The sequence below is a fragment of the Solea senegalensis genome, linkage group LG2 (assembly GCF_019176455.1).
Source record: "Solea senegalensis isolate Sse05_10M linkage group LG2, IFAPA_SoseM_1, whole genome shotgun sequence".
Taxonomy (NCBI): domain Eukaryota; kingdom Metazoa; phylum Chordata; class Actinopteri; order Pleuronectiformes; family Soleidae; genus Solea; species Solea senegalensis.
Genome location: NC_058022.1, coordinates 2,538,548 through 2,682,726, shown reverse-complemented (window position 1 = coordinate 2,682,726; position 144,179 = coordinate 2,538,548). Strand labels below are relative to the sequence as shown.

At 40.2% G+C, this 144,179-nt stretch overlaps 2 protein-coding genes and 1 long non-coding RNA gene across 3 annotated transcripts; all 3 read right to left on the bottom strand.

The window, feature by feature from the left end:
• Window positions 1–50,223: 50,223 nt before the first annotated feature.
• Window positions 50,224–96,796, bottom strand: tbx15 (T-box transcription factor 15). Its single transcript, XM_044019592.1, has 8 exons — window positions 96,190–96,796; window positions 89,429–89,636; window positions 85,999–86,100; window positions 73,893–74,064; window positions 65,528–65,695; window positions 64,882–64,946; window positions 56,337–56,434; window positions 50,224–52,144 (listed from the first exon to the last, which is right to left on the bottom strand). The coding sequence occupies exons 1-8, from the start codon at window positions 96,374–96,376 to the stop codon at window positions 51,300–51,302; spliced, it is 1,845 nt and encodes a 614-aa protein (XP_043875527.1). The 5' UTR covers window positions 96,377–96,796; the 3' UTR covers window positions 50,224–51,299.
• Window positions 96,797–96,802: 6 nt separating this feature from the next.
• On the bottom strand, window positions 96,803–103,032 carry LOC122765366. The gene is made up of 3 exons (XR_006359965.1): window positions 102,451–103,032; window positions 97,152–97,224; window positions 96,803–97,076 (listed from the first exon to the last, which is right to left on the bottom strand). It is a non-coding gene; the product is annotated as an uncharacterized LOC122765366 (long non-coding RNA).
• Window positions 103,033–103,159: 127 nt separating this feature from the next.
• On the bottom strand, window positions 103,160–126,925 carry wars2 (tryptophanyl tRNA synthetase 2, mitochondrial). The gene is made up of 6 exons (XM_044019593.1): window positions 126,826–126,925; window positions 111,051–111,311; window positions 108,819–108,899; window positions 107,028–107,113; window positions 105,615–105,733; window positions 103,160–104,277 (listed from the first exon to the last, which is right to left on the bottom strand). The coding sequence occupies exons 2-6, from the start codon at window positions 111,114–111,116 to the stop codon at window positions 103,829–103,831; spliced, it is 801 nt and encodes a 266-aa protein (XP_043875528.1). The 5' UTR covers window positions 111,117–111,311; window positions 126,826–126,925; the 3' UTR covers window positions 103,160–103,828.
• Between the last annotated feature and the right edge of the window lie 17,254 nt (window positions 126,926–144,179).

The following is a 144,179-nucleotide window of genomic DNA, read 5'->3' as shown; positions in this document are numbered from 1 at the left end:
ACGTTGGTTGAGCGAGTTTGAACCTCAGGGCAGAACATAATAAAATATTGAGGAATATTGTGTTCATTCAAGAGTTTTTTGCGCTAACTGTAATATTTGATGTCTACATTGGGAGTAGGGCTTCTACGGTAACCCAGAATGGACACACTTTTTGGCTCTTTTGGCTTTTATTTTGAAGGTTGCGTGATATACAGTATGATGCATAGACTGTTTACTTGATGAAGCGATGAGGAGTGGCCTTCTATTCAAATGACGAAACCACCGCGCGCACATAGCATAGTTTTGCTATTAAACGTAGTTTCCTGGCACTAATTCTAAAGTCACAGTACGATACTTTTAAAGTCACAGTATGATATTTCTTTGTTTTCCGTCTGGCAGACACTGGCAGAGCTGATTGAACCGGTGTAAACTGAGTTCCTCTGGTTCTGCTCCATGTGATTTCAGGTTACATCTGGAGCAGAGGACAGGTGGTGGACACGTGCTGCAGAAACGCTCACATTCCTTATTATATTATGTACATCCATGTCATCAAAGGGACCCTGGTTTTTTTTTTTTATAAATCAGGGAGTTTCCCTTTCCTTTTTTTGTAACGGGAAAACTGAAGGAATTCCTGCTCTCAAATGTCTTCCTCTCCTTCTTCTCCTCCTCCTCCTCGTCCTCTGAAGACCACACTGTGAAGACTGTGTTCGTTTGGTCTGGATGAAAATGGAACGAAAAGCAAAAAGGAGGTGAAAAGATTTACAGAGGGAAAACGAGGATGAACAAATGTGCGCTCTCTTACATTAACAAGCAAACAGGGACAGTTATGTGAGAGGAGAGAAAGAGAGGAGTAACGGAAATAAGGTTAGGACCACACAAAACCTGCTCACAACTGATCCTCGGAGTCTCGGGGGAACCGTAAGCCTCACAGTGAAGTAATTCAGACCATCTGCACTGACGGGGCTCCATTTAGCAGCTCTATAAAACAAATTGTCGGTGTGTTGATTCGTGATGTTTACACCAGACTCCAGAATGAAAGTTCCCCAAAACTCGGTCGTACCTGAAATAGAACTTTTTCATGATCTTGACTCCGAGGTTTTTTGGAGGTGTTGGACGTGTTTGTTTGGTCACCGACGGAAACTGTGCTGACACAGCTTTTTAAAATAAACTGGACCAGGATACAACAGTAGGCAAGTGTTGGACCCAGTTCTACACTCTTACTCCACGAGCTCCTTTGATACTTTAACATTATTTATATAGTGTATTTAAGGTTCAAGGTTTTTATTTGCCATTTGTGCTTAAACAGACAGTTTAGGCACATTGGAAATCTTGTGCGGGTTCTACGAGTCAGTTGTAGGAGACAGAAACACAAACTTAAGTATAAATATAAATATAAAAGTATAAAAGTATAAAAGTTGACCTCAAATTAAAATCTATATAAAATATAATAAAAAATGTAGAAGATGTGGAAAAAAAAATAAAAAAATAAAAAATATACACATATACAGCAGATTATGTAGTATTGCACTGGGGTGTATTGCACATTTATCAGGGAGAGGAATATTGCGCATAATATTACACATGGTTAAGGTGAGGTAGTGTCTGGTTACAGAGAGTTCAGTGGTTTTGATTTGCCCTTTGATTTACACTTTAAAAGAGAAAAGAAATGTTCACTTAAAATGAGTTTCCTTTTACTTGATGAAGCTAAATTTAAGAATTCTTAATCTTTTAGTGTTTGCCAAGATTATTTTTCTCTTTAGGCAAAAAATAAGAAACATTTCCCACAAATGAGGCTTTTGCTGGTGAGATGGTGGCCAGTGCTCTAACATAAAGTAGAGAAAGAGGCTTATCTCAGGCTAAAGTGATTATATACTGATACAAACATATTTATGGGTAGTATATTCAATTTATATCACTCTGAAACAAAGACACAGGACCTCTTAAGACAGCGTCAAATTCCAAAAACCCAGAAAAGGTTCAAAATTATGAAAAGGCTTGAATGCTAACACAAGGACATGAGACAAACTGGCTGAAACACAGAGACTAAATAGGGAGGAGAGACAACGAGGTGCAGGTGTGACACATTAGAGCAGGTGCAGATAATTAAAGATACTTAAACATGCATGCACATACTATCCTAAAAAAATACTTTTTCATATTGCCTCAAATTAAAGTTTTAATGTTTTTTATGAGTCTGCTTTGACTTCTGTTCATTTGGACTGTCCAAACAAAGCGTTACCCTTAACCTTAACCTTAACCACATTTCTTAACTCAACCAGTTCCTCAGAAATGAGATTTACCCAATTAGGACCAGGTTTTTGTCTCCACGAGGACACACACACACACACACACACATGCACAGGACAGTGACAGTGCAAAGTCACATGCCTTGCAGCTCACTTGATCTCAGGTCCGTGCAGCTCATATAGAATGTCCGTCCACAGCCAGATGTCACATTGACTTTGTTAATGATCTGCTCGGAGGATATTCTTGGAAAAGACGATAGAGTGAATATGTGCATACCTAGTGAAATGCTAGGAGAAGCCTTAATCGCATATTGAGGAGGGGGTGGATTAGTGGAAAGGTTAGCCATGGGAAATTATCAGTCAGCCGTCCAGAGTGAGTGTCTCTGTGAAGACGCTGTCTCAGTACAGCTGAGGGACGGGAAGCCCTGCGTGTCCTCGTCACGTCTCAGGAGGAGATAAAACGCTCAAATACAAATATAAATAGTTCTGCTGGTCCCTCGGCAGCCATGTTTGATTAAGTGCTGGACATATTAGAAGTGAGTACAGCAGTTTTACATCCTAAACACTGCTAAAGACATTTAATCCTAATCCTAATGGACGTCATCTCACCTTTCAAATCATAATGTCTGGACATGTGTAAATAACTCCTGCCACTTATTTATTTACGTCTGAATATCTGACAGTTACTCAGACACAAGTACTACACATTTTCTCCAACAACGTTTCATTTAAAAACAAATAAATACACACTGAACTTATACATTAGATAGCTAGCTACTGTATACGTAGATAACCTAGCTAGCTAGTTTCAAGTTATCTAACTATCTATCTAGGTATCTACAAGCTAGTAATTTAACTTTCTATCTAGCCATCTACAAGCTAGTAATTTAACTATCTATCTAGCTAACTACAAGCTAGTAATTTAACTATCTAGCTAACTACAAGCTAGTAATTTAACTTTCTATCTAGCCATCTACAAGCTAGTCATTTAATTTTCTATATAGCTGTCTACAAGCTAGTAATTTAACTATCTATCTAGCTAACTACAAGATAGTAATTTAAATATCTAGCTAGGTAAATACAAGCTAGTAATTTAACTATCTAGCTAGATTTATAGCTAATGATAGATAGATAGATAGATAGATAGATAGATAGATAGATAGATAGATAGATAGATAGATAGATAGATAGATTCAGATGAAGACATGTGTCGTTACTAAAGTGACATGCAATGAATCAGATTTGATTGATGTGTCAGGTAATCTGAACGTAAAAAGACCCTTTAGCACCTGAACCCAAGCGAGTACAATAAATGTCACAGGAATATTTATAGCCCGGTATATGGTGAACATCTAATTCCCTTCTCCTCAATAACACACGCACATCTGCTAAGTGCATCAGTCCCAGAGAGGTGACGGGGGTTTTGGGGAAGTGAAAATACAAAGTGCATTGCGTCAGCTCATCTCAGTGCCACTGCTCACTTTCTTTTCACTTACACTTTAAGCCCCTCGTAACCCAAACCCCGGCCAACTGTGGGCCCTGCTGCCCTGTAGGACCCTGGAACCAAGAGCTTTATAACATCCTGTATATACAGATATATATATATATATAAATATAACACTCACCTTTACAGCTGCCAGGAGAGGACGCCACACAGCGAGCCGTTGCGATATCTCGCCAAACATGTGCTGTCGGGATGGAGACAATGTTCCCATGTGCAGCTGTAAACCGCACACGATACACAAACACTGATTTTAAAGCACTTACAGGATTTATGTGAATATCCATGTAATTTCAAGTGTAATTTAATATTTATTGACATGGAAATTGCCCGAGATTAAAATTCCTCTTGGCCTAAATGGAAGAATAATTATAGATCACATGACTGAGGAGCCAACATTCACAGAAGGAAGGATATACATAGACTTCAGTTTAAGCTTGTTACACTCTCCAAATATATATATATATATATATATATACATATATATATATATATGTCCAATTTTTGTACAAAAATTACGAAATATATATATTTTGTAATATATATATTACAAAAATCCGACAGAAGATACATAACCTAATTTGTAAGTTTTGTGCAGATTAGTCCACATACAGCAAAGTTACAGGGCACTTCCTGTTTCATGATCCAAATTCGCCAAAATTACAATCGTGGCTATGGCCACGCCCTTTTGAATCTGCGAGACCTTTTGATAACTTTTCATCTTTGATGTGCCAAATTCAAAATGGCTGGCTTCCTGTTGAGTTGAGCCCACGGTCACAACAGACTTTTTTGTTCGTGTTCGGCTGAGACATGTTTCCACCAAGTTTCATGAAATTTGGTGCAACTTAGTTGCATCACTGTGGTTCGATAATTTGCTGTTACTTGTCGAAGCAGCTCGTGTTTTAATTAATTGTTTTTTTTTTTAACACCATCAAAAGTTTATTGATGGAACCAAAAGTCTGTCATCAAGTGTAATTCAGCATGACGAGAGGAAATCATCATGATCAGATTAAATAAATCGATTGTTCCTGATTAAAACACCTGGTCTCAATTTACCAAACGTGGTGCAGCTGCCTCTGGTTTGATTGTTGAGTGTTTGTGTATTTTTGTTTGGTTCTTATCTTTATTTATTTAAATTTTCTGTCTTCTGACTGGTGTTCGGCTACCATTGATTTTTATTGCGTGTGCATGCATCTTATTTTAAATGACACTAATTTCCAGTTTATTTGGCTGTTTATATTTCTATTGGTATTGTTCCATTTAATCAAATTAATTTTACAATGTGCTAGTCAATTAAAATTTGCGTTTCTTGGGGGGAAAAAAATGTGAGGAGAAACTGTCATAAAGATTAATGTCAGTTCATGTGTAATCTCACCCACAATTAAGATTAGCCATTCATTATTACTCAAATTAACACTATGTCAGGGTTTTAGCCACAAGTACGGGTGATTTTTAAATTTCTTTCTTTTATTTCTTTACTTAATTAATAATAATATTAATACTTATCGTCAATGAAAGTGGAATTTTGCCTTTGGCTTCACAATAAAGAAATTAAATACAACATTATATACCCATAGACGTCGAAAATGACAAGTTCATAAAGGTTATTGTATTTGGTTCTTGTGCTTTTTTTGAAATGATTAAATAAATGAATAAATACAGGTGAAATTGAAGTTGAAACGCCAAATTCTCTTAAATTGTCTCAAAAATAAATAACTTGTGTGTGTAGTGTTTTTCCCTCAAAAATATTGGTAACAAACTGAAACAAACCAAGATTATATATATATGTATATATATATTTAAATAATGTCCGTCACACCGGCTCAGGACACATAGTGTGGCTGTACACTGAGGATGATATTTCTTTTTAATGGCTTTTATTGACCTTTCTTTCTGGCTGACAGCAACCTAAAGGGCTTTGGCAGATTTGATACGGAGATTGAAGGTGAAAAATATTATATGGTGAAGCTGGACCACAGCGTCCACACCGAAACCACTCGCGCGGGGCATCCGAGAACGTGTGAGAGCCCCGTGAACGTGACGGATCATCGGTGTGCTGACAGTGTCACCACAGACCGCAGAGATCCATCCGTCCATCCGTCCGTCCATCTCTGCTGGACCCTGTCGTTATCCTGTGACTGTGAGCCGCTCAGACCTGGTGTCTCGTGTCCGTGTGCCGTGTGCAGATTAAGTCTAAAGCCAAGTCAACAGTTAACACCTGAGAGTGAGGACGTGTCTCACAGAAAATGTCCCTCATGGTCACTTATTCAGATTCAATTTCTCTCACGCGTTTGTTTTTTAATATATTCAGGGGAGCGACCTCATGCGTAAAAACATCTTCAACTGCTGCTTAAAACACAAAATACTATGTGTCTTAAAAGGTACTACGAAAGGTACTGTATTAAAGGGTAACGCCCTCTTCTGAAGCTAACTTTTTTCTTATTAAAAGGGGGAGGAGTCTGGGACAACAAACCTCTTTCTGATTGGACTAGAGGCCTGGTACTGACAAAATATACGTAAAGTACTTACCAAAGGCTCGATTAGTCTCCGTCCAATGACAAAATTTGAATGCAGTAGCAGGTGTTTGACCAGAGAGGGCAGTAGATGCACCTGGATCAACAAATAACATCAATAGATACACATCTACACTGGTTTACAGCTGAAAACAAAGTGGTTTAGTTGTGTTTTATGTCGTGGGTCTCAAACTCAAACGACCCGGAGGCCACATGAGCTTCTAGTCTGGCCAGGAGGAAGCTGGTCAACTGCAATATGAGCTTAAAATGATATCAAAATATTCCATCATGATAGTGACACACAATAAAAAAAAAAACATGTATGATGTTAAATTAGTCTATAAATAAGAAAAACAAACAATAAGATATCGATTGGAGTTTGACACCTAAATCATGTCCTAAAACAACCATGATGTGTCGTGTTAAATGTGCTAAATAAATTGACAATCGTGCAGCCTTTTAAAACATACATGTGTAAAACCTTAAATATACAGCGCAGAACATTAGGTACAGTCCAGCTGTGTGAAGACACATATGTAATCTTTGAGATAAACTCCAATAATGTGGTCCTTATCATCCCAAACTAATGTGGAATAAAAGCAACAATGGCAGCTTCTTCACACGGTCGCATGTGAAAAATCAATTTTAGAGTCGAGGTATTTGTGTCAACTGCAATAACATGCACTTGTGTTTCACACACACACACACACACACACACAGAACATTTATGTGTGTGTGTGTGTGTTTCTGCTGATATAAATCATTTCAGCACAGCTGCAGTCTGACCCGCTCTATCTATCCTGAGATAAGCCTTCTCAAATCTCGCTCCAGCCATCATGTGGCCTCGCCGCACTCACGACCTGGCGGCTGCTCAAACCTCCACTGTCAGTGTGTGTGTGTGTGTGTGTGTTTCAGGGAATGTGCAAGTGCACAGAAATGCTCCGGAGCAAATGTGGGTTGGAGAGAACGTGTGAGTGTGTGATAATGGGTGTAACTATTACTGACTAATCCCCGTGAGTTGATGAAGAATCATCAGCTCCTTCTCTCTCAGCGTTTAAGAACAGAACACTTTTCTTTTCTGACCAGGATCATGTTTTTAGAGCTGGAGCAGACACAGTTCTGTGAGTTTTAACAGTGTCTGTTAAAACTCACACTGGCCAGATTTGATTTTCAGATTTTACTTAGGACTTTTAAAGCTCCTATCGGGCTACCAGGAAAACCAGGAGATCAGTCCAGAGGTCAGAATGCTAACAGGTAAGATCGGATCAGGTACACGACAAAACACAAGACGACCAAGAGGTCAGGTGTAAATACAGGTGAGCTAACGAGCTGCAGGTGAGGAGAAGGGGTGTGGTGAGGAGAAAGAGGGCGTGGAAGAACAGGTGAGAGGAAGGGGGAAAGGGGGGATGTTTCTGGACTGTGGTAGGAACAATAATGCTACCCACTGGTCCACCGTTTGACCACCAACTAGATCACAGCAGAAAAAAATCACTCTTTAATCCTTTTTGTCACATTTGGACGCCATTTTAAAAACGTCTGATTCCACTAAAAAGTATTGAACACGATCACTTTAAACAGAACTCAAGTCAAAAACATTTAAACTCAAATCAAATCCCACTTTCTCACTTTAACACAAAACACATGTAAGAACGGGTCACGAGACTTTTCGTCCTCCGAGTATTTAAGGTTCTTTCGTTCCCTCGCACAGGTGTTTGGAGTTAATGTCGCCGCCGTCGGTCACGTGACACACGCTCGGCTCTGGTCTCTCAGGAAGCTGCTGAGGATTCTGGTCCGTCTGCGTTTCAGGAAGCGTTAACAGCTTCTCACGCAGTACAGCAGCAGCAAACAGAGGCAGGGGCGCATGTAGGATTTCTTTGAGACGGGAGGGGCCGAGTCTATGATCACATGACCATTTCACCTGTTAACTTTAAACATCGTAAATTTAAGTCATGTTGACTTGAGCAGGGACGTAAAACGTGATCGAGGACAAAGGAGAGAGAAAGGACCTAACGACATAACAAGAGGGTCTCAAACGCAAATGACCTGGGGGCCACTGAGCATCTAGTCTGGACAGTTAGGGGCGGGTCAAGTGAATAAAAAATAAAAGTCAAACTTTTTTTGGGGGAAAGATTAAAATTAAAGAGATTAAAATGATATTGTGATTTTTCCATCACAACAAAGTAATGACATTTTTTTGGGACGCTATTTCACAGAATTTCAAAATAAAAGCATTTTGTGGACGTACAATTTACAAAAAAAAAAGATTCTGATGCAAAATGAATCTTACGTGAAAAAAACATACAGAAAATAGATCATTATAAGTTATAAATTAAGAGGTGGGCCGCATGTGGCCCTGAGCCACGAGTTTGAGACCTCTGATATATAGAGAGAGACGTCCAGAGGAACAATAACAGAGGTGAAGAAGACACTCGGAGACAAACACTATATCAGAGCAACCTGAGAAGACATGTATGATGAATGTCCTCCCAGTTTTTCCCTGCTGCGCTCTCAGCATTTCAGCTTTAACAGCTGGACCATGTCGAGGTGTCTCTGCAGACAGAAGTGTCCACGAGGACATCTGGACACACACACAGCAGTGATCGTCATTACAAATGTCCAAACCCCTGAGACAGCAGCGCATAGACGTATAAATCCAGGCAGTAAAAACGGGACGACGTGGACACAGATACAAAAACAATGTGACGGTCACAGCGATTCTGTGATTCGGAGACAAGAGACGTCCGAGACGTCCCCGACGGTCACATGATCACCTGTGAATGTACAGAAGTGGATATTTTTTTTCAAGATTAAGTCGTAAGAATGAGATTAAATTCCCAGATCAGGTTAAAATTTATGATCTATTATCTGAGATATTTAGGAAGAAAGACGCGTGCAGTTTAGTAACCACGGAAACACAACAGTGAGACATGATTCTGTCTCTTCAGTGACAGAATATTGTCAGGTGTCATTAGTTAAGTTCTTCACTGTTATTTAATTTAGTAGTTTATGGAAATACAATATTGTATTTAATAGTACTGATTAAAACGATTGTTTTATTATTTCATAAGAAACTGTAGAATTGAAACTTAATTTAACTTTATTTTGAAAGATAAATAACAGTCTGTGAATATGACTGAGTGTGTGTGTATAATTATACGTGCAATATACAGTTTACATAGATATAATACATATTAAAACAGTTTACAGGGGATTTTAAATAAAGTATTATAATATTTGATTTCAGTCGTTATTCTCATAAAATAAGTACATGTTATGGGTTATTGAGTTTTATTTATTAAATTAAATACAGAAAATGAAGTTGTGACTCGTCTAACTCTAGAAAAAACTTATAATAATTGAAATAATTTTAGATACTGCAGATTAAGTTCAAATTATATAAAAATGTGCTTGCGTCACAATTTACATTATTATTACATGTACGTCATATATTTATTTATATCAGACGCCTAATATTTTGTCTACATTATTAGGGTTGTATATTTTATAATGGGTTGTAAAAAAAATTGAGTCTTCATTTAAAAAAAACAGTTACTAGATCATTTTAATTTAATGGTGAGAGGACGACTGTTTCTACCCTAAAAATGATTTAAAAAAATGTAGATAAAAAAAATTTTAATTAGAAAATTATGTCATTATCACTAATACATAATTCAGTGATTAGACCTAATTAAGATTAATAAAGATATATAAAAGCATGCACCATGAAACTGATGAAGCTAAAAGGAACCCAGAGTGAAATAAAAGCATTTAGAAGAAGAAACTGTCCGTCCTCCAACACAAAGTAGAGTCAATATTTATTTAATAAAAATTAAATTGCATTTAATTATACACATTTGTGCTTTTTTCCTCTTCACCATTGTGATTCAAATAAGTTTAGCCAGTGCTTATAATGATGATTTAATGACGTAATAACACAAATAATGACTCAAAAATATCAATCTGTGTTGATTTTCTTTAATTCAAACATGTGACACTTGCTCACGGTCGTCCTGCACGGCTGCAGGTACAGCGACAGCCACTAGGGGGGAGCTGTGAGTCTCCTGGTGTCCTCTGTGCTGCAGCTGCAGCTGCAGCCTCACACGCAGTGATGTCTCTGAGCCGTAATGAGAGATTACAGCCACACAGCTCCCAGTGTTCCCAGTGTTCCGAGTGTTCCCGGTGTTCCCGGTGTTCCCAGGCCCCCCGGCTGCACTGCTGAGGATTTCCACCTCTGCTGGTAACAGCAACCTCAGCTAATTAACCACAGGCATTTAATTTGAGCCATAGGAGACCTGAGCCGTGCTCCTAAATGTCCCAGGAGGAGAGGGGATGAGTGGAAATGCAGGAGGACCAATAAAAACCAGCAGGGTTTAGGTCTGAAGGAGGGGGAGGAGGTTTGGGTCCGAGCACCTGTCACATGCAGCCTGGGAGAAATGAAGGCGATTGATGAGCCTGGCAAGGTCAGCTCCGTCTGCAGTGGGGGCCTCCGCTCAGAACTCTCTTTCTGGGATCTCCGGCGTAAAGCCTGGAGGGATTGTTGGACACCTGTCAATCAGCCGGGGACGGGGACGGGGGACGGGGGACGATCTGGACTTAGCTACTGTGGCTCAGCTGCAACGCTCGACTCATGACATTTCTCACAGAAACGTGTCTGTGTGGCCTCTTTAGGACCTTTTCTGGACCAGTAGAACTCATGGAGCCCAAGACCTGGTCCTAATGAGCCAAAACATAATATCTGAATAACTGTTTAATTTCAGGGCTAAGATTTGAATTGTGGCTATGATTAAAGTGCACGATGTCTGTGTCCTCACTAAGATATAAAAACAAATCTGTGTGTTACCCTCTTTAGGACACAGTTCTTGCGTGAACACTGACCTTGTCAGGACCAGTAGTCCTGGTCATAGAGACCAAAACCTGGCCCTAATGAGACAGTACCTCATTTCTGAGGAACTGGTTAAGTTTAGAGCTGAGATTTAAATTGTGGTAGGTTAAGGTTTAAGGTGTGTGTGTGTGTGTGTGTGTGTGTACCTGGTGTTCCTTATGTTGTGGGGACCGATATCTGTTCACACAGTCACATTATGACGGGAATTATCTTTCTTATGGGGACAAAAATCAAGTCCCCATAATGTAAATAATCACATTCTAAGCAGAGTAGTCAGTAGTAATTATGATTAAGGTTAAACTTAAATATATAATAAGAATTTTCCTTTCACCACAACCTGTCTAGGCACATGTTTGCGTCTGGTTGTGTCAGAGAGGCGTTTTCTTCTCTCCACTGAAGCCTAGTGAACTGTTAGGTTTCTCTTGTCTCTATAATATTGTAAAGGTTTTTACTGCGTACATTACCTTCACATAATGTATGTTGTCATTTGCCGCTGTACAAATACATTTAATTGAATTTGTGAACAGTTGTAAAAATACGGAGGTCACAAATCCACAGATCAGGTGACTGTACACTTATTAAAAAACAAAAGTTATAAGTATTTCACTTTCAATTTCAGCCTCACATATAGTTACAGTATATACTTTGCACTGCAGTTTTCACCCATTCATAACCCATTCACCTCTGCTGGCACAGCCGTCAGGAGCAGCTCGGGGGTTAAGTGTCTTGTCTTGAACGTTTAAACGCTGGATGTGGATGTTTTTACGTCGGTGTTTTCTTTCTCTTCTTTGTGTAAGAAAAGGTTGAATTTCGTGTTTCGCTGCCCCTGAGATTTACAGTTTCACTCATGGACTAACACGATAAGCAGAAAGTCAACTCTTTTTTTTCCCGCCTTTCTTTCTTTCACATGATTTCATTTCCCTGTGCGCGACTACAACATGTGCATTTGATAACTTTCTCAAGTCTTTAATGTCTTGTTTTTACTAAAACGTGAATTAAAACAATGATGTCACGATTGACCTGAACGTGGTTCTGATCCCCTTTGACTCCCCTGAGTTTCTCTCATGTGCTTAAACGCATCATTTTGGATTAATTGCGATGTAAACGCAGGAACCACACAGAACTCCCCTTTAATCTCATCATTGCATCAGCGATGGAGTTGTGTTTTTATTGGAACGTCTCTTATTTAAGTGACTCATTAATGGTTTATTGACTCTGTGGAAGCTCAGGGTCTGCAGGGCTTTATTCTCTCAAAGTAGGTCCCCTTTAAAGGGACAATTCTGGATTTAATGACACACAAATAACAAGATTTTAACCATTTATCAAACCCCTCATCTACTATATAGCGTCCAGTTTAAAGTGAAATTGTCTTAGTTGGGTTTTCCAACTTGGAAACACAACTTTGTGTCACGTTGTAAACTGCAAACCAAATCCCATAGAGAAATTCAGCGATTTTAGCCTGTGGCTAAGTGGAGCTTCCTGTCGACTGCTGCCTTATGTGGTAAGTTTGTGTCACTTGGGTAAATCTAAAGAAAGAGTTTCAATTATAGAAGTGACAAAATAACATATTTGAACTTAATAAAAGAGGCAGCAGTGGCTAAAAGACTCCCGTGCACTGTGATGTAGAATCTGTGATTTTCTTAATGGGCTTTGGTGCGGGAGAGTGAGCAGTTTACAAACATTGTTTTTCCTGTGTGAAAAGGCCATAAATGGTGAAATAAAATGAAAAATATCAATTTTAGCATCCAGTTTGAATTGATGTTTTCTTGGGAGGGGTTTTGTACCACTTTTCCAACTGAAAACACAACTTTGTGTTGCTTTTTAAACCGCAAACGGGAGTGTGAGCAGTTTACAAACTTTGTTTTTCCTGTGCGAAAAAGCCGTGAATGGTGAAATAAAATGAAAAATATCAATTTTCTGTCAATATACTGTAGTTCTGTAATAAAATGTGTCAAGAGACTCAGTTTTCCTTCATTCTTCTATGTGTTAAAGCTGCAATGCCTCATTTTTGCTGATTTTTCTCGGTCGTAGGTGTGATTCTTCCTCTTTTTAGTCTCCGTCAATTTTCTACGACGACTTTCTTCTAGTTTTTTTTGTGTTGGCAGTCGTCTCGCTCAATGTTGCTGTTGCTGTTCCTTCCTCTGTCATGACATGAAATAAATCACTTCCTGTGTGCAGCGCGTGTGAACTCATTCGACAATAGTTTGGATGTAGCAGACATTTGTTTACATTTAAAAGCTATAAATGTTGGCTAAAACACACTCGTCTCAGTGTGTGTGTGTGTGTGTGTGTGTGTGTGAGTGGCTGATGTGACCACGCTCACTCACACTGGGGAGGTCTGTGAATTCTCCGCCTAAGCTCCCTGAAAAAAGGTATTAGTTCAGGGGAAAAGATGGGACGTCCTGTGAAAGTCTCTGTGATCCCGTCTGGGATTGACCCCGCGACCTTTTGTCTCAGAGAGGACGAGGAGAGGGAGGAGAAAGTGGGGCTGTTTGTGTGTGTGTGTGTGTCGAGAAGAGAGCGAGGAGGACACCGAGATGATTGAATTTTTGTTTTTCAGTTCAAGGAAGTGAGAAGAAGAACAGGGGGGTGGTTACGAGGATTTAGCAAGAAATCAAAAAGCCGTCCCTCCTCTGTTCTCTCCTCTGTCCTCTCCTCTGTCTTCTCCTCTCCCCTTTGTCGTCCTGCAGCTGTCCCTTTTCCCTCTAATTTCTCCTCCGTCAGATTTCAGCCTATAATTAGCAGGGACCTCAGTGACTCTCCGCACACATGTGTGTGTGAGTGAGTGCAGCACCAGAACTTATGGTCTAAATCCAACCCCTACACACACACACACACACACATTTTCAGAAGTGACAGATTCACATGTGGAGACACCTGAGTTCCCACTGATGTCACAGCGTTAAAACAACAACCACACACAGCATCAACGACATTCATTCATCTACGCGGCGTTGAACCCCCAACCCCGACCTGCTGCCCATGTCACATTTACACCGCACGTCGCCTTCAGGCCCAGGTTCTGATACGCTGATGCCCATGTTGTCTGGGTTTGAGATGTTGGATGCAAACTCACAGGAGAGTGCAGGTGTAAGGGGTTTCAGAGACCCAGGGCCAGATTATAGATTAAGAAACTAACCCATGTTATTATATAATTTACTTGTACTTGTAGTGACATTTTAAAATGAAATAAATACAGTCAAAAATGTATTGAATTCCACACTTTTTCTAGGGAAACAAACAAAAAGACAGAATTATGAGAACAAAGTCTAGAAATTATTAGATTAAAGGCAGAATTGTGAGATTAAATTAGAATGTATGACGTTTTTATTCTCGAAATTCTGAGAAAAGTTTGTGAATATTAAAAAAAAACAAAAACAAATTTAAAGTCAGAATTCTGAAAAATAATTCTCAGAGAAAAAGACAGAATTATGACATTAAATTAGAATTTCTGATTTTTTTTTCTCAGAATTCTGAGAAAAAAGTTTGGTGCGGGTAAAAAATAAATCCAAATTTATTTTAAATTCAAGCAAAAAAAATCCCCAAAGAAACCAAAGCAAAGCGTACAAGTATGTACAAGTATGTACAAGTATGTACAAGTATGAACAAGACAGCAGAACGAGACACAAGTCCAACAGAACTAAGGGAAATAAGGGAGTTTATATAAACTCATGAGTTAGGAAGAGACAAGCAGACACAGGTGAGATTAATTAGGGCGGGGCATGTAATCTAAAAGGCGGGAAAAGCAGACAAATGCTGCCTTCACGTGCTGTTGGGAAAAACGACACTTCCCATTTATTTGGGGAATCAGCATTTTATTTTAAAAAATGTGTAGATTAAACTTGTAATTTACCATCATTTCTGTGGTACGTGAAGGCAGCAAAACACCAGGCAGTGATGAAGTGACACGACAAGACAAAAAGGAACGTCAAAACAGGAACAGGAAATCCACAAAAACCAACAAGGATAAAAACATTAGTAACTGCTAGGGGTGGGAATTGGTATCGGTCAGTATCGGAATCAGTCCGATACTGGTCAAAATCACTGGATCGGATATTGGACAGAATTTCTTTTTTGGGGTGGGGGTTGAACAATATTTGTGACACAGTTGTAGAATTGTGTCTTTTGAAATGACTCAGCCCAAATGTGCCACTTCTTTTGTTCATAAATGGTCTAAAATGATGACTGATATCGAGTATCAATAGATAAAAAAAGTGGGATCCCCTAGTAACGACAAGACAAAAATAAACTCCAAAGATTAAGGTTCTGTGAAGAAGTGACAGAGGAAACAGAGGGAACATTAGAACGTTTCCATGACGTCCGTCCTGAGGCCTAAATGTGTCGAGTCATGGTTGTGTAATCACAGGTCAGCAGTTTGAGGTCGTCCACGTCACCGTGATTGAAGCACCTGTTACTGTTCACACGTTACAACGACATTACGACAAAACCCAGCGCCCGATTTTCATCTCCACGGCAACAACTCATTCATGACTCTTAGTCTCAATCCACTCTTGTTTGTCAGTAGTTTCAGAAGTTTATTTTTCACTTAAACCACAACAAACAAAGACATAACTAAATGACTTAAATAATAATAATTTATTTTTTATCAATATATACAAATAAATAAATGTAAATACAAACTAGTATTAAAATCCAATTTCATATATTCCCATGTATTCAAACAAATAAACAAAACACAGTAACACTAACTAAATGAACTCTAACTCAACATATATATATATGTATATATATACATATATATATATATATATACATATGTATATATGTACATATATGTATTTGGGCCACTGATCACATTTAGCTCGTATTAAAATTAGATTAGAAAACTAAACAGCTTAATATTGTTACATCATTATATCAATATCACAATGACATCACATATTAAGTTAATTTTCACCAATATATTTTTTCTCACAGTAATATTTTTGCTTACTTACTTGTATTTATTTACTATTTAGTATGTATTAAATACATTATTATTGTATTATGTTTATTTTCATTTATTAAAAAAAACAGTATCAAACAATATAATTATAAACAAATTGTGTTTATCTGTAAAATAAAGGACATTTTACAATTTTAAAACACTTAATTATTTATTATTATTATCATTAGCATTATTATTATTGTTGTTATTATTATTAGTTAGTGTAAAGTGGCAATTCCGTTACCCACAGTCAGATTCTGGGACCCAGTTTTGCAGTGGTTATAGATTAAGAAAACATATGAGATTGTTTACAATTATGACAACCTTTTTCATGGGAAGACATGAAAAATATTTTTTTGGAAGCAAACGAAAAAGACAGAATTATGATATTAAAGGCAGAATTGTGAGATTAAAGGCAGAATTGTGAGATTAAAGGCAGAATTTCTGCTTTACTTTTTCTCAGAATTGAGATTCTTAGATTGCAGTTCTCACTTTGTTACTGTCTTACTATGTATTATATTTCACTATTATCATGCATTTATATGTAAAAAAACAACAACAACAAAATCTGTGTTATAATGTGCTATAAAGGAATTTAAAAGTGCTGTTTTTAAATAACTATATTATAGCGTAGTATAGTATATAAGTGTCTCCGTCGTCGTCCCTCTGTGGGAGTGTTGTATGTTTTTAATGGACGGGGGAAAAGAAGCTCGCTGAAATCCAAGCAGAACTATTTCCAGTGTAACAGCGACGCGTAAGTCAGCGTGCAAAATGAGACAAATGCCACCCCGCATTTTCGGAGCGCGGCAGCGTTTCCGCGCGGAAACACGACACTCATCCCAGAGTAAACCGTGTCTTTAAAGAGGTATTACAGAGTCATCCTTTACGTCCTGTTTTTCCTCAGACTCGGATCTGGGCACGACTCGGGTTTTTACGGAGGCTTCCTGCGGTTCTGCTGGATTTCTATGTGGTTTATCAAGTTTTCCTGGCTTCTCGCCCTGAAAGCCACAACAATAAATCACACATTTGTCTTTTTTTAACCGCGTCATGATGATGATGATGATGTAGTGCATACACGGAACACCTTCACTGTGTTTGTTAATCTGGCTTTACGTTCAAAAAGCAAAGGCTATTATTCATACTGAGACTCGGAGAAGTTAATGACCTTTGGTTTTGTGATCATAAAATTCTTCCTCTGTGCTTTAATTCACTCATGTACACACACACACACACACATACATACATATATATAAGGGTTTTAATATATGGAGAGGAGAAAAATGTAAACACTTTGGCGCAGATGAATGTGGGAAAGAAGAAAAATTCAAATGATGGCACCAGATGAGCGTGTGTGTGTGTGTGTTCATATACGTATAAACCTATCTTTGTGGGGACATTTTGTCCTGGTCCCACAACTTTAAAGGGCTTTTTCAGGGTTAAGACCTGGTTTTATTTGCTTATTTTCACAATCAAATGTCGATTTGGGAGCTTTTATTCTGAAAAATTAATTGACAGTTGACAATTAACCTAAACTAAATGTTTGGTTTGAAAAATAAAACTGCTGTTGTCAAAGAGACAGCCAGGTTTAAGGAGTAAATGTCCATAAAATAACTATTATCGTGTGTAAGAAGAAGAATCAGGTATAATATATAAGAAGCAAATATTAACAGTACCAGTTTGCATGGTTTTTGTTTTTGACGGAAGACATTTTTAGGTACTTTGTCTGATGAAGATACGACGTTTTGGCCCAAATATTCAATTACATACAAACAAAATGGCCTTCTGGGCTCGGTAATGCATTATGTCTACAAGTGTCCTCATTGTGACTGCTGCGCAAACATGTGTGTGTGTACTCGTCACCCTATCCAACAGTGGACCTTGGCGTTGTTACACACCCACCAACGGGGGACCTCCATGCCAACCGGGGACATTTTTCAGGGCCCCCTGTTGGTCATTCTTTAAATCATACTAAATATTTGTCTCAAAACCTAAACATTTTTTTTACCTATTGAGGAGTGCTAAGGGACCAGTAGTCCTCCTGGAGACCAAAACCTGGTCCTAATGCAGCAGAAATGATCAAGTTTAGGATAACTTTGTTTCTACAGTGTAAAGTGACACTAAATTAGAACCAGATTAAACTCTAGATTAGTGTCAAATTGAACTAATTTAGAGTTACCTTGACACTGAAAATCTTAGTGTATAAGTGTAACTCCTTATATGGGGTTGTGTGTTTATAGGTCATGTCTTCAGGCTTTAAAACATTTATTTTTTCCTCTTTTCATGTGTTGTTGAGTCAAAGTTATTCCTTTTATATCGCACGGGAGTAGCGATGATTGTCACAAAAGAGACTGTTTTTATTTTATTTCATTTGTAAAGTCCCCAAATTCAATTCAATACATTTTCTTTATATATTTGGTGAAAATAAAATAAAAATGATTTCATCAGATTCTCTAAAGGTTGCTTTGAAAAAAAAGGGATATAAGACACATCATCTTACACATTCTTATAGCCTCTGTATTTACATTTTAACATAAGGGTCTAGGGATTGCATTGTGTTTATGATGTGTCCTCACTAAGATATAAAATAAAAAGTGTGTGTGTGTGTGTGTGGGACACACAAAACAATAAAAACATTACGCCTCTTCAGCTTGATTGACAAGTTCATGTGGGGAGATTCTGTGCCATAGCAACATAACTTTGGTTGCTAGGAATAACAGCAGCAGATGGATGGAGTGTCTGATTTTCCGCACTGACCGACAAAGAGACAGCATCTGCTGTGTGTGTGTGTGTGTGTTGCCCTGCAGATGAGCGTGTGTTTGCGTGGGGGTCTTGATTCTCCATGCCCCGAGTGTTGGCACGGGGGAAAAGTATTAGATTCAAGGGACAAATAATTACCTGACGTCAGCTGGTCGGGTCCTGGCGAAAGGTTGCGGCTTCAAATATAGCAGATTCTTTTCTTTCTTTTTTCTTTTCCATATAAATCGTTGCCGGTGGAGGCAGAAGCCTCGGGATTGACAGAAAACACTGTCTGGCATCCACTGCAGCTCTGATTAATGTGACAGACGGCGCTGAAATAGAACATCAAACATTTCACACGGTTGCAGAACATGGACCCAAACCAGCCGGCCTCTCTGATATGAGAGGAGGATTTTCCCCGGTGTCCTGCCTCAGTGAAGGACACCGAGAGTTCACAACATCCTCAACACGTGTCTACAATTCTGAATTTAACTAAGTGATTTTTAAAATATAAATGTATATATATATATATATACATATATATATATATATATATATATATATGTATATGTATGTATATATATATATATATATATATATATATACATATATATATATATATATATATATGTATATATATATGTATATATATATATATATATATAGATATATATATATACATATATATATATATATATATATATATATATATATACATACACTTTTTATACATTACAACAGATAAAGTTCCTGTCTACATGATCACTGTAACTCAAAAACAGTGTAAAAAATTTTTTTTAAAATATTCTATGAAATATTGTCATGTAATATTATTATTGCAGTATCATGATGGAATATTGTGATATAGTATTGTGACAACTTTGTTTCGCGATACCAATAACATCACAGTACAACAATGTTAGCGTGAAAAGTTAAAAGTGCCGTATTTCTCTGTTTATGCACAACATAAAGGTCAAAGGTCATAAAGTCTATGTATTGAACGTGGTTGGAGCCTCTCTTAACGTAGTTATCTTTCTCCGCCGTTATCCCGCTGTCAGCTCCCTCTTCTTCAGCCAGGTAACTTACACCCATGTTTCCCCTCATTCATTTGAGCAGCGCCACCGTGAGGAGACATGAAGTAGTGGTGGCCAGCGAGTGAAACTGGCAGGGAGCGTCTTAATTTGTCATTTATTGTATTACACGAGGATGCACAGAATCAATATTTTGCCCCACCAACCACCGCTTGCTAATACCAATGGTAAAAAGTAGACAATATTACATTAATATTATGTATTTTCTATTTCTATATAACTGATATCCATCAGTTAAATACCATCACATGAAAAGAAAATTAGTTTTACTGTATAATTACATGAGAAATAAGACATAAAAAGTAAAAGTACTCGCCCTTTTACAAACTGATTACGGTTCGGTTACTACATTGAGACTGAGGTGTAAAATAAAGAGTGTGAAGAGTCACAACATCGACACGTTGCCTCGAAGCTTTAGCAGAAGCAAAATAATGTGTGGACACATTTGAAGATTATCAGCAGTAAAAGTAAGTGAGTGTGTTCACAGGAAGAGAGTTCAACTGGACTGTGTGTGTGTGTGTGTGTGTGTGACTGACTGTAATACACGTGTGAAGACTGTCCGTAAACACCTCCATGTTTGACGGTGGTGAGTTCACTCAGTTATCAGCCAATGACAGGATGATTTGTGGGAGGCTGCTCAGGCATCACCGGCACCAGAATCACCACAACCTGAGAAAAAAAGGAAAGAGAGATCGACAATGAACTGTTTATTTGTGAGTTTAAGCGTCGCCGGCTCATAAAATTAGCACCTTTCTAAAAAAGACGGCGGGTGTTTGGAGACAAGCCGACCGACGCGATTGTGGGATATTTTGGCAGCTGCGGCGACCACAGTTAGCAAGGATGCTGATATTTCTGCTTTTATTGACCTGTCACTTCTTATCACTCACTTTCTCTGGAAACAGCAGAGGAGGCGTGGCCTGTACGGCCCAGTCTGTGATAATGGAGCAAAACCATGAGACGTGATGATTCTACAATGTGTACAGAATGAAATGTGATGTGTCATGTGACTCTTCTCAATTATCACAAGGGGGAACATAACAATATGTCCACCGAGCAACAGGACATTGTTCCAAACCAGTTCAAGACCAAAGGTCGGGTTACATTTTTAAAGATTATTTTAGATTATTTCGGTTACTTCACTGCAACACCTATTCCAGGTTGCTGTGAAGTTATGAGGACATCTGCCATTGTCACAGTGATACCGGGACATTTGAGGACATTAGCAGTTGTCACATTCTGATTTGTTGCCATGTTATTGTGACATTGTGATTGTCACAGAATTACATCTGTGAATGTCATGGTATTACACGGACCTTTGTGATAGTTGCGATGTTATGAGGACATTCATGATTGTTGCGGTGTTACGAAGACATTTGCGAATGTTGCAGTGTTTTGAGGACATTTGCAATTGTTGCCATGTTGTGAGGACATTTGCAATTGTTGCAGGGTTATGACAGGACATGTTGAGGACATTATTGCAGGGTTGAGGACATGTTGACATTGGGATTGTTTTACAAGGACATTAGGATTGATGCGACGATGTTTGGGATTGCTGCGTGTTAGGACATTGGGATTATTGCAGTGTTACAAGGACATTGGGATTATTGCAGTGTTACGAGGACATTAGGATTGTTGCAGTGTTACAAGGACATTAGGATTGATGCAGTGTTATGAGGACATTTGTGATTGTTGCAGTGTTTGGGAGTTGTTACAAGGACATTGGGATTATTGACGTTTGTTACAAGGACATTGGGACAAGGACATTGGGATTGTTGCATTGCAGGGGTGCAGTGTTGGACATTAGGATTGTTGCAGTGTTGACACACAGGACAAGGATTATTGACGGTGTTAGGACATTGGGATTGTTGCAGTGTTACAAGGACATGGGATTGTTGCAGTGACATTTACAGGGTTATGAGGACATTGGGATTATTGCAGTGTTACGAGGACATTGGGATTGATGCAGTGAGGACATTTGCAATCATTAGCATGTTTTGTAAATATGTTTTGAGGACACGGACCATTGTTGCTGTGTTATAAGGACATATGGGACGGTTGCAGTGTTATGAGAAGATTTGCAATTATCACGTTATTTTGAGGACATTCTGGACTGTTGTTATGGGGACACTCTGAAGAGGATGTTAAGACTTAGGAAAAACAAAGATCTTTCCCTCGTCCGTAACCACAAGCTTTTTGTGCTGTAACCAGGAATGGTTCCTCGTTGTGTTGCCAAAAAGCTCCACATGACATCTGAATAATTATCATAATTTCAGCTCAGAAACATGAGTTTACATATAATCTGTGGTTTATATAAAGGTGCAGTGGCATCATGTGATCGTGGTGATTGTGTTGGACGACAGTATCTGTGGGCATGAACGAACACACTGTCATAATAACGAGATTCTCACAAGTGTTTGCTGACTCAGCCTGAAACTATTGGATGTTTCACTGGCTTCATTTATCGACTGGAATCACTACTGAATTACTCTTAGTAAGCATTTTGTAATGATATCAACGTGAGCTCTTTTCTATTCTACTTCACAAAAACATCCATCATCCAGGCAGAGTCTTGCCAGAGTGTTTTTTTTTTTCCCCACATGTTCTCACTCATAGAAAATATCTTCCACTCAATTTAAAAAATACAAATCTTAATCACATGCACAAACGCTAACCAACCTATGTGTCAACACACGCGTGGACAAACTTATGCTCTGAAAACAAGGTACAAAATCCTGTTAACTTCGCACATAAGGCTGAGCTCAATTTTAGCCTCCAAAGTAAACTGGCCTGCCCGGGCCAACACTTGGCCTTCACAAAGGCCCACTGTAGTTATCACCTTAAGTGTGAACGGACGGCTTCTCTCTGCTTTCTTAAACATTGTGGAGGTCCAAGAAAAACATCATAATTCCATTTATTTACTTTGAAAAAGATGTAATCTCTCGTTGCTGCATATCTTCCAGTGTATCTTTGGCCAAAACAGGGTGAACCTTTGGTGCCACACGCTCCTCCGAGAAAGCAAACTCTCTGACTCCACAGCACTTTTATTTGACTTTCACATTCCAACACTGGAGGCTCGCTGAGATTGGGGGGGCGGCGGCGGCGGCGGCGGTGGTAGCCTAAAGGTTGGAGAAGCAGACTTGTGACCAAAAGGGCGAAACCGTTCAAATCCAGCGATGTTGACGTCTGACGCAGCGGGACGCTGTGGAGTCGCGAAGCCGTGCTGACTCGAAGGAAAACAAGAGGGCGACTGTGGTGGAAACGGGCAAATCTCAGGTGTGAATGCGTGTAATTGTTGAAGCATGAAGAAGGGGGAGGGGCTTGGGAAGTGTAGGTAAATTCACGCTGCGGCACCTCTGTAAATAAGCAATACTCAACCTCAGAATACACACAAAATAAGGTTATATATGGTGGTTAAAGGAAATTAAAAGCAAAGAAAAAGTACATCAGGGATATGTAGGCAGGATCGTTTGCTTGTTGAGTCTCATTTTCAATAAGCATAAACCGTATATATATATATATATATATATATATATATATATATATATATATATATATACATTTAATGTCGCCTTGCAGTTTAAAATTGAAGCCTTGGCCACCAGGGGGGCGACACCTGAAAGAAGTCAATTCTAAAATGTTATCGCAAATTGGTGGTTTAGTGGGTTTCATACATTGAGCGTGTTTAAAAAGTAGGTGTAGTGGGAGGAGAAAAAATATATTAAATAGCCACCAGGGGGCATTTAAATGAACGTCTATGGGAAAATGTGCTCCTACTTGATTTTCCTAAAGAGTTGATGACCTCGATTCCTATTTTCAGGTCTTCTCCAATAATAATCAATAATAATATTTTGATATTTATAAATGGTCTACATATAAATAATATAAATAGACTGAGAAAAGTCAGCTATGGTGGTATTGGTATGGTATTATTTAAAGTCTTCATCAGCTCCACTCTAGTCACAAAGCCTGGTATATACTATAATAGAACAGTATTCCTGATTTTCCTGCAAGTATCACCAAAGGAAGCTTGCGTACCACTGGTGCTACACGTACCACAGTTTGAGAACCACGCAAAAAATGTTAAAAATATCTCTCAAAAGTGTTGTTTTCATTGTCATTGACTGTGGCGACGATTTGGTAACACCACGGTCAGACTGCCGCGCGCTGATGTTCCCAGTGTTCTCCGGGTCACGGCGAGTCTGCGCGGTGAGAGATTGATGTGCAAAGCGAGGAATCTTCATGTGACGTGACGATATCTGGAACACGCAGCGACCGCCCCGCCAGGGGGCTCCTGCTTTTAGATTCCCACCGGTCTTTAATGTGAAAAGCCCACCCCGCTGTAATTTACTCTGCGCTAAAACTGTGAAGTGACTCACTGACGGGAAAGGTTGCACTGACCCTGCGAGTGGCCCCAGCGGCGCAGTATTATAAAATCCAACTGACCGCGGACGGAGTAACAAACTTTACGGCGACCACAAGTATTCCCATGCCGGAACACGCCAAGTCAGCACACTTAATCTCTCATCAGTTAGTCCACTGAAGCGTGGAGTAAATACACAGCAGGATTATTGTTTTATTCTTAGCATTACAATAAAAAGCTGTGGTCAGAGAACTCACAGTATTACGGACTGTGAACTTGATTAAAAATCAGATTTAACTTTAACAATATAGTAAAAATCATGCAGCTCATATTGTATATGCGAGCTCACAACAGTCTATTAGTGTTCTCTCCATGTATTGTATGTATGCACTGTACCTTGTGGTCTATCTATATCCCCATCTGGCAGCAACAGGTGCAACCTTATACAGTGCACGCCAGCCAAGGTGCTCGGGAAATGTTTCCCCCATAAATCAATTTAGATATAATTACAGACATCACTATTCATCAGTCAGCGCGGTCTCACATCGTGTCCTCTGAAATGATTAGCATAGCGGGCTATTTTCACACGTACATACTTTTCGTCTCTTTCGCGGCGGTTTGAACACTTTTTGGTCACTCCTGGAATAACTTTGTTACGTTCTACAGGTGATTAACACACAAGTGTCATCATGTTCATGTAAGAAATGTTTCATCTCTGCTGAAAATATCCAATTGCATATTTGTGCCAGAAAAACGTATCACGAACTTGGTAATGACCCACTTTTCAAAAATACCTGTCGCCAATTCACTCAACTTTTAACAGATTTTCATGAAATTGTGTACAGATGTTTGGATGAATGGGTCAAAGTGTGAATCCACAATTTGGTCAACTATCAAAATGTCAACAATTTAATTGCTTTTATTGTTGTAATTGTGTATAATTGCTCCGTCATTTACCTAAAACGTAGTTTTGTTGGGAATGTTTATCAGAAAGCTGAAGATGTCGTGATTCTGCAGGTTTGGAGGGTCGTGTAAGGGTCAGATATATTCAGATTCTGTAATCTTTATTGATTTAAAAACTCGTTTTCCTGCCAACATGGCCGTGTTAGCAAGACCAAGAACGTCACTGCGCCTTTATAAATGCCGCGATAACATATATATGTTTCTGGGGGAATGGGATTATTATTTTCTGGAACAATCCAACGCTCCATGTCCTGCTCTACGAGACAAGCCTCTCTCTGATGTGAGGACAGATCTGGTCCATATATAGTGGAGCGTGTCCCCGCTGGTGCTGTTAAAACCAGTCATCTGTGCATATAATGTAATAATATCCACCGCTCCACTCACTCTCTCGGGCCTGATCGTTTACACGGCTCATACTGTGTGTCACCAGGTCATTACGATTATTTCAGATCACCACCAATTAGCCGGCTTCTAATTAATCAGCACTTTCCTTGATTCCACATGTCACACGAGTTCGGTCTATCAGCACGGCGGAGCTGCACCAGTGGTTTTAGAATCGTCAACTAAAGAGCATGCAATCCATCTTTGTTCATGTGGACAGCGTGAGCTTTCTGTGTTAGTTGATCCCGGAACTTGTTACGCACAAGTATTCTTTTTCATGTTCTACCACTTTATTGTTGTTTACAAAGACTTTGTACGACGGAATCAAAGATTTAAGTCTGTTGAGTTGAGTTTAACTAATAACTGAGCAATAGTATGCCACAGACGTTAGCATGAAGCTAACATAACATAATTCTAGTAGTAGTTTTACAGTTTAAGTAATTTGAAACTCCTGAAGTGGAGTTTTTCTTTGAACCCTAAGCTATAGTAGCATTTCTGTTTCACAGATCTGGATTATTTACATTTTTTTTTTTTTCGTAACAATTAATTTGTTAAACATCATTTTGTTTGAATGTTTTTTTTGGAGGATTTGAAGTGGGGTTGTTAGGAGTTATTACATTTATTCATCGCAAAACCACATTAGACATAAAATATACCAGTGTTTCTTAAACTTTCTACGTGATGACACATTTTTAAAGATGTCAAACTGTTGTGAATTAAAATATTAGTATTAGTGACAAATTTAAGGCCATATCTGTAATTTCTAGTACCAGAGATGTTTGGTAAATGAATTACAACTTCATTGTTTACATGTTATTTAAAACATATACACATAAATCTTCAAAAAAAGGTTCTGCCAAAAAATCTCCCACAACCCATGACTACTGTACATATCACAAAGTCTGCTTGAATTTCTATAGATGTAGATTGTTCCTTGTGCTAGTTTTCTTCCTTTAAAGTGGCCTTACCCACTTTACATAAAGCAGACTTAAAAGAAGATAATTAAACATGGGTCAGATACTATGATTTACAAATTGCACGGTCACAAGTTCTGATTTTTTGAAAACATAATTCTTCGGTCCTACTTGATTACGAGTTTTCTAAACTTATTGGCAACCAATACTCTCCAGAATTTTGAAGTACCCATTTTAAAAATGTATGTTGTTGTATGTTACTGTATTTGGTAGGTCCATTTGCTCTGGACTTGTGAAGCCTTCCTTGACCGAATCATGGGAAAGTAACTGGAGGGTGCCCCCCTCATCATCCCCACGCTCGCTCTCTCTCTGCTACTGTAACTCTATATCTGGAGCTCGACCATCGCTGAGGTGATTAAAGCAGCTCTGAGCCAACAGAGTGAAATGCAGCCTGCAGGAATGTTCCACTTGACCATCCAGAGCATACCAAGTGAGAACGAGAGGTGGTGTTCTGGAGGAGGTCTCAGTTTCACGAGACCTTCTAATGTTGTAGCACTCCACCAAACATTTGAGCTCATAAAAAAATTAGATGGGTGGTGACGTCGGACGAGATGGCCAAGTCTATGTGTGAGATGTCGTTGTTATATTAATGGAACATTAAAGCACGGACATGCGCCACTTTAATATCTGCACTATTTGTTTTTAATATGAGTCTAATTATGGAAACAGACGGCTCGTGTTCTGATGGCAGATGACTTCTTCTAGCAGGAGACAAGCAAGGAATTCTTACTTCCCTGCTTGGCACAAATATAATTAATAAAACAATTTTAAATTCTAAATAGTGGGATAACTTTTATTCTGCAAAAGTGAAGCCAATGTGGACGATGCCTCAAACCTGTGTTCTCCTCAATGTCCATCAGGAGGCGCTGCCACTGTTTTCTAAAAGAGTTTATGTGTGAGATTAAATAAGATGACTTTTCACGGATATTTATTTGTATTTAACACGTGTTAGCATTTTCCTGATGATGTCAATTCGTAAGTTACTGTCGCGTTTCGAATCAACAAGTTAGGGTCTTGCTTTAGGGTGTAGCTATAGTGTAACAGACGCCCAGTAAGTTCCACCCCTCACTTCATCCCCGGCTCCACCCCCTCATTAAAATATTGTGGCGCACCTGTCCCCCACCTAGCTAAAAAGATTTCCTCGTTTTTAGCTAGTTTGGTTCAAGGTGAGGCGTTAATATTACGCGACACGCTCATGTGATTGATATTTATTAAATAATTAAATATATTAAATAATGAAATATTGTGTTGACTATAAACGTATCACGTGATGCGGTGTACAATATGCGAATATTCTGAAAAACTACATATGTACATTGTTCTTGTAACGTAGTAAATATTGTATTAATAATAAACTACTATGCTTTTGTAAAATTAACTTAATTTTAAGTTAAAAAAAAAAAAATTCTGCCAATTTCTCAACTATTTTGTCAGATTTCCACGTCACAGAATCACCAGTGTCTACTTGTATATCTAACATATATATATATATAATGTATAAACAAGTCGATCTCTTGTCAAGAAAACATTATCCTGTGATGTCTGAGCCTCTAACAGGTGATAAGTTAGAGCTCATCAACACTCGTTGATGTTTGTGCCACCAACAATGAGCCTCCAAACTGCTAATGATAGTAAAGACATTATGTTAGAAAGTAATATCAGCAGGTCTGACACACACACACACACACACACACACAGTGAACTGTGATTGTTGTGAACAAGTGAGTGAGTGAGTGAGTGAGCACCTGCTGCTGTGCTCACACAAACACGTTCACCTTCATCCCGGGGTCACAGTCACATTCTTCAGACAGAGATGGATGGCCTGTCGCACAGGTGTTCTCCCCACTCACCCCCTCACCCTCACACACACACACACACACACGCATTACTGTCCTTGCCCTCTTAGCGTCAGATGAGCATCTATCACTGCAGTGCATGAGGGAAACGAACCCTTTAAAATCACATGGTCTGACTCCTCATTTCGTCTGTCAGAGAACAAAATGATTATTATTCTTTTTTAAATTTCATTTCTGTGGGATTAAATACAATTCTTTTATTTATTTTATTTTTGTCTACATTAAAGACATTTATAACTGCATTAATAGATTAATTTTCAGTGAAAATTAGTCACATTTCACTATTTACCTTCATACAAACATGTTAAATAAAAGCTGCAATTCTATCTGTATATTTTTTTTTTAATTTTATGGCAAAAATAATCACAATATTTTACTCCTGATACGATATTATCACGATATTTAAGTCACGATACGATATTATTCACGATATTGAAGTTATGATGCAGTATTATCGATATTGTGATTACAGTGTTTTGTGAAATCATATATTTCGATATACTAGTGGACTGAAACATCAATAGTTTTTTTTTAATGCTAACCAAGTAGAAGTTCAAAAAAGTATATGCAAAAACGTTTGTAAAGATGTCAAAATATCGCAATATTTCACTGCATCAATTTTTCCCTCCACCCCGAAAAATAATGCACCACAGCTTCACACTAAAGATGGACAGATAGAACTTGTTGATATTTAAATAATTAGCTGGTTAATTTCATATTTTCATTCACGTCTATAACTCAGCAGGTCTCAACAATGGGAAACTTTTACATAACTCTCCTTAATATTAAACACTCTCATAAACGTTGCCTCTGCCAGAGGTGATCAGCAGAGGCGAGGAGACACTCGTCGGTGTGAAGAATCACGCCGTTAAAACCGGGAACTGATTTATTAAGTCCTAATTGTTGGTCGGACAAGTGCTGAGCTTAGTGACAGACACTGCTGAGTGCTAACTTCTGTCTGCTAACAGATTCACAGCCGGGCAGGAACCTCCCGCTGGGTGGGGGGCCGCTCGGTGGTGGTGTGGGGGGTAGGAATATTTTTGAAAAGTCTCAAACTTGTTGCCACCGCTCAAAAAATTGCCCCTTGCGTCGCAGAGAGGGCACTGTTTGCTTTTTCACCTCCAGCAGGCGGATGATTAATGACGGGACGACCGGAGAGAGGGAGAAACAGGAGAAAGACAGGAGGAGGGATGGAGTTGTGCTCCCAAAATATCCCGACGTGGCTGGGGGGAGTTGGCAAGGGCAGAAGCAGGGGTCACCATGCTCTCGCCTGCAGGCCGAGTGTGTTCACAGACCCCGGACACACACACACACACACACACACACACAACGCATGACTTACTGTAGATAGCAAGAGATTGCAGAGGCTCTTGTCTGGCCGAGCTATTTGTGGAGCAGAAATTCAGCTACGGACACAAACTGTCACCTGATGATGGATCAGTGGGCGAGGAGTGGATCAGATGCAGCAGGGAAGGACGCGGCGTCTCGCCGCAACACTGAGGGAGGAGAAAAAAAACAAAATGATCAACAAGCATCCTAACATCTGATCACAGCTGCATGATGAAGGACCTCGTGTGTGTGTGTGTGTGTGTGTGTGTGTGTTTTCCTGCTTCCACGTGTAGTCTATACCTGTCGTGTTGCCAGGTTACTCGCTCATAAACAAATCCGACTCCAGGCCTGTAACTGTATCTCCGTGCTGATCCCTGTCCTTGTCCTTGTGCCATGTTAGCACTTGGGGTTGCACCACATCATTTCTGTAAGTTAACCCGACTGTCAAATCCTCAGCAACAACTTCTTAACCATTACGTTTTTGGAAAATTGTATTCTCTGTCGTCAGAGTCGTCGTCGTCGTCGTCGTCGTCGCATTCCTCTCGTGTTTGGAGTTTGTGCACATGCTCCAGGTCTTCTTCTCTGCAGCGCCACACACAGGCCTGGCATAGAAACTACAGCGTTTAGAGTTGTTTTGGTGGGTTTGTGTCTACGAAGCTTGAAACAATGCTGTATTTACGGGGGAAAAAACCTTTTAAAGGATGATTGAAGTAAAAGATCGTATTGAGAAGTCGCCTATTTCTACAGTGGAGACAGATGGACAGATAAAACTGGAACGTATGAACAAAGGTTTTGTTCATATTTAAATAATCAGCTGGTTAATTTTGTATTTTTATTCACGTCTATGACTCAGCAGGTCTCAACAATGGGAAACTTTTACATAACTTACAAAACCTTTAAAGAGGATTGAAGAAAAGGCGTCCATTTCAATATAATATGAAAAATGGTAATAATGATTCATTGTAGAGCACTTTGCAAAGACTTCAAATTGCATTACAAGGCATTCATTTATGAATTTGAAACAAGCAGATGAGAACTTTATATAAGACACATGTTATAAAGCAACCACTACATCTCTGGTTGGTTTGGGGGTCTAAAGTAGTGGCTCCCATACTTTTCATACATGGACCAACTTTAAAAATATGGCAAACCGTCACAACCCTATTAAACACACGTCTTGCCACAAGCAACGTTAATGTGTCTGTCTATTTTTTTTGCCATTTCTGTTAAACCTAATATTATTTTAAATGGATAAATCAGCTTATTCCATGACATTTTCTTTCCGTAAATGAATCACAACTTCATTGTATGTCTATTCTTAAATTTTCTTGAATTTTCTTGAATTGTACATTCGTTCAGTCATCCTCACTCAGTTGCTACTCAGCTGGGTTTGGAATAGAACCAGTGACCCGTGGGGGCAAAAGTCCACGGATCCTGTCCTGATCTGACCTCTGACCCCCAGTTAACAACAAAGTGAGTGGAAGAACACGTTAGTAACAGTGCAGACGATGGTGTAACGAGAAGATACTGTAGATTTAAAGTTGTCCACAATGCTCTGCACATGTGTTTTAATCTGACGACTCACGTGAATGACATATGTCTGCACTGTGTGTGTGTGTGTGTGTGTGTGTGTGTGCATTCCCCAGCCTGGAGCACCTGGTGTGGAGCGCAGCTTCTAAATTCCCATGATAAGGAGAGGGGAAGTGTCACATAGCTCAGTGTCATTTTCTTTTTAAGATGTGAGGAAACGACGCCGCCGCCTTTATTTCCATTTTTGAAATACACACAGCACCGAGAACAGAGTTCATTTTTTTGCTCCGTAAAACTTTACCAGTGTAACAGAAATGTTGGAAACAACGTCGACATCACGTCCTTCTGCATTTAGCTTCATAATTTCACATATTTACAGATTGGTTGATTGATTCTTGTAAAACTGAACCATAATAATTACGTATAAATCTGCATAGAATTTCCTCAGGGACCACAGACATCACTGATTAAGCAGTTATAACAGTATATTTGTAAACTAGTGACAGTATAATAATAATGATGATAATAATAATAATTTATAACAACCATATATTATTACATTACATAAGTGTTTTGAGGGTACAGACTATTTTTAATTTGGCAAACCCTCAAAACCTACTATATAAACCTGTTATAAGAGCACATTTCTGGTATTTTTTACAGCCATTTCTGCAACATATAACTTCAGAGCTTCAGAACTGAAGATAAAAAGTTTCCTGGGAATAACTTCTCTAGATTTTTTTTAAGTAAAGCAAATACAAACAAACAAAAGAGAAGAACGTACCAAAAAAGAATGAATGAAATGCAGCAGAAACAAGAATAATCTTGTACAAATGTGTCCCTCTCACGTGACATTAATAAACAAAATATAAATGAAGTTTATTACTGGACTAATATTACATATTTCTCAACATATCAGTGCATGGAGGAATTTGCTTACAAATTAAACGTGAAATGCAACTTGAATATTTGTTTTTGGTCAACTTTTAGTCAAACAGAGCTGAGTTTTATGATCCAAGCGCGGAAATCGATCCACTTTGTGGTGAAAGTAAGAGGTAAACAAACAAACAGTTTGGCTGAATGTCATCGTCGTCTCCCCGCTGGGTGTTTGTCAGTGGGGTTCAAAGGGGTAGAAGAGAAAACACCAGTGGAAATGTCATAAATCAGGGGGATTTTAGAATCTGATGACAAACCTAATTCCTGTCTGAAAAGATCCGAGCCCCCACCACCACCGCCCCACCCTGCAGACTGTCAGCTGGCCTATAAACATCGCAGCTGTCACCCAAACTCGCCCGGACCGCGAAGGACATGCCATCGTGCCTCTCACATGCTCTTTCCCCCCGGGCCAATTCTGGACTGGAGGGGCCAGCGAATTCCACTTCGCATTTTGTCACATTCGGCCACAGTGGGAGCTCGACCAAGACCCTAAACTGTAAACCCCACCACCAACCCGCCACCACCCACTATCCCATGTCATGTCTGACCATCTGTTGAAGGGCATTTACTGCAAAATCACTTTATCCCTCTATCACTCCAAAAACAGGTTGTGAAGCCATAAAAAGGAAATATGGATGAAGGGGAGGGGGTGAGAAAGGGGAGCGGGGATGTGTGTGTGGGGGAACCGTGCTAAATGTTGTCACTGCGAAAGGTGAGTAGCGGAGCTTTAGAGGCCATTTTCCACTCAACAAACGCTCCCCCCTGCCCCTCACCTCCCTCCTCTCTCCTCTCTCCTCACACACACACACATAGCTCTTAGTGTGGCGGCTCTGTAACCTACACAACTAAAGCTGGCAACTCACTCACTATAGAGATAATAAAAAAAAGACGGATAAAATTACGCCCGGGACGTCCAGGCGAGCGCGGAGCGTGTCTCGCTGTTCCAAAAAAAAAACTGTTGCCGTTCACTTTGACGCAAAGGAGGCTGCGGGGAAACCTCCGGCCGACGGACGCGATGCGACGAGACGATCCACAAGCAAAAGGTTCTCGTGACAGCAATTATTTATCCGTAATGAAAAAGGAAATAATCGCACAATTATAGACACAACTGTAGCTTCAGGGTGGTCCCTGCGCTCCGTCGGTCCCCCCTTCATGGTAGCGTGATGAAACTGCCTGTTAGAGCATCGTCACTGGCAACTGTCGGGAAACAAATGGTGCACTTCCCATGAGAGATGAATAAAATGTTATTTGCTCAGGAAAACGAGGCCAGACCCCGAGTATCATAACAGCTGGAAACATGTGGCTAAGGACGTTGTAAGGGCTTTAAAGAGGGAATTGAATTTAAATCAGTGGTGGGAAAAACAGGTTCCCACTCATAGACTGTCTATAAAGATGGACAGTGGACAGAAGTAACATCATTTTTTTCCCATTAAAAGTGAATTAGGTGATAAAGCCAGTGTGATTGACAGCTGGTATCAGCCAATAGGAGCCTGTGGACGTCTTGTTTCAAAAACTGACCAGGCAATGGTCCCCAACCCTGACCCTGGGACAGTGGCAGAAGCTCATTTCAGGTCCAGGTATTTATACGTCAATTATCCCCTCCGTTCCGTTTGTTTTTTGGGTGTCTCTTCCAAGGATTTGACCAGTTTCCTCTCAAAGGCCAGCAGAGCGAGGTTGCTTCGACAGTCTTGGGCCATTGTATTGCAGGTGTAGGACTGAACCTGGTTTAAGTTCTCTCTACACCTGCAGCTTCTGCAGATGAGGCATTGCACTGTCCATCTGAGGGAAGGGTAAGGGGAGGCAGTGTGGAGGAGGTCTGACAGGTACGGAGGGGCGAGATTATGGATGACTCACAAAAACACCAACAAATCAATATCCCTAGGACTTGAAGTTCACATTTGAGTCTCCCTGAATCAAAGAAATGGCCATAACTTTCCCCGGACACTTTGGAATGCTTCCTCTGGGAACACTTTCCCAGGATTGTCAAATTCTAAGAAGCACAAGCTTTTCAAATTTGAAAAATTGTCGAGGTTGTTCAGGACGGCCATGTGTGAGAGCACTTCAACAAGTTCTACACCTCTATCGGGAAAGAGTTCCCACATGAGAGATCTTCTTCTGGAGTTCTTGGATCATCCTTTAACGTCCTTGCACTTGTTCCACTGATGTTCAAGCTTCATTGTCCGTTTATTCAGGAGAAGGTTACTTCTCAATCCTCCAGATTCTCCTCAACCCCATGAATGACTTCACCATCGCTCTGAAAATGGTGACCACAAATGTTGACGTCGGACGGTAGCGGGGCAACCGTTCAAAGCCACTTTTGGCTGCTTCTTCTACATTTCAAAGGGCTTCACTTGCTGTAAGACTTTAAATTACACAGTCTTGGCTGAGTCTTGCGGACAAATAAACATATATGCAGTAAACATGTTACGTAGTTGACTTTTCCCCCCATATTTGTCCATGAAATATAAATAAACAGGTTGTTTTGCTATAGCTTTGCTTTTACATTTGTACCTTTTATAGACTGGACGTAAAGACAACATGTCTCCACTTCCTCACAGTGAAAATAAAGAAAGATAATAAAAATCCCGATTTGAATACTGCCGTCTTGCTCCAATGGCGTCCAATTAACTAAATGAAGGAATTCACTAAATTAATAATTCAACCAAGTAAAATGACACAAAAAAACCTGTTTATTTGACAAAAAGGTTGGAGTTTCTTCCACTTAATCGATAGTTGCTAGGTAACTCTAGTTGCCTTCACGGTCACTAGTAATATTAGTCCTGCAATTGTTTTTAACGACCACTTTAAATTTGTCCACAATGACGACCGCAGTTGATGTAACTGACCTCACAATTTAGTGAAAACAAGAGAGCGTTGAGAAATGACTGATGATTTAATCACGGCTTACTTTATTCCTGTAATTAAGCTGCCATGGAAGAAGCACAATGATGTCCTGCCACACAAATAATTATAATTCACAAGGTTGGTTATTTTTCTCATATCGAGACTCCAGTAGTGTATTAATGCTAACTTTTAAAAATAAAAACAAGCTCTGTGTGTCTATAATTACGGACAAGTTGATTCTCGGCACATTTGTTTTTGTTTTGATAGTTAGTCTTTACTGTAATAAGCGTGTTTTGCTGACACAAGTGGTTTGAATTCCTGACTAACTGCAGCTCTGGGTTTCCCCCTTTCAGTCAGTTAAGAAATAAATGGCCGCAACACATCATAAATAAGGCGGAAGAAAATGTCACAGGGCCGACTTCCTGTGTAATTAAGTCAACATGTTGTACTGTATGTGATGTGTGTGTTTGCCATATGTTCACTGACACACACTCACTCCTTGTCTGTCTACTGTATTTTGTGAGCACAGACACACTTTTGACGTCCGAGTGCAAAACTTTTTCATTTGTTTTAGGGTTCATGTCAGACTTTTGATGGAGAGACTGTTTGTGTGACGTTTAGATTGAGACATCAGGAGTGAAAAAGTGGGTTTTTACTCAAAACATATATATTGTTTTGGAAATGTGAGTTTGATTCAAGTCAACGTCAATTAATACAGTCCACTGATTTACCAAAAGTGTCTTAACATTAAGAATGATTGATACAATTATTGTTATTATTCTAGGTAATAAGAAATGTTGTACTAACTGCCATATTGTACAAATGGTTTTCAGTTATTAGTTCAGATTTGGACTAAATGTAATCATGTTTTGTGGTTTATTTTTCTAATAGTTATAGCTTATAGGTGGAGCTAAACGCTATAATTATACAGCTGTTTATATCTCCATCAATATTTTATTTAAAAATGTTCATAGCTAATATGTTTTGATGTTCTATTGTGTTAGTTTTAAAGAGTCTGACACCAAGCTGATCAGCTAGCTAACCTACTAATCAAATGGATTAACTGACTAACCATATTGCTGATTTTCAAGTATCACATTAAATTTTACAGAAAACAACAAAAACCACTGAGGGACATTTTTGACCATGGTAACTGTCTTCTTCATTGTCTTTTTTGACCTAAACAACTGGAGTATAAAGTGCTATATGTAGCATGCATGGTGCGTACAGTTGGACTCAGACTGGCTGTCAAGCTAGCTAACCTACCAACCAACTAACTTACAATATAACTGTTTATTTAGCTAGCTAGCTAGCTAATGAGTTTTTGTTGGTTATTTTATTATATTTAAGTAAAACAACCGATGGCAAAATTGATATCACACGGAGCCTAGCTGACGTCTACACACTACAGAAGTATGAGCACCATCTTATATCTTTACAAACTAAACTAACTTTACTAACTAACTAACTAAGTGATGTGGGAATACAGAGCTGCGGTCATATTCTGCTCTCACTGTCATTGTCTGGAAGGTGATCACAATAATAGTCTTGTAATTAGCTCTAAGTGGATTAGGTGCCAGGGAGGGCAGAGAAGTTCTGGCTGTCCAAACACAACCTGCTGCCCGGGCTGTGACTGCTCATATTCTGCATACCCCAGTCACTCCTCAGTATAAAACAGGGGTGTCAAACATGCGGCCCGGGGGCCAGAACCGGCCCGCCAGAGGGTCCAATCCGGCCCACAGGATGAATTTGTTAAAATTTCACACTAATCTAAACATAATGTCAAATGCTCCAGATACCCGTGACTAAATGTTTGTGCCTTTATAGATCCAGTGTGCTGTGTAAATAGTAAATTTAGGCACGATATTGTTGAAATTGCACTTATATTTCTCAAGAAATTTCATGTTTTGTAAAATTATCCTTCATTAAATGTAAAACAAAGGAGAAAAAACAAAGTTGTTCATAGGTTATTATTCTATTATTTTGCTATTTCTACTGGTCCGGCCTCCTTGAGATCAAATTGTGCTGTATGTGGCCCCTGAACAAAAATGAGTTTGACACCCCTGGTATAAAACATAGTTTACTGCCCACAGTCCTTTGAATACCCAATAATAATTACAAATAAATCACACACTCTTGACCACCAATCTTTACTCCTAGTCCAGTATCTATAGCAACCACTGCGTAAAAGAAGTCATTAAAAGTGTTATTAACAGTTTTTATAATAGTTTTCAGCTCATTCTAACTTGAGTTAGAAAGAGGGAAGACAAACTGTCCAAGTGCTTGAAACAACTGTGTTATGCGGCGTGAACGTCGGAGTCGTCCTCACTTTAAAATCTACTCTCCGGCGGCTCTTCAGTCATGGTTGTAAATTTAACTTTGCATTCCTGCGCGGAGCAGGTGTGAGGGATTAGCCGAGGGAAGCCTTTCGCAAAGCGTACACGTCGTGAGACGTCTGAACTGTTTCACATACAGATTGTTTTACACGCTCCCTGTGTGTGAAGTGCACACAACACCGCGCACATAAATTACACGTGTGGACTTTCAAAAGACATTTGCAGATTTTGATTGATTCTGGGCAGCAGCGAGATAACGTTGTAACGTACTGTACATCAATATCGGCTAAAAAACAGAACTGTCATTTGATAAGAGTTCCCGCGTTTCCTTGAAATCCTTTGTGATTTTGAAAAAAAAAAAATCAAGGCCCTTGAAAGTTTTTAAAAATTGCCCGGAATAGACATTAAAAGTGCTTGAATTTTGTACAAGAAAGAAGTTGATATTTAGGTGAACGCCTCCCTTGTTTGTTAGGACGCCACCTATTGTTTCATGCCCTGCTTTGCTTGATGTACGTAGAACAAGTGTCGAGTCGTTATTACTAGCGGTGTTGTGGACGCTGTCCACTGTCTCTCTCTCTCTCTCTCTGCGCCGTTGACGTAAGATTCCATGCAGAACAATGAGCGAGTAAAGCTAAGCAAGAGAGAGCAAAGGATGACGTTCCAAGATCTCACCAAAGAAAATGACAAAGACTGAGACGCTCTTGCAAGTTGCCCTCCCATCTTAAGCTGCACATGCCTCATGTGCAGTTTGAACGTAGCATTACAACAACAACAACAACAACAACAACAAGCAAGCAGACACCTGTGCGTCGTACACACAGGTGTCACACAACAAGCAGCGCTGTCCACCTCCAAGCATGGGTGGCAACAGCTGAAATAGCGTTAGGTTCATCAGTGGAGACACTTGCTGTGTAATAAGCGAATAAATACATTATTGATATGTTTTACTATTGATTTCCAGAACCTCGTCGTACAGAAAATCAAAGACACAAAAATGGACGACAGTTACAGGTGTCGTAGATGAGCTTTCACTCAAGATCAACCGCCCTCTCTTGCACTATGTCCAACTGTAGAGTCATCCACGATGATCCCACCTGATTATAACAAAAATAATGACTCTATTCAGGAGTATGATTGTGGGTTTTTTTAAATTTAAGGAAAGATAACTCGTTTTGGAGCGGCAACTGCAAAAGCCTGATCCCCGCTGAGCTTGAGTGTTGTTTCTGAGAGCAGCTGGTGAGACCACGGAGGGATTTAAAAGTGAATAAAATGATTTAAGAATTGATTCTGCAACACAAAGGGAGTCCACGGCTCACAGTTGTGTGTTCCAAGCCTCACTAAAATAAAAATAAAGACAAACATTCTGAAGGAGTACGTGAGGACACACATGCACGACTTCCTCTGAACGATCTCTCTTTCTCTGTAAGCTACTGTACTTTAACCAAACACAGAAGCCGCTCAAACATCCGCAGCCTGCTTTTGTCTTCCAGCTGTGCATTTCTGGGACTTAAAAGTGGGATTGTCGGCGTTCGAGCAGTTGGCCAGTGTGTGTGTGTGTTTTGTGACACACACAGGTTTCCACGCACTTGCTGCACATGTCGCGGCGACCACTCCAGATTCCACGGGGGTGGGGGGAGAGAAAAAGAAGAGAGGACCCTACAGTTTCCTGTTCTCCCCTTCCCCAGCCAGGGCCGCACAACGAGCCGGCGGCGGGTGCGATTCAGCTTTCAACAGGCCTGTTACCGCCGGATTAGCCCAGCGTCGGTTAATATCGTTACCCCGACCGGCGATAGAATGCGGTTTTTATCAGCGCAATAAGTCCGACACTCGGCGGTGGAAATGTCACCGTGAAATTTCAGCGAATCTGTCCCTGGCCTCTGCCCAGGTGAGGTCCATGAGAGAGCGAGAGGGAGCGCAGCTGCCGCACTCAGACTCGCATTCAGACACGCACCAGCAGGCATGTATGGCCCCCATAGATAGATTGATGGTGGTGGTGGAGGGGAAACCTGAAAAGAGGCCAGCTTTAACACACTGGACATGCTCTCAAGCTCACAGTCATAGTAACATTTTATGTGACAAGCATTATAAAGGTGATTTATCGGACGCATATGTGTCGGAGGAATATTGTCGGGCGAGAGTATTAGGTCTGCATTTTTTCATAAACCCGCCGTCGGGAAACGTTGACCGCAAAACAAACTTCCTATGTGGAAATAACGAGCGCGGCGAATGTGAGGAGGACTGCGAGTGCCCTCTGAGAGGCTGACAAGGACAGAGCGGCTACTGGAAGCGCACACTAAATGTGCATTGTTGTTTTTATGGGATGGCCCGTTATGTATGGCACTGACCTCCCGGCGCGTTCTCCTTTGTTCTCGTTGCTTTGGGAGCTGACCTGGATCAGAGAGTCTGCAATATATAGTTCAGGGCTTTGATGTGAAATGGCCGCAGAACCAGGTGAGTGGAGATTATGGCGCGTGGGCGGGGAGGCGGTAAATTACGGCCGAGCTTGACTTCTGTGCCATTCTGAACTTTCGGACATTTCTTTTGTCGGGCCATGAAAAGAAAAATAGCTACGTCAGACATTCAGGCATGAGGACATCAGTGTCATTGCAGACTCAACTAAATTTAAAGACTCTTTAGACGTGACTCTTTCCACCAGTTAGTCTCTTGGACGAGCGGTCAAACGTCCTCAGACTTTACCTTCAGCGACCTACAGAAGAAAGGTTTAACGACTTTTCAGTTCCCTCGAGACACTTTCTTTGAAAAAGTGATGACTTTCTGGCCAAAACGTGAGCTACTTTCCAAAGAGTGAAAGTCACAAGTTCTACTACATGAGTATCCAATCCTAATCTGTTCATCATTCAAGTAAAGAAGTGTTTGTGAAGATACATCTGAGGAATTTAAATTCTGTAGTTTCTACTCTAGCTTCTACTCTTGTTTTGCTCCGAAAAGACAATGAAGACGACCGTTACCGTGGACAAAAAATGTCACCCAGTGTCTTGGAAAAACAAAAGCTAGCTAGCTAACTAGATAAATCGTTATTTTGTAAGTTGGTTAATCAGTTAATCCATTGGTTATTTACTTGATTAGTAGGATTAGCTAGCTAGCTAATCAAGTTAGCTAAAGGAATATAATGAAATTGATGTCACAATATGAAAAGTTCTGCTTCATCTCTACTCGCCACGACTCAGTGAATAAGGGTTCAATCTCCTGCTCTGTTCCCTACAAAATATCCAGACCTAATCTTCCGTATTACGTATCTAATAAAAACTCAGCTTTAGTCGATATCACATCAGTTTTCAGTTTCAAAAGTCTTTTGAGCAACAGCATGAACCGTCAGAAGAGTTCTGGTGGAAAAGGGCTTCAGAGGGTTTTGGTCATAAATCACATTTAAAAAAAAAACATTTAACGTTTGAAACTGATGTTTATTATTAACATAAGAAGCTGCAATATGTAATTTATAACCTTTTACACGTCTTACTGCAATAAACCAGTTGATTCATACACGATATCAAACGCTTATGACAAAGAAATGGGTTTTTTTTGCCAACAGTTTAACCAGGAACTTTACGATATAAAACTATGAATTAACAATAAACACCAAGTCTACAGAATTTAGACTAAGAAGATAAACATTATTTAGTAAATAACATATTTTATTCATTATGATCTACATAAATATTGTAATTTCCAGAGGCCAAAGTGTTTTCCTGCGTCGTTTATTCCAGAAAATAAAAGTTGAAATCTAGTATCTAATACAATGAGCTTCTAGTCTGGACAAGAGGGGGCGGGTCTATGTAAAAGTGCTTATTTTGATATGGAATGTAATTGTAAATTTCAAAATAAAAATATTTTATATATTTAAATCTCAAATTAAGTTAACAATAACTGTAATAAAAACACCAAACAAGCTCATATATGTAATTTAATGTTGAATTTAAGACATTAAATTTAAAGTTTTATTTTTACTATTATGACAACATTGGTAGCAAATATATTAAGTACTATATTCTGTCTATAGTCTCACACACATTGCGTTTAAAAGGAAGAGGAAGTCGCAGGTCATGTTTTCATTATATTAAGTAGCGGGCCGCATCTAATCGATTGGGGGGCTGTATGTGGCCCGCGAGCCATTTGTTTGACATCTCTGATCTAATAGATCAACTTCTGTCTTTATAACATCAAAGCACTGACTTTACTCCTCATTGTACCATTTTTGGGAGCCATAAAAATGCTATTTTTTTTCCCCAGAGTGAAAGAAAACTCAAAACACCACCAATACGCGACTTTTGGAGCACAAAAGGGCATTTTAGGGCATTTCTGGCAGCGTTACAGCGCCACATACAGGTCTAACACATATGCTACAGGAGGAAAACATTTACAACAAATAAGAGGAAAAAGTTTCCGTGCGTATAAGGCGTCAAAGCAGAATATCTCAGGACAGGTGTGAGAAAACACGAGTCTCTAAATCCACACAATCCGCTCTTTAACAATCCACAGCTGTACCTGCTCACACTAACGAGTGGAGTGTAATTTGACAGAGAACAGTTTGTGGTACAAATAGTAGATGTCACTTTGAAGAGGCCGTAAAAAAAGAAAAGAAAAGAAAAGCGGAGCTCTCTGCTGATTTTATTGGCGCCGGTCGACAGAGTCAGGTGAAGTCGGAGGGCAGAAAATAAGCTGCTGTTCCTAATTTTCTGCACTGATTTGTCTGTCTCAGCCGTTCACACTGGCCTCATGTCAAACTCCACCGAGACCAGATTTACTCTCTGTTACCAGATCCACCTGCTCACCTGTTTCCCATTTCCAATCACTGGGATTTCCCCGCCTACCCACACACCTGTTACTCATTTCCTCCCTCCATCAACTCTCCACACTTAAAAAAAGAAAAGGGTTGACAAACTGAAAAGCAATATTTAAAGTGGTGACGTCTAAATCAATTAATTCAAAATAAAATATGCAACTTTTGGTTTTTTTTTTGGTTAGTTGATGTAGTTGATGAGGCTTTTATTCTGTAAATAACCGGATGCTTTCAACAGGACGTTGTATCGGTGTTTGACTTCCTGCCAATGCTGAATTCTGCTGAATTGAAGAGTTCTGTTCCGTCATCGGTGAAAACTGAGACATCGACTTAAAGAGGCTGCGAATCAGTTCCAGTGACGTGACATCCAGAGTCATTATACGACAGATCACGGGGTGATGGCGTGTAATGGTGAGGGTTAGTACAAGACTTGCTGTGCAACATTAGCTGTAATGATGGACAATGTGCTCATCAGATGAAGCTGGGGGACCTGAGCCAGACTTTGGATTAGCTGTACCTATCTGTTACTGTCTCAGCTGATGTTAGGCCTGGTCTAACATCTGGTACTCCATCCCTACTAATAGTTGGTCATCTCAACCAACCTTTGGCCCAAACAAACAACAAACTAAACCACCATTTAAACTAATTTCAGCCCAAAACAGTTAACATCTATATATACGGATAATGATTAGGCCACGCCTTAAATCCCAAATGTGCCATTGTCCTTTGATTGCAGTTAATTTTTTTCCACTCAACAAAGTAATAAGTAATAAACGGTATATTAGAAATTACTACAGTGTGGAAAAATTAGTCTTACAAGGTAGGATGAAAGTAGAAGTTAGCCACCAGGAGGCGACTCCACTGGTTGCTAAAATAACTTAATGGTAGTCTATGGTAAAACAAGATTGTACTTCTTATATCAGTAATGGTTTCAGTAATCAGCTGTAATTTCGTAAATTATTTTCACATTCAAATATAAATAGATGATAAAAACGACACATGTGATTGACAGCTAGTTCCACCCCATAAGGGAACTGGTCAAATCACAAATATTGAGGCCTCACAACCAGTGGAGTACATAATTCTCCATAGACCGTGCACGGTTTAAAGCTCCAGTGTGTAACTTACATTGCCAAAGCACTGCTAGCGTTGCTAGCCCCAGCCCCCGCGCAGTGAATGAGCAGAGCAGTGAATCAAAGATTATGATCTGAAACTCAGTAAAACACCAGAGAGCGCGGCTGTTGGCACGAGTCCGGAGGAAACTTTTTGTGGGCGTTTCTTGGCGTTTCCAGCAGATGAGTCTGCAGAACTTTCTGAAAGGACGACTCGAGGTAGAGAATCTCTGCCCGAGCCCTAACCGAGACCAACCCAGCCCAGGTGTTTAAAGTCTGGATTCAGTGATGCTCGTAAAATCCTTTCACATACATACACTTGTCCTGTCTCTAATACTGTTAGGGACAATCTGGCTTTCTCCAAATATTGGCGGGGACTTGTCCACATTGTCCATACACAAACCTACGCCCTGGGTTATAACGACCCACTAATTAAGAACATTTTTGGGGTTTTTTTGGGGCTAAACTCTAAGTCCATATTGTTCTCTTTCAACATTCTTCTCTCAGGTTTCAGAGAACTGGGGTTAACTCCTTCACCTGAAGTTCACTGCGGACTTTGCTGCCTTCACTCCGTCAATCATGACGTAAAACGCATCACTCTGTGTCTCCACAGACACAAATACAACATTCACAGTGACACGCACACTGTAGCTCACCTTTACCACCGCGCTTCCTCCTCACACTCTGACATCGACCCCTCGGCGGGAGTCTCCATATCCAGGTCACCTGCCCAGTCAGTCACTCTATCCGCCGGGCCTCTAAAGACCTGACTGCAGAACTCCAGCACATGGACCGGACTTCTCTCATTTAAACACGGGGGGGAGGGGGGGCGGCCACAGCGGGGAGTCTCTGAACACAGCAGGTCCGGCACCCTGGGACTGCCTATAGGTCGAGTCTGAGGGTTTTTATCAGAACCACCTGCCTGTGGGAGTCAACCGTATCTCCAAGATCTCTTTTCCCTCCTGAGGAAGAAGAAAAATCATTTGGACTGTTTCCTGTTGACCTGCATGCCATCACTTTTTCAAAACTGTGGGAATATTTCGGTGAGTTTTTCTTCCCCTTCTCGTGTGTGGGTTTAATACATCAGCATGATTTAAAAGCAGAGCCCTTTCTTTTTTGCCAGGTTTTTGTTCTTGAATCTATTTTCGGTTGTTAAAGTTTTTGGTTTTCCCGTTGGGGATTGGTGTTCAGTTTAAAGTTTGAGTTTGGGATTAAGATAAAGGGACGTCACGGGGAACGGATTGAGGTTCTGGCGTGCGCAGGGTGGAATTATGGTCACGTGTGAAGGAATTAATGTTGACAAGCACTAAGCACACCAGTGGCTGTGTCATTGCAAACACATGCGCACAGTTCCTGTTTCTGGTCCCGTGTCAGAAGTCTCAAACGTTACGTTTAAATTTTAATTTGAAAATGAATGCTGAGCCGGCCCTCGCACTGACCCCGCCCTCGCACTGACCCCGCCCTCACACTCCCACATCAAAGGCTCTGGACAACGTCCATCTCAAATAGTCTTCAATGAGGGGAAAATAAAGTGAAATAATTAAAAAAATATATAAAATAAAAAAGCTGAATGTAATAAACAACATTGCTTCAGCTTCATGAATATCTGAGTCACAGCAAGACGATCTGTAGAAGGCGTTAGCGACCCAACAAGGAGCACCAGCAGAAGCAGGAATAATGTAACATAAACAAACAACAAAATTCAAAAAGCAAAAGGTAAACAAGTTAGACAAGGACACGGTCAAAAGTCCAAAAGTCAAAGCAAACACTAATGCTACTCGGTTTGGGTTTTCCATTACTATCGTACCTCGTCAACATGGGCGGGGTCATCACAGCACGGCTGCTCGAAACTGCCCTGACGTCCACTCGTCAGCCTTGTTGTACGCCGCTTGCGTCTCTTTTTAAAATCCTCGTCTAAATAAAAAAAAAAAACAGGTACGAGGTTCGATCACCGAAGGAAAAGCAAAACAAAACTACGTAGAGTCGAGTCATAAAAAGGAAAAGCGCAAAGCAAACAAAGATAATCCGGCAGGGACATGTGGGTGAGTACTGGAGTATATATGCACAGGTTGACCCGGAGAAAACAGCAGGGGTGGGGGGGGATGGGCGTGGTCAGGTAAATGGCGGGAAACCAAGACCAGGAAGCTGTTGAGAGCAAAACAAGGCGATAACAACAGCGCTCTACGCAGTCATTTGCACATACAGAGACTGTGATTGAATGAGAATGTGTGTATTACGTTTTTCTGGAGTTGAAAAAACATCAGTTGTTTGAATTTACTTGTAATTTTACCTTATTTTATGGGATTAAATCACTGCTATCATTAAATATACTAGGTCAAATTCAACCTTTATTTTTAATAATTTTTCCATCACAATATTTGTTAAAAATGACTCAGACATTGTGTTAAAGCTTTAAAAATGACCTTCATCGCTATTTAATGAAATGAAATTGTGACATTTGCAGGAAAAGTGTGATTCTAACATAATGAAGTATTAAAAATGTATTTTTCTCTATGTAATAAACACATTCTTATTATATGTGGGTCACGGCGTCACTGAAACTTGATGACTCAGGTGTTATTATTCTGCCTTTAATAAAAGAAAGACGCTTGAGAACTGACTCATTGTTTTCATTGTAAACAAAGCAGATCAGTGTTTGGCAGTAATTATCCCAAAATGAAATTGTTGTCAGAGAGAGAGACTCTTTCAAGTTTCCCCTCAGACCTAATTTTCCTTTATTGTGACGGTTTATGACTCGTGTGTGGATGTTTGGGAACGCAGCACAAAGTCAGATGAAGTCATTAACTCACTCTTCTGTGACTGTAAAAACATTGGCCACATCACCAGAGTGGGTATGTTTCTCTCTTCTTCTTCTTCTTCTTCTTCTTCTTCTTTTTTTTCTCCTCTTTCAGCTTGACATCTGTATCATGACTTTATCAGTCCTGCAATAGTTTCAAGATGTTCCCTGAAAGGAGACGAGAAAAGAGAGCGAGTCGAGGACGCGGCGGCGTGAGGCGTGAGGCGTCTGAAGGTATGTGAGCGTTCTCTGTGAGAGAGCGGTGATTTAGTGCCTGAACAGGCTACACGTGTCAGACGCACTGTAACACCTCCGAGAAGTGGGTCCACGTCTCCTGTCGGCCGTGATTTACGGGCGAGGATGAGGATCTCCAGCACGACAGAGGAATAAACACAAGAGGGCAATAGTTTACCAGGAATTCCATGAAACGGGCCGTATCAAAACCAGACTCTCACATTCAGGGAGTAATGTTCTCGCTCTCCTCTCCTCTCCTCTTTCTCCCTCTCTCTTGCATGTGGTCACTTCTTCTTCTCCCCACACACACACACACACACACTCACTCCTACGAGCTGGACTTGCATCAGTTCTCCAGAGATGGGATTCTGAGTCTGTTAAAAATGTCTGAAATGTGTTTGGAGAGAAACATCAATGGCTGACATTGGGAGGGAGGGCGGGATTACGGGATACCCTCCAGTCAGCGAGCTGTCACTCAAAATAGGCCCAAAGCGACAGACGAGGCACCGGATCCCTCTCATCTCCGTCGGAGGATCTCATTAAAATACCCGATGGCGTATTCTGGCATTGTTGCAGTTTCATGTTTTCGCCGCACTCTGCCATTAATCAGCCGACGGGGATTGTTTGCATATTTGGTTTCTAATGAAAGATGCCACGATGAAAGGCGGCGGGGCTCGCTGTTACCCAAGCCCCGGCCATTCTTTTCCACTTAAGGACGTGATGGACGGTTTATGGTATAAAAACGGACCTGATGTGCATTACGTCATGCGCCGCGGCTCCATGTGTGCGCCGCGGCCTCCTCTTCGCGGAACACACGTCCTAATTCAACAGGCAGTGGAGTAAATTTGCGGCGGGGACGGGGTCGGAGGTCGGAGTGGTGATTTTTGGATCCTAGAGAGACAAATAACGCGAACGATCGTCGGAAATAATGTCCAGGTCCGTGGAGCGAAGCCAAATTATGAAATCATGCGCTTCTCTCTCCGGCTCATTATTTGGCGTCATGCTTGGAAAAACAGGTGTTTCCAATACCGGGGTCGTTGTCTCCACGGTTTCTTATGATGGTTCAGATATGATATTTCATGGCTGGACTCGTACACATGATAGGAAGTGATGGGGAGACATGCGTGTAATGGATGCTGATTGGCTCCGGGTAAATCCCCCCATGTGCCTGCGTAACAAGAAAGCAGCAGGAATCATCCCCGAGCGCGCGGCATGTTCTCCCTTTCCCTTTGAGCTCCCAGTGATTACGAGGGGATTTCTCCATCCCTTTAAACAGGTGCCATATTTGTGCGCACGGAGCACAACGGCAGCGCCGCTGGCACGCGGGGCCCTCGCCTCGGCGCGCTCGTAATAAACAGAACCAGCAGGAGAGAGAACTCGTCTTTTTTGGGTTCTTTTTCTCTCCGTTTGGTTTATGATGGACAGATTGCGTCAGCGTTTGAAGCCCGCGCCTGTGATGTGGACCAGAGCAGATGTGTGAGTTTTATAAGCAGAGAAAAGCTCTCGTGTGATTAATAATCGTGTCCGTGGTTGGTAGTGGAGCCCAGAGGCTGTGACTGACTGGTTCAGTTGACTCCCACCATTATAATCTCAAAAAACTCAAATGTGTTGAAAGTCTTCTTCTTCTTCTTCTTCTTCTTCTTTCTTTTTTTTTTCCAGCCATTTCCAAAAAAAGATAATTAGCAAATAGCTGTGAAAAATAAAACATCATGTGTGTAAAAACAGCATCATTCTGTTGATTACCTTCTATAAATGCTGTCATTTCATTTGCAAATGTGCTCCAATTGTTTTATACGAGCGCCTCGTGTTCCCCACCCGTCCCCCGTCCCCCCCGGAGTTGGGGTTTTGTCTCAAATACGAGACTCGGGTGGACATTTCTACTGCACGTGACGGTTAAAACCAAACCAAACCAACACGTTGACGAGTCTGCAGATGTGTGCGATTCTCCGCGCGGCGTAAATGTCATCGCCGAGCCGCGTCTGCGATACATGTGGACCATATGCAGTATCGGGACATGTCGTTACAACACTTTCCCCGTGTGGTCGGTGGTGCAATCCAACGTTCGGTCGAAAGAAGACGACAGAATTTAAATAATCTATAGCACATGGTCGACAGAGCGCGGCGTGGGCGTGCCAGGATGTTACGTAGCACGTGATGTACACACTAAATGAGGTGCAAGGTGCAAAATGAGTTATTGGGGTTTAGTTTTTGGTCATTTTTCTATGACTTTGGTCATGTTTATTATTTCAATTATAACTCTTACATATATTAGTGTTTCACATGTGCTTGAATTGCATCTGAGTTATGTAACATCAATTAACCCTTTCACACTGAACATCATTCACTATTTATTTGTTTTTGTTTGTTTTTAGTTACATACTTGTTTTACATTGCTCTGCCTTTTATACTTACATGTCAAGAGCTGCTATCTATCTATCTAGAAATCAAGCTAAATAGCTAGCTTGTAGTTAGCTAACTGGAGGGGTTTTCTTTCTTTCTATCTAGAAATCAAGCTAAATAGCTAGCTTGTAGTTAGCTAACTGGAGGGGTTACCTATCTATCTATCTAGAAATCAAGCTAAATAGCTAGCTTGTAGTTAGCTAACTGGAGGGGCTATCTATCTAGAAATCAAGCTAAATAGCTAGCTTGTAGTTAGCTAACTGGAGAGGTTTTCTTTCTTTCTATCTGTCTATCTAGAAATCAAGCTAAATAGCTAGCTTGTAGTTAGCTAACTAGACAGAGTTTTCTATCTAGAAATCGAGTTAAATAGCTAGCTTCTAGGGGTTTTCTTTCTATCTATCTATCGCCGACAACACGTTTGCACAAGCACACTTTGCATTGTTCAAATTTCAAATTTAACAGTCATGTACAGCTACAGTGTTTTAACACGCAGTAAATTGTAAATAACTGACAGATATTGAAAGTTATTAGCACTAGAGCTGAAACAATTAGGAAACTATTCTGATCATCGATTCATCATTAAAACAAGATTTCTGTTTGTTTCAGCTTCTTAAATGTGAATATTTTTCTCATTGTCTTTGCTCCACGTGACAAAGAAATCATTAAAAACTGAATGATTTTGGTTTGTGGCATCATATCCAGGTTTGACAAAATAAGAAAATGAATGTTTTCTGACGTTTTATGGACCAAACGATTACTCAGTTAATCGTGAAAAGAATGTTTAGTTGCAGCTCTGAACTGCACCCACATTAGGTTTGCGTCTGAATCTTGCTACAGTCGCTGTCTCCAGGATCACAAATCACGATAATGACTCATCGTTTTTAAATTTTAAATTTAAATGGAGTCAAAGCAAAGCCTCGAGATTTGAGTTTTGGTTTTGCGGCATGTCCAACTTTTGCAACCATAAATGATCGAACGTCACCCACTGGTGTCCGCTCACATGTCCTCGTCTATTTTCCCTGGAAATGGGAACATAATTGTCAAAATCTGACACCATGTGCTAATGAAGAACATCTGAAACCTAGTAATTATTGAAACTTGACATTAACTTCTGAAGAAAATGTTCACTGCTGCTATAAATCAAGCGTGTAGAAGCTCATTTTCCTGTAGACCACGTCTGTTTTAATATACCGTCTATATAAACGTGTCTTAAACTTAAAGAAGCTGTCAGCGATGTTGTCATTTTGGCTAACTTCCTGTCTGTTCTGGCTCCTGATTTACCGTCGCTGACAAAACACTCCAGATATAATAAAACTAATTAACATGTACTTTAATTTAAAAGCATTTCACTTACAGCTACTTACTAAACAACGTAATTAGTTAGATATGGGGGATTTTTTTTTTTTTTTTTACGCGATACAAAGCAAACACACACACACACACATGCTTTTTCAGCGTTAATCAAAGCCATATAACATGAATTAAAACGACGTTTATTGAGCTTTTTTATGTGCTTGGCACCTGTATTTACATTTTTTTAAATGCCTCAAAAAAAAGAAAAAAAAGAAGAATTATTTTAGCAATTTCCCTTTTTTTCTGTCTCCCACACATTTTCTTTTAATAACAGAAATCGATATATATACTGCTCAGCACTTAAATACACACACCAAAAACTTTAATTACTCTGCTATTGCTTTCTTTTCTTTGTATAACACTTTTTATCACACAACAACAACCCCTTTTTTTAAGCTTATGTTATCGTTTGCATTTGCCATCTTATTTATATATCTATTATATATATATAATATATATATATATATGCTTAAAAACATAATCCACTCAGAGAAAACAGAGAAGCCATTCCAGCTGATGAGGTTGAAGAACAGGTTGGTGTCGCTCGCGCGGGCGGGCGACAGTCCTGCGAGCGCTCGCGTCCACGCGTGCAGGACGAAGACAGACGCGTCTCCTGTTGTCCCGATATCGACAGTTTTTATTGAAAACATGTTTTGACTCGTTGTGTCCCGTGTGTTTCTGTAATCTTGTCCCTTTCAGTCCAGCCTCAAAAAAGAAAAACCTGCTACGGCGCGACGTGAACGCTCCCGGATCACAGTGACGTTTCTTTGGGACGTCGGAGTCCCCGACAAAACAAGAAAACAAGTCACTCGTTGAGGTCGTCGCTTCTATTGCACCGCGCGGCATATTCACAACCGATAATCCCGTCTGAGTGTTTGGACGACGCCTTCTCCGTCTCCCTTTTTTTCCTAACACTGATTTGATTTAGTTAGCGTCCACAGAATGTTCACTTTTGCTTCTTTAATACGCAGATAATTTAATAATACTTGGACTCCCTCTTTGTTGCTGTGTAAGTGGCGGAGAGTCTTCAAACACAAAAATAAAACAAACACGTGAGATGATATCCAAAGGTTTGTGATGCACCTTCTTTTTTTAAAAAACAAAAACACTGTTTTTCGACTTGAGTTGAGGTTTTGTCTCCTCAGCTCAAAGGTTTGAGGAACATCTGTGAGGTTCAAGCTCAGTTCTTTTTTTTTTTTTTTACACCATGTGCATGGACATCTGAGAGGAGGAGCCATATTGGCGGCCGTCGCAGGAGCCGCCCCCCTGCTGGCCGCCGCCGGTGTTGCCAATCATGTGCATAGTGTCCATGCCGCCGTTGGACAGATACTGACGCTCGGCGAAGGCGCCGGCCGGCGAGGAGGAGCAGAGCAAACCTCCCTGAGGCTTCTCGGGGCTGGCGGCCAGGCGGGGGGAGGTGGGGAAGTTGTATCCGTACAGGTTGTAAGGGTTGTGCAGGGAGAACGCGTTGTAGGAGCCCTGCTGCACGTGGTGGTGGCTCCCGCTGAACATGTGGGCGGAGGACGGGGAGGAGCCGGATGAGGCGGACGAGCCGGAGCCGCCGCCGCCGCCGCCGGCCTGCATCACGTACTGAAGCTGCGAGGCCGGGAAGGATCCCAGCTGACCGCTGTAGGCTTCCATCTTCCCTCCGGCGCCACCGCCTCCGCCGCCTCCACCGCCGCCGCTCAGAGACGCGTGAGTGCTGCCCTGCATTCCAGCAGCGATCAAGGAGGAAGTCCTCTGTGGCAGGAAGGACTCGGACTGCTGAGCGGAGGCCACGGCGCCACCTGCGGCCTGCAGGCGTCCGTAGGAGCTGTCGGCCAGGCCGCCGTAGCCCTGCAGCGCCGCCATGTTGCTGCGAGCGCAGGCCGGGTACTCGGACAGGCCCAGATTACAGAGCTGGCTCTCCCTGCAGCCCACGTTGAAGGTGTTGGGGGCGAGGTGAAAGGTCGGAGGTGAGCAGGAGGGGGAGAGGAGGTGAGCGGCACCGGAGGGAGAGGGAGTTCCTGTGCTGGAGGTGGTGGGTGAAGTTCCAGTGCTTCCACCTGAGAACACACAGAAGATCAGTCAGAGAGCACGGACCTCAGCCGCGGCTTTAACACTTCAGAAGACTTTCTGAATCTGAACTATGTTAAATTTAAATGACTGTAAAAGCCATAATCTGGATAAGATCTAGATGAAATTTAATCTGATAATAGAGAGTCTGATCCTGCATACACATACCACATTTTGTTCAAATCCGAGGTTTTATTAACTTTTTTAAAAAATAGTTAACTTTATTAACTATTTTTTTACAGTGTTGTTCATTATATGACAGGGATTTCTTGAAAATGTATATTTTTGTGACATCATCATTGGGTAAATTATTACTAAAATTTAATGGGAAAAAACCTAGATGATCAATTACCCATTACAAAAAAATTCAGATTAATTTTAGATTTATTCACATTGCACTTTTCAAACTTAAAGTAACTTTTTGTTGTTGAATTTCTCTGTCTCTGAACATTATTTACCGTGTGGACACTTTTCTGTGTTTTAAGTCAAACTCCAACCTGTCTGCAGTCGTCTCACTTTACTAACGCAATGTTGCCGTTGCCTCCGTCACGTGACGCCGGGTGAAACGAGATCTAAACACTGTTATACGGACGTTTTGTGACATAGAATAATACACTTGTACAAGCTCTGCTGACTTTTTACAAGTTATTATGATTCAAAATCATTTTTAAATCAACCACAATTTAGTTTATTTAGTTAAATAAACACACAGGTTATATTTTTCCATCAAAATGCTTTAAACATCACACGTCCACACAAAACCCTCACTTCCTTATCCCCTTCTCTCCTACAGAAAATTTGATATGAAGGGAAAGCGACATGACCTCTGACCTCTGAGGGTAGCGAGGAAACAAACAGGATTTCCCTGTGGGCAGGTTTGAGTATTAGCCTCTCATTTACACACGTCCACATCCTTTTTACCCCGTGGCAGGGAAACATGTCCCACAACTGGACACTTTCATTTTATTCATCCACATTTATTCCCTGAGGGATTAAGTTTTCTGGGATTCTAAATTGTAACGTACAATTTCCAAGGTTTTTCAATGCTCTTTAAGTAAAGCAAACTAAAGCGATTTTTAAGCATGAAAGACATTTTTTTATGTACTTGTACTTCACTTCACATTCTGATTTATCTTTGACAGATAAAAAAAACGTGATTTTTGTGAGAAAGGTGCTAGAACATGCAATATTTATGTTTTCCATATGGTCAGTTTCAGACGAGGCACTAAAAACTACAATGAGACTTTTTACAGTGTCAGTTTTACGTAACAATGCCAGTAGAATGTGATTATCACGCACGGAACGCAGCAGCAACGCGACGTGTCCGGTGTGAACCAGGCCTCAGGTTAGGGATTTTTTAATCCTCGACATTGGTTCCAGAAAATATCTGCATACTTTCTACTCTACTACTTCAAAAAGACACCGTATACACCATGTATAATGTATTTGACTCGTATTTTACTGTGGCACTGATACTCACACTTTCACATAATTAACACGATAATTCAAGTGTTTTCAGCTGAATCTCCCACAGCATTCTTTATGATTCTTGTATTAAACTTAATTGTCAACTATTTTGATAGTTTGAATCATTGGTTTGAAGCTTTTATTCATGATTAAAATGTGATTTCTGGTTGTTTCAGCTTCTTAAATGTGAATATTTTCTTCATTACCTTGCTCCACATAACAATATTTTCTGTAATTTTATGGAACAGACAATTACTTTAATTATGAAAATAATCGTTGCAGATCTATATGAAACATAAAACACAGTCAGTACAGTACTTTTTTAACTTTTAATTTTACTTGAGCATGTCCTTGTTCATTTATTTTTACTTCCACTTCAGTAAAATGTTTGAATACTTCACATACTCAAAGGTATTTCACAGTAATCAATGAAAATCCACCAAAAACAACCAAAAATGGAGATTAAAAGCACAAAAAGGTGTGAATTAAAGGCTGTTTCTGGAGCCAATCATTCACTAGAACACGATATACATATATATATATACATATATATATATATATATATATATATTTATATATACATATACATATACATATACGGGGATAAATATGGATTCAGTTTTCTTGACCGCGTCCCATCAACAGAGCTGCCTCACACACACACATACATGAACTATACGTGGTGAATTGATCGCTGTGGGATATCAAGAGCATATTTCTGTCTATTAATGAGACTTTGGCGGGGGTTCGTCTCTCTCCGGCTCTGTTGGAGGACAAATTCAGTCTGAAAACCATGAGGAGGCATAACTAAAGAATCCAGCACTTTTTTTGGCCGCAGTTCTGATTTTTGCACCATATGCCTTCCATAATGTAGTGCTGCAGCACTTTGCTCTGTTCTGCTCCAGGGGGGGGAGAGAAGAGAGGGAGGGAGGGAGGGAGGGAGGAGAGGGAGGAGAGGACGAGTTTAGTGATGTCATGTTTTCCTCCGTTAGCCGGGCTAAAGGTGGAAGAGCTGATTAACTGAAGGGAAAAACAGTGTCCAGATACTACAGGGATGGAACAATATATCATATTATTACGTATCGCGGTTAAAAAAATAAATAAAAAAAACTCACAATAAGTTGAATTTCCATAATCAGGTTAATTAAAAAAAAAAGAGGGGAAATCGTGAAACTTGTCCGGCTCACTGACATACAGTCCTAGTGATTTATTTTGAAGAGCCACAAGGGGGAGCATCTCATTGTTTATAAAGATACGCTGTGTTTTCTAACAAATTTCTCAATGTTATTTCTCAACACTTTTTGGTTACGTAAAAAATTCTAAAAATTCATCACGTTATTGTAACAATAACAGTTTTAGGTCATGTCATTTTTTTAATAACATTCTTTTAAACATAACTTGCAATGTGTTTTAGTACCATTACAACATTTCATGAAACTTTAAGATGTCAATATTATATTTTAAATATTAGTGACATGTTTTTGTAACCAAAAAATTTTTTGTAACAGTTTCATTTTATTGGTGTTTTTGTAACTTTAGATCAATTTGTAACTTGTATTTCTCAACACGATTCTGCAACATTACAAATAACATTTACCTCACATTTCATAGAACTTTACGGTGACATCACACTTTTATTGTATCCGTCACGTGTTTTTGTAACAAAACAATACATTTTTCAGAAATGTCGGTAAAGTTTTCGGGATAATTTTTCATCAGTTTCCATAAGCTTTACACAGAGGAACACACTAAGAGTACATTATGGGCAAAAGGCTTCTGAAGTTTATCCTAAGAATCTAAAAAACATCTATAATTATACAGTGAATTGTAATTGTAACACACACTAATCACTAATGATGGACTTTAATGATAAGAAACACATGCTCCTACAGTTCAGAGCGTCACACGTCATGTTGACCTCCAGAGGAAGCAGAGGTGCTTTTAAAAGCAAACCAGGCCCCTGATATGAACCGTGACTAAGACTCAGCGCAGACGCCGCGACCTGAGCGACGCTGACTCGTGACGCGGAGCCGCACACGGGGGTTTTTTGTTTTAAATGATTCGATTTTTCAAGGGAGATGTGAAAAGTTCAGCAGACGCACGCCGACCTGAAGCTGATGATGCGGCAACATGTGCTGAAATAAACCCGGAGGGAACGCAGCGAGGTCATTATGACGTAATTACTCCTGTGCACTGTAAAAAATGATGACGTTATTTTTCAAACTTTAAAGGAAACAGCTTTGTTTTGTACGTATATACAGAGGCTATAAGAATGTGTATTATAGAGTGTCTTATATCCTTTATTTCCCCATTTATATAATCACACCTGAGCAAAAAAAATTGTTTTAAATCTGATTAATTTGTGAAATTTGGCAAATACGTCACATTTGAAAGTTGGCTTGGCTGATTTTTATGAACAAAAATAGAAGAAAAACCCTTGTTTTCTGTGAATAGTTCTGTAAAAGTAATACGGTATAATCCATTTTATTTGAAACAAAGCTGTCCAATTGGTCACTTTACTGGCTTTAAACTTGGTCCACGAACACAAAAATACACAAAAAACAGGCTCATATTGAACGGACACTGCACTAGGAAGCCTTTAACAAATTAGAAAGAGTAAGCAGAAGACAAGGACGACTGAAGGAAAGGTGAAATTTGAAGTTGGTGGGTTTTTCTTGGTCGCGAACAAAACAATGTGCTTTTTATTGAACGCACCTTGTTGCTTCTGCATGTTGGTGAAGTCTTCAAACGTCAGGGTTCTCACAGGAGGTCTCCAGAAAGCATACGTCTCCATGATCGCCTCCAGGCCGGTCCTGACGGACACAGAGAGAGAGGAGTTTTTCTTTAAAAAAACAACAAAACAAAAGAGAAACCAACAAAAGCAGAATTTAAAAAAGCAGGAAACGGAACAGCGGTCTCTGCGTCTGTATGTTGACCACATGACATGAATATAGAGGAAAACATATGAAGTTTCAGTGAGATGAAGAGGACAAGGTTTATTTTTTGGGAGATTTAGAATGGATTCCCTGCATGTGAGCTCCCACTTATATCTATAATCTCCAAGCTGTTCCCTAATCTCAGTCTGTCAGCAGACCTGTCACGGTCCAGACCCTCAGAGAAGCAGAGACAGGGACTTCACACCTGACCATTTTTGCCTTTGTTTAAATTATAATTAAATTTGTACGGTGGAGAAACTGGATTTGAAACAGCATTTGTCCTTTTCTGGCCTGTATTTAAGTCATTTGTGATTTATTGCTGTTGATTTTCCTTCTTGATTTTCCTTCTTTTCCTGCTTCTCACACTCACAGATTGCATGTCTTTGACAACAGACTATGTCATTATCAGGGGTGAATTTAATGTTCTATATGTGGATAAATATAAGGTCTAAGGAGAATAAAAACAAATGCTCATTGTGGGTATAAAAACACCCTTACTGTGTTGAGAAAGTGAAAGTCTTTCTACTTTCCGCTGATTCTTCAGGACCAGTACATGTAATTTCCAAGGATTAGGATTAACAAGGGCTCAGTGTGTAACTTTTAGGAGGATTTATGGGCTGAATTTTGACATGTACGACCAAATTTGGAGGAAACCCCGATCGTAATGTGAATGAAGAAACTCCTTCCTTCCTTCCACTAAACCACCAACGACACATTAAACACAACTCTGTAAAAGTTATTTAAAACACAAACATGAGAAAACGTCTCAGTGTTGGTAACATTTGGCTGTGAGTGAGTGGTTTGAAGTGAAAACCACTGCAGCTGCGACGATCACGCCTCTTATAATGGAATCACCTGTCCAGTTCGGACCAATCAGCTGCCAGGATTCACCCACACACACAATCAGTCAATCACACACACCTGTAACCACTCACACACACACACATGTAAAGAGAGAAGGACCCTGTGGTCGTAAGAATTGCTCATATGTGTGTTCATATACGTGTTTAATGGCTTAAAAATAAGAAAAACTGTTAAATAATACTGAGTTGCACATGGACGCAGATGTAGCTTAGGCTAGCAATAATTGTGAGCCATTGTTAGCGCAGCCATCGTGGAATCCTAACTCTGGGTTTATGTGAGGTTTCTTTCCCTGGAAATCCCAAGCATTATTTAAATGTTTTATATCTCCTTTATATCTCGCACTGCCGTGTTTCTACAGCAGCTCGAACCAGGAACAGAAGCTAACTACGCTAACGAGGAAACAAACAAACCTTTCTGGTTTGTACAGTAAAGGCCACCGTAGTTCGCCGCCTCACACGTCTGTTTGTTACACAATCGTACCATTAGGTGTCACTAATTCTTACACACTGGACATTTAATTGTGGTTAGGTCGAGGTCTGGTGTTGACGAGTTATAGTTAAGGTTATAAACCACAGGAAGTGAGGACATTTCAGCTGGTCCTCACTACTTTAAGGGGCTTTTTAAAGTTTAATTTGTGGTTTTAGGGTAAGGGTTAGTGATGGTTAAGTTTAGGGTAAGGGATTAGGGAATACTTTTGTCTATTAGTGTCCTCTCTAAGTGTGCTGTACAAGAATGTATGTGTATATATCTTTGTGAGAACTAAAAAAACATAAAGACCACAGGAAGTGAGGACATTTTGGCAGGTCCTCACAACTTTAAAGGGCTTTTTTAGGGTTAAGGCTTGGGTTAAGTTTAGGGTAAGGGATTATGCCTCTGAGTGTCCTCACTAAGTCTGTGTGCTAAACTAAAAACTAACTACAGTAGAAAACATAAAGACCACAGGAAGTGAGGACATTTCAGCTGGTCCTCACTACTTTAAGGAGCGTTTTAAGGGTTAAGGCTTGGGTTAAGTTTAGGGTAAGGGATTATGCCTCTGAGTGTCCTCACTAAGTCTGTGTGCTAAACTAAAAACTAAGTACAGTAGAAAACATAAAGACCACAGGAAGTGAGGACATTTCAGCTGGTCCTCACTACTTTAAGGAGCGTTTTAAGGGTTAAGGCTTGGGTTAAGTTTAGGGTAAGGGATTATGCCTCTGAGTGTCCTCACTAAGTCTGTGTGCTAAACTAAAAACTAAGTACAGTAGAAAACATAAAGACCACAGGAAGTGAGGACATTTCAGCTGGTCCTCACTACTTTAAGGAGCGTTTTAAGGGTTAAGGCTTGGGTTAAGTTTAGGGTAAGGGATTATGCCTCTGAGTGTCCTCACTAAGTCTGTGTGCTAAACTAAAAACTAAGTACAGTAGAAAACATAAAGACCACAGGAAGTGAGGACATTTCAGCTGGTCCTCACTACTTTAAGGAGCGTTTTAAGGGTTAAGGCTTGGGTTAAGTTTAGGGTAAGGGATTATGCCTCTGAGTGTCCTCACTAAGTCTGTGTGCTAAACTAAAAACTAAGTACAGTAGAAAACATAAAGACCACAGGAAGTGAGGACATTTGGGCAGGTCCTCACAACTTTAAAGGGCTCTTTAAGGGTTTCTTAAGGCTTAAGTCCTCACCATGTGTGTGTACTTGTACGTATACATCTTTGTGAGAACTAAGACAAACATTAAGACCATAGGAAGTGAGGACATTTTGGCTGGTCCTGTTTATGAATGTCCTCGCTAAGAATGCAGTACAAGTGCGTGTGTGTGTGTGTGTGTGTGTGTGTGTTGTAATGCATAAATAAATGAGTGGTAAAGGACAGAGATAGACACAGGAGACAGGTGAAGAAAATACTGATAAAAGGGTTTGAGAGAGAGAGAGAAACTGGAGTCCTGCTCGGAGGAAACTGGAGCCATTAAAAAGGAGCAGGCTTTTACTGAGCACATAAATCTAGGTGACGTTTCATCTTGAATCTGTACACGGTTTCTCCTTCCTGCTTGATTTACATCCCCGCTCGCCGTCCCAGAGAGAACCCGGGGCCCGTCGCCGCCCGCCGTGTTATTTTAGGGCCACTGGCTCTCGCTGGCCGCGGCAGCTCGTTAGTGTGCCGCGGCTAATCTGCCCCGGCCCTCGCCATCACTGCACTCTTTCATAGAGTTTTCACGGCGGCGACGACCAAGAAAACTCAACAAATGAGCTGTATCCGTGTGCAGGGGCCATAAAAACCTGTTCTGCTGAAACACACTGGGAGCTTTAGCAGAGCTGCTTCACCTTTCCCTATTCATTTGAGATTTCCTCCCTCGACGTGGAATCAGTGGGTGAGATAACGGAGCAGCCGAGTTATAGACAATAACGAAAATCCTGGGCTACAGATCCCGAAGAGGAGTAAGCGAGGCTTTAGCTCGACTGTTAATGTCTGTCAAACTCTGCAGGGGATTTACTAAGTGTTTGGATAAGAAATGCACTGCGATGTTGTTATAAATGAGGCAGATATATAGCTAAAACAGCCACTTTATCGCTGAGAAATTCCAGATATACTCCATTAATTCTGTATTGAATGGTTACTGCACTCGTATCTGCCAACAAGAGAAAGCACTCCGAGAACACGAACCTCTAGGAGTACTCAAATGTCCCTAATTCCGCACATTTGACAATAGTTTTTGAAAAAAATATATAATATGAAATACAATTTCTTCCTTGGGCCATAACCTGCATACCCAGAAAATGTCATTAAAATCTGTTCTTTTTACTCTTAGCGTCCAAACAGGAAAATAAACAAATCCTTGCAAAAATATAAATAATATAAATAACATAAACTGAGTGACATTACTACAGGAGAATAAACCTGAATAAAAATGTCTATAAACAACATAAAATCTCATGTAAACTCCCAAAATATGTATAATACAAACATATAATCCTCCTCACACTGGTATAGTGAAATTAGACTAAAATGGAGAGAGAGATTAACTACTTGTTTCATTTTCTATGCAGTATTTTCTTGTGTACCCCAGGTGGTACATGTACTACAGTTTGAGAACCATGAGGATTTGGGAATTTACAGTAAGTGGAATTCGTATTAAATGCCCCCCAACATTCAATGATAATATAAAGCAATCTGCCGTTTTCAGATCCTCAAACATGACTCCACTTTCACCTTCTTCACGCCTGTCTGCTCATTTCATATTCAGGACATTATCCTAAATTCTGAATCATCGCCATGGTAACTACACCACAGTGACTCCATCCAAATCAGAGATGATAATTATGCTTTTTCTAAATTGTACTGTAGATTTTCAATATTTTCTCTTTTACTTTCATTGCTTTGCTTTTTAAGCTTTTTTTCATGTCCGTTTGGTCGCTTTTTTAAAAAAAGATATATATATTATAATAATAATAATAATAATAATAAGTACATCCTTGTAGTACTTGTTATTCAAGACAAAAGTTATATTTTATGTCTGAGTGAGAGCAGTATAACTCACAAAGTAAACCATCAGTTAGGGAAAGTTCGGCTGTTTAATGGATGTTTGCGATCTCCGAGTGCTTTCTCTCCGCTTTTAATTTGAAATCAGACGTAAAATTTGAGCCAAATGGAAGAGATGGAAGAATCTTTACAGTATCAAAGACCAGCGGCAGAGCTGTCCCTGAAATCTGATTGGCCACCCCAGTTGATTGACATCATGTCACGGCACCGCACGTGAAGCCAAAAGTAGCCAGTTGCATTTTGAATCATCCTGCACAGTAGTTGGCGCTGTGCACCACAAAGAGTTGTAATCCACCTTACTACAGGAGAAGAAGAAGAAGAAGGAAAACGCCTTGATGGATTCAAGACAAAAGTTATATTTTATCCTCCTGCACAGTAGTTGGCGCTGTGTACCACAAAGAGTTGTAATCCACCTTACTACAGGAGAAGAAGAAGAAGAAGGAAAACGCCTTGATGGACAGTGAGATCTTCGTTCTAAAGTAAGTTTGCCTAATGACCCTAACCCCCCTGAAATAGCCTTGGCCACCCCAAAGATAAAAGTCTAGCTCCGCCACTGTGATTTCACAGTGTGTGACCACTTAAACGTCCACAAGACAGAAAAATAATCCAAAAATCACTGAAAACGAAGATTAAAAGGACTGAGCTGCAGCTCATTAGCAACGTTTACGCGATTTAAAAACCTGCGTGAAATTCAAGAGCGACTCAGAGGGTTTTTAAGGTGACGACGTCCGAGATCCTCTGGAAGCTTCATAACTCGACTCAGAGCAGGAAAAAAAGAGAAATCACAGAGCGAATACGTGAGGCGAAATTCATTTTCTCCCTCTCTCCACGGACAAATATGTCATTCGCCCTTATCTTTTCATCTGTTGCTTTTTCGGCAATGAAATTCTAATGCCACTCAATAAATCAAACGCTCTATTGTTTGAAAAATGAAAAAAGATGTCTCAAATATCTGCGTGCCAATAATGCGGACCAGATGAGGGGGCTGCTTTTATGTGCGGAGGGGTTTTTGGTGGCTCGGCTCTCTCGCTCTCTCGCTCTCTGCTCCGCAAACATTACATTACGACAATTCAGACACGGAGGGAGGGAAAAAAGGAGAGGAATGAAGCGAGAGGAGAAGGCAGATGGAGAAATGTTTCACGGGAGGAAGAAGGACATTCAAGGAAAGACGAGCGATTTGTCTTTTACGGACGGAAACCCTGTGGAAAAATGTGTGTCCTGCTAACACGTAGCACTGAATCAGCGCGCCGGTGAAGTCGCGCAACAGCCGACAGAGGACGACAGAATCAGACTGCGACAGGGACACTGTCTCTGCGTCGGTATGTCCCTGGTGTTTGAAAGGAAGGGGACAGCGCTAATGCCAGGATTTTGAAACCACAGATAAAGGTGTCCAATCTATGGAGTTGTCCTGGAACGCCGCATAACTTCCAACGCCCTAAGATCTACGGTCTAACAGTGGAAGTGGGTGTCGATCAAATATGTGCGATGCTTTTATATGTTTTGGCTGCGGCTAACGTGACAGAAACACATTAAAACACACTTGAATTGTGAATGGTTAAAAGATCACGGCTTCATCTGCACATTGTTGACGCTGTAACGTTGATGTGAAAACAACAAAATGATTTGGTACATGGTTTTAGTTCTAGTTATTGGAGAGCAGTTAAGTTACTGTGCACTTTGTAAGTTATTGTTCTCAGATCTCAGTTGTCCGTTTTATTGTGAATAAATACTGTGACGCACACATCATAATATAGCATAAATTATAGAATAATTATAGCACAGCAATGAACGGATTATCACAGAATCGTCATTGTCATGGACAAAATTGTCTTTGTAGTTTGTAGAATGAAAACAAACATGGAGGTGGCTAGTGGCTAGTAGCTAGCAGCTATAGTAGCTCTTGTGTGTCACTAGATGTAGCTAGCTACTGCTGTTTGCTAACATCTGGTTGGTGGATAGCTTGCTAGTTCCAGCTCATGTTGCTAATCAATGCTTCCCACGTTTGATATAAATACTAAACACGTTTGATACGAATACCAAACACGTTACACATTTACCATGCATGAAATCAGGGAGACGGTGATTGGGCGTGCGAGCCTGCGATAACCGACCTGGAAGCTACACAAAAGCAGATGGTTAGCATATGTTAGTTTTTAGCAGTAGCTAGCACTAGCACCCCATCTGAGACTTATCAATTAACTTGAACTAAAAACCCAAGTTTATTCTGCTTTTTTCGGTCATAACTTCATCCAGTTTTTTGATATTGCAAACTTTGGCTAACTGTCGTGGTATTACAGCTAAGGCTGCTAACAGTTCACTGCCATGTTTTTTCCCTCAATTTTCTGTGAAATTCTTTGTTTACTCCTTGATTTTTAACTGAAATAATCAAAGGTGATTCTTATTTATATCAAACATGTTTAATAATTACGACCTGACATCAGGGACACTGTTATTTTAGTGGTTGACATTACGACCACGTCTGTAAACCCCTCATGCTACAGGCTAATTTGGCTTCAAATCAAAACGCCTCGTTATTGTCGGGAAGACCAAATCGGGCTTGAAATCTGGCCAATTATCCTGTAATGTGGGACCAGTAAGATTTTTTTAAGAATTCTGTTTGAGTCCTAAATCATGTGATGACTCACAACTTCTCACTCTCGAGTGTGTGTGTGTGTGTGTGTGTGTGTGTGTGTGGGTCTGTGAAGTTTCCTCACACAGAGCGTTAATAACCCTGCAGGCATGGATTTGGTGATTTGCAGGTCAAAGGATGTCTAGACGTCTCGGGCTAAAAGTGGCTAAATTACATGCAACCATTGTTCCGACAGCATTTTCTTTTCCTTCTTTTTTTAACGACAGTAGTATATTTCAGTCTGAAACACGTCCTAACTACGTGCTGAAAAAAACGTACGGTCTTAAGTTACCGTCTAAAAATTATTCAAGCCACTCGCGGCATGAAAGGGGGGCGGGACACGGGAAACGCAACACAAAGTCATTAGCACTCACACAAGAGTCCGTTAACAAAAATTGCAAAGCGACTTCAATTTCATTAAACACTATCTAACAGGAAGTTAAATTAGTAAACATATTCTTAAGATGGTGAAAACTCGGAAAACTCGGATGTCGAGTGGTTAAAATCTTTTTTTTCTGTTGTCCCGCGTTGCCGCCATGTTTGCAGTCACCAGCTCAACTATAACAATCATCACACTGACAGGACAGTTTGTCGTCCTCGGCAGCATCAGAATGGGCTTTTCTTGTCATTGTGAGTTCATATAATGAATTTAAAATCACCAAATTAATGGTGCAATCACCGAAACGCAGGAAAAAAAAGAACATAAACGTCCATGACGCTAAAAACTAGCATAAATAAACTGTATGTTTATATAAAACGAAGTGCGAGCACAACCTCAAACTCGTCGAGTAAATGAATAAATGTGAATGAATGTGAGATATGAGGCACGGTGGTGCAGTGGTCAGCACTGGTGCCTTACAGGAGGGAAAGTTCTTGGTTTGAATCCCAGTTTAGATGGATGGAGTTAGAGCGTGACATGGCCGGATAATGGACAACACATTGTGTCTCGTTTTGTGGTCGGTGAATTATTCTGAATGCATTATTAATGATGTCTGTATCTTCACGCATGATCTGCATTATTTACATCGTGACACTTCACGACCATCTGAGCATACGAATGAGACAAAGTCAGAGACGGAGAGAGAGGGAGACATAGCGGATCTTGAATTTGTTCTTCTTGGCACCGCACAAAGCAGCTGTTTTTCTATAGAACAACATATGGCACTAAGTGCTAACTTCAGAGGATAATTTCCATATTAAAAGTCGCTGGGAAAAAAAAAATATGACTTGAGTTGGCAGCTTGGTGAAAGGCTGTGACAGGCTGTTTTTCGTGTGGCTGCTCACTCAGTTGGTAAACACATGCTTTGGTCTGTTGTCGTACCTGTTTCTGCCGGAGTCCCGGAAACCTTTGGCAAACGGGTTGCGGTCGATCTTTAGTCTGGTGATCTGCAAAAAAAAAAGAAAGAATGAGTGATTGTACAATGAAACGCACTATATTAAAACAGAAATGCCTGCATATATCTTATATATATGAAGATAGACACATGTTTTCTTAATCTTTCACAGGAAATTACAGTCGTTCATTTGCATCTGACCGCACACAACGACACATAACGTAAAAGTACATCTGTATAAGGCAAAGAAAGCACAATATATATAAAAAATACTATAAGAATTAAGTCTTATCTTGTCTGTTTTATGTATTTATGCCATGTGCAGCACTTCAACTCTTTTTAAAATAAATTTGGATGGTATTGTATTGTATTTCCTGGTGTTAATAACACATGCTTACTATTTATTATACTTTATTTTACTACATCTGCTGCTGTAACACTGCAAATGGGAACAATCAAGCAAAATCTCTAAAAAAACAATTATGGTGAATAGAAGAGGTCGTATTTTCTGAGTTTGATCACAAGAAAACTGATCATTCGTCAAATTTAACACCTTTTTTGGTGCAGGATTTAAAAAAGAATGTGCCTAAATTGACATTTACAGTATACTTGAAAGACAGTGAGGTTTCTCACCTGTTGGTTCTGGTAGGCGGTGACCGTGGTGAAGACGGTCTCAGGGAAGCTGAAGGTCTTCACGCCCTCGCCGCTGGGCACGGGCTTGTTCGGGGACAGTTCGCTACTGAAGTCCTTCCTGATGACGTGGACGCGAGGCTGATACTTGTGCATGGAGTGGAGGATGATCTGAAGGAAGGAGGAGAGGAAGGAGAGGTCGTAACGCAACCTTTTATAACCTTTTTGAGAACAACAGAATTAGAAATAGGAGAAAATGTGGAAAGTGCAAACTTTAATCTTTTCTTTGTGATATTTTAGGGCATTTTTGGACTTTACTTTAAGGAATCAAACCTGTGGTAGAGCTGCAAAAAGTCCGTAGCTTCAATACATGGAGCACAATCTATTACAGGTGCACTTTAATTCTTTATTTAAAGGAACAGTGAAGTTACACTGAATTAAACACCAGAGTTTAAGATTCAGAGAGTGAGTGCATCCCCATTCACGTGTGAATAAGAGGACATTAACTAGACATTAATCAAAATGAAGCACTGAATTATGAATAACAAAGACCAATTATATCAAACACGAGGAATCAGACAGCTGAGGTACATGAAAGACTCAGATTTTACTTTTTCATAAATCCGTAAAGTTCTATTTATTATGAATGCTCTTATGCTCTTATTTCTTGCGTATCTGCTGTTTTTGTGGGTTTTTCACCAATATCTCTTGCATTTCTTATCCAAACAACATCAAAGTCTGCACCGCACACTCTGGTGCACTTAGTAAGTCGCCTGCCAAATTTGAAGCCTGACAATCGAATTACTGGACAGTAAAGCTATTAACAGCCAGACGGACATTTTACATAATGGAACACTTTGACAGTTTCTTTTTGAGACGATGGTCTACAGTAATTCAATATCTTGCCCAGGATTCTTGCACCTGATGCATTTAAGAAGTGTATGAGTCGTGATGTTGTTTATTTAGCACATCTTGCTTTGTATTTATTTACTTAATTTTCTTTCTTTCTTTCTTATGGCTTTTAGTAGATGTACATGTTCTCTGTTTTTGTGTTACTCCCATAGACCACACTGTTGGCCCCATCTCAAGACTATTATTCCCAAATTGCAAATAAAGTCAAATAAAATGAAACAGAAACAACATCAACGACTTAAACAGAGTCAAAGGCCACTGAGAAGGGATGAGTCCACTCATATAAGTGTTGTAATGAAACATGAACAGAATGTGAAAACATGAAACAACCTCAGCAGTCGCACACACTTTGTGTCAAAGGCTGCGGGAAAAGAGATGTGTTTTTAAAAAGAAACAGGAAGTGAGGAGGTCTGCCTCGTGTACTGGAGCGAAATGTCAAATAAAGCACTTAAACTCGGACCTGGTCTCTGTTTGAGGGGAAATACGTCATAAAAGTTCAGTGAGTCGTCGGATCTGACGCCACCTAATGAGTCCACCTCATGTTGTGTTCAAGACACTGAGCGACCCAAAGGATGAAGACGTAAAAGACGTAAAAGTGCAGGGTGATTCTAAAAGCTATCTCCGCATCTCTGACTCAAACGGCTGTCACAGATTCCCGATCTCGCAGCGACCGCGGGCTTCACGCTGCGACGGCGCGCGCAGGAGAGCCGGGGATTATTCCACAGAGCAGCGGAGGCGTCAGACGGCGTCGGGCCCCAGCCTCGCCTCGGGGCTCCGGGTCTGCTCCTGATTAATCTGAGAGTGAGTGAGTGAGTGAGTGAGTGAAAAAAACCTCCTCAGAGAAACGAGACGACCCCCGAAGAACGCTGAGCTGCTCTCTGCTTCAACAGAAGGGGGTCATTTTCAAACCCGGGCCCACGAGGGGAAACAACTCCAGAGAATCAGAAACACTACATTTAAACGTTCCAGACACACACAACATCAAACACACACACACATTATATGAGTGAGCGGCAGAGCACAGAGACGCAGATGCCTGATCTGATCTGCAGTCCTTCAGGTTTGTTTTTTTTAAAGGAAAACAAATCCACCGATGTCGCCCATTTGGCACACGCCGCACGGACGTTTGTGCTAAATTGCATCTCCCTGAAGACACAAGTGTCTCCTGGCAGCATGACTCAGCGTCAGATTTACAGCGGGAAAGAAATTCTTTCACATTTTTGAAGTTGCTCAGTTTAGTTTTTTGGTTTCCTGGCTACTGTTCTTTCAAAAGGTTCAGATCACGGCACACACTGTAAAATATGATACCCACATTAAGTTATATGAAGCAACGTATTCCCAGACAACTTTGTTCATTCACTCATTCATTCAGTCATTCATTCACCGTCTACCACTTGGAGCCAATCCCAGCCGGCAGAGGTCAAAAGGTGAGGCCACACCCAGGACAGGTCACCAGTCAAACCCTTACATTCACACCTACGGTCAATTTAGATTAACTACAAAACCTGTGTTTGAAACTCCACACAGAGAGGCCCCCGGTGGTGGAAGTGGGATTTGAACTGGTGACCTTTCTTGCTGTGAGGCAACCGCTACCCCAGCGTGTGGCCCCCTTGACAATTTTTGGACGAATTATTAAGTTTTCAATGGTTTAACTTACATTTATCCATTTATCCATGACGATAGCTGTGTTTACACTGAGTGGAACGGTTCACTTTGATACAGTACGCTACATATTTTACAAAACAACCAGCCCCAAGGGTTCCATTCTTTGGCACCCGTCCCTTATGGTACCAGAGTAAAAAAGTCATGGTATGGTACGGTCCCCCACCCCCCACCCCCCACTCATTGGGCGACAGAAAACCGTCGATCCCTTGCGATGTTCTCCATTGTGTTGCGTTCGTTTGTTGTCGTTACACGGTACGACGTCACGCTACGTGACCATCGGGCACCTGCCAAGTAAAGGTACTGTTCCATGTCAGAAATGTAAGCCTGATTTAAGGATTTACCATTCCAAACTGGACCGTACCATGATGGAAACGCAGCGTAATGCTCACGTCTCGCCCATCGCATCTATCTGTTGGATCATTTTGTACCTTTTATTCAATCCAGTTCACCTTTATTTGTGTAGTGTTGAATCACAACATACATTATCTCAATGCGCTGAACATAGACAACATCGTTGAGAGCAGAGAAACCCAACAATTCACACAATGAGCAGGCACTCGGCATCAGTGGAGAGAGAAAAAAACTCCCTTTTGATGTGCGGCCATCTGCCAAGACAGGTTGGGGTGAAAGGAAAAATGGGGAAGAGAAAGAACAAGAGGGAGGTCGAGACAGAGGAAAGAGCCCAGGAGCAGAAATACAACAATTTTATCAAGTTTAGACATTTTATGACGCAATAGGTGCGTGCCTCCCGCGCCCCACAACAAATACGTGGGATTATTGTCCAAAATGGTCATCTCAATCTCAGTTTATGTCCTTCAGTTTTCAACAAGGACTGAAAGAATAGTAAAGATAAGGAAAACAAACAGAACTAAGTTTAAAAACAGCCGTCAAACTGTCTTAAAATTCACCTTCCTCTAACTGTGTTGAGTATTTGACAAAAAACAAGCAAACCTGACAAAAAGAATAGGAATGTCGGTCAGTAATCGGTCAGATGCGGTCGGGTTTGGACTCCAGCGGCCGTCAGTGCAAAAGCTTAACTCAATTGTCTGCATGTGCTGACTTCTCTGAGGGGAACACAGTGATGTTTTAGCAATAGAGATCTCACTTTATGATGCACACGAGGCCCCAGAGGAGTCACGCTCTTCAGACTGCAGTCAGCTGGAGGGGATGTGAAGTCAAATCACATCACACTCCACGGCACTTTGAACTCGGGGAGGCAGCCAGAGGACGTCAGCTGACCGCTGCTCGCGTTTAAATACAATTACGCTCAATACGTCGTGTTTTCATTTTCACGTCCGCGGATAATTAGCGCGTAATTACACTCCCATCGTTTCCCCTGTGAAATGACTCAGGACCAACACGGACCGTCGTCTCTGAGGAGTCTGTGATCCACTGGAGCGAAGAAAAAGAAAAAAAACTCACTCGCAGCAGCAGCAGCAGCAGCAGCAGCAGCAGCAGCAGCAGCAGCAGCAGGAGCTCGGGTTTTTTTTTGGAACAGTACTGACACACTGCAAAGCGATCAATCTCCAACAACAAAGAAAAATACCAAAACAACAGAAGCAAAAAGCCTCTCTGCGTTTGGCCGCTGCAGCAGAGGAAGACAGGAAATAAATGACAGAGTGAGCCTGACGTGAACCCATGAGGACAAAGTCTTAACCAATCCAGGCAGACACAAACGACGTACAGCAGAGGTCTCACACTCACAGCCCACCACTTAACATCACATTAGAATGAGTTAGTTCTCTTCTTTTAGTGAACATATTCATTTTTGCATCATAAATCGGTTTATATTGTACGAAACACACACTTTTATTTTGAAATTGTGTGAAATATCATCATATATATTATTATTTTGATGACTTTTTTTCACTTGACTGGCCCCTACTGACCAAACTGGACACTCAGTGGCCCCCCCAATCAATTTCATGTGGCCTGCCACTTAATGAGTTATTTCTGTATGTTGTTTTTTTTTAAATTAATAGATTCATTTTGCATCATAAATCTGTTTATAGTTATAATGAGGTGCTACCATTGGGGGGTTTTAATAAACAGATAAATTTTGCGTCATAAAAACGTTGATATTGTGAATCATTCATTGATTTATATCAAAAGACACCATTTTAATTTGAAATTATGTGAAATATCATTAAAAATCTTATCCTTTTTCTCAAAACGTTGGACCTTTTTCACCACTGACCAAACTGTTTTTATTAATAGATTCATTTTGCATCATAAATCTGTTTATATTGTGAGTTATTTATTATTTCATATCAAAGCGCACACTTTTACTTTTTTAAATTTGATCATTTTGATGCCTTTTTCTCAATAAGTTGGACTTTTTTTTCACTCGACCGACCGACCGACCAACTAATGACCAACTGAACACTCCGTGACCCCCAGGTCATCTGAGTTTGAGACAAGCTCCTCCCACTGCTGTCTTTAGACATTTGTTTTTCATGCCAGACGCCAGACTGAGAACTTTCTTTAGCCCGTGTATTTCTGTGTGGACCGAGGTTTTGTTTTGGTCGTGACTTAAAACCTGCAGATCTCATCAGCACATCACAAACGGGTGGAGGCACAGTTTATCAGTCTGGACGACGATGCGCCGCCGTCTGAGGCGTAATAAATATTGTTTTTCTCACACACACACACACACACACACACAGACTCTTCTCGCTTCTGATGATTCACGACGTGAATGCAACGGTGTCTGTTTCTGATGAGGCAGACAACAATTCACGACAACCACAAGGCAGCAGCAGCAGCAGGAGGAGGAGGAGGAGGAGGAGGAGGATGATGAGCGATAAAGTGGCGAAGGTTTCGCCGCACAGGAAGCTCCAAAATTAATTTCCTTTGGGCTCGGCGCCGCCTCCGGGGGAAACAAAGGCATTAAACTGTGCAGCAGGAGAGGAGGGAACACGGTATGTGGATCCTCGCCAAACAACACCCACATGTTATTGCATGTGTCGCCATCATGGGAGGAGCCGTGACACGACGAGGAGCTCACACTGCGACTCGCGGGGCAGCCATTTTGTTGCAGTCGCTGAAGACGCGGTGCCATCGCTGCACTGTTTTTCTAATCATGACATCATCATTTCATCACCTACTGTGCTTTCACTCCACCGTCTTTGTGACTCGTTACTACCAAATAAAATCAGAAGAAGAAGACGACGAGTTGGTATTATGGTCTGTATTTATAGAGAGCTTTTCTAGTGTTGATGTGCTGCTTCACACTATAGTTTTCAGCCGTTCACCCATTCACCCATTCACCCGCTGTAACATGTCTTGCTCAATGACACATAGACGAGCAGAGCCAGGAATTGAAGCCACAACCTTCTAGTTGAAAGACAACTCGCCCTACCGCTGAGCCACTATAGTTCAATCCTGACTCCTCACTTTTTTAATACTTTTACTTCTAAAACTTAATTACTTAAGTAAAATTACTTGATACTTAAGTACAGTAAATGTCATAAACTTAAATAATAGCCGACCAAACCTCAGTAGCTTTTTAGCCTAAAAATGACTCTTTTTATATAGTTTGCGTCAATATTAATATTATTTAATTATTGCTTACATTTTGTTGTTTAGTTTTGAGTTTAAGTGGCAAATCAGAGTTAAAACATGTTCCTATCCCATTTCTAGTGCGCAAAGACCTGCCAAACATGATTTTCCTTGTTTTGAAATATTAACTCTCTGCATATGGAGTGGAAGAGAACGTTATTGTCCACCAAGGTGGAAAATGTCCCTGGAATATGCCTCTCTTTTCCCCTCATAATCCATAATTACACGATAAATCTTGCCCTCGCAACACACAAGAACAACAACAATCCTCATTATTAGATTCACACCAAAACGTGAATGACTTCTTTCTGGGGCGACATCCAACCTTCCCACCGAGTTTCAAGGCCACTGGTCGGGTGAGTTCCTGTCTAATCCTCCTTAAAAACCACTAAAAACACAAGTAAATGTAACTATAGACGTGTATAAAATAAGAGACTCTCTTTAACTCGCTGCCCACTCGCTGATTCTACATAAATACGCGCCGTAAATCCAGCAGAATTGTGGCGCAACGCGTTGCATTACTCTTAAATACTTCACCTACGAAAGCCACATTTCACATTTAGCAGCAGCCCGGAGGCCCAATAAGAGACTTACTTTATCTCCACCCACCCCGGCTGCTGACTGCATACAAGCCCGGCAGTAAATTAGGCCGATTGTGGTCACGCTTAAATTTTTAGCTCAGTGGTTCACGGCGGCCGGAGCTCACTACAAATCAAACTCCGTCATTAAAAAAAAAAAAGAAACCGTTTCATTACCGAGAAATGTTTTACGGTCACCGTGAAGGAAATGACGGAGATTTAGCTCCCAATCCCACACCAGTATGTCATCCACGCTAATCTGGGAGGCTAATAATCCTCCTCAGTGAGTGTGTGTGTGTGTGTGTGTGTGAGGAACAGTGTTTGAAAAACACAGTGTGTTCACTCACTCACACACACACACACACACACGGAGAGAGAGAGAGTAAAAAATGAAGCTAATGAATCACAGCTTCATTTTCACCCAGAGCGTTTCAGCTGTACGGCGGCCATCTTTGTTATGAGACTTCATGCACACTCAGCACTTTTTAAAGTTTTAAACAAAACTGTTTTGTTTATTAAAAACTTGTTATTTTATGATTTAAAAGGTCCAATGTGTAAGAATTAGTGACTAAATCTTATGGTGACTCGACAGACTGTAACAACTCTTCCACGTGTCGGGGAACTACGGTGGCCTTTACCGGCCAGAAAGGACGTTGTTGTTGTTGTTGTTCTGTCTTGTTTGTCCATTTAGGCAACTGCAGAAACACGGCGGCACAAAATGGCCGACTGTTTAAAGCAAGACAACACGATTTGTACTTATATTTGTTGTGTTCAAAGTGTGAATCAAATAATATATTACGCTGGCACTTCCTTTCAACCTGTGCTTTCAAAATAAGAGCCACTAACTGTGGCTTTTTTACTACTTCCTGTGTAAACACTTGGTAGAATAAAATAAAATAAAATAAGAAAAATAGCTTGATAAAATACACACATTTCAGTAGTTATTCTTTTGAAATAAAATACAGGGTTTTTTTCCTGTTTTATTTTGTTTTAGTTATCATTCCACAGGAAAAAGAAGTAGTTTTCCGGCACAAACGTTGGGTAGTGAAACAATAGTGGCTTATTGTACGGCTACAAAAACTAAATAATCTTTATTTTTAAGTGATTACACACTCATTTAAGGGTGGTATATTTTACATTTCTACCAGTAAACTCTTCTAAATATTACTTCCTGGACCTTTAATTATTTATTTATTTATTTATTGTATTTACCTTAAAATCTTTTAATTACACTATACAGTACATTTTGTGGAAAGATTGCTTACGTTGTCATAATTTCAGTCAAAAATAAAAGGTCAAAATTTCAATTAACAACATTAGAAGAGTTCTCATCAGTGTAGTAGAATTAAGAGCAGTAGATGTTTTGATGGTGGCATTTTAAAGATATAACACAAGTCGTATTAAACCTTACCTTGAATTAAAAAAAAAAAATATCGCAAATAAAACCATTCAGAAAGGGTCTGTAATTCTCCGTTCTCCAATTTTTTTGTAGGCGGGGCTTATTAGCGAGAAGAAGGGATGAATCTGACGTTTTTTTGCTAGTATTTCTACACTTACATACCGTGACTTGAACACATTTGTCTAGAAAACACTTAGATTCAGTCGCAGAGAAACTGTGAGCAGTTAAAGAGTTAAAGGCTTGTGTTGCTTACGTGTCCCTGGTCGTCCAGCTCGTTGTTGGTGAGTTTGAGTTTGTCGAAGCTGACCACCTGCCTCATCCACGTGTCTCCTGAGGCCAGAGAGTCCGGGTGGATGTAAACCCGCGGAGGAACCGGGGAGTCGGCGTTCCCCGCCACCATCCACTTTGAGCTGTGGTAAACGTACCTGGAGGACGACACGGGGGGAAACATCAGCATCCGAGTGTCACATCTTATTATTTCATCGATTTTCATCATTTTATAACTAATATAATTGTTTTTATTTGAACATAAACTGTAATTGTGTTCTCAAACTCTGCCAAAATCTTTAGGTACAGATAACGAAGTATATTTATTGTAAAATACAACTTTTTGAAATAGTTATGTAGTAAGAAATTGTTTTTTCATGAGCTTTAAATGCAGGTTAAGTTGAAGAGTGACGTTAAACTACATTTAGAAAACAGAACATCTGACATCTGACCTGTTTTCATAGCGGCACGTCTCACATAGTGAGAGTTACATAGTGTTGCTTTAAATATGTGTTTGTTTTAGTCGTCCTGAAACTTTGACCTAATTTGACTGAAATCTCAATAATCACAGTCTGGTTCCATGAAAGTTGACGGACAGCCTCAACTGTACTGTGTGTGTGTGTCTCATGTTTTGGTCAATGACCATCACCATGGCGACCGTGGGGTCAAAGGTGAAGGAACAGCCGCACTTTTCATGACACGGGTCGACCAATGGATGTGATGAAAACCAAACGAAAGCACCCACGTGTGTGAGGTTTTCTTATTTTTCATTCATAAAAACAAGGAGCTTTTTATTTATATTTTTACTGCCACCTGTTGAGCTGGAGTGGCATTGCATCTCAAAATAACCAAATAAATATATACTTAAAGGTAATTAGCTCAGGTTTTTTGAGCAAAAATAGACGGAAACATCGTCCCCACATGGACATTTTTAAATAAAAGTTCACTTCAGGTCGGGTGAAAAAACAAATGAGGTGATTTCTTCATTGTGTTTGAAATTTCAAACAAGAGCGACAAACATACACACACACACACACACACACACTCCATCCACCGTATAGTTTCAAGTAAGCGGAGCCATATTATTTGATGACGACGTTGTGTGTGTGTGTGTGTGTGTGTGTGTGTGTGTGTGTGTGTGTGTGTGAGTTTGGCGTCGCACACTTTAAACAGCAGGAGGGGAAGAGAGAGAAGAAAGAGAGAATAGGACTTTAAGTCTCTTTTTTCTTAAAAAAGTCCCCGAAAACCACAAGTCACCACTGTGTGCTGTGTTTTAAACAAAAAAAAAACAAAATAAAAATAAAAGTCTTTACCAGGGAAGAACTGGCAATGAAATAAAGATCAGGAAAATGAGCCACAAACAGAGATAAAGACAGAAAAAAGCATTATTAAAGATAAAGTCAATGGACAGACAGAGAGATGAAAGACAGACAGAAGATGGGAACGAGGGAAGAAGGCAAAGAAAGAGTGTGAAGCACAGCTGTTTGCCTTTAGTTCTGGCCGAGCGCTCGGTCGAGAGTGTTTTATCTGCAGCGTTTCTGCCAAAGTCATCACTCACTCCTGAAACATGGACAAAACTCTCATTTGGTCCTTTTGTTATTGCCACAAAGGGCTGCACCACCCCATTACACACACACACACACACACACACGCTCATAAAACATAAGTACATTCCAGTGCGCACACAAAAATACATACTCAGCCTCCTCCTGCCACAGAAAACACAGCAAACACAAATACACGCAAACATTTAAAAAAAAAACAAAAAAACATGGGGGGGGCGGCGGCATTTCTCAGGAAGTTGGCAAATACGCCCTGTGGCGGCCATGTTGGAGGTCAAGTCAGCTCTGTGTGACTTAGTGACAGCGTCGTTAGTGTGTTTAAGACGTTAAAGGTCGACAGTTCTGCTTGAATTTTTGTCAAATTCAGCTAAAACAAACTTCTGATTTGTCAAGAAAATTATTTTTTTATGACTATTAGGTGTTTAAAACAGTAAAAAAAATATTATTCGCTCCATGAAAGGGTGTACGTTATCACTCCATAATAAATCTGCAGATTTCTCAGTTAAGTGGAAGCTTTATTAAGTCTCACAAGTCATGATTTATCCTTAAAATCTACTCTTTTTTTGTTCAGATTTTGGACGATTCGCCAACTTGTCCACCTCATGGAAGTGGATTTTTGTTTCTCCAACAGTTCCTGCAGTCAGATCACCAGGCAGAGCAGAGGTCTTATCGTCCTTGAGGGGGAAATGTGGTCAACAGACAACATGATTAAATTAAAGAGTCATTTAAGAAGGCTGTCAGCAGCAGCAGGAACCAATGACTTCTTAAACGTATTAGTTCTGCCTCGGTGCAGATTCGATCTGTGTCACTACAGCATGTGGGGCTAGATCTGATATAGATCTGATTTATATCGGATATCTAGCCATTTTATGTGAATGAAAATGGTCATATGTGGCTTTTTTTGCTGAAACACAGGCTCTGAGCCTCGTTTTTCTTTTTTTTACGTAGACTACGGAAACACGTCAAAATAAAAAATCAAAGTTTCTGTTTCTGAATTTCCCTTTAGCTCAATAAAACATACATATACATATGTATATATATATATATATATATATATATATATATATATATATACACACATATATATACACATATATACATATAGGTTTGAGATTTTTAATTTCTAACTATTTCAATGAGTGTCCCGTAAAGGATTGCGTGTAGTTTGTGTCTGAGTTGATGTCCCAAGTTACAGCTGCTACAGTTGTGTCACTAAAACCAGGTTATATTGCCAACCTGAATGAATCAATTCATTAATTCAACTGCCCACAGACGCGAGTGACAGCACAAAACAAACCAAAAATAACTTCATATATCTTTCTCCGCCTCTATAATGTGACACAGAAGTGGAACTGACCGGACTTTTTCATTTGTTATTGACAGTTTTGAACGTTTTTCAAGAAATATTGTTTGTCAAACTTCATTGTTAACAAACAAGCAAACAACCTGCGATGATTCTCTCCATCTCTGTGTTTCTCTTCTGTTTCTGTTTCTATTTTTTTGTTTGAATCTCACCAGCACAAGTCTATCATTTGTCCATTAACACATCATATGTTTATTACTGTTCATTACTTTTGTCCAAAGACTGAAAATCTGGAATTCACCTCATAATTCACACGTTGAACGTGAGTCATTCTCAAAGTCCTACAGTGAAAAAACGTTTTGAATTTAGTTTTGGAGTTTAAACTGGCTGAGACACGTGTGTGTGTGTGTGTGATTACTTCACAGTAACTTGAGCTCAAACAACCTGGAAATCATTTTCTTGTGCTTCGGGAAAGAACGTTCCAGTTCTCACTTGTTATGTTTTCATGTGTAACTTTGTCCTTCTGTTAGCAACTTCCTGTCTGCAGCTCCTTTGTCGAATCAATCCCATTTCTTTTGTGATGTTCCCGTTAAATTTAGGTAAGAATCCACGCACGTATAATGGACAAAATTGCAAAAATCATGCATAAAATTTGGGGTGTGTATGCAGGATGAGACTCACTACCATCAACCTGAATTTAATCTGGATCGGATCCAGATTAACAAGTTCACATGTGACTATCTCAGCAACATCTGAACAGATCAGGATGAAGTTTGTTATGTTTATGTCAGACGGTTGTAGCTATGAGAAGTTAAAGTTCTATACAGATCCAGAAAGTTCTTCTGGATCCAGTGGATCAGAATGTATTAAAGTCAGGTGCTGGTTTGTAAAAGTCTTGCTCTTGTTTTTTATGTTTCTGGGGAACGTTTACTTATTATTCAGGCTTCTTGGAGTTTGTTGTCAAATGTCAGTATAATATTTCAGTTTCTTTAAGTTCTTTTTCCGATCTTGACCAAAATCCTGAAGAAATCTAAATTTTTAATGATAAAATTTGTGTTTCTGCTTCAATCTGATCACAACGTTAGTCTGTGAACTTTCATTATGGACTGAAGAGCTTCAAAAATTGGGCTAAAGATTGGGAGTCTGAGTCATTGAGACTGTCACAATCGTCACAATTATCATTTTTAAAATGTCAATGTAATAAAATATAAGCCACAAAGGAGTGAACAAATGAAATTATTCGACCCAACGCGTAACCAAGCTCACGAGGACGTCGCATAACCGAGCTCACGAGGACGACGCGTAACCGAGCTAATGAGGACTTTGCGTAACCAAGCTCATGAGGACGTTGCGTAACCGATCACGGACACACGAGCAGGACTTTCGAAATCGAGCTCACGAGGACGACGAACGAGCTCACGAGGACGTCAGCAGAATCGAAGCTCACGAGGACGTCGCGTAACCAAGCTCACGAGGACGACGCGTAACCGAGCTCACGAGGACGTCGCGTAACCAAGCTCACGAGGACGGCATGTAACTGGGGCTGGTGATTGTCCCGTGGGCCGGACTCTAGACATACGTACCTGACTGAGAGCAAACCATTGAACTAATATGAACTCTTTAAAAGAGTTCATTCACTGTGTCACGCAATAAACAAATGAACTTGAACAAAGAAGTCAGAAGTCCAAACACAGGTTTCATCCACACCACTGTGTTTTAGCTCCGTACGTCTCGTTTACAGAGGAGAAGAGAAAATTGAATCAGTTCGAGAACTACACACTCACACGGGCGTTGCGTGTCATTTCCTGTTTGCAGCGCTGTTTAGAGTTACGCTCGGCGCAGCAGAGAAAGTGTGAAGGAACGAGGAAACTTTAGCCCCAAAACAGGACTGGAAATGTGATTAGTCTCAGCGCTTTGATCTTCCATAAATCTGCCATCTGGCACCGGCACTGTCAATAAAGACTGGACTTTATGTGACACTCACACACTGGACGGGCGGGGGAGGGGCGGCGGGCGAGGATGATGATGATGATGATGATGATGGTGGTGTTGGGGGGCGGGGGCTGGTGTTGTTTCCTCTTCTCTGCCGACACTGAAGCGTACAGCTGACAAAACTAAACGCCTTCATTGTCCCTCTTTTTCTCTCACAGATACACAATTACACACACACACACACACACACACACACATATAAAGACTTAAAAACAGCAGTGTGTGTGTGTATATCTTTGTGGGGACATTTGTCTCTGACTTTAAAGGGCTTTTTCCAGAGTTAAGGGGTTAGAATTAGGTTTACATTAAGGGTTATTTGTGAGGGTTAGAGAATGCACTGCGTGTATGATGTGTGTGTGTTCTTGTATGTGTTGCTTTGTGAGGACCAAACATCATAAACATATAGAGTGAGGACATTCTGTCTGATCATTAAAGGGCTTGTTTAGGCTTAAGACTTGGTTTAAGGGAATACATTATATCTATGACGTGTCATTACTAAGGCATGAAAACAAGTTTGTGTGTATGTTTGTACTTGTATTTACACCTCTGTGAGGTCCAAAAAAAACCTACAAACCCGTCTCTATGAGGACATTTTGTGGATCCCACAACTTTAAAGGTTTAAGGGTTATCATTTGGTTTATGTTAAGGGTTATTTGTGACAGTTAAGGTAAGGTGTCTTGGGAATACATTATGTCTATGATACGTCCTCACTAAGATATGAAAACAAGTTTGTATTTGTAGCTTTGTGAGGACCAAACATCGTACGTAGTGAGGACATATTGAGAAAGTAAAGGGCTTTTTTCAGAGAAGTGTGTGTGTGTGTGAATATTTACATTCATGAGGGACAAAATGTCTCCACAAAGACGAATAACAACCCGTCCTCACATCCTCGCTGAGTCATTTTCATGCTGCTTATTAAACTAAGGTTAAAGGACGCATTTGTTTTAAAAGGGTCAGAGGTCAGAGGTCACAAAAATGTGCGACAAAAATGGTTATTTTTATATGAATGTGTTTCTGCTTTAAAGCGGACTCTTCCTTCACTGCGTGTCTCTGCCTCACGTCCACGTCCAGATGTCCTCACACAGATAATCCAATGAGAAAAAGATGGGACATTTTTTTTCTTTTTTTACTCCATGAGATGATCGTCCTTTAAAAATAAAACGATGCCTCGGGGCGTTTTCTGTGTGTGTGTTAGATTATATTATATTATATTACATTTCACTGCGACTCTGCTCTGTGCGAGGGACCAGGTGTCTTCTATTTATACTCATGAGGACCAGACTGGATCAGGGTCCGAGCTAAGATTAGGTGACATGGATTCAGAGTTAACTCCAGATTAAAGTCACATTTCGTTCGGTAATTATTGCCATCGGCCATGAATAATAATAATAATAATAATAATATTAATAATAAAAAAATAACAATAATAACAATAATCCTCATGAGTGTTGTAACAGAGACACTTCAGACTCTGAAATGATTTTTTATTGAATTCAATTCTGATGACAGATTAAACCTGGGCCGGTTTAACATCAGATTATGATCAGATTTCACTGATTTTCACTCAGAAATTGTATCACAGATGCTATTTGTGTATAAATGTGTGTTTCTATGAAAACCAGGCGTCCGCACGCAGATAAGTAAATAAACGCGTCAACGATATTTTATTGTGTAATTTCTACATTTAATTATCAGATTCCTCTGTGAAGACATTTGTTGGTGATTTTTGTTTACAGTTTTACTTTTAGCGGTTATTACTTTATTATTATTATTGTTATTATCATTCTACATTTCTTTGGACATTTAGAATCTTTTCAGTTTTGTTTTTATTGTCCTGTCACTGGGGTATGCACACATTTCAAAATAAAAGCCCTGACGTGTACCTAAAAGGGTACAAAGAAGAAGAAAATGTTCCTTCGCAAAGTTATTTACATTAAAACTGCACGTTTTTATCACAAAAATGATGCAAATAAATGGTCAAAGTGTAATAATCGTCAGGATGATGTAAAATAAAAACAGAATTGTTGGTTCAGTTCTTTTTATTTTATAAATCGTCCTGACAATAATTACACTTAAGAGGGAACTCTCTACACCAGGGGTGTCAAACATACGGCCCGGGGGCCAGAACCGGCCCGCCAGAGGGTCCAATCCGGCCCATAGGATGAAGTTATTAAAATTTCACACTACAATTACAATCTAAACGTAATGTCAAATACAATATTTTTCACTTCCGGATACCAGTGACTAAATGTTTGTGCCTTTATAGATCCAGATGTGATGTGTAAATAATAAGTTTAGGCATGATATTGTTGAAATTGCACTTATATTTCTCAAGAAATTTCATGTTTTGTAAAAATATCCTTCATTAAATGTAAAACAAAGGAGTTCTTGTTGTTCATAGGTTATTATGCTATTATTTTACTATTTTTACTGGTACGGCCAACTTGAGATCGAATTGTGCTGTATGTGGCCCGGGAACAAAAATGAGTTGGACACCCCTGCTCTACACACAAGTAGAGAAATGTTCTATTTTTTAGGTCCAGGATTAAATCTACATTCAATCATTGCCAGATCAACTTTGATTTAAGATTAGGTTTATGTTTTTAAGAAAATGCAGCTTTAAAGTCAGATTAGGCGGGATTAGGTCATCAACGGTGATGCGTAAAGTTTGTCTATGTGTGTTTTACACATTCACACGTGTGTAAATTGTTGCTGTGTGTTTTTTCCTTTTTAAAACAACTAAATTAATCCATAAAATTATAGCAGGATGTGGTTTAATTTTATGGAAATTAAACTGCAGGCACCGGAACCTGTGACACGTGTGTGTTCCTCTGTCTTTCGACCAAACTTTCCCACAAAAATCAATATCTCTGTGGGTTTTTTCCTTATTATAACAACTCAATTAATCCATAACATTATGGCAAAATGTGCATATAATCTCATGTAGATTAAACTGAAGGGCATTGTGATCACTGCCAAATAAATTAAACATTTGACTTTTCATTTAACATTAGATGTTTAACAGTGAAAATCAGATTAGGCCTCGTGTGTGGGATTAGGTCATAATCTGTGATGCATGAAGCGGTCTACGTGTGTTTTACACATTCACACACGTGTGTGTGTGTGTGTTCCACTGTCTCTCGCCCACAAAAGTCGATTTAAAAGAGACAAATCTTTCAGCTGGACGTTAAATCCACGCTCCGATGCACGTCGACTGAAAGAATGAGGAGCGGTTTGAGCGCCGGAGCGAGCGTCCACATGAAACGAACGGCAATATATAAAGATTTAACGAGTGTGGTGCCAATGAGACGTTCCTAAAGAGGAGGCAGAGCGGTGCCCAAAGGAAAGCAAGAGCAGATTCCCAGCGTCTGTGTGCGGTGAATTCCTCAGCCGGCAAAGAAAATCCTTTTTTAATTTTAACAAGACCGTCAAAAAACCAGCAGTCATCCATGTCTGATGTCTTGGTTTCACAGACGTCCCGGTGGAAAACTTAACATTAATAAGCGACGATAAGAGACGACAGACGTCCCAGTTTATTGATAATCTCTTCTTTTCAGGCAGACGTGCGTCTTCACTTCCTGTGTCTGACCGACCTGGTTTTTGTCAAAATGGACGAGTCGACGTGGGAAAGAGTCCGGCCTCTGTCTCTGCCATGACACACACTGCACTCTTTAATCATAACACAGTCACTCTGAGTATAGCAACGCATGACAAACAACGTAACCTCCCTGTAAACATGTCGCCGCTGCGTCATGTGCTGCAACATGTGCCCGGCAGCTGAGGACACGCGGTCCCGAGAGACGCCGCCGACACGTCTGATGCAGAGCTGAGAGACGGAACACGTCCACGTTTGGACGTCTGTGCGGCCGCTGCAGAGGTGTAACGCTACGGCTCGTTTTTTTTGTTTTACAGTGTTCAAATTGCAAATTTAACACGCAAAATGTGGTGTTCATCTGTGACACAGATCTGTCCTGACAACTTTTATAATTATATAGGTCCTTAAAAAACTTTAAAGCCCTTGAAAGCTTTTCAAAAGTTGCCCTAATAGCCATGGGTCATTGAAAGTGCTTGAATTTTGTACAAGAAAGAAGTGAAGTTGATTTGATTGTTTTGTTCCGCCACCTCCTGTTTCATGGCCACACAAGGACAAACTAGCGGATAATTCCTAGCGGTGTTGAGGACACTGTCCACCGTCTCTCTCGCTCTCTGATGTTGACGCGAGATTCCGTGCAAAACAATGAGCGAGTGAAGTTACGCAAGAGAGAGAGAAAATGACGTGAAATTCCAAGATCTCTGTCTCACCAAAGACAAATGACAAAGACCAACTTTGTTAGCATTGTTAGCGACTTTGTTAGCATAGCGTTCTCTGACGTCTCCTACGACGTCGGCCAATAAGATAGCAGAGTGCCCTGACACGGCGTGACATACAGAGGAAGACGAATGCTGCTAAATGAACCATAAAAACATTTAATTTTGCTTTTTCTTTCTTTTCTATCTTTGACGTCTCCTCAAGGGTCGACCACGACAAACAACATAAAATGCTAGCGGAGCCACATTAGCAACCCCGTGGGTAACGATTGACGACTCCTTGCCCCGCCTCCCCAAAGACCTACGATCTCACACAATGTCGTGAACGGTGATTAGTCAAGGGTCAAACTTGTTGAGTTGCCAGTCCTCGGAACAAGAATCCGTGCCAGTGCGATCGATAATCTGACATAGTTCGGGACTTTGAGAAAAAGGACCAAGAGGCTCAGTCACTTGATCAGGGACTGAGCTGAAGCTCATGATCCCGACGATCCTGCTATAGTTCCTCTGTGATTACACAACACAAGTTCAGCCCCGCTGTGAACAAAAGGAGGCAAACGCTGGATTATACTTCACAACAGCCTGAATCTGCATCAGCGTCGACGTCAAACGACACAATTTACGGGTAAATGTCATCTTTGCCGCCGGGAGACGACACTGAGCCATGAAAGTAAACCACATAAAACGCGGACGCTCACCCACGTTGCAGCAGCAGGTAGAAAACACATTTTCTTTCCATCTCCACCCCCCTTCTTCATTTCCGTCATTAGACCTGAATGTTGAGAGTTATCCTATTTGCAGGCGGGCGGGCTCTGGCGCTGCTGCTCCTCGGACCGCTGGGATGATGAATACATTTCAATCTTCCCTCTCTGGCACCGACTTCAGGGACTGGGACCGTTGGCTGGGTTATCAGTCTTATTGCATATCCAGAGAGATCCATCATGCGCAAGCTTTCCTCCAGCACATGCACACTTTAATCACTCTCGCTTCAGTTCCGTGGATGCAAATAATGGGAGTAACGGCCTCCGGTGGATTTGCCGGGAGAGAGAAAAACTCAGCAGCAGCAGTTTGTGAGAGAATCTGAGAAATAAGAAAAGGGGGCGGCGCCTTTGTTCGCTCCAGATGCTGTTGTGTCCTCGTCTGAGACATGAGCAACGGCATGAAGACGAGAAACAGTCCAACTAGGTCAGAGCTGCCTTTGTGCGCTCGGACCTGACATTTGAGGATCGTCCAGGGAAACACAGTTGTGTCAGAGGCGCAGCGCACACACACGCAGATATGACTGTGCATGCGCTTATTGTGCACAGCTGTGCATTTATTAAAAGAACGACTTCTGAAGGCGGACGCAGCTATTTTCAGAGCAGAGGTTCAGGCATCTGTACTCTCTCTCTCTCTCTCTCTCTCTCTCTCAGCTTAATTCTTGTTGTGGCTTAAAAAAGAGAAAAGAATGTGAAAGAGTTTTTAAACCATCGTAGGAAATTAAATTCTCCACTGAAACCCAAAAGAATGAAATCATTCTGGTGTGACAGCAGTGACGGGAAACAGTTAGCATTTTGGAAAACGGGGGTAAAAATGGAAAGAAGTGTACATCTCTATCACTCGGAGGAGCTGTCTGTGCCGTCGTTTAACTGTCGGACGGTTTGATCGACGGGCTTCAGACTCGGCAGGTGACGAGATGAGGGCGCCAGTGTGTGCAGCGCCAACGTTGGTGATGTTTGGACGAGAAATGGCAGAGATATTGGTAGAAACTGTGACAGATGTATCCCTAAAGGAGTTCACGTATCTGTTGAATCGGTTTCAGTTTTCGAACAGGATTGAAACTTGGCAGTGCAGCCTTTGTTGTTGTTGGGAATGGGTAAAGAGGCTGTTTTACTTGTACAGCAGATTATGCAAAACCACTGTTGAATTTGAAGAGATTAAAGCTATTTTTGTTGCTTGTAATGTCCTGGAAATGCCCGATTGGCTACTGACTTTGGCTGCATTTGGATGAGCGTGACTATAACAACCATGGTGGTAAATTGTGAAGCGTTCGCATGACAGGCTTGAAACTTGGCGGTCGATTTACTGAGGACACCCGGGTGTGCGGTGCCAACTTTGACGTTGTTTGGACGATAAATGCCGGAGATATTGGTAGAAATGTGACAGATATGTCATTAAACGAGCCAATTACGCCCCCCTCTTATGGAGACAGACTCCGCCCTCACCTTCCCTTGATCTGTATAGCAGTTACTGTGGCAACCATGGTCCTAAGTTACACACACACACTGTTACAAGAACACAACCATTGTGTGCATTGTGTGTTTGCAAGCAATGTCTGTCCGTCTGTAAATCGCATAACAATCATACAGTTGGCTTGACAGGCTTCAAACTATATGTGGGTTACCATGGTAACTATGGTACTAAATTACTGAAACTTGGCAGTTGACTTACTAAGGACACCGGGGTGTGCGGCGCCAAATTTGGCAGCATTTGCACAAGAAATGTAAGAGATATCGCTAAAGATGCGACAGATATATCACCAAACGAGCCACGTCCACTCTGTTTCACATGGACACAGACTCCGCCCTCACCTCCCTTCCTTCCTTTGATGTGTATGTGTGTCACCATGGCAACCGTGGTAGTAAATTACACACTCTTGAACATTAGTTTGTTAAGACTCATTGACATTATTTGAACAAGAAATGCGCGAGACCGGATACAGAAGATGATGCTAACTATTGAATTTCAAGAGATTAAAAGGTGGGTTTTTTTTGTTACTTGTAACGCCCTAAAAATGTCTAATAAGACAGTATCCGATAACAGCAGCCCCACGGAGAAGTGGAGAAGAACTGGGCTTGTAACTGGAAGGACGTTGGGTTCAAAACCCTGGAACAGGTCAAGGTACCCAACCCTCATTGTGCGAATGGATGGACGTGTGGACGAGTTGTTACCTGTATCTCTTGTTGTCCACGGGCACGATGTCCATGGCGATGTAATACTGCTGATGAGGGTCCAGTCCTGCGATCTTTACCCGCATGGCAGGAAACATCCTCCTGGTAACGAGAGAAAGAAATAATGTTAATAAGAAACACGTAGACAATCCAAGTCTCGAGGTGTTCAGTGTCTTTAAAATGCACCGAAAACACGTGACGACGATTCACAGAAACAACTCAGTCCACTTTTTTTTTTCTTTTTCTCTCTGCAGCTGCGGTCGAGGACGGACCCCTGAGGGAGACTCGATGCATCGACTCAAACCGAGTGAGATTATTGTAATTAAGGACGACGCTCGCCGCAGTATGTGGGGGTTTGGGGACGCCACCAAAACAAACAGTTTCCAGGAACAACATGGATTATTCTATTCTCAAAAAGTACAAATTATGTCTGCATGTAACAAAACAAACAAACAAACAAATAAATAAATAAATAAATGCCTGTCCTGCTTTCACTTACAATGCTCCATTAAAAAAATGGACTAAAAATTCTGTTTGTTATTTGGTGTGTTTTTTTTCAAACGTTACTGCTTTGTTCTCGGAGGAAAACACATCTTTTTGATCTAAACATGACTGCTTTTATATTGCACATTTTAAGACAAAAACGCCCCAAAATATCGTGTCAATATTTAAAAAAAATGCAATTTTTTTTTCTTCACGTTTGTATTTTCGCTGCGTTTGCACATAAATATTTCTGGTTTTCTTTGGTCTGTTTTTAATCTCTGGTATAAACTCATTACATACATATTAGACTGTTTAATTAAGACATTACAGAGGTGAAAAATATGAAAAAAACGTTGCACAGCTTTAAACTTGACTTTCATTTAATAAAAATTTTACTCATTTATATGAAATATACATATTTCACGACTTTCTTGAACATAATTTTCCGACATTTCAATAATAATTTTTTTTCCCCTTGGTAGTTTCCTTATTTTGTAGGTCACTATGACTGTAAAGGTCATAGTGACCTATGACCTTTGCATTCCAAAAATTCTGATTTATTCTCCTTATGATAATATTTAATACAAAGTTAAAATACATGGGACTTTATGTAAAAAGCCAAAAATAGGTATTTTGTTTTTTTTAATATGCAACATATTTTTATTTTAGCTCCTCCTGTTCAGTGTGTGTGTGTGTGTGTGTGTGTGTTTCACTTCAAACGCTGCATTTTTTTCTTCTTTTCTTTTTTCTCTTTTTCATTTGGAGCTCGTAAATCCGCGCAGCTCTAATGAGAACAGAGCGCTGTTTCTCCTCTGGATTTATTTATGAGCTTATTATGAAGAGGCCGAGAGAAATCCACGCGGACACAGGTCTCCGCGCGCGCCGTCACTCACTCACGCACGCACGCACTCGCTGCGCTTCACCGCAAAATCACTGCGGCTCCACTTATGGCGCTGATCACCAATTTAAGAGCAGAAATATTAATAGAGAAAGAGAGCGAGGGAGATTATGGGAGATTTTTTTAATCTGAAGGAGAACATTTTTGGTAAAAAGAAAAAACAAAAAATAATCCAATCAAAAATGTACATAAAGGCCTTTAAATATGAAATTCTTACTTTTATTTTAGTCTTACATTAATAAAACGGAGCCGCTGCAATTATTACACAAACAATAATCACCTATTATTTTAAAATACAGCCATGAAAATGACACTATGTCTGTTTTTGGTTTTAAAATGGATAACAATTAAATAAAAACTGATCAGACTTAACATTAATCAGAATAATTGATCTATTTGAGGCTATTTTTCATGTAAAACTGAATACAATACAATTTTACTGTCACTAATATTATATATAAACTGTAAGCACTGTATATGCTACTGTATATAAAACATTAAAGCGGAATATAAACAAGAGAAAAAATAATTTGAAAAATATTCATGAAAAACTTCAATAAACTCAAGTTAAAAACCCCAAACTTTATTTTTCCCATTAAAATAGTTTTACAGGGAAACTCTGGCTGATTTGAATATTTACGAGCAAACAGCTGTTTTTACAGAATGACCTCATCTCGCCTGGTTTGAGAAGCAATTAAAGAAAAAAAGTGATAATAAATGAGTTCCTTTCGACAAGAAACACTGATGTCAGTTATTTCTACTGATGAGGAAAAAGAAAAGAGAGGAAATGTCAGTGGAAACACGGGGAGGAAAAAAGACCTGAATCCACAGGTCAAATCCTGCACGAGAGAGAGTGTGTGTGTGTGTGTGTGTGTGTGTTAATTAGAGTCAGCTTTCAGGGGGTTTTGTGTTTTGTGTTTTTTTTTACTGCAACATCAGGAAAAAAACCTGCAGCGTCACTTGGGTCCGTGAACGCAGCAACAGAGCAGTGGCCTGTGCACGTGCGACACATTAACACCCTGCAAACAGGGCAGCGGTGCGTGCGTGCATGTGTCACAATCTCACCTCATGAGACGTTTATTTTCAAAAAATAAATAAATAAATTAAATAAAACTCATAACAAAGCACGGAACCAAGCTGCTCGCGACAAATAACTCCAGAAATATACCTTCTTTTTTTCGCATATCGCCTTTTACGCACAGTTGGAGTTTGATGACCGTCTGCGTCAGAGCTGCCAGGTCAGGTTGTGTGTGTGTGTGTGTGTGTGAGAGAGAGACACTGACGTACGTGTGAGGCGTTATTTTCAAAAAATAACTGACGTTTTTTTTTTCTTCTTCTTCGTAAAAGGCCATTTTGTCCGCATCACGTGGTTCCCTTGATACGTAATAAGTTACGTTTTTGAACAGAAAAAAAAAACCTCTTATGAGGTGAGACGGACGTCACTCACTCACACACTCACCGTGTCTGTGTCAATGTGGGCGCGTGCGTGTATCACTAAATGTGTCGATTTAAAAGATGACGCACTCATGCGTTTTTGCACGTACGTGTGTGCGTGTGAGTGACGTCGGTCTCACCTCATAAGAGGAGCTTAACTTATTACGTAACAAGGACACCATATGCGGACAAAATGGCCTTTTGGAGACAGTGACTGTCCAGCCTCAGAGCTGCGCGTGAACCTTTCACTTCCAGCAGCTCATTATGCACGTGCGAGAGAGAGAGAGAGAGAGAGAGAGACGTGCCACAATGTCACCTCAGAAGTTAATTCTTAGAAGTTAAGTGTCTTTTACTCACAACTGTGCGTAAACCTTCCCATCAGTGTGTGTGTGTGCATGCGCGTGAGAGAGAGGTGTCACACTCTCACCTCATACGTTATTTTAAAAAACGTAAAATATTACGAAACAAGGAACCAGCTGCGGTCGGTTTCGCCAAATGAGGAAAATACATTTTTACGCACGGTTGGGGTTGACAGTCTGGCCTCAGAACTGCTCTAAAGGTGTGTGTGTGTGTGTGCGTGTGTGCGTGTGTGCGTGTGCGTGTGCGCGTCCTCACCTGCCCGCCTTGGTGATGATCATCTCCGTGCCGATGTCGTGGAAGCGCTTCCACAGGTCTGCGCACTGCAGCTCCATCTGGATCTCCTCCATGGAGGCCGGGGGTGACGGGTCACAGGGCCCCGGAGCGAGCTCGGCGGGTGAGCCGAACGAGCACGACGTCCTTTCGGCCAGACCCTCTCCGTCCGAGCCGGGACTCGCCTCCGAGTCTGAGGAGAAAATGAGGAGGAAGATGATGAGGAGGCGGCTCTGGAACAGTGGAATTAATATGCGCGTTCGGCCTATTTTTCTTTTTCTTTTTTACGCAGGAAACTTGGCGCAGCGCGCCTCAGTCTGCACTGACTCCAGAATCACCTGCCGTCTGCTGCTGCTTGGACAAGAAGCGGCCCACTTTGGCTCGACTCGTCACGGAGTCCTGGTCTGGTGTCAAAAGTAGAATAAATGCTGCGTAAAGTCTTTGAAAACGCAGCGTGGAGAAGATTAAAGATTTAAATTGGGACACGAATGAAGGATTCTGGTGGGAAATGAGTTTTTTTTTCCCCCTCTTGGACTGAGTTTTACAGACTGACCAGTCACACACATCAACACTGTCAGGATGTTAGATCAATGAAGCGGATCCAGATCTACAGGACTGGTTTCCATCAGTGTGAACCCTCACAGATCAGATTAATGTGGACGAACTCACCTACAAGGCAACAAACAGCTCACTGACACCAGAAAACCATTAAAAAAAGCTTTTTTAAAGACGCAAAATATGGAGAAAAATCTATTTTCTTCAACAAACTCACGTCCACTGGTTTAAGAGAAACTGTAAATTGACACATTTCTGTAAGAAACTACAAATTAAACCAACCTTTTAACCAAATTAACTAAATAAAAACACATTTAATCGCCCAAAAAGTCACTTCTTGCAAATAAAAATGCAAAAATCACAAATCACATTGGAAATAAATGAATGATTTAACACAGGGACGTCACGAAGAGTCACTTTCCGTGATGTAACATGTGATTATTTGCATTTATTTAAAGCTCCAGTTTGTATCTGTGACTTTTTGCGTTTCATTAGCCCGGAATGAGCCTTTAATATTAATATTTATGCAGAAACTATCTCTTTTTTTTTTACTTTTACAGCAGTCCATGATGGACAAACTACACATGCTATAGGTTTTCATTTGGGTGAGGTGTAACTTCACAATAAAAGTTACTAAAAGAAAAATAGACATACTGCACCTTTAATGTATATTTCTTTGAGCTTTTAGCTTCAGTATTTTTTATTTTCTTGGTTTTTATTTTCTTTTTTATGTTTAAGGCTTTTTTAAATGTACATACAGGGTTTTATTAGACGCATGTTTGTTGTGTTGCACAATAATAATCTTGAATTTCAGCTCATGTTTGAAGTGATTTCAAAATAAAATCATAAATGTGAAGATCCATCACAGGTTGTTGGATTTCAAATATTGTATTTTATATCCAGATAAAAGTCATATCATCTCACACACACACACACACACACACACGCATATAAAAAATGAAATAAAACTATGAAAGAATGTAATAATGTATTATTTATGGACGTCTCTGACTCTGACTCTGAGACACTTGGCAAAAATGTGGGCACCAAAAATATGATTATGCAAATGTTGAGGAGCTGAGACACTGGAGACTGTCCCAGACCAAACCACTGGACTGTGGACCGAGCCAAGGACAGGCGAGCCGAGCCAAGAGCACGGAGGAGGGGAGGGATGGAGTGAGGAGGAGGAGAAAGAGAGAGAGAGAGAAAGAGCATCGATGATAAAAAATATCACAACACTGATTCCTGACACAACAAATATCACTAAAAATTAAGATTTTCATGTCTTCTAAGATAAAATGATTTAAGATAAGGCAAAGATAAGACCAGGAAATAGAGTGTGTTTTAAGATAAGGCAAAGACAAAAAAATAAGGTGGTTTAAGATAAGGAAAACATAAAATAAGGTAAGATAAAATGATTTAAGATAAGGCAGAGATAAGATAAGGTAAGAGAGGGTGGTTTAAGATAAGGAAAAGATAAGACAAGATGATTTAAGATAAAGAAAACATAAAATAAGGTATGATAAAATGATTTAAGATAAGGCAAAGATAAGATAAGGTAAGAGAGGGTGGTTTAAGATAAGGGAAAGACAAAATAAAATAAGATGGTTTAAGATAAGGAAAAGCTAAGATAAGATGATTTAAGATAAGGCAAAGATAAGACAAGGTAAGAGAGGATCATTTAAGATAAGGAAAAGATAAGACAAGATGATTTAAGATAAGGCAGATATTATACAAATATATCTTAAATCATGTTTCATAAACGGTAATAAAGTGGAAGTTTATCTATCTCATAAAATGAATAGACATATATTATTATTATTACGTTATATTAAGTTTTAATAGGTTTTACTCAAACCCCTTAAATAAATTTATTTTCACGATGACTTAATCCCAGATTTTCTGTTTTAGACACACACACACAGTATTTATACGTGAAGATACTGCAGTTTTACTACTGTGAAGTTACACTGAAAATACTCTTAAACCACAGTTAAGTCAAAGTATTTAGTATAAAAATGATTCAGTAAACAGTGACAGTAAAATATCTAATGCCGAATTATTGATGAATTATCATTTTATAAATATTTATTATAAATGTAAATCAAATACAACGCAGTATTTTTTAGTGAAACAGAAGCTGTCGCTTTTTCAACTTTGACAAGAAATTAATTTGACGATTCTTTATTTTTATTTCTGGCGCAAAATGAACGCAGACTGAAAACACACACACACACACACACACACACACACACACACACACACACACACATAGAGTCAAATCTTTAAAACAAAAAAACTTAAAGTTAGAAATAAAACTTATTGCATGATGATCAAAATATGCTGACTCAGACCTGCAGACATGACACACACACACACACACACACACAGTGCCTCTGAGCAAAATATTCAACCAGCCATTAGAGTTTGCCTCATTAGGACCAGGTCTTAGTGTCCATGAGGACTACAGGTCCTGGCAAGGTCAGGGTTTACAACAGAACAAATGTCCTACAGAGGCAACAAACACAAATACACACAGTGACACACACTTAACTTTAACCACATCCTCAGAAATGAGGTTCCGCCTCATTAGGACCAGGTTTTGGTCTCCACCAGGACTCAATGGTCCCGACAGTTTAAAACTAGAAAAGGCGCTGAGGCCACAGAAAGGAGTGTGCATATAAAGTCTTAGTTGAGGACATGTCACAGCCCCTTACCTTAACCATCACACGTATAATTGCCTTATACCGTAACCATCACCCTTACCCTTAAACTAGGTCTTTAAGGTCCTGAAAAAGACCTTTAAAGTTGAGTGGACCAGACCTAAATGTCTTTTTTTGGTCCTCACAAAGACACACACACACACACACACACACACACACACACACACACACACACACAGTATGCAAAGACAGCCTTAACTCACCATTAACCCTTACCTTAAACTTAACCATAACCACAATCCAAATCTCAGCCCTAAACCAGTCCCTCAGATATGAGCTTCTGCCTCATTAGGACCAGGTTTTTGGTCTCCATGAGGACGACAAGATGAACTTACTCTCCCATCTGTTTCTATAAATACATATATACCACAGATTACACTATATATACTGGAAATAGGGCATTTAATGAAGGAATAAAGACAATTTAAATCATAAATCTATACATTTAGTGCCATTTTGTGGAGCTTTCATGTATATTTTTTAACATAAAGTAAATATACATGTTCTTATTTACAGATTCATATATAATCTATATGTGAGAGGCTGCATTTGAGCTGCAGATATAGATATTCTCTATTAGGTTTATTGTCGTCATATAGTATTTATATTCATTTAAAGCACATTTTGTCAAACCTTTAAATAAGAACGGCAGTTGAGGGAATATTTGGATTAAAAATGACGTCACAATAGGGTTTGAGCATTAAAATAATCTGCTGTCGGATTAGAATTAAGGGCCACATGTAGAAATAAGAGTGGATTACATAGATTATCTTGGGTAGTTTTTACACTTTCATATAGCTGCAGCTGATGGTTGTGACTTTGTCATTTTTTAAAAAGTGAAGGTTCAGCAGATTACTGAAGTGCCCAGCAGCAAACGTTTGCCAACCGTGAAATCACTGAGTAACACAATCCACGCAGCGTGTGTGTGTGTGCACCTGTTTCCACGCTGATGGCACGCACCGCGGCCGTAAAACCTTCACTCACACACACACACACACACACACACACACACTGTAATATTTATAAATAAACACGTGTCTTTTATCAGCCCGCGCTCAAGTGAGAGATCACTTTTTAAAGAGACACTTGGAGGAAGTGGGATTTTAATCCGCAGGAGGAAGAAGAATATATTAAAAATAAAAACCCAAAAAATAACGTGTTTATGGTGAATTTGTTCCGTGCGTAATTTGTGCGTAAAGGTGAAATTTGTCACCTTGTAAAGCGCATGTTTGGGCCAAACCTGGAAGTTTTAAGTTGGAGTTGGAGTTGTTAAATAAATTGTGTGAGGTTATTGAGATTTTCTTTCCCCTCAGTTGCGCCTGCGTCACAGCTCGTGACCGTTCCTTTTTTTTTTTTTTTCTCGTCTTCCATGGAAGCTAATAAATGACTTCTATGAGCAGCGATGGCTTCAAGTCTGGCCTGGAGTTAAGGGAAAAATATAAAATCTCTCACTCCGCCTCTTTCGGGATTCCTTTAAACCGCATAATCTGACCACAGAGACTCTCTGTGACACAGACACAGGCCTCAGGACGTTTAGGACCCGAACCGGACGCGCGGAACCTGCCAAGAACAGACTGCTAATGAGTGGAATCCTGGAGGGCGAGTCCAAAAAAACAAAAACAAAAAATCCTGAACTTGACCCTGAACTCGTCAGAATAATAAGAATTATTGCAGTATTTTTTTTTTCTTCTCACAGATTATCATCAGACACAACTGAGTTGTTTCCTGTTGTCAACACGGTGGAGTCAGGAGTTTCAGTTTCTGCTTCCGCCTTTAACCACAGACACGTTTTCACACGAGCAGCAAACTTCACATGGAAATCCATTATGAGACAAAATGTCCCTCCCTCCAGTCATCATCACCGTCACTGCCGCTGATTTACTTTGACGCTTCTCTATCATCATCATCATCATCAGCAGCAGCAGCAGCAGCGGTGTGACTCCAGGGAGAAGCCGTGCGTAAAGACGCAGCGCCGCGGAGGCGTTTGAGGCTCAGCGTCGGCCTGTTCTCCCATGTTCTACAAAAAGATTGAGTGACGCGTAAAGTTCCTATCACATCATTTTCCTTCACTAATGTCCAATTTAATTTAATCTGTCAATGATGAAGAGCAGATTTATTTTTGGATTTAGACGCACAAAGATGATCCATTTTCACTTATTATAAACTTTGTCTTAATCCTATAGATCATATATGATTTCTGTACCGTTTATAAACCACAATACTGTATATTTACCTGCAGTTAAAGCAGAACGTTGAACCATGCGACACTGCGTTTTTTTGATTATTTAAATTTAAACACTAGAATTTGATTATTTTAACTACATTTATACTTAATCCAAAACTAGGAGTGACCTAATTAATGACATAGTTAAATGTTTGCTCATAATTTAAACGCATTGGACGCACGTGAGTTTGTTTTCTTTTTACAAAAATCCCAATAATTTATAAAATAAAATAGTTTTCTCTTTCGTGTGTGCGTAAAGGAGGTCGAATATCTTATTGAATATTTAAAATTATGAGCAAAAACAGAAATGTAATGTAAATTTACTGTCTGTATTCCTCCAGTACCGACAGCTGTGCTTATGTTTTTAATTGTAAATCGTAATTTGGATTTTATTTAATCCCCAGATTATTGTTTTTATTTTCTACACTTGTGCATTTACTTTTCTTTTTAAAACATTATTTAATTTTTAAATCTGGTAGCACATGTTATGTAACGCTCACTGCTCATTTTAGACATTAAACAAAAGAAACATAGGATTTTACGCGTGAGGCGCACTTGTATTCTTTAGTTATTTCAGATTATTTATTAATATAAACACAATCTGATCATGTGGTTTTGTCATTTTACTACAAAAAAATTCAATATTAAATATAAATGTATAATATAATATAATATAAATTAATTTTTTTTTTTTTTACATTGAACACAGAAGCAGCAGAGGCCTGATTTCCGGCCTGCAGCCAGATTTACAAACAATAACAACAACAACTTTATGACTGCAACTCCAATTATCTTTGACTCACTGTCTCGCTCATAATCCACGTCTTAATCCACGAGTGTGGAGTCCAAACGCCGTGACCCAAACACACCACACACACACACACACTCATCTAATCACTCCACCATATGCTGCGCGAGACCTTCAGTCATTTTCTGTTTGTTTTGATGCAAATTTCACTTAATTTAAGGGCATTTTTCCCCCTAAATTCTAACGCGTCACAGCAGTGAAAGTTCAAATTGATCTTCTGTGTTTAAATGATTCTAAAGTTTTCTTAAATGCAGCAGAGACTCAGAGACATGAGACTTGTCCTCATCTGTCCTGATTTGTCCTGCTCTGCTCATGGGCTGGGTCACTCAGACTACACTGGAGCCATGTTTTTGTCTCTGATCTAAACGCAGATTATTTGTATATCGTGTTGCGTGCGTGTTGCGTTGCGCGTGTGTTGCGCGTGTGCGGCACTGACCCGGGTCCATGTCCAGACAGTGCGCCGCGTCCTCTCCGTCCGCGGCGAGGCTCTCCATGGACAGCTCCAGCTCCTTGTCCTCCCAGCCCCGCAGCTTCCTCTTCTTGTTGGAGCCGATCAGGGCTTCCACGGAAAACGCGTGGGCTCTCGAGCTCAGGGCTGCGGCAGATCGCCTCCTCTCACTCATTTCTCTCAGAAATCCACCCGCACGGGAGGACGCGGCGAGGAAACCCACTCACTCCCGTGTGCGTCCGAACAAAGTCCAACACTTATTCTTTTAAAAAGGGAAAAGAAGAGGGGGAGGATGAGGAGTTTCGAGCGCGTGCAAAATTAATCCAAGTGAGACTTAAAAACGCTGCGTCAAACTTTTCACGGCAGACTTTTGTGCCATCCCCGGGTGCGCGTGAGATCAAGTCCAGACTCGGTTGTGGGCTGCGTCTCCGTCCTCTCCGCGTCTTTCTTCTCCTCTTTCTGTCTCTCTAACTTGTCTCTGATTGATACTCACTTCTGGAGGAGTGTTTTTTTTGTTTTTTTTACCTCCTTCCCCTCGCGCTCGGAGGGCGGCGCTGCTGCGCGCGCTGTCAAGGCCGCGGCGTCCAATCAGAGGCGAGGACAGACATTTGGACACAGCGCTGGCGTCCAATGAGCGCGCAGAGGCTAGAGGCACGCGCCCGCGCGCGCGCGTCCCTGAGAGAGCGAGACACTTCTTCTGTTTTCTCTGCAGAGGCTTCACGATGTCGACTGAGGTGGAAAAACTCATCATTTTATTCAATAATAAAAAACAACTAAAGAGTGGAGTTGTTGACGTTTGAGTGACGTCACAGCTTGGTCTTCCGTGGACATGTGGATCACGTGAAGGCCTTCACGCACGCACACACACCGATTACCTTTGAGCGAGTGGAAAAGTCAGATTAGAGCTCGATTATGAGATGAGAGGAGCACACGTGGACAGGTGGACTGACCTCAGGTCTTCACAGAGGATGGAGCAGATTAGTGGGGGAAGTGGGAACACGGTCACAGTGAGATCAGCGGGTTCTGCGTGGACAATAGAGAGGCATGTAATGATTTTACATTCGAAATAAATGACTGTTAATCTGTTGATTTACCCTTAAATCTAATCTAGATTATGACATTTATCATATTAATCTCACTTGTTGAAGGTTCTTGCATTCAGTCAGACACTCAAATACATAAATGGCACAAAATAATCTTTAAACGACAGATTATTACCTGGAAAATGTAAATTACACTTTAAACCTTTCCTTCAATGTATTTTTAAAGAGCAGTGTTATTAATTAGCCTATGACAAAATAAATAATGCTATTTAAAGGATATAATACATATTATATTATATACTGTATATATATATATTATATCATGTATGATTTATGGAATAATAAGTAGAATTATTGTAATATTAATGCATTTTTTGGTCCGACGCGTAAAAGTTTATTAGCTTTTTCACGCAGATGATTTAATATTTTGTTTGGTTTGGTGTTTAAAAAAACAACTCACAAGTAACTGAGTCTGAGTTGCGTGGAATCTGCGCGCGGTGCTGACGCACGCGGGAGAGAGGGAAGAGAAGAGACGAGGGCGAGGAGGAGGAAAGCGATTAATGGAATTTATTGTTTCAAAATAAGAAAAATAAATGAATATTTCTGATGTTTTTTTTGCTAAAAACAGAAACGAGAATGTGAGCTCGAGCTCTCTCTCTTACTCTCTGCACGTGCGCAGGGGAAAGGGCCTTAAATCAACCTAAGGTTTTCTTAGAGGTCAACGCTGTGAACTAATCACTTCATAATAAATATTAACACATATTAATCGATATTAAAGCGCGCAACTGCATTTACTGTGAATAAAATGAAGAGACAAACAAATAAACAGGTGTTTAAATTAAATGAAAAAACACCTGTTTAATTTAAAGTCACACACATGTATGATTTATGACCGTCAGACTTCAGATTAAATCAGATTAGACTAAATTAGAGATATTGATCCTTGAAATTCCGCAGTTCTAGAACACACTATATAATGTTAAAAATTAAAATAACATCATTACTCTATTAAATAATGATAATTTTAAGTAGTTTTCATCAACACGTGCAAGAAGTTATAAATAAAAACGCAATATTTGTTTTAAAACTGACGCAGAATTTGCTTTTTTCCCGCTTTCAATTAGAGGACAAATACATAAATAATCTCACTTTAATTTTACTGCGAAGCCACGTTGAAATTAAAATCTCGTTATAAGCGCGAGAACAAGAAAAGACATAGTTCGTTAACAACAAACAAACAACAGCGTGTTTGTTTTCATTTGAGTTTTTGCTTCATTAGTTTATTTGTTTTTTTTTCTATTTTCATGCGCGTAAATGTCTGTGCGTAAACGTGTGCCAAAGTCAACACTGTGTGTGTGTTTGCGTGCGTGTGTGTGGGAGTGAACTCGTTAAACACGAGCAGTAAAAAGAAAAAAAACAAGTGTTTGCTGTTTAGATCCCAATTATAGTCGAGATGGCATCTCACACACACACACACTCACTCACACGGTCCAAAACACCAAAAGAACATTAACAAAAATACAATAACAAAAACAAATAATAATTGTCGTGATGATTATATATATACACATATATGTATATATATAATTTTTGATCTTCTAACTTTTCTTTGTTTTCACTGTAACCAAACATGGTTCGTTAGAGTCTTTTACGCGCGAACTCACGCGCCGTTTGTTAGTTTTTATTGCCCTCACAGTCGCGTGGACAGTGGCACGGGAACAATGAGTTGATAATCAATTAGTGAAAGAAAGCGTCTGACCCCTGATGACCCCTGATGACCCCCGATGACCCCACAGAGCAGGATGACGCAATTCAGCGAAGGGTCAAGAGAGCGAGACACACACACAAACAGTGGAGTGGACGTATTACATGTAGCGTGCAATGAAGCCGTGGGGCCACGCACGCACGCACACACTGGTTCTGGTTTTCTTGTAGTATTGCTGATCTATTTTTTTAAATTGTATATGTATCTGCTTGTTTTTATTGCTTATTCTATATTCTCTTAATCTAATCTAATCTAATCTAATCTGATGATGTGGATGGCGAGGCTGTTTTTGTTTCGGCTCGTTAAATAAAAGATTTCCGATCATGTTGAATAAAGTACACGCATTATTTTTTTTACCAGTGTTAATGTAACAGCGTGGGTTTTATTATGTGCTAAAATGACTTTATACATAAATAAGTTATCAATGCAATTCAATTATACATTTTTCAACTGGTTGTAATTAAAATATTCTACATTTATTATGTTTTATATGTAAATGAATATAAAAAGGAGGATGTGAATTACCAGAAACATTGACGCAATAATGACGAAGAAAAATAACGAAGAAAAACGCAATAATAGGGTACATTAATAATTAAAACAAAAAACACCGAGGAATGAAATATAATCAGTGTTATATAATATAATATAATCAATATAATCAATGTTTTTAAGTTATTGATGATAAAATTATTATTATTATTATTATCATTATTATTATGGCCATGTCTGTTTTCTACAGGTTTTTGGGATGTTTTCTGTTTTTAATTCGTCTTAAAAAAAAAAGGTTAATATCAGTAAGACTCTGATAAATATCATGTAAACATAAATAGATGTCACGCTGTAGTTTAAAGGCTGAAATGAAACAATATATTAGGTTGAATTAAATAACAAACAATAGACAATCTTATGTAAATATGATGATAAACTGACAGTTTTACATGTACAATTATGTGTAATTCATCATTTTAATAATTGTATTGAATTGTGAGTGAAGTGACCGTGAGAGCAGCACATGAATGAATGAATGAATGAATGAATGAATGAATGAGCGAGCTGCAGGTTTATAGTTTCCTCTTCTATTCAGTCTGAGTAAAAACGGCCCGTGTGTTTTTTCAGTGTCCTCGTGGACCGCGCCTGTTTCCACGTGACATCGTTTCCGTTCTTTAATAATAAAAGTTTTATTTTTTCACCCTCTATTAAACTTTATTTACTCCTGTGTGCGCGCGTGACACGGCTCGCTGACCCAATACCACTGCTCTGTGTGTGTGTGTATGTGTGTGTGTGTGAGAGAGAGAGAGAGAGAGAGGGCAAATGTGTGTGTGTGTGTGTATGATTGAGTGAGAGGGAGAGTGTGTCTCTCTCTATGTGTGTGTGTGTGTGTGTGTGTGAAGTCTATATATGTATATTCACTCAGCTGACTGTACCAGACACACACACACACACACACTCAAAGGTAAACACACTGAGATGGAAAAACACTGCACAGTCCATCTGTCTGTGTGTGCAGGTATTACTAATGTTGCGGGGACCTAAAACTGTTGACACACTCACATGATGGGGACCTGTCTTCCTTGTGGGGACAAAAATCAAGTCCCCACAACATAAATGACTACATTTTAAGGTGAAGATATGTTTTAAGGTTAGGTTGAGGTTAGGGTTAGGATTAGGATTAGGCCAGTAATAATTGTGGTTAAGGATCGAGTAAGTCTCCAGGAAATGAATGTAAGTCAATGCAATGTCCCCTCAAATCATGAATGTCCAACATGTGTGTGTGTGTGTGTTTTCAATTATAAAAGACACAAACATGATGGAAGTAAGGAAGAGAAAAAAGGAAAAGAAAGAGAGGAATTTTGAGAGAGGATGAAGATATATACAATAATCTGATATTAACTAGATCAACACAATAGTCTGAACAAGAATCTACCATTTAAATTATGTTGAACATCTACCTTCATGGAGAAATCATGTCATACAAAATAACCCTGCTTTTTTTTTTTGTTCCCAGGGCTAGTTTTGCTTGGCCAACAATTTACCATAAAGGTTAGCAGCCATTTTGAAAATAAACACAGGTGTAAATAATCTAATTAATTAACTCTGAATTCCCTACTCGGACCTCGCTCACCAGTGTAGTTACGCAATATAAAAGTGAGATTTAAGTCAAGTTAAGTGTGCATGGCGGCCATTTTGGGGCAAAATTAACCAATATAAATGAGGCTAATGGTGTCCTGAACCTGAGGAAGCTAAATGGAATGTTGTTGGAATTATAAACCCTTAGATTAATGACATTTTCTGTCCAATACCGATATGAGTTTTTATCTCAGTGCGGTCGTTTTACACATTTTAAAACAAACTTCACCGTTAACGACACATTTATCGCCGAGTCATAACCAGCCTGTTAAAAAAAAACAACATTAAGCTTTAACAACTAATAAACAGCCTCATAACATGACTCGGCAAAAACGATGCCGCTGTGATTTAAGGGGTTTTGGACTGTTGATTTATTTGCCTTTTCCAAACTCAGATACAGAGAAACTCCACCAGTGTGTGACTGATAATAATCCAGAGATAATTATAATTTGAGATTAACACTAGTTTTTAGATGACCTTAATCAGATTACTTTGGCTCTGGGACGTCCAGATCTTTTAAATCAGGTCTGAAAACACATTGAACTAAACTTTATATTTTAATAATATTAATAATGTTGTATTCTGAGAGAAGCAGGCACCAGATTAAGATTAAGTGGTATAATCTGAGAATATTTGACAATATAATGACACACATTCATTCAGTCATATATAAAGTGAATGTGTGTCTTAATCAGCTCTTTAACATCATCAAATTCAACAGGAATATAAATATTTTATTCTCAGAGCAAGTCATGTAATCTTAATCTGAATAAAATGTCTTATTCATGTTATTGAGTTGCTGCCACGTTAACATCACCTTTTATCCAAATTTAACTTAACAAGAATAAGGGTATAAAGTCATCCCTCTGAATAAGCACTAATCCAATTAAGACGTGGATTAATCCATTTTTGTCAAATTATATTAATCTCAAATCAGATTAGAATGTTTTATTGCAGTTTTCACAGCAGAGGTTAATAATAATAATAATAATAATGTCAAGTCATAATCAGATTATGCTCTGTAGCAGAGGGGTATGTTTGCAAATGTGATTCAGATTAAAATCGGGAGTCAGATTATGTGTGTCCATCATCTCCAAGGATTAAGAATGGAAAGGTGAGAGAGGGAAAAGTGGGAGAGATGAACAAAGAACAAAGGAAGATGAAAGTGAAACTAGGAATGAGGAATAGTGAAGAGCTGAATATAAAGTGTTTTTTTTTTATATATATACTCAAAAGCACAAAATCTGATAAAGATAATCCCATTTATTCCTCCCGTCACCTCGGTGTCAGAGCTCAGGTTCACGTCTTTACCTGAACTCAAGTCTCTGAGTCTTCATGACGAGCGACGTCGGACCTTGAAGCCGCAGCCAAAACTGAAATTTCCAGAAAAAAAGGGAGAGAATTGTGTAAATTGTGGTAAATGTGAGGTAAACTTACCTCCGTGTGTACATTCATTCATTCATGACTTACATCTGTATTGTTGCTACAGGCACGGAAATGTTTTCTTTTTTTAAAATATGTTTATTGACGTTTCCTCACTTCTCCGTTCTCCAGTTTCTTTCAGCGTTGGAAAGCTCTAGAAGCGTCGACCTCAATCGATAGAACACAGATCCAGAGAGCACAGATCTCCACCAGCCAAGGTTTGTTCCAACACTTTGTCACTTTTTGCATTTTACAATCATTTTTGAAGCCTTTTTTTTTTTCTTCTTCTTCTTTGTTTTGAGCAGAATTCTCCAAATCTTCAATTAAATTTTCAATTTCATGTTCGATGAGATCCTCGTAAATATTTTCACAGATTCATCATTGAGTTGTTCTCGGAAGCATGAATATGAATCTATAGATCTATAATATAATATAGTATAATTGCAATGCCTTGACTTTAGTGAGGTACGTACACACAGTCCCAGCCATAGCAACAAAACTAGATTTAAAAAGAAACAACCCCAAAACAGTGGTACAGAGTTTCATTTTTCATTTCATTGCATTCCTAATTAATAATAACTGATCTACAGTTTGCTCATCGTTCACTTTTGATTCTTGTGTCAAACAGTTCCAGTGACGACGCTCTCTGACCGATCAGCGTCCGACAGTCTGTCCACGTCACATTTTCAGGCTCATATCGGCTCAGCTCGCTTGGAACCTACAAAAAAGTACCAGGAATCAGCTTCAGGGTTAGTGGGAGGAGCTAAGGTGTAGTCGTGCCGCAACGGCTACAACCACAACGTGGTTAAAAAACTCTAGGTTGTGACGTCGTGGCGATGGATATTCGGTTTTAAAATCGAGATTGTGACACCCCTACCTGTTACGCAAAGTCTCCACCCACTTAATAAGCGTACAAAGTCTGGAGGACAGAGGAGAGCACAGTGTTGCTTTAACTCAAACCCAGACAAATGTCTCGTTGTTGTGGCTCGGCTCAGATCAACGTTAACGCCGCATCATCAGACACACACACTGTCCTCATTCATGTCAACGGGGACAAACCTAAAGGGCAAGAATATTAACAGTTCCTCCACCGGCGAGTCCAGACGTGAGCAGAGTCTTTTCCACACGCTGCTTTTCAACACGTTTCTTGTCATAAATGCGTTAACGTCCTCCCACGATCCTGGAAATGTAAACAGCCGCTGGAATAAAAATTTAATATCAGCAGCAGGAAAGTGCCGAGCGCCATGAATGTGGCTTTATTCCACTCTCAGCAGAATCCCACCCGCTGTCGCACCTCGCCGAGCACCGGCGCGGCCAGTTCCTGAGCCCTGCTGTTCCCGCGCGCCAGCACCGCCTCCAGGTGAGCGCGCTCCACCCTCAGCCTCTGGATCTCCTCCCTGATGGGCGTCAGCCTGTGGATCACCGCCTCCGCCACGAGCCTCTTGTACGCGCCCGTGTCCAGACCGCGCGCCTGCGACACCGCCTCCTCCACGCCGGTCCTCGCCATGGCGGCGTGGATGGTCACCAGGTTGGACACGCCCGGGCGCGTCTCCGGGTCAAAGGTGACCTCGGAGGTGAAGTCCGTGACGGCGCGGCGGATTTTGAGGGCGATGTCGTCGGGGGAGTCCGTAACGGCGATGGTCGCCATCGACTGGGGGTCGGACTTGGACATTTTGGCAGAGGGGTCGCGCAGGGACTTGACCTTTCGCGTAGAACCTGAGGAACGAGACGGAAGAAGCGTCAGTGATTCACAAACGTCTTAAAAAGCGAGTGATGAAAAGACGGCACGAGCCCGGGAGTTTGTTTCCTTCCTTATTTATCAACAACATCCCAGCTGCCATCTCGCCAACTCTCTCTTTCTCTGAGCGACCGTCCACATCCGTCCCACATGTCACATAATGTTTGTCTCCCCAGAGACGTCTTCGTTTGAGGCGAAGGGGGAAAAAAAAGCAAAAGCAAAACAAAAACAAATCTTTGGTGTGGTTTTTTAGAGGGAAGATGGAGGAGGAGGACGACAGCAGCTGTGCTCTGACACACACACACACACACACACACACGATACTGTACTGCATTCTTAGTGAGGACATTATGTGTTCCTTAAAGCCCTCACTCTAACCTTCATCCAGCACAAATGAATGCTTAACGCTATAACCTTTAATCTGATCAAACCTTAATTGAAAGTTTTAATCCTGCCCTTTAAAAGGTCACTTTCTCCAAATGTCCTCACCTGCGCAAGATGTCCTCAGTTTTCATCATGTCCTCACTTCCCCAAAAAACTTCCTATAGTTTGTACTTTTTTGGTCCTCACAAAAATACACAACTCCTCCTCATACTGCTCTCTTTCTTTCTTTCTTTCTTTCTTTCTTTCCTGTGCGCGCACACACACACACACACACACACACACACACACACACACACATGTTCATTCATGACTTGAGGGACATTGCATTGACTTACATTCATTTCTTGGAGACTTACTCTAACCTTAACAATTACTACTGGCCTAATCCTAATCCTAACCCTAACCTAACCTTAAAACATATCTTCACCTTAAAATGTAGTAATTTACGTTATGGGGACTTGCTTTTGTCCCCACAAGGAGGACAAGTCCCCATAATGTGACTGTGTAAACAGGTTTAGGTCCCCACAATTAGTAATACCTGAACACACACACACACACACACACACACGCACACACGTTGAGAGCACCTCTCTCTTGTGTTATCGCTGTTGTTATTGTGATAAAAGAATAAAAGAGGACGACAGTGTTTGTTTAATCACAGCGTCTCATCATCGACAAGAAGGAACGAGAACGCGTGTGTGTGTGTGTGTCATAAACACTGACCTTGTCAGGACCAGCAGTCCTCATGGAGACCAAAACCTGGTCCGAATGAGGCAGAAAGTTAAAGTTTCCAGACGAGTGTCAGCGAGAACATCCCTGCATCGCTGACCGTTTTTACCGGATTATTTACTTTTTACTTTAGTTTACTGGATTATTAAACAAGAATGTGACGTCACTGCGTGTAAGTGCGTGCAAGTGCGTGTGTTCTCACTCAGCAGGGCGCGAGGCTCGGGGAACACGTCTCCGTAGCGGTTGTTGAAGATGCGAGCGAGATCCTGGGCCAGCTCCAGATGCTGGACCTGATCCTCTCCGACGGGGACGTGAGTGGACCTGAAAGACAGCAGAGCCCACGAGACGCAGCGTGAGCGCACTCTTACAAAGCGAGCGACAAATTGGAGACGCTCTGCGTCTCTGCTGGAGACTTTCTTCACCGACGAGTGTTCGGCGTCAGTCTGGAGGAAACCGTACATTATTTACAGAGAGTTAGAGATGAGGTTTCATCTGCTGTGTCACCGTGGTTTCACGGGGCGTTCACAGGGTTTCTGATGTTTGATGCTTCAAACGGAAACAGACGACGAGATAACTGTTAAACCGCCTCGGAAACGTGAGGCTGGAGGATTCATTCATCCATTCATTCATCTTATTCATCTACTGACACATTTAACACAACATTCAACAAACACAACTGTGCCAGTTCCCCAGCTTTATAACTCAGGTTTGTTGTTGTAATTCTCATTTTGGCCACAAGTCTTCCCGAAGAATGCCGATTCTCTCAGTCCTCGATTCCATTTTGACGGTTCTGCCACATGTACGCGTGTCTAGTTTAGTCTCGTAGCCTTTGTTTTTACGTCACGATCACTCATTTCATTTTTGTGGTGTCGTGAGTGATATAATGTTTTAAATGTTTTACGGCACTCAGGTCTTATTGTCAAGTTTACGTCACACTGGCGGAGATCGCGACGTGGTTTCTGGACGCGTATGTGACACACGAAACAAACACTTGGGTTCTCGTTACAGTTTTTCCAGCAAAATAAAAGCAATATTTTCAGAATTTCGACAAAGTCTCGCAATATTCCATGCGCTGAAGTGAAAGGGTCACGTGACCCTGTCCTACGTCATGCCCAGTTACGCCACTGACTGAAAAAAGAGGTTTACGTCACCTTTTGCGATAAACTTTGAGTGAAAATGCTTCAGCCATTTTTGAGGTTTTTTTCTTTTCTTCTTTTTTTTTAAACGTAGGAGTTTTTTTATTGCGATATTTAGGTTTTTTTTCGCATTTCTCAGGGTAACGGAAACCCGACTATTGAAGAAAGACCGGGCGACTGAGGGACGTTCTCGTCATCAATTCTGTGTGAATAAAAAGCTAAAAAGGGAGCGTTTGTGTGTGTACAGCGACAGCACAGGGGTGGGCGGAGACAAGATTCACTTGTGAAACTCTACGTGGGTCCTTATATTTAAAAGTTTTAAACCCTTAACCTAAACTGATTCTAACTCTAATCCTAGTATTTTAGTCCTAAAAACGTTCTTCTAAGTTGATGGTGACGTTTTTTTTTAGCCAGAATCCATCATCATAACCACAGAGGCAAACATGCAAACACAAACACACCCAAAAATGTCATCTCACTTGTAAAGGAGAATATCTGCCGCCTGCAGGACGGGATACGTGAAGAGACCGACGCTGCCTTCGTTGCTCTTCAGTTTGCTCTTCATCTGCAGGAGGAAGAAGAAGAAGAAGAAGAAGGAGAAGGAGAAGGAGAAGAAGAAGAAGAAGAAGAAGAAGAAGAAGAAGAAGAAGAAGAAGAAGAATTAGAAGAAGAAGAAACGTGGAGTGAACATGTTTTCTTTCCCCCGGGAAGAAGCCGTTTCCACTTTTCCGACTCATCGACTCTCAGACAAACGAGGTACGCATGAGTTCACGGAGAGGGTTTTTTAATATTTCCCCCCACCGTGTTTGAAATCCATACACGTGTTTTCCCCGTGTCGCCCGTGGCTGGAAAAACAACAATAATAATAATAATAATAATAATGATAATAATAATGATAATAACCAGAATCTGGCATTTGGAGACGAGAAAAACGAACTGCCGGAAATTCAGAGGGAGTGCGAGAGAGGACTGATCTTAATTTGTAGCCATTACAGTCGAGTTGAACGCAGACGCTGCGGTGATTAAAGCAGCATGAGAGAGAGGGAGAGAGGGAGAGAGGGAGGAGGTCGGACCTTTGATAAACATATAGTCTCAATAATAATCCCAAAATAAGCAATTCTCTATAAAAGGAACCATCCTCTCCTTCACACTGCACTCTGTTTGATGACAAATTTGGCTTTTGGAAACTATTTCAGTTGCAGCTATTCAAGCCCCGGACTTTTTAAGGACATTGTCTCTCCCCCCCCACACCCCCACTCCCTCGTCTTAATTGTATTCAGTTATGAGCTAAACTCTTTTCATCTTGACTTGACAATATGGTAAAGCTGAGCGAGAGAGAGAGACACAGAGAGAGAAAGAGAAAGAGAAAGAGAGAACAGATCCGACCGCAACAACTAACAGGATGTGAGGCCTGGGATCAATTTGATTTCACCACAGTTGATTCAAAATATTATTAAGCTCTGGATCTGCATTAATGTAGTTTGGACGGGGGGGGGGAGACGAGTCCACTCTGTCACGAGAGAGAAGTCTGTGTGTTTTCAATCGGCCCGGCGAGGAGTAGAAGAAAAACGATGACTTCATCTATAATGAGCAGCAGCAACCGAATCCATGAAAACACGACACAAACGGATCAGAGCGCCGGACGAGGGACGTCTTATAAGACACAGATAAGAAAGTCACACGCGTTTATACAGAAAGAACTTTATGCTCATTTTTGTCTTTAAAGAGCATAAAAGTGACGTAAACAGCATCCGTAGTGACCGTCCGCTGTTTAGCATTAACAAGCTGTTTATTAACACTTAAATTATTCATTATATAACTTAATAATGTAAATAAATGAAGTTATTAGTGCAGAATTTGTCAGGAAATACATATTTCACATCATTTAGTTAAATAATACCAATCTGGTTAACATTATACTGTTATACACACATTCTAAATGTTTTGGATTTTTATTTTTTTAAATAATGTGTATAATTTTAAGATTAGAATAAATTTGTAGATTTCTTCCAAAAAATTATTTACATTATAAAATAAAAACACTATCCTAAGTACTGGCTGCGAAAAAAACAAAGCTGCGGTCCTTCGTCAACAGAGGCTCGTTAAAATAAGACATGATTATTCTAATTCGCCATCATTTAAAACACTATTTTAATTAAATCATTAATACATTTTTGCATTTACCAGGAGTTAAAGACACAATAACAAGTAATTACTCTGATTATTGGGACTGATTATGTGGAAACAAACAAAAGAAGAAGAAGTTTAACCTTCCACTGTGGGAGGTGTCGGAGGCGGGGCATGCTGGTGAGACAGCCGAGGATCCAGGCGAGCTCGGCGTGTTCCGACACCTGCAGGGAATAAGAGACAAAGGGACAAAGTCGGTTATTACGTTTTTGTAAAAAGAGAAATGGGAATTGTTGCATCGCTCGGAATCACATGTTTCTTATCTTGCAGTTTAAGATCCAACAGGAACAAGAAAACACACGTGCAATAACTGACTGGTAGTCTTTTAAAAAATACTCTGCATTTTTATTATTATGTATGAATTGGCCAATTATTACAAATGATGTATTGTTTTGTTTTCAGACACTAAAATGTAATTTTTGACCTCTGACCCCTGGGGTCACATTTACATACTTTTTACTGATTAACAACCAGAACTAGAATTTATGAATTTATTTGAACAATCGCGTGTTTTCATGACAAATTTGCACATTTCAAAGGCTCTATGGTTCATCTACTTTTTTTTTTTTAACGTCTTTACTCACAGTATGCATCTTAAAGTTCTCCATTTCACGTGGCGTCACGTTATAAAAGCGACGATGTCATGAAACTCGACTTTAAAAAGAAGAACAACCCCCGAGACGATCATATCGCAGTATCTCCACAGTCCTCTGCGCGGCTGGATGAGGACTAGGTTAATGTACTGTATATATTAATGGATGTATATCGTGTACATACACATGTGTGAGTGTGTGTAAAAACAAAAAAAGAACAGTGGTGACCGCAGAGCACAGATAAATGGGAGAAGTAAATTAAGCAGCGACGTTAAGCAAACACAGATGAATGAGTGAATGGATGAGTGGAGAGTGGACGGAGAGTTCTGGTGTCGCCCAGCTGTGATGGGGAGAGGAAGAGAGGAGGGTAACGACATAGTGCCTCCAAGTGGCAGAGAGGAGTACTGCGTTTAAACGCCTCCGTGCTTCACTCTAACACAGGTGGACCAGCTCACACCTGTGCTGGACTAAATACCTCAAAATAAGGTATTTAAGGAGGCTACTAAACACTTTAATATGTTACAAAACGAGTTAAGACGTAAACGCTTCTTTTTACAGAGTTATCAAACCTTTATAGTGTCACCAAAACCTTTATTTAAGCAGGTTTTTCTCAGTGTGGGCGACCGTAAACGACATTAGCTTAATTATTTCTGAATGTGGTGGAATAATTAAGTGTTGTGGAGCAGGAACAGAGGTGAATGTGAGGTTAAGGGGGTTTTTTTCGGGGGGGCATCTGGCAGCGGTAAGTGAACTCCCAACGTATCTGCTTTCATGGAGGCTGTGCAGTGGATGCTGCTTCAGCAAATTAAAGTTTATGGACACCGGGGCTGTGTTGCCATTCATCCTCTGTTTCTCCCGCTGCTTGAAAAGCTCTTCTGGTCGGCGTGACGTCAACGGCAGACAGGATTTTCAGGGGCTAACGTGTGTGTGTGGGTGTTCATTACACACTGCAGACGGACAAGAGATGGGACAGATGTTGATGACAGATAATAAAATGAAATAAAATAAAATGGGACATTTAAAAGGCCTGGGAAGAAGAACAAGGCGTCCATTCATTCTCCACCGCGAGAAGAGATATGCTAATGTCACGCATCGTATCTGAACTACGCAGATTTTGCGGCGGCAGCGGCGGTGACTCCTTCACATTATGCAGCGAGGGATTTTGGAGGTCAGATAACAGTTGGTCCGATACAGTAAATCTGCTTTTCTCCTTCATACTTGTATAATCCGCGGAGGATTTGTGGCTCTGCTGATTCGTTCAACGATGCCACCGGAGTTCAGCCGGTCACCAGCTCGTAGTCCTGAGTTTTCACATGTGGGCGCAGGCGTGTTCGACAGGACGGTCGCCTCGCTGCCAAGTGATGTGGCATGAAGCTCAACTGGAGTAAAAATAGGAATAACTGGACGTGTGCGTCGCAGACAAACCTCGCCGCAGTTTTCCTAATGTGCAAACACAAAAGAGTTCAGTCTGTAAAATCACGAGGAAGAAAGCAAAACAGACACCGCGTGGGGGCGGGAGAGAGTGAAACAGCTGTGATTTCTTTCTGTCGCCACGGTGAATTTAAACCTAAAATGTGGGATCTGCTGTGTGCGAGCAGCGCCGAATCTGTCATTATCCTTCTCAGTTCCTTCATGTGGCTGAGGAAAGACTTTGTGGTGGTGTGTGTGTGTGTGTGTGTGTGTGTGTGCTTTCCCCGAGAAGGAGATAATAACCTACAGTACCTTCGACTGCTGGAACAGTACGGCCCGCTCTGGGTCGACGCCACAGGCCAGCAGACTCGCCGCCATGTCCAGTATGTTGCTCCTGAGCTGAGCCGGATCCTGAGGCTGGGTAATCGAGTGCAGGTCCACAATGCTGTAGAGCACTGACGGATACTGGTGCTGCAGGGACACCCAGTTCTCCAGGGCACCCAGGTAGTTGCCCAGGTGGGGCACACCAGTTGGCTGGATCCCAGAAAATACGCGCCCACCCTTTGGCGGGTCCTGGAAATGAAGTAGAAGACACTTAAAGGTCCAGTACGTAACATCTAAGAGCATTTATTGGCAGAAAATTAAAGACACATCACTTAAAAACTAGCCTTAGAATCACGGTGTCTTCCATATGTATTCAGATCTTGGAATTTCCAACTGGGAGCAACCTCACCATTCCCAACCACTTACTTTTACAGTAAATTAAGGACTTTTGCTGAATATGTTTCACAGTGAATCAGTCGTACACATTGTCCTGTTTAACTTTTGAGTGCCGTTATCAACTGGTATTACAAAGCTAACAGCTAACAATGGCTAGCCCGGGATACATTTGCGTCTATTGTTTTTTTTCCAATTGAAGAAATAAATGGAATGCAGCATAAGTGCTCCATATGTACTTTAGGCAAGGGCCTTGCTTAAACGAGGCCGGCATTTTTGTTTTCTACAGCAGCCAGAACAGATGTGGACTTTCAGTTTTGAAATACGCAAATTAACAGTAACTGAACTGAATAAACTAGGACTGCAACGAACATTTAATTCCTTAATTCATCCAGTATTGGTTTGGTCTGTAAAATGTCCGGAAATGTTGATCTCGTTTCCCAAACCTGGAAATGATGACGTTCTCAAATGTCTTGTTTTTGTCCACAAACCAAAAATGATTCCGTTTGAATTATTTATTTCTTGAATGGAGCAAAGAAACCTGAAAATATTCACATTTAAGAAGCTGGAATATCAGAAAATGTGTTTTAATTGTTGAAAAAAACACTCAAATTGATTCAACCGATTGTCAAAATAGTCGATTAATAATTGATTAGTCGTCGCAGCACTAAAATACAGATATACATGAACAAAAGAGAACAATAAATGGCAGGACAAATGGAAAATTGGGGAATTGGGAAATGGAGTGAGTGAGTGGAGAAGTTTGAGGTAAGTTTTATTGGGATTCTTTCAAAATAAACCTTCTAAATATTCAAGACACAGCGGGAAGTATCTCGTATGACCATCATTAGAGCACAAGTGCTACTTAAAATGAGAAACAGCTTTCGTAGCACCATAGACTCAAAGTTGACAAATACATTGTTTGCTGCTTGAAAAAGACACAGAAACTCCAAAGAAGAGAGGGAGAGAGAGAGAGAGAGAAAGAGGGATCAAGGTGAGAAAGTCACAGCTCGAAAGGAGCCCGTGGAGACTGAAGTGTCAGTGTTAAACTATTGGCAGGTCCAAGGGCCAGCTGCGGTCACGCTTGTGTTACCGAGATGCTAACTCCATGGCTAGCACCTCTGTTCTCTCCCAAACACTTCCAGCGAGAAGAATGCATCACCTCACTTGCCAACAATAACACTTCAAACCATCCAAGCAAACTTCAAGGCCTCCGTTACCAAAACAGACAAGTATACACGCCGAGTGTGGAGGAGGAAAGGGTTTAAAAAGGGAGAAGAAAGGCCGGTTTAAAGAGATAAAACATGGCAGAGAACGTCATCAAAAACAAAACCGCGAGCACTTGTAAGAGTTTGAATCATCGGGCAAACTTTTCTGCAGGACCTGGCCAAGCTGGACTGCCTCACGTCTCCTGGCACCGGCTTGCTGGACAGAACCTTGGCGTTTTCTATGAGAATCTTAACCACTGCTCGGTCACTGAGCACCACATGAGACAATTAGAGGGCAAAGCAGGGCGGCACCTGTCACGAGACATGAGACCGCAACGGGATACTGTGTGACGTCCAACATTTAGGGCCCGTTACACAGTAGATTAGGGCTCTAACGGAGCAGAAAAACACAAAGAAACAGACTGGGACTTGGTGTTTTTGTTGGGCAAAGTGTTTTGCCGCTGCCGAGGTGACATGTGCGGAGACTGGAGAAGCCACGGCAGACGCCAGTTTCCTGGCAGAGGCGCTGTGATGTGGCCTGGCAGGACCACAGGTGAGAAGGTAATGAGGGATCTTTGTGTCTTTGTTGGAATGAGTGGATGAACGGTAGAGATCATATAAACGTGTCACACTCAGATGGTGAAATACAAAATACGAGTTATGTGAGAATATGAGGAAATTAACATATTTCTTAGATTTGACTGCCAATCCAAGAACAAACGGCAATAATAATAATAAAAAACACCTTTGAATAAATGAGACATTTCCGGACTTTCTCAGTTTCCCATAACAGCCTGTGGGCCAAGTTGGATTTTTGCTTCTGAGAAAATCCAAAAAGATGTGACACTGTTGCTCGCTCGCCCTGCCTGCCTCGAAAGCCTAATGTTAGCTTAGAAACGGAGTCTGCTGACATCAACAATCGGCTCCCACAATAACAGACTCCAACACAAACTCCCACATAACCCGAGGTACAGTATCTCCACATCTTCTTCCAAAGCGGTGCCAGCACTGGAGACTTCCGTGCAGTCTGTGTCGAGTCAAACACAGTTTATAGTTTAACTGCACACACAGATTAACTGGCTGTAAAAAAGGATGGATGATAGCACTTTTATATGTCCGATACAATACCAATATTACAACATTGGGAATCTACTGGTACCAATATGAGTTAGATAACATAACATTTGTGCTGCTGATGCATTTACTACCTCAACAATAAGTAGCCATTCTGTTATTTCAGGTTTTCCTTTTTTAAATATCCTAACCAGTTTTAAACCAGTACCACACTGATATTGATACCAGGTATCATGAATTCATCTCTATTTTTAATAAAAATAAAAGCAAGTTGATTTTAGCTTCTTAAATGTGACTTCATGTATTCTCTGGTGTTTTTGCTGGTGTTTTGGTTTGTGGGTAAAACAACGCATTTCAGAGCGCCAGGTATGGAAATAATAATAACTCTGACTATGTCACCTTATTCAGGCCTTATCCACTCACTTTCAAGTAATGGCTTCATACTAAGGAGTTAATGGCATGACATTTATTAGGGTTGAAAAAGGTTTGGGGAATGTACGTTGAAAATTGGATGTGGGAGGAGTCAATAAGTGCGCCGCCCCCGTCCAAATTCACCATGAGCAGTACAATTATCGTAGTTAAGAAAATCGGTACACGTATGTAGAAAGTCAGGATGAATAAAAAACATATACATTATGACCATGATCCAAACCCAACAGGAAGTCCACAATCTTGGGTTGAAAGGCCATTTTTTGGCAATTTCAGCGATTTCACACCAATGGTATTTGAGTAACATATTTAAAAACAATACCCTATGCATTACTCGATTAATCGTGAAAATAATCGACAGAACGCACAAAACCATGCCAGGCCTGTGTGTGGCGCTGTGATGCTGCCACAAACAAACACCAAACATGAAGAAGAAGATGTGGAGCATGCGTATAACGCTCGCGTGCTGTATCAAACACTCCAAACTCAAGAAGACGACCAAGAAGATGTCAAAATAGCATTTTAGGGTTCCCAAAATGTGGGTTAAAAAGCTGATATAAGATACAAAGTTCTGCAGTTTCTCCTAAACTCAGTCTCTTGTCGTGAAAACTAAACTCCTGTTAAATTATCTCAGTCAACAAACTGTCCGGCTCTTTACATCTTACAATAATTGTCAAAGGGAAAAACATCTACACAATTACAGTGAGGTTAAGTTTGCTTTTGCTCGGCGTGTTGACGTCTCGCAAACGGCAACACATTTCAACAGTGGAGCCCTTTTTCTTTCTTTTTTAACTTTCCACCCCCATGAGATGTGAGTGTTATCACCTCTCAGAGATGACTGGTGATCATGTGTTCCCCGGCTGCACTTTTTCAAGGTTATCATAACTAATCACTAAAACCTGACGCTTTCAGGGGATATCCTCTTCACTCGCTGCTGGGAAATCGGTTATCTTGACAGCTTTGCTGAGCCACATCACATTCAATCCGACTGAGGGGAGAGGCTCAGCACAGCGTCTGAGATCAGATAACAGCTGCTCGCTCGACCCTCGGTACCAAGAAGCTTCTCCATCTCTCTCAGCCCTGTGGGGATCGAATAACAAGCGCTCCGGGGCCGGCGTGGTCCACGACGTCTCCGTCTGCCGGCCTGAGGGAGCTCCTTGCTCGCTCGCTGCTTAGCCAGAGGAAAGAGGAAGGAACTGGGTGCTTATGTCATTACCGACAGGGTAATTGCACTGGAGTGCCATTGATGCTGAGAGCCTCTTAAGAAGTGTCAGGATTGATTTGGGCGCGGACGGGGCCCCTCGAGTCTGGCTCATGTGTGTTCTCACCTCGAGCTGACACGCCAAACGCATGTTCCCCCACTCCACACCCGCCCCCCAGGGGGAAGCCATTAGCCATGCAGACATGCTAATGGTGTCATTTGAGCCAATCTAGCGTTAAATGAGAGTCAACAGCGGGTCTAACCGGCCGCTGGCCACTGGCCGACCGCAGAGGTTATCGCAAAGCGTCTTTAAAGATGTGCTTCTATGGCTCCTGGAGGACGACGTGGGCTCCGCGACGGAGTAAATCAACAAGTGTGCGATGACAGTGGAGACAGTAAATGTTGTAAAGCAATTAATGGTTGTAACGCACACTTGTGCCCGACCAGGCCAAACGGTCATAAAATATCAGACAGCTTACGTTTGCCATGGACTATATTAAACCTGTGCAAGTGGATTCTTGTCAGCGTTCAAAATACTTCTGAGATGACACCCTGTGGTAAAGGAGGAGGATACGGTCAGGAAAATACACCAAAAGTGTTTATGTTCAGGAATTAACATGGTGAAGACCCAATAACATCTAAATATGGTTGGGCAAAGATTCAATGAGAATTTTTTGCATTACAATCTAACAAAGGTTCAATAAAACTTATTTATTGTTTTGAGTACATATGGAAATAGAACAATTATTCTCATTATCAATTAATTTCTCAATTCTTCGATGAGTGGCTTGGTCCATAAAGTTTAAGAAAATGTTGATGAATGTCGAACAATGTTTCCCAAACCTCAAAATAATAATTTGTCTTGTTCTGTCCACAAACCCAAAATTATTCAGCTATAATGATTTCTTATGTTTTTAAGAATGACTAAACAAAAGGTGCAAAGAAACCAGAACATTTTCACATTTAAGAAGATGAAAACTCAAAGTAGTTGCCAATTAATTTAGTAGTCATTTGCAGCTCTATGTAGAAGTTTTAAGGTTCCTTTAAATTTCAATCAAAAGCAAAAATACATCTTAAACTACTCGACATTTACCATGATAATTAATGATGTTGACTGGTTTGAAAACGGCATATTGTCTGTCTCGCCCAATACATCTAAATCCTTGGAGACTATGGGCCCAAATAAAAAAACACATTAATCTATCATGGGTCGACCTATGATAGGAACGTGTTTGACCAATCACAAATATTTATATAAAACAGACAGGTTTTAATATCATGTAAATAACAGATAAACAGTCAATATTTCTGCTGTTAAGTCCAGCACTGCTTTGTTATACATTTTAGTTTTATTGCTTGCAGGTCTAACCAGTTTTGTGACTGTTATAAATAAAAAATAAATAAACTAGAGGTTCCAAACACAACCCTACATGTAAGTTGGACTGGCGAAGCTCCAACTTAGCTTCTTCTACTTAATGACACATTGAGTAGAAGTATTCAAGTCCAAATGTCCATGTTAAACAAGGAATTTATGGACAAAGGCATATGAACTCCCAATATTCCCGTAATGGTCAATGTTTTATTTCTTCTTGAAAGAGACTTTTCTCTGACTTCTCAGCTTCTTAAAAGTGAATATTTTCTGGTTTCTTTGCACCATAGAACAAAGAAATCATTAAAACTGAATAATTATAGTTTGTGGACAAAAATGAGACATTTGAGAACATCGTTATTTTGAGGTTTGGGAAACCAACGGCGTAATTATTCTAGGTTTTCTGTGATTTCATGAACCAAACAAACTTTTAATTTACAGATTACAGTTTTAATTCTAGAGTGGACGATGAACATCTGTGCGTAATTATTCTGCACTCCAGCCAGTAGATGTTAACATATTTAATACAGAACCAAAATGGCGGACGTTAAGCCGCCTGACCTCCATTCCTCGCCGCCATTGAACGTCTGCTGACGACACACACGGCGAACGCAGGAAACGCCGTTACTCATATTTTAACGCTGACAGGCACGGCGTTGTCGTACTACGTCGTCGCCAAGGTGGCGACAGCTCTCTCCGTCCTCCGTCTGCCATGTGCTGAACGCATTACGCGCCGTGTGTGTGACATTAACGCCAACAGCTCGAAGGTTACGTACACAGAAAAGGCCCATGTTTTCACACTTGTGGTGCATTTTTTCCCCGGGAATAGTTGTTGGTTTGTCAGTGTGTGTGGTACTAACCGCAGGGATAGAGGTTATGTGTGCAAACATAGATGTAGTATATGCATGAGGAGTCTTTGCCTACATCAACATTATGGCAGCTGGAATGTTGATATGACGGCTTACATACGGGATAAGACGGCAGCATTGAGGTGGAAAAACTCATCATTATGGGATGCCGCCTTTGTTACTTACGCCCATAAGTAAAACTTTGGAACACACGACCCTCAGATATCACGGAAGCCAGCTCACTAGATATTTTTAAAAGAAGACTTCAAACTTTTTCTCTAGCCTTCAACTAGCTCCTTTTCATTCCACCCTGTGTTGTATTTTGGTATTATGTTTGCATCTTTTTCTTTTTAAATTTTATTTTCCTTTCATTGTCAAGCACTTTGAGCCGCAATATACAGTAGCATGAAAGGAGCTATACAAATAAAGTTTATTATTATTGTTATTATTATTATTATTATTTGGAGTAGAGGTAGACTGATTAATTGGGCCAATATCTGCCATTATTCGCATTGGTCAATTACTATTTATTATTTGGCCAATGAAAACTTAAAAAATGTCATCCAAAAATTTATTTTTCTTTGGACAGACCATTAGTGTTATTCAGTAGCCAGTTACTGAAGTTTGGTCATTTGCTGTATTATTTGTCATCAATAAATGGTTCCATTTTGCCAAAACAAATTGGCATCAATTATCAACAATTTCCACCAATCTCTAATTTGGTTTCAATTCACCTCATTTAAGGCAACAAATCAACACTTTAGCAATGGAAAAGAAAAGAAAAATAATAATTCTTCAGCTCAGACTTCACACAAATCAATAAAAAAAACAATACACTGCTGTTTATTTAGACAATTTTAAAAATAATTTTCTTAGAATCAACAAATCTATAGATACCATAGATAAAATATAATGTGAGAAATATAAAAATGGGACTAAAAGCACTGATGTGTAGCTGCAGACGACTGAAAAGACGCAAATAAATGTCGTTCAATTGAAAAAGTATTCATATTTTTTTTAAATGATAGCTCACATATTTGCCAGTAAAACCCAACCTCATAACCTGACTATGGTTTGAGTTTTTTTTCAGTCATTTATTATATTTTGCTCATTAAATCGTTGACGTCCAGCTGGAGTCACAAGTCCAAACAGAGGAAACGCGAGCGGTTGCAGATTCCCAGCGTGTCTGGGGCCTAAAACCCTCACTCTGATCGCAGTTATTAATCACAGCCACAGTTTTTTGGGTCGAGTGTGGACATTGCAAAACAGTGGATTTCTCTCTTTCTCAGATCCATTCTGGGCTCCTTTTCAGGGCTCATACATCATATCAGAACCCTGGAGTCCTGGGGTGGCCCACTGACACCTCCCTCACTGATGGTCCCCCCCACCCCCATCATTTACGGCGCCAATTTCAACAAGTGTGAGAAGCGCCTGTGGGATCATCAGTGCTCCCTGTCAGCTCTTTGTGGGCTGCGTGAGAGCCTCCGCACTGGCTCACGGCTGCAGAGAATCAAGACTGGCCTGCAGACACACAGGGTCCAGTGTCCTTCTTCTGTCCCCCACGTACCCCATTAACGCCGGCACCACGCCGACAAGCACCACGCGGCGAGCGCCGCTCCTCTGTATCTTTCTACATCTCTGTGCTCACTTTGGGACCTGTTAACGCGGACGCCCTGCAGAGCCGCACTGCAGTGAAGTAGCAAACAGGAAACGTGGGGTATACTGTACGACACCCTCCTCACCCCCTTTCCTTTTTTCCTTTCCTTAACAGTGTGTGTGGATGTATGTATGTATGTGTGTGTGAGTGTTTAACCACACCACAGCTTGATACAAAGTGCGTGACCACATGAGAAAACACGCATGAATGACAGCAGATGAACACAAAAAATTAGAAATGCAGAAAGTAGAAGAAAAAGCTATATATTCCCTTTCCCTCCTTTTTGTTCTTGAGAGGCATCGCTTCAAAAAATCTCTTCATATACAACGACTCTGCAGTACATATGCCAGGCCTGTATGGGGCGCTGTGACGCTGATGCAGAAATACACAAAAAAATGGAGACAACGAATATCGTGGAGCGAGTGCTTAAAGACTACGAGGGGGCAGTTCCTGTATTTACATTTATTTAGTGTACACCCAAATGTTTTATTTAAATTGCATGTAAAAAAGTTTGGGTGTTGACAAACATTGAAAGCTTTGCATTTTAATTTTTTTTACGGTAAATGCAGACGGGTCCAAAATATCACAATTGCATCGTAAAATAGACAATTCCTCCCACCTCTATAACTCATGTTCCCTCTGGGACAAGTTTTCCAAAATAAAATATCACTTTCAAATTCCCAAAATGTTGGTTCTGTGTGTAAAAAAAAAAAAGCTGATTTGAGAGAAAAATGTAGTGTAAATTCTCCAAAACTAGTTATTTAAGAAACAAACAAATAAAGATGGCGACAGTGAATGCCGATGCACATTTACGTCCAAATTTTTTATTTAAATTTCATGTAAAAAAAAAAAAAATAACATTTGGGTGTTGATCAAATTTGAAAACTTTGCATTTTTAAATTTTACGGTAAAAGCAGGCCGGTCTAAAATATTGTGATGCATCGTAAAATAGACGATTCCTCCCACCCCGAACTCAAAATAATCAGTATCGATATCGACCCTGAAAAAACAATATCGGTCGACCCCCAGAAACATGTATTGCTGTTTTTTTTGGTTGGTTTCGTGTGGATTAAAAAAAAAGCTACAAATCTACAAAACTTTTGTAGATTCTCTAAAACTACGTCTACGTCTCATGTGTACAGGCCCTAAAATTATAACTACAGTTCAGTCAAGACCCTGTAGGGAGAAAAAGGGGGGAAAAAAACCAGGGAGGCTGTCTAAGGGCAGGAGGGGTGGAGTGTGGAGGGAAGGCCCCGAAAGGAGCGTTTGATTAAATCTGCGGTTGACGTGTGGGACAGGTGAGATTGATGAGGTTCCTCTGAGCTTCACACTGTGCAGAGAGCGGGGGTACAGGAACAGAACGCTGCAGTGTGGCGGGGCCAGGGCTCGGGGCCCGCTCGCACCGTGGGGTCCCTCGGCTGATTAATGGGACTGGAGGCCCTTCAAAAACAGCACTCCCCGCAGACAGGGTCCGACAGAGCTCCAAAAATAACCGGGCAGGGGAGGCGGCCTCAGTCTCCAGCACTAACAGGCTGCAGCTTCTAAAGGATCCAGACTTCAATGCAGTCTGGTTGGTAGGTTGGGTGGTGGTGCGGGTGAGGGTGAGGGTGAGGGGGGAGTAACCAAAAATACTTGGGACAGGAAACAGTAATCTGCCTCATTAGAAACGAAATATTTAACGACCTATTTAGCTGATGAGAAGTGACAAACACTGGCATCTGATACTGCGTCAGTAACAGTATCGTATGAACTGTTAATTATACATCAGTGTGTGAGGATATATCCATAAAAACAACCCACATTTGAACATGTGCAGTTGCAGGACCAGAGATCTGAAACTTGTGGCTCGCGGGCCACATGTGGCCCCCCAATCCATCACTCACGGCCCTCCACTTAGTAATTTAAAATGTCAGTTTCTAATCTTTTTAAACAGATTTTTTATGATATGTTTTTTCTTTTAAATCACAAAATAAATATATCGCTTCATATCACAACAAATACTTTTATTTTGAAATATCAGACTAGACCCTAAATGGCCACCAGGTCATTTGAGAGTCCCGGTGTAGTCTCCATCTCCGTCATGTTCTAGGATCATGAACAGTTACGAGAAGAAACTCAAGATCAGACCGTCTTTTAGCGAAGATATTGGAAAAATACGTTATAAGCTAATGGATCAAGTCTTTTTTAAAAAGTATTAAGACTTGAAAACACATTCCAGGAAAGGAAATTCGAGTAAAAGAATCTACAATTATAAGACACACATTGCAAACGTATAAGGCTTAAAAGCCACTTTGTTAGGTACACCTGTCCAACTACCTTTTGTCTCAAATATGACATGGAAAAGACGACGTGTTGGACTTCAAACCAAGCATCAGAATGAGGAAGAAAAGGTGATTTAAGTGACTTTGAAAGTGGCACGATTGTTGGACATTGAAGCAGATGAGCTGCAGCAGCAAAGAGACAACACTGGCCATTTTATTAGTACTGTAGCCACACAGTGTGTCTTCAGATGGTTATTTTTGTGATTGAAGATTCTTACATAAACACATTAGTCAAAGACATTTATTATCGTTATTATCATTATCATTATTATTATTATTATATATATATATACACATATACATATATATGTATATATATATACACACATATACATATATATACATATATTTATATATGTATATATATATATACACACATATACATATATATACATATATTTATATATATATGTAGAGAGAGAGAGTATAAATTTAAACTGTGAAGCAAATGACTTTTTCTACGGCGAGTAATAGTGATTTTTAGGGGTGGGACTCGCCAGAGACACCGAGATAGATACGATATTGTCACAATATAAATTTGCTTCATCATATATTGCGATATACTCACACAACACTTGGCATCAATCTCGTTGATACATTTAATTACATGAAACATGTCATTGAAAAACCAACAAAAAAACCTTATGGATTAATAAAATAAAGGTTTAGTGACTTAGCAACGAAAAATGTGCAATATTATCGACACAACATTTATTTCGTACAATGAGGAATAGTTACCCATAAATGATAGTCATGTATAAATTCACTAAAAAGCACTCCCAATATATTGGCATAACAGCTATCGTCAAAAAGTCCAATATCATGCGTCTCTGTAAGCAATTCTGAGAACAAAAATGCCTTTGTAATAATAAGTCGATTAATAAATAATAATCTACCAATGCTGATTATTAGAAAGACAGCAAATATCGGCCCAACCGATGAATCGGTCAACTTCTAGCTAATAAAACCCAAAACAACTCATGACACAGACAAAAAAAATTATGCACACTAACTTCATAAACGTATCTGTATGTAATTATCATAACATTGAGCAGCTTCTCTGAACAGTTCCCTCACTTCCTCCTGCGAAGGCTTTTGCAGTTGTTGACTTGAGAGCAGCTCAAAGACGCGACACCAGAGAGTTACGCGACGTTTTAATTACAAATGTCAGCTCCTGAGCTGAAGCCAGTGGATCAGGCTCAGACCGAAACATGGGAAACGCTGTAAAGAGTTCCCCAGGCGCCACTGCGGGCGCACGTCTACACTGATTCTGTAATTCAATGACTTTCTCTCTAGGTATATATATATGTATATATGTATATATATATATATATATATACATATATATATATATACACATATATATGTATATATGTATATATATATATATATATATATACACATATATATATATATATGTATATATGTGTGTATGTATGTATGTATTTAAAAAAATAAATATGTTGACATATGGGATAGTTTGAGGAAAAGGGTTAATGTGCACAGGGTTAATCTGAGAGGCTGCACGACGACTACGACAGAGTCAATTACGCTGAGCAGCGCTGCTGAGAATTAGCGGGGCTTTTCTGACAGATGAAAATAAATAGGGCAGTTAATGAACATCCTCGAAGGGGAGGCCGGCTCTCGCCCGGGCCGCTCCCATGTGGCGCAGCAGCAGCTCCCATAATGGTTTTAGCTGACACCCGAGTCGGTGAACTCTGGAGCCAAAGGAGAGGAGAGTGAAGCAAATTAGAAGTCACTTCCTCTTTCCTGCAGCTCAGGGCTGACATGACTGATATCAGCCAATAACGGGACCACAGGAGAGGGACGCCGGGACGAGGAGCCTCCATATTTACAGCTGACATGAGGCTGGAGGTAAAAAGGCAGTAAAGCTGCACACATTACTGCTCCAACTCATCACTTTACTTTAAACCTGGACTGTGTGGTTTTCAAATACATACAACTGTCCTTTACATTCAACATCACCCCATATACGCAAACCTACGCCCTTGTATACTTTTACGCAAATGTGAATGTGAGAAGGGAACGAGAGTGAGCGGGTGGATTTTACTAGCGTCAGTGAATGCATCACGTTCCAGCAGAAACGTCGCTGCAAGTCGCCGAGGAGACGAGAGAGAGAGAGATGTTCTGTTGGGCTGATGTAAATGTACGCCCTTGCTTACAATAACTAACATACAAGCCATTTATTGGGGCGTAAACAAGCATTATTTTTTTATGGATATAACTCAGGGTGGCGCTGTAGCCCTGTAGGATTACACTGCAGACATTGCTGTTCACACCCACATTTATAAACAGTAAAACCGAAAAATACCACTATTCCCCTTTGGTTTTTGGCCGGGATTCAAGCGACGTCTAAAAGCAACCAGTTATTTTACTTCAGAGCTCAGGATGAGGTGTGAAGAATAGTTAAAAATGTTGAAAAATCTACAGGGAAACTTCACAGTGAGACATCTGTTCTCTCTTTATTCTCTTTGCTGACAAAATACTACAGGTCATCACTGATATTTGCTCTCATGGTGAATATTAATAGCAAGCCGTCTCAAAAGAATTATCTCTTAAAAGTGTTTGACAGACATTTGACACGTCAAGTTTCCAGGGCAGAAAAACCTTCTTTTTTTTTCTCTCCTCATACCTCGAGGCACTGAGAGCTCAGAGCGCACTGGTGTTTTGCGCTCACTCAACCACATTTGGAGAAAATTAAAACAAATGAAAACCAACACCTCATTTCTGATGTTATTGCTGGTAATGAAGCACTGCTGTGATCCTTTTTTAAACACCCCCCCCCACACCTCTCTGGCTTCTCCCAAGGAGACCACGTCTTAACAAAGCACAGACGTGAACAGCGGCGCGCGCACATACAGCATTACAGCTGGTACATCAGCGTATGGATACACTCTGGTGAGGTTTTTACAGACGCCGTAGAGCAAGGACAGCTCAATAATTAGCATTGTTGTCAAACTGAAACCCACAACTTATTCTTACGCGAGTCAGGGGACTCGTTGTTTGTCTTAACACCTCATTAGCTCGTCCAGCACGGCCATGAAATAATAAGAAACCCTCTGAGCTGAGTTGTAGTAGCTGAGGCCGTGAAAGTAAAAACCACTACACTCAAAAAGAACTACTGCAAATACGACGGACAGACAAAAGATGGTACAGTCAAGGATAATAGAAAATGCCCAAATCAGAAGATTACTGACAACTATACTATACATCCAAGGAACATCTGTCCATCTGTCTGACTGTAATCACATAACTGTCCAACACTTCACTTGACAGGCTTCAAACTTGGCAGGTGTCTTATTAAGTGCACCAGTGTGTGGAGCGCCGAGTTTGGCGGTGTTTGGATAAGAAATGCATTAGATATGCATGCTTCCATACCTCTCTTTTACAAAAATTGGGCGTTTGCTTTAATCTGTGCTTTGAAAGGGGGAAAAAAACTGAAAACATTAGCTCTTTTCTTCAGGTTTTAAGCATCTGAAAACTGCTGTCAAACTAAAGGCAGCTGTTCTAATAAAACATCCTGCATTTAAAAGCTGAGGAGTAAAAAAAAAGTACCAGTAAAAAAAGAAAGTGAGTAATTTGAATTTTTCTGAAAACAAAAAAAATGTTAACACATCATCAACACTCTGTGAATCAGCAACTAACGTTTTCACACTTAGTTATGACCATTAATCGCTCAATTAACTTATTATTGACAACTGTGAGACACACAAAGTGTCCATACAACACCAGAGAACATGATTGTCTTCTTTTCCTTCATACCAAAGATTTCTCAACATTAGTGCAGGTGTGCATGTCAATAACAAGTAATAATAAAAAGTTATATTTATAATAGTTATCATTATTATCATCATCATTATTATTATTATTGTATTGACACAGGTTTTGTAGATTCTGTTTCGCCAAACAATTAATCAATTTAACAGAGAAGAAATACTAGAAAGGAACAGATTTAGAAAACTATATATAATGTATTCACAATTTTTACTCAAACTATCGTATATGATGTTGACAAATGAAAGTAGTCAGTGTGAACTGATAAACAAACAAGGAGATGATTAATCATTTTGTGTCCACGTTATCTTGTTTATTTCGTGAAATAAATTTCTTCTCATAGACAAAATTATGTACTGACATATCAGCCAAGCTTGAATAAATATCTTTGGTGTAGAATAGATAATCCTAACACTACACAGATAAAACTAAAACTGTAACGTAAGGTTTTAGCTAAGGCACAAGGTGTTTTGTGTTTAAATAACAGTAAAGACAGTTGTAGTGCAAGTATTTATTTTCTCTCCATCTGTAGTCTGTAGTGCAAACCATAAATAAATCAGCTTCACCTTTTATCACTGATTATCACTGCTTATTTCAAATAAACTCGACTTTAACTTAAATTAACTAGCTTAATTATGTATAAAACACACTGAAAACTGCACTGAAGCTGTAAAAACGGCTCATATATGAGACAAACTGTGAACGTGTGAGACAAACTGTGAATGTGTGAGACAAACTGTGAATATGTGAGACAAACTGTGAATGTGTGAGACAAACTGTGAATATGTGAGACAAACTATGAATGTATGAGACAAACAAACAGACAAACTGTGAATGTATGAGACAAACTATGAACGTATGAGACAAACTATGAATGTGTGAGACAAACTGTCAACGTATGAGACAAACTATGAGCATATGAGACAAACTGTCAATGTATGAGACAAACTGTGAACGTATGAGACAAACTATGAATGTGAGACAAACTGTTATGAGACAAACGCGTATGAGACAAACTGTCAATGTATAAGACAAACTATGAACGTATGAGACAAACTATGAGCGTATAAGACAAACTATGAGCGTATGAACAAACTATGACTATGAACGTATGAGACAAACTATGAACGTATGAGACGAGCGTATGAGACAAACTATGAGCGTATGAGACAAACTATGACGTAAGAGACAAACTATGAACGTATGAGACAAACTGTCAACGTATGAGACAAACTGTCAACGTATGAGACAAACTGTGAACGTATGATTCAAACTATGAACGTATGAGACAAACTATGAGCGTATGAGACAAAGAGACAAACTGTGAACGTATGACACGGAGGGAAAAAAGAAAAACAGAGGACTCAGAAACGTCTCACACTCAGTGTGTGTTTGAGCGAAAACCTCGCGGTTTCCGACAAAAACACAAACTCTCGTGTCGTAAAAATGTTTTTAAGAAAACACTCACCGTGTTTTCCCGACTCACTCCAGCGCACAGAGACCGTTTAGGACAATTTAGAGACCGAATGAACCGGGAGACATGTCCGAAGTTAGTCCGCACGGGTAGCGCCATCTTTGACTGTGACGTCACACTACGGTGGCTTCGAAAGGGCAAAACGGGTCTCAAAGCGCGGTTCCGGAAGTAAAAATCCAGATACCTGATCAACTGCGACAATATTTAAATATCGAAGGTAGATTCACCACAAGTTACACAATTCATTATAAAACGGTATAAAACTATGTTGTAGGGGGACAAAATGGTCTTATTGGTGTGATATTAATGTTGCAATGTTGTCAGAGGGAGCTACCTGTTAGCTCCAACGTGCTAGAAACGATATGTTATACATCATAATACACACATAGAAGTTACTATGGAGGATAATGTGGTCTAAAGTCCAAATGTAATTTATATAAGCAAGTTAAAGTGAAAAAGGACAATGAATTTGATATGGTTATATAGAAATCTTTAAATAAAAAGGTTCTATTCAAGAAAAAAGAGTACTGGAAGTGGGAAAATGTGCAATATTCCATGAAATCAAAGAGTGTGCTCAGTATTTTTCCTCTGCAAATCAAATATTTTCTGGCAACGATTCACCTGGTGACTGTTGTTACAGGGCGTTTCTTGGAAAACAACTGAAAAATAAATGGGACTCCTTCCTGAACCAGAGCCTTTATAAACATGTGTTTCAAACCCATTTATTAAGGAGCGGCGAGATCAGATGACAGTGTGGGCAGTAACATCTGAATATGCACGTAATCTGCTCCAATAATTCCACAATAACGCCACAAAATATAATCTTTATTATACATGACGTATCTGTTGGTGGCTATATCTTCATATAAACTACAATATTAACATAGAATATGTGAAAAATGTACACTCAGACGACAAAAAAACGTAATAAGATTAAATTGTTTGATTCAGAAAGTATTGTTTATTGATTTTATTGTTTAATTCATTGATCAGGAGCCACTTTTTGAAGTATCCTCTGACTTATTATATTCAGATTATAAACATTTTTAACAGATTTCTAAATTTGTATGAGTTATAGTGTATAAATATCAGATAGACACGGGATTATTGATCCATGTCACAGTAATAACAGGCTTCCAATTCCAGTTGATTTGTTTTTTTTCTAACTTGCCCGGCGGTGGATTCCATATAAAACCCCACTAATAATATGTGCATTGCAGGATTACCACGATCATTAATCCTCGGCACTACAATAAAACAGAAACAGAACAGGGCGGAAAAAAAATGAAAGAATGAAAGAAGGCTGGTTTTAAATCCTTCTTTTTCACAAACCACTGAAATAAAACATGTGATATTCTCCTCTCATCTTGAACGGTACACCAGCTGTATACATGGTGGCTCAGTGATAGGGCAAGTTGCCTTTCAACTAGAAGGTTGTGGGTTCAATTCCTGGTCTATATATGTGTCCTTGAGCAAAGACACTTAACCCCATGTTGCAGTGTGTGAATATGTGTGTGTAAATGAGTGAGTGTGAGTGAGTTGTGTTACAACTGGAAGGTTGTGGGTTCAATTCCTGGCACTAGAAAAGCTCCATATAAATACAGACCATAATACCAACTCTTCTTCTTCTGATTTTATTTGTTGGTAACGAGTAACAAAGAGAGTTAGAGCAAATGTAGTGGAGTAAATCTTGTACTTAAGTACAGTAACGCAGTATTTGTACTTCATCACATGACAACACTGTGACCACATGTACAGGACAGCGCTCTAATTGGCTGATGTTGTGTCTAGCCCGGCGCGAGCAGCTGCAGAATCATTCTGCTCAGTACCTTCCGTCTGTCTCATTACAACGTGGCGATGTACAGACCATAAGTGATTATTCCTCACACTGGCTAAGGTTACAGTATGTTTGCAGGGCACAGTGGCAATCCCTGAGTTTAGACCTTTTCAAACATCTGCTCCTGATTCTTTTTTCTTTTTACTTTTTTCCCCCCACCTTTTTGCATCTGGTTGCATTTGCAGCACAAAATACGGACTTCTATCATTCCATATTCATTATTACATCCTGAGGCGGTGAAGCTTTGGCGCGTCAGATTTTTTTCAGAGACCTGAGCCGTTTTGTTCTCTCACGCCTCGGTGATGGGAGATGTGGTCGGTGTGTGTGTATGTGTGTGTGTGTGTGTGTCAGCTCCTGTTTCCTGGCCACCCAGTAGAGGCTGGTCCTCCTTTACTATATCTCCTACTTTCCTTTTCCTCCTCATTCCGCCTTTCTTTTTAAAAGTCAAATGATGAATTATCTGTGTAACACGATCTGCAGCACTGGAGCTCTATGGGGTCGGGGTGGTAGTTGTAGTAGAGGTTGCTCTTTTATTTCTGTGCCATGCCCTCTGGCCCATCCCACATGGGATTATATACGGCAGAATATTTAAGAGAACGTTATTCATCCACCCATCCATCCATTTTCTATCCGCTTTATCCTCTACATGAAGGTCCCAGCTGACATAGGGAGAAAAGTGGGGTAAACCCTGGACAGGTCGTCAGACCATCACAGGGACACACAAACAACCATTAACTGTTGGAGAACAGTGCAAACTGTAAATCGTCTTCCATCCCATCCGTCCATTTTCTACTGCTTTATCCTCCACATGAGGGTCATGGGCAAGACTAAGTTTCGGCCCACTCCATAGGCATTAGACCTTAGAATATTTCGCCAGTTCTGATTTGTCTGTTTTCGTCTCTGGTGCCAATCTCAGCTGACATAGGGCCAAAGGCGGGGTCACACCCTGGACAGGTCGCCACAGGGACACACATAGAGAGACAAACAACCATCCAGTCTCACAATGATTCGGTTACACCAAAAACAACTAGTTTGTGTATAAGTTTGTGTTGCATATAAAACAACATCATGGCAGTTTCCCAAAGATTCCCTCTTTACATAACATCAAAGAAAAAGATTGTACACCGAAAGGTCTGAATCAGGCCTAAAACCCAAGAGGTGGTACAAAAAGCTGGGATTAGTTATAAACACAATATAATTCTCAAAGAACAGAGTTTTAGTTTAGTCCAGAAATCCTGAGTGAACACATGAAGTTGTCTAACTTCTCTCAGTTCCCACAGAGGTCATAAGTCAAAAAAGTTGGACGCGTCCACACAACATGGTGGTGTAGAGAAGGTCACGGCCGTATTAACCCACTCAGGAGGCCCCGTGGCTGAACCTCTGGTTTGGCCACGCGGTAAATCTGATTATACAAAGCGCACAGCTCAAATAATCAAAGTCTTGTGTCTGGATTCCGACACAGCAACTATATGTAAAGAAAGCGAGCTTGGAGAACACGAGCTCTTAGCGTGTCAGGTGACGCAATTTCAGACATGTTTTCATTTTAATGAACACAAACCAGTTGGCACACTGTAATCTTAGGTTTCTGAGTTTGTGTAACACACAGTTGCAGCTGGTTGTAGCTCAGTCAGAGTTGCAGCCCTTTAAAATGTAATAAAGTGTCAGTGAAGCCACATACATTCCAGACATTTTCACCAATAAAATACATACCACATGTCACGTACACAACATGAGATATACTTATATCTGTATAATATATACGGTATTTTCATATCATATTTAATTTAATTTGAACAGAATGTGTGTGTGTTTTTAAATAAAACAATGCATAATTGTGTAACAAAAGCAATACATAATAAAAAAATAAATAAAAATAGGAATTTCTGGGGGAAAAAAACCCTGAAAATTTTTATTTTCAATGTTATTATAACATTTAAACAATTAAATAAAGGTTAATGTGATCTACAGTAAATATGTGGTCTACAGTAAACATGTGGTCTATAGTAAACACGTGATCTACAGTAAATAAGTGATCTACAGTACATATGTGGTCTACAGTAAATATGTGGTCTATAATAAACGTGATCTACAGTAAATAAGTGATCTATAGTAAATATGTGGTCTACAGAACATGTTCTGTGTAAAACTGACAGCAGGTGATCTTGTGTTATTTGAAGGAAGTGAACGTGGTGCTGACGGTTCCTTCCTCTCTGTCGTCGTCGTCGCTAATGAAAGTGTTAAAAGTGTCCATCACTCAGTTTGAAGCAGAAACAGAAACTCAGCACGAGCTGATCTCCAGAGACGAGGAGGAGGGGAGGAGGAGGAGGAGTGAGAGGTCGTCCAGGTGATGAGTGAAGACGTTGTGTTTTCAACAAAAATCCCTCTCTCCTTTCACCATCGTGGTAAATTCATTTTTCAACCTCAGCGGCATCTCCGCACTTCCTCCTCCTCCTCCTGCTCTTCCACCCTCACTTCACACCTTAAATCCTTCCATCCTCACCTCATGTCATGATTGTCTTTTTCTTCTTTCTGTTTGAAAAAAAAAACCTCTTTCTTCTCTCTTTGGTATATTATCACCTCTCTATCTCGTTTTTCCTTTCTTCATCTTCCTTCTTCTCCATCGTTTACTCCCCCATCATTCGTTCATTCGTACATTTCTGCTGATTTCAACTTTTTAAATGACATGATTCTGTGTTTATTTTCATTGTTTTGTCAGTTTTCAGCAGTGCTGTTGCAAAATACATCAGAGACCCCTGTTAAATATTGTGATTTAAGACATTTCCATGTTGGAGATTAACGTTAATGTTTCAGGGAATTTTTGAAGTCCTTTTAACTGATCTACAGTTCAGCAGTAAACATGCATCTACATTAAATATATGGTCTACAGTAATATGTGATTAAAATAAACATGTGGTCTATAGTTAATATGTGGTCTACAGTAAACATGTGGTGTACAGTAAATATGTGGTCTACAGTAAACATGTGATCTACAGTAAATATGTGGTCTACAGTAAACATGTGGTCTACAGTAAATATGTGGTCTACAGTAAATATGTGATCTATAGTAAACATGTGATCTACAGTAAATATGTGATCTACAGTAAATATGTGGTCTACAGTAAATATGTGATCTACAGTAAATATGTGGTCTACAGTAAACATGTGGTCTACAGTAAACATGTGATCTGTCTTTTTAACTGATTTACAGTTTGGCATTGTTGACTTTGATGCTTGTGTCCGACGTCGCACTCATGACTCTTCCAGTGACGACACTCTCTGACCAATCAGTGGCCGGCAGTCTGTTGATGTCGCATTTCAGCATTGGCTTAGCCAGAGCAGGTACTAACAAAAGCACCAGGCACTATCACTAATGGAAAAGCAAAATAGCCGTTCCGATGCGAGTCGCACTCGTGGAAAATGGCCATAACAGACAGTAGGGCCCCCCGCTGCTGTATACACACAAGCGCTCCCTCAGTCAGTTCATGGTAGTATTGCTTGACAAAAAATAAATGTGCATACTGCATCTTAAACATATAAAATCTTACATAAAAAACATACATTATAGATTTTCAGGCAGGATGTATACATAATTATTACACACACACACACACACACTTCTGCAGCAACAGCAGCAGCAGGCCTCCTGAGCTGAGCTGACACTCCACCTGTCATAATACAGCCAGGCAAAGCATGATGGGAAGGTAGAGGGCTGCTGAGTGAGGTGTGTGTGTGACGCTGACGCTGAAAGACAGGATCTCCCCTCTGACACTGAAGGCATCCGGAGCCCACAGGACGTCCACCACCCAAGTGGATGGATGGATGGATGAATGGACGTATGGATAGACGTATAGATGGACGGACGGGCGGCCATGTCCATATGGAAAGATGAGTAAGCAGACTGTAGTGACAGATGAGTCGGTGGCCGCTGGAGCGACAGGTTTTGGCCGAGGGGCTAAGAATAATAAGTGTGATGGAGCAGAGAATGTGTCAGGGATTGAGTTTTGCCCGGGTGGAGCATGAGACCGCACACAGCCTGCGGCGCTGCTCCTCCACCGGCCTGCTGATCTCAGAGTGGGAAGCCTCAGAAATCATAATAAACACTCGGGGACAAAGTATTTTGTGTAAAAGCGATGTTTTCTTCCCTGAGGAGGATCTGGATTTCATTACTCATGTGTGTGTATGTCTACATATATGTATATATATGTATATATATATATATATATATATATACATATATATACATATATATACATATATCTATATATATGTACGGTTGGGTGATATATAACAATATATAATGTTAAATTTTGCTGTACACTTCTTTCACTGAGGTTGCTAATCTGTCATGTATTAAATCCACGTTAATTATTTATGTGGGAATTTTATATTAAATTACACACAGCTTTTAAATAAATATACATAATACAGTTGCATTCCAGATATTTAAGGAAAGAGTTTGTGGAACAGTCAGTTTAAACTTAAACTTAATAACTAATAACTTAATAACTTAATAACTGTAACTTAATTAACTGATAATCTAAATAAACAAAATACACATTTTTGTTTGAAACACTCCCAGAATAGTTCTATAGTCGTGCATTAAGTGTAGTACAGGTCAGAGTATGTTCATAACATAATAAAAGGAGGGTGATGAAATACACAAAAAAAAAAACTATTATCAATAAGAGTCCGGTTAAATTTTAATAAGATCATGTGTTTTGATGCTTCGCAAGGACATAAAAGTGGCATACTAACAGTTTTACATGAAATATAACACTTCTTTTAAACTCATAAAATAAGATTTTACAAACATCAAAGTTGAAAATACAAAGTAAAAGTACTAAACATACTATTTTAATGAATATAAATAGTAACAATACGCCTTAAAAGTAATGTAATTTGATGCTACACAAGGACAAACACATGTAAAACACATGAAAACCATATTTTATGAACAATTACTACATAGAAGTGAAGCAACTCAAACAAAATTTAAAAATACAAAGTAAAAGTATGTAACATACTATTTTTAAAGAATATAAAAAGTACAAAAAAAAGCCTTCATGATTTACTGACACATCAGAACAAACACGGGTGACTTTAAGTTTGTTGTTTTGTTTTTTATCAGTTATTTTGTGAAAGACTGTAATTATGCCATCGAACTCTATCACATTACAAACAATTATCATTTATAAATTATTACCAAGACTCAGATTAAATTCGCACAAGATAATGTATTTTAATGCTTCACAAGGACATGAAAGTGTCATAATAACAGTTTTACATGAAATATAACACTTTTTAAAAGAGAAAATATGATTTTATAAACATCTATGACACATGAGTGGGACAGGGAACAAACTCAAAATGGAAAAATACAAAGTAAAAGTACTAAACATACAATTTGTAATGTATATCAATAGTAAAAAAAAAATAAGCCTTAAAAGATTTGCTGACACATCAGAACAAACACAGGTTTGTGTTCTTGTATTTGTTGCCCCTTTAGGACCTTTTTGTCTGTCATAAACACAGACCTTGTAAGGACCAGATCAAAACCTGGTTCTAATGAGGCAGAACCTCATTTCTGAGGAACTGGTTAAGTTTGGGACTAAGATTTGAATTGTGGTTAAAAATTAATGAATGGAAGTCAACGCAGAGCCCTCAGAGGAATAGCTGCACAAGCCTGTGTGTGTGTGTGTGTGTTAAATCAGAGGTGGGGGGTCATGGGGGGGTTGTGGGGGTCCCTCAGTCACTTTCAGCACCTTGTCTCGTTGCAGTGTTGACAGGACAAGAGTCGGGGGTGAGACAGGGTGAGACACAGAATTACCAAAGATCAAAAGGACACTTCCTCAACTTCAGAATGAAAGTTGTTATATTAACACTAATGATACACACACACACACACACACACACCTCTGTTGTACAGGAAATGTGTCTCCAGTTCCTGAGCTCAATGTAAAGATTTGCTGTTTAATGTCAGACACAAATCTTTACTTAACCAGGTCAAAAAGCCTCATTGTGCAGGTGACTCTAACAAATAAACTTGGCAACTATTTAGAAGCAAACAAATCCAACAACAAATTTCAGATCACTCTGTAAGTTATTCCATGACGAAGGACCAGCATAACTGTAGTTATGCTCAATAACCTGTAATTATAACTACTATGAAAGTCCTCAAAACATGACGAAGAAGAAACACACGACGGATGCCAACTGTCATAAAACACCAAAGTAGGAGAAAGAAGAAGAGACTTGAAGAGAAGAAGAAAAGCCAAAGGAAAGAGAGAATGCAATAATACAACAGAAACACAATATCACAGATGCCAACTGCTGTAAAACACCAAAAGAAGAAGAAGGAAATAAAAAAGAGAAATCAAAGAATAAACTCAAAGAGAAGGGGAAGAGGCAAAGAAGAAGGCGGTGATGCAACTTATAACGGATGAAAACAGTCGTAAAAACACCAAAGACTGAAGAAGAGGAAGAAAAGACTGGAAAAGAAGGAGGAAAAAGAGGCAAAACAAAAGGAATGGAACATTATGGACACCGCCTGCTATAAGACTAGAAGAAAGTAGTACAAATTGACGTGTTTTTAGGTCAGTACGACAAACGCGTTCAGACGACGTACCGTGCAAAAGAATCGCCAAAATCTACGGCATAAACTCAAAATGGACAACTTTCCGTCGAGTTGAGGTCATGGTTCTGATTGACTTTTTTGTTCGTCTTGGGCTAGAACGTCTTCCCACCAAGTTTCGGGAAATTCGGTGGAACTCAATTTTGGCTCTGTTTTCAACTTAGGGGGCGCTATAGATGATCCCTTAATCAACACATAGGTCCGGGCACAATGTCAATATACCGTTTTGACCCCCGGTGTTTGTGCTCAGGGTCCTAGTAATTTCTTCCAGTTGTAGTCTAAATTTCCGAGTTCCTAGTCGAACATTTAAACTGGAACGCTCCGGAAGTCGGATTTCCAACTCTAACTCTGCTCTGCTCTGTTTTTGCTGCTTTTCCATCAGTGATCGCAAGTGAGGTTCCAAGTGAGCTGAGCCGATACTAAAATGTGACGTCAATAGATTTGCCGGCCACTGATTGGTCAGAGAGCGTCTTCACTGGAAGAGTCACGAGCGCGACGTCCAACACAAGAATCAAAGCCGACAATGAGCGAACTGTAGATCAGTTAAAAAGACTAAAAAAAACCTGAAAATGTGTGTTGATCTCCAACATTTAACAGAAGGAAGTGTCTAAAATGTCAATATTTAAGTCTGGTGTATTTAGCAACAGCGCTGCTGAAAGGCGGCGATTAATCACGAGTCGAAACACAGCTCGATTCTTTTTAATCGACTGATTCTAATGATTCAGTTACACTGAAAACAGCTGCTTTACAAGTCACTAGCTTGTGTGTTTGTGTCGCGTATAATAAAGCGGCGTCACTATGACAACCCCCGCCCACGCGGAGGAGGAACTATAAAGTCATGGAAAACGACGTGACTGATACGGGTAGAGTAAAGCCGAGCAGAGCTAGAACTGTATCATGAAAAAGCCTCACTGGTTTTCAGGTTAGGGTTAGCGTCCTCACCACGACTGCTACACAAACGTGTGTGTGTAACATTCTGACTGTTTATTACCCGTTTCCAAAATAGCAAAGGGAGCGGGGGGTGAGTGGAGGCCAGTGTGGCGTGTAATCAGAGCCAGACCCTGCGATCCATCAGTTGCCGCGGCACCACATCGTGAAATCACCGGCGGAGGAAATTTCTTCCCCGGGTTCCACGGCAACAGCAGCAGCAGCAGATACGTTGGAGTCATTAGTCAGCCTGACAACGCTGTGAAGTTTGGGTGTGAACCTCCTCCGTCTCCGTCCACCACACAAGTCTCACTTACTCAAACTCAATCCACACGTCAGTTTTCCGCCTCGTTTTCCCCGCTTGTGTAATTCCTCTGGACTGAGCTGATCCCAGAGTGACAGGATGTGGTCAGCTGTTCCTGCTTCTCTTCATACGTAAAGTCTCAGATCTACGCGGTCATTTCAATCTATGTTGGTCCGTACAATTCTGACTTTTGTGATTTTGAATAAAGGTGTAACTAAACCCCCAAATCCACAATTGACTGACGTTTCAAACCAAGTGAGAAGTAGAAGCTTATTTTCTTGTTATTTCTACATTTTAATGCTTTTTGTTGTATAATAATTTGTATAAAAGTTACTCTGTGGCTGTCTTGATTGCTGTAACTCAGTGCACCTGGACCTGGAATGTGACGAGGTGAAACACACACCTGGTGTTGTCCACACACACACTTTCTTCATTCATTTACATCTTATATCGCTGACTTTACTGATTTAAACGACACATATTGAATATTTAATGATATCATTTGGTTTAAATTGTTTGAATTTGAACAAATTAACCCAAATAATAATATTATTTGGTGTTATTTGGTTGAATTTGAACACATTCAACCAAATAATGATATTATTTGGTTTTATTTGTTTGAATTTGACCTAATGAAAACATATTCTATCGATATTAATCTTAGTTGTCTTCATATTGTATATATGGGCACAAAATGACCTACATAATACGGCCAATTTAATGTAACATGAACTAGAATTTTTGAGTATTTGAGTCCATTTAATACATAATAATACATTGGGCAGAAATTCACCCAAATTACAGCAGCAAGTACAATTTACACAAGTTTTGCTGAATAGAAGCATAAATATGCAGTATATTCTGTTTATGTACTGAATATTGGTTTCATAACACCGATGAAAATATTTGTATTTTCTGTAACAAAATCCATTTTAATATTCAAATATTCATTAAGTATTTCTGATTTAAGCAGAAAAATTAGTAAGTGCCAATATTTGCTGTAACATAGTTTTTTTTAAGGTGTTTTTATCTGGTTATAACTTTAAAAAAAAGTCCTTTAATCAGATGCATTTACACAGTAAAGCATTTTCCTTTTCATGAGTATTAACTGTTGCTCACATTCTCCCATGTGTTTGTGCACATGTGAGGAGATAGCACACATGTAAGCGTGTGTGTGTGTGTGTGTGTGTGTGTGCTCACTTGTGTAATAGATGTGTAATATCTGTTCCCAGGCCTCATCACTGCTGTCATCACGTCAGGTCTTCAGCGTGTGTGACGGAGGATTGTTTTACTGAAGTCATGCAGCTGGAACCCAAACCCGGCTCATTTTCACGTAGCAGCGACCTGCACACACACAATCACTGTGGAAAACAGAGACGTGTGTGTGTGTGTGTGTATGTGTGTGTGATTGTTCTGCCAACAACAAAAAAACTGTGAGTATTTTTATCAACATGTGTTTTTATTTTCTTGTGCTGTGATTTTTATTAAGATGTAACACGGTGGAATTTTCGTACCGCGGGATCACATTTGTGCGCTTTGTGAATGTTTGTTTTCACCACCAACGTGGCTAAAGAAATGGGGATTGCGAATTTCGTGTGTCAGGCCTGGACTGCATATTAACCTTAATCATCACTTAATCATAATAAGCCGAGGTGTTTGTTTTGTTTAGTTTAGTTCTCGTGTTAGTTTAGATTAAACGTTGCGTTAAGTTCGTGTCACTTTTGGTGTGGGTTTGATTTTCACTTCCCCTTTTATTTTGGTAAATGTCCTGGCTTCCTGTCGCGTAGTTTCCTCAGTTGTTTTGACACGTCTCCCCTAATTCCCTCATGCACTTCACCTGGTGATCCTTTAGTAATCACTCGCACCTGCCCTTGATTCCCTCTCCCCTATATAGTGTCCCCAGTTCCCTCCAAGCAGTGTATGATCTTGTGTGGGTTTATTTTTAACAAAGTGACACAAACAAACATAAGGACACTTCTTTAACTATAAGAATTGAAGTGGAGAAAAGTTTGTACCGCGTTTAGCGTCCGATGATCAAAACATTCCCGCTTCATTAAAAACTTTTTGCTCAAACCAAATGTTATCGAAACCTTTGACTGCACACACAATATCAGCTTTTCTACAAGTGTTTGTGTTATTTTTTTAAAGTTCTACGGACCACAGATGCCAAATAAGGTCTGTGCACAAGAGAGCAGTGAAAGATGGAGGAAAACAAAGTTATTTCTGAGTGTGTGGCGGCTTTTTTCTTCCATGTGGATCCAAAGACATGAAAAGAGCTGAGTGATGCTCGGCTGCCATGAGAGGAGACACCAGTGCGTCCCAGCAGACATGTTTACGAGCAGATCCATGATTAAGAAGACATGGTGTGACACAAAGACGGCTCCTCGTCTGTGAAATTAGAGGCCGTCTCCAAACTGTTTCATTTTCTCCTCCTCTGAGCGACCTCTGACCTCTGCGTGGCCGTCGTTTTAGGGAAGAACCAGTGATTAAATGGCAAATGTCAGTGTTGCTGTGTAACTGAGCTGTGACGACGCAGACGCTCCTTTCTGCTGACTCATCGTCCACGTGTTTATGAAGTCGTGAGCTCACTGAGATCAAGAGCTGTGTTTACTTTTGTTACAGGAAGTCATTTGTTCGTTCATGTATTCATTTATACGTTCACATCTACATTTGTGTGTTCCTCCGTGAGTTTGTTTGCTCATTCTTTCATTTGTCTATTTTTTTTGGTTATTCATTCGTACATGTGTTTGACCATTAGTTTAATTTGTTCATTCATAAATGTGTACTTCCATGTGTTTGTTCTTTTGTGTATTTGTTTGTCAACTAATCCGTTCATTTATTTGTTTAGTCATTAGTTTGTTTTTTCATTCTTTCATTTCTTTGTTTGGTTGTTTTTTGTTTGTTCATTTTCTTCATTTGCTTTATTGTTTATTTATTTGTTGATACATTTGTTCATTCATTAGTTTCTGTATTCATTTGTTCATTTGACTGTCAATTCATTGGTTTAGTTTTTCCATGTGTTCATTCATTCGTTTGTACTTCTATTTGTTTGTTCATTCATTTGTTTGTACTTCCATTTGTTTGTTCATTCATTCATTTGTTTGCACTTCTATTTGTTGGTTCATGTGTTCATTCATTTGTTTGAACTTCCATTTTTTTGTTCATCCATTCATTTGTTTGAACTTCCATTTGTTTGTTCATCCATTCATTTGTTTGTACTTCTATTTGTTTGTTCATTCATTTGTTTGTTCATGTCTTCATTCATTTGTTTGTTCATCCATTCATTTGTTTGTACTTCCATTTGTTTGTTCATGTGTTCATTCATTTGTTTGAACTTCCATTTGTTTGTTCATCCATTCATTTATTTGTACTTGTATTTGTTTGTTCGTGTGTTCATTCATGTGTGTTCCCATTTGTTTGTTCATGTGTTTATGAATTAATTCATTCACTTGTTTGAACTTCTATTTGTTTGTGAATGTGTTCATTCATTTGTTTGAACTTCCATTTGTTTGTTCATCCATTCATTTGTTTGTACTTCTATTTGTTTGTTCATCCATTCATTTGTTTGTACTTCTATTTGTTTGTTCATGTGTTCATTTACTTGTTCGTTCATTTTTTTATTCAATTGTTTGTTGATTGGTGTGTTCGTTCATGTGTTCATTCGTTTTCTATTCTTTGGGTCGTTCATTCAGTCATTTGTTCAAGTGTTCATTCACTCATTCATGTGTTACTTTGCATCATTACATTGTAATGTATAAATAAGTCACTCTTTCATGACAGAATCGGACAAACAGATGAACTCTGTTGCGCTTCTTCAGTTTCATTCACTGAGTTTAGGAACAAGGGATTTGCACCCACAACCATCCGGAGCCAGAGTGTGGAGCCTCTGCTTACTGTCCAAACTCACCCGCCAACATGAATTCTAATGACATTTCCAGTTTCTGTACATCTGCTGCTCGCTGCTGACTCTCGCACTGATTCACTCATGACAGACACGTGATTTATTCCGGTGTGAATCAAGTTCCTGTGACCGACCGTCACTTAAATGAGTTTCTTCTCAAAGAAGAAGACAGTGAGCGGCCGTTTCTTAGGATCATGGTTTATGGGGTTTTTTATCGGGAACGTGTGCAGCGGGAGGAAATACGACAGCGCGGTTAAAGGCCAGGAGTTTGAACACACGCAGTCGGGAGAGCGTTTTTCCAGACGAGAGCGCAGGAGTTCTCTCGTGTGCTGGGCGAGGTCGTCCGCTGATGCGCTGGACGGTGACTTTTCTGTGTCTGCACGTGTTTGTTGAGCTCATGCGACACACAGAATCCAAAACAACGCCATGTTGGCAGGAAAGCTCACATCCATAGACGTATATAACTCCTCTCTTCACTGGCTGTTTTCATAAAAAGTGAAGATGCTAAATATAGACGCCGTGGTCCAGGATGCTGAAATTAGCTAATGAGAGAACATGCTACCAGATAATCAAAGATCCTGAGGACAGCAGAGCTGGATTACCACTATAAAACACATAAAGTGTAATAATCTCTTTATATCCGGCACAAAATCCAGCGCCAAATAACTTTAATATCTTGTTTCTCCAGAGTAGGAAGTTGGAATATTAGAGAAGCGATGGGAATCCACAAACAACAGATTCGGCTAGTGATCAATTCATCATTCATTCATCAGCTCCTGTCCTAAAAATGACGCTGAAGTTTACCAATCTGTCAGATTTTGGATATATTACTTAATCTCCGTGGATTCATGAAAGTGCACAGTGAACTCCGACAGCTTGAAACCCGGCCAACATGGCGGCGTGAGACATTATCCTTGATGTTCACTTTATTTCCTCTGCATGGATCCACAAATGATTATCCTAACTCATGAGGATTACGTTCATGTTCCTCTGTGTTATTACAGATTATTGTTTTGTGATTAGTTTACATCTAGATGCATGTTTACACTTAATTATATCTCTTTTTTGCAGTTGAATCTTTGGCAGACAAATTATTTAGTTTCTCCCACCCTACTTTTAATCTAATGTCACTCCACCGGTGTGTAAACAGTATAAACAGTTTGAGACTGGATTATAATCTGTTAACATGGGAAAGGCGGGCAGAAACCTACGAAAATAACATGTGTTGTGTGGGAGCATTCATTTGTTTTCTGGTCTTTGTCTCCAGCTGTTCATCTCTGAGCAGCAAAGACAAGGAGAAACAAGTAAGGGTCATGAACGAAGCTAACTATGCATAACCGCAGTGGGAGAGGAGCGGGGCGAGGAGTAAATGAGTCCCGAATACCGAACCGCACTTTACGGGTGAACAGAGGGGAGCGAGCTTCGCTAATGGAAATGACGCGCACTGATCAGTGCGTACTGCTCGCCAAGCTCGGGGATTGAATATCATATAAGGGGAGCCATATGGCGGCGATGAGGTGAGGGACTCTGGAGAAGGTGCCGTCCAAGTGACACCGGGATCCACCTTTTGGATTGCGCACTAATCAAGACGCGGGAAAGAGAAGGGCAGCGGAGAGGATTCGGGTCATTGGACGCAGCGATTGTAAAACAGCGCGCCGTTGCCTCGGGAACCCAAACACAGCCGATGTAAATAAAGTGAATCTATTGGTGCCATCTGGAAAACATTGGGCCGAAGTGTGCCTCACTCTCTGCCTCCTCTGCTCGCCGTATATATGCGAGAAGGGAATCCATTACCATATTTATTTGTGCAGCTAAGCTTTGGTCGCACAGTCAGATTATGTAGTGGGGGATTGAGAGTAAGATCCTACACAAACACTGCTATTAAAGCTGGATTTCTGATATATCCTCAACAATAATGGATTTACAAGGCGGGAGGGTTTTTTTTTTTTCCCCGCTCTCCTTCTCACAACCTCTTCATTTTCCAGAAATTGAAACCAGACCCTCAGAGTGGAGTGCGGCTCTTCTGCTATGTGTGCAGTTACACACACACACACACACACACACACACACAGAGAGAGAGAGGAAGTAGGCCGGATCAGTATTTATTACAGCTTTAAAACACGGCCTATATTGCAGCGAGAGAGGAAAACTGAGAGCCTCCACTGTCCACAAACAGCACAGTGTGTTTTTATCAAAGCTTAAAACTGTCAACCGAGCCATTAAAAAGGACCCAACGACGCATTCGTTTGAGTCTAAACGGTTTCTGACTCTCTGAAACTGTCAGCGGCTCTCAGGTCTCAGTCTCTGGGTCCTCGTGAAGATCAAAAAAAATTTGTTTAAAAAGTGCAGTTTAAAGTTGTGCAGTTTCTGTTTCTCACACACTCAGAATATTGCGGTTTGTTGCAGGTTTGGTTGGAATAAAATAAACTGTGTGAGGGCGACTTGTTGATGTCACCATATATCAGGCCTCGGGTTTTTCTATATCCGTTATTTTGTGGGATATTAAAGCTGCAGTGCGTAAATCTTGTGTGATATTGATGCAACATTATTTATTTGTGGCACTTTTTTTTTTTTTTAAGCGTTTTCGGTCCTTTTCCAATCTGTGTCTCAGCCACCTCACTTAACTAGCGATCACCTGATTCATTGTTTTAGATTTATTGTTTTAGCCATTTTTTATATATATATATATGTACATATAGATATAGATATAGATATATACATATCTATATATATAGATATATACATATCTATATATAGATATATATGTATTTTACAAGCTTTGGGTCTCAGATACTTGACAAATGCTGCTAAAACTTTCTTTTTACATGTAAAAGTTTTTGTAAGACCTGTTTTATATATTTAAAATTTAGTCTATACATCATTGCCGTTTAAAATACATAATAGATTGGAGTAAATTTAAGTTATAAAATGTATCGTAGCAGCAAAAGAAGTCCAGCCAAACTCATTGGCCATAGACAGAAGCCCATATTGGGAAGAAATGATGGTAAGGAAACAGCGTGGCTGTAAACCAGGGCTGCAACACACAACTACAGTATTTGTTGATTAATCAGTGAAATGCTTGGTCCATAAAATGCCATTAAAATCGTGAAAAATGCTGAGTGATGTTTCCCAAACCTCAAAATGAAAATGTTTAGTTTTGTCCACGAAGAAAAATGATTCAGCAACAACTAATCAATGAATCAGTTCATCAAAAATAGTTGGTGATTCATTTAGTAATGGATTAATAACGGATTAATTGATTCATTTAACCGTAATCCCAGGTTTAAACTATATGGTTTTCAGTCAAAGTGAGTTTGGATGTCATGAGTCACGAACCCGACAGAATGAGCGCACGATGCACTCGCCGCAGAAAGACCTGCATATATATATTTGAAGAGAGTAAAAGCTGTAAAGCCACTTATGAAGTGAGTGAAAAGCTCACAGTCTGAGGTTGAACCGCATGCGATTTTACTGAGGGTCCTGCACTGAGTCTGTTTCCCAGATACAACAATAAAAAACAGAGCGGTCTGGTTCAGCCGCAGTAAACTGTGTGTGGCTGTGTGCTGGGCAGCAGGCAGGCAGACAGACAGACAGACAGACAGACAGAGAGGCAGCAGAGTCTGAGAGGGGGACTGGGGGCAGGAAGGTCTCATAATAATTGCGTTTTAATTAACAACACTAAAATACGGCTCACATGGAGGATTTGACTGAGCCTTTTGAGGAATGTGAGAAATCCACACCCAAATAC

Coding starts and splice junctions, on each gene's coding strand:
- tbx15 (XM_044019592.1), bottom strand. CDS start 96,376: ATGAGTGAGAGGAGGCGATCTGCCGCAGCCCTGAGCTCGAGAGCCCAC. Junction 89,637..96,189: donor CTGTCTGGACATGGACCCGG/GTCAGTGCCGCA, acceptor TTTTCTCCTCAG/ACTCGGAGGCGAGTCCCGGC. Junction 74,065..85,998: donor GTGGACAACAAGAGATACAG/GTAACAACTCGT, acceptor GTCGTCCTCCAG/GTACGTTTACCACAGCTCAA.
- wars2 (XM_044019593.1), bottom strand. CDS start 111,116: ATGGCGGCGAGTCTGCTGGCCTGTGGCGTCGACCCAGAGCGGGCCGTA. Junction 107,114..108,818: donor GACACCTCCCACAGTGGAAG/GTTAAACTTCTT, acceptor TTCCTCCTGCAG/ATGAAGAGCAAACTGAAGAG. Junction 105,734..107,027: donor GCAGATATTCTCCTTTACAA/GTGAGATGACAT, acceptor GCTGTCTTTCAG/GTCCACTCACGTCCCCGTCG.